This window comes from Phodopus roborovskii, unplaced genomic scaffold (genome assembly GCF_943737965.1).
Source record: "Phodopus roborovskii unplaced genomic scaffold, PHOROB, whole genome shotgun sequence".
NCBI classification, from domain to species: domain Eukaryota; kingdom Metazoa; phylum Chordata; class Mammalia; order Rodentia; family Cricetidae; genus Phodopus; species Phodopus roborovskii.
Genome location: NW_026126585.1, coordinates 17,209,096 through 17,349,797, shown reverse-complemented (window position 1 = coordinate 17,349,797; position 140,702 = coordinate 17,209,096). Strand labels below are relative to the sequence as shown.

The 140,702-nt window shown below is 50.4% G+C and overlaps 4 protein-coding genes across 5 annotated transcripts; 1 reads left to right on the top strand and 3 right to left on the bottom strand.

Moving 5' to 3' along the window:
- The first annotated feature begins 32,509 nt into the window (after positions 1-32,509).
- Adora1 (adenosine A1 receptor) lies at positions 32,510-64,069 on the top strand. Of its 2 annotated transcripts, XM_051203932.1 has the most exons (3): positions 32,510-32,675; positions 33,428-33,885; positions 63,398-64,069. In XM_051203932.1, the coding sequence occupies exons 2-3, from the start codon at positions 33,545-33,547 to the stop codon at positions 64,035-64,037; spliced, it is 981 nt and encodes a 326-aa protein (XP_051059889.1). In that variant the 5' UTR covers positions 32,510-32,675; positions 33,428-33,544; the 3' UTR covers positions 64,038-64,069. The 2 variants fall into 2 exon arrangements, with proteins under 2 accessions (XP_051059889.1, XP_051059888.1); XM_051203931.1 differs by lacking the exon at positions 32,510-32,675 and having other exon boundaries at positions 32,876-33,885.
- A 2,431-nt stretch (positions 64,070-66,500) lies between these two features.
- Mybph (myosin binding protein H) lies at positions 66,501-73,000 on the bottom strand. Its single transcript, XM_051204021.1, has 9 exons — positions 72,740-73,000; positions 72,509-72,643; positions 71,688-71,855; positions 69,364-69,452; positions 68,878-69,073; positions 68,566-68,705; positions 67,969-68,128; positions 66,863-66,999; positions 66,501-66,752 (listed from the first exon to the last, which is right to left on the bottom strand). The coding sequence occupies exons 1-9, from the start codon at positions 72,966-72,968 to the stop codon at positions 66,501-66,503; spliced, it is 1,506 nt and encodes a 501-aa protein (XP_051059978.1). The 5' UTR covers positions 72,969-73,000.
- A 3,141-nt stretch (positions 73,001-76,141) lies between these two features.
- Positions 76,142-83,504, bottom strand: Chi3l1 (chitinase 3 like 1). Its single transcript, XM_051203926.1, has 10 exons — positions 83,435-83,504; positions 83,175-83,204; positions 82,281-82,482; positions 81,791-81,847; positions 80,868-81,018; positions 79,391-79,512; positions 78,156-78,279; positions 77,509-77,691; positions 76,887-77,003; positions 76,142-76,718 (listed from the first exon to the last, which is right to left on the bottom strand). Exons 1-10 carry the CDS (start codon positions 83,481-83,483, stop codon positions 76,578-76,580), a joined length of 1,176 nt encoding a protein of 391 aa, XP_051059883.1. The 5' UTR covers positions 83,484-83,504; the 3' UTR covers positions 76,142-76,577.
- Positions 83,505-108,398: 24,894 nt separating this feature from the next.
- On the bottom strand, positions 108,399-120,523 carry Chit1 (chitinase 1). Its single transcript, XM_051204121.1, has 11 exons — positions 120,301-120,523; positions 119,134-119,163; positions 116,475-116,676; positions 115,911-115,967; positions 114,625-114,790; positions 114,294-114,418; positions 112,959-113,082; positions 111,161-111,346; positions 110,295-110,402; positions 109,343-109,469; positions 108,399-108,874 (listed from the first exon to the last, which is right to left on the bottom strand). Exons 1-11 carry the CDS (start codon positions 120,515-120,517, stop codon positions 108,630-108,632), a joined length of 1,587 nt encoding a protein of 528 aa, XP_051060078.1. The 5' UTR covers positions 120,518-120,523; the 3' UTR covers positions 108,399-108,629.
- Between the last annotated feature and the right edge of the window lie 20,179 nt (positions 120,524-140,702).

Below are 140,702 nucleotides of genomic sequence, written 5' to 3'. Positions count from 1 at the left end.
GAACATTTGGCAGAGATCACAGCAGGGTCATGCCTTGGTATAAAGGGAAGGTTACTCTGTATCTGCCTTCAAAAAGTTTAGAAGCAAGCTTGGGTGTAGCACTGAGATTGAGCACTCACATGCATAAGGCCCTGGGTTTGACACCTAGTACACAGAAGAGTTACAAAATAATTCTCAAGGGCACCAGCTTGACATAACTGCCTGAAAAAATAGTATCCAGTAGGCTTTAAAGGATTACAGTAAGATCTAGCCATCAGGTGTGTAAAGTTCTCAAAGATAGTCATTCTGTCAGCACTAGACAACAGGGGCTGGAGAGATGGCCCCTGACATGAGTACTTCCTGCTCCAGCAGAGGATTTGGGATTGGCTCCTAGCACCCGCCCAGCAGCTTACAACTGTCTGTAACTCAGACTCCGTGTATCCACCACCCTCTTGTGGCTCCTGTGGGTATTGCATGTGTGTGTGTGTGTGTGTGTGTGTGTGTGTGTGTGTGTGTGCTGTGTTGCACATACAGATAAGCCAGTAACACAGAGAGGGGGAGGGAGGGAGAGAGAGAGACCTAGAAAATAAAATAAAATGTAATAGACAACAAGGGAGCAAGGAAAAGTGTGACCCCTAGAAGAAATATCAGTTCATTCAAATAAATCCAGAAATGACAGGGTTGGTAGATTTCAAGCCCCTTAACATAGCTGAGTTTGAAAGCAAGGTGCCAGTATGGTCAAATTCCCCTTGAGGACTTTCTTTTTCTTTATAAAATGACAGTCTCATGCTGCTGTAGTCTGTTCTTGGTGTGTTCTTGAGCTCTCTCTCTCTCTCCTTTTCATTTTCTTCCTTCTCACTATTTCCATGCAGTCCAAGCTGACCTTGAATTCTTGATTCTCTTGCCTCAGGCTCTTCCGTGTGGCGGGATTATATACCTGTTCTACTATACCTGGCTGGTGTCTTTCCTTCTGAGAGTACCGGTCCTCTTAGACCAGGGTTCACCCTCATTGCCCAATTATGTCCCAAAGGCCCCATCTACAAATCCTATCATATTGGGGTTATGGGATCCAACTTGAATTTAGGGGGGCATACAAATCACTCAACCCATAAGTAATACATGATTAGACACTGCAAAAAGTTTTATTGAACAGGACCGCAAAAGCAATGGAGGCTCTATAAAATGAAACAGGAGAAAAAGGGCCAAACTAAAAAAGAACTTGTGTTCTATAGGAAATGCCATACCAAGTAGAGTTACATAGACATAACTGCGTCCCAGAAAGAGGAAGAGAAATATTAGAAGAAAAAAAAAAAAAAAACCCAGGATTTTTCAAAGTTGATTAAAATTACAAATTTATATATCTAAAGCCTTCAATGGACTCCTGAAAGAGTAAGCACAAAGAAAACCACACTGAGGTATATCACAACCAACCTGGTAAAAACCAGTCATCAAGAGAAAAATGTAAACAGTTGGAGAAACAGAAGGGCATTTTTATATGGAGGGACAAACATGCCAATTTCTCACTAACTACTAGTAAGGCCAGAAAGAGTAGAATGTCTTTAAATTCCGAGAAAAAGAAAGTGAGTCAACCAAATTCTATATACAGTGAAAATAGCTTTTGGAGTGATGATGGATGAAGACGTTTCAGCCAAGAGAATTTGGCAGGATTTGACACTAGCAGATCTTTAAGAAATGTTACTGGGAATTTCCTGGGAAGAATAAATTGATAAAAAAAAGAAAGAAAGAAAAGTCGAGACTTAAATGTACCTAAAGGAATCAAAAAACACTCAAAGTGGAAAATATAAGTAAAGAAATATATCAAAGGCTATTATCTTGACTTTAAAATTAATTTAAAATGCAGTTATGTATCTAAAGCAAAATATTAATGATGCATTAAAGGTTTTATAACGCACACATATAGAAATAAATACATAAATGGTAGAACAGCACATAGAAAGGAGGTGGGAGATCGAGGTATACCGTGATTGCATTTCTCCTTTGTACGTGAAGCAGTGACAGGCGAACGTAGGCTGTGACGAGTTAAAGATGCACATTGCTAACACTACAGCAGCTCTGCTCAAAAGTAAAACACAGAGGTATCCAGCTAATGAGCCCATGCTGAAGAAACATGGGGATATTTAAAAATAGCTCACCTAGAAGAATTTAAAAGTTGGTGAGATGGTAGGCTTCAACCTAACCTCATGTGTAAGTACATAGATATGGATAGAGTATGTTGTGAAGAGCAAGCTCCAAGGTTGGGCTGTCCAGAAGAAACTGTGGTAGCTATGTAGCCAGGCTGAGAGTAAACGGATGGGAAACCCTATATGATGCAAACACTTCACAAGAAAGAGCAGTGGTTATATTAGCATCAGATAGAAGGAGCTTTGAGAAGGTTGACTGTGAAATGTCCTCCATGGGCTCCTGCGTTTAAATACTGGTCCCCAGCGGTGATGCCTTCCTTGCTGGGAAGCTGTTTACTGCAGACCACTGGGGGTGGGCCGTGAGAGAATAGCCTTGCTCTGTTTCTGGTTCCCCATCTCTCCTAATCCTTGGTTCCATGCTTTCACCGCACTGTCCCCTCCCCAGTGTGCTGGACTGATGGCTCCTGAAACATGAGCCCAAATGCAGCCCTCCTCCATTAAGTTGCCTCTGTGAGCCGCTCGGCTATAAGGACACTAATACACTATCTCCAATACACTAGAGATAAAGAGGCACATTGCATAAGGATAAAAGGGCCGATTTATCGATTTATCGATAGGATGTGATGTCCTGTCTCCAATATGCCTTCAGTATCTATAACGCACAAACGGAAAGGACAGACAGACAAATACAGGTTCACAGATTTCCGTACTCCTCTTGGTAATTGGTGCAGCGGGTAGCTGAAACAAGGGTGGAAATGGGGCTCCAATAGCTCTGCTGGCTTTATCAATTGATGTTTGTAGGATAGCCCGCCCAACAGTAACAGAACACTCTTCCCCTCCCCCGTCCAGATGCACGGGGGACACTCTTCCGGATCCTGTGCTGGGCAGAAAAATGGGTCCCGGTAAATTTTAAATGTTCGCAGTGCTGAACCCATGTCTGGACCACAATAGGGTGAAATGGGAATTGTGCAAAGCTGCGTCTCATTTGATCCTTCCTCGCAACTCCAGGCAAGCGACTGGTCCACATAGGACCAGACACTCAAATTTGTGTTAAGCCAAAGCCCAGCTTGGGATCACCGCGATTGCGCTGTTAGCCAGCTCTAACTGCGCACCGGACAGGATGCCTGTGGGAGCTGTGAGTTCGGGACCCAAGGAAAGAAAGGCTCTAAGTGGCTGTGGCTCAGGTCCTCCCCACAGTGAGTGCCTGTGCGTGTTCAGTGAGTGCCCTCGTGACATCTTACTGACTCCAGCTCCCTCCCTGTGATCTTGGCCTTCCTCCTCAGGGGGTCTTACTCATTACCTTTGTTCCTGGCTGGCGTTCTTAACTCAGCAGGTTTGTTCTTCCAGACAGGGCCTCCTTGAGCTCAAAGACCAGAAACACCAGGCAGCTCAGGTGTCTTCCCAGCTCAAACTGCCCTGGTAGACTACCAGGAGTCTACCTGCTGGCCAGCACTGTCCAACTTCTCCCTTTGTGTTTATGATACTTGAGAGACTCTTGAGCCAGACTGCTTGAGCTGAATAGGCATGTCTCTCCCATTCCTGGCCGGTTTCCTTCTTAGTGAATCCAAATTATTCTGCCCTGCCCCTCCATCACATGGGGCAGTCTTAAGAGCAGGAGTAGTAGCTCTCCCACCATCCTGGGAACTTTCTGGTAGGAGGGGCTGCATTTCCCCTAAAGGGTGGGTGTTCCTGTTGGCTCCCTATAAGTCTCCTCAACTAGACAGGGCCTGTCTCTCTCACTGGACCCTGAATTGCCTTGCTGAATTGCCCGGCAGGAATCCAGTGGGGATACCATGGGAGGCATTCTGCAGGTTCTGCCTGGGGAGAGGCATCCTGGGATCCTAGACAGGGGTTTCTATCCGGGGCAGTCAAGCAGACTGCCAAGCAGTTCTCGGCACCAGCCACGAAGCAGCTCCAGGGGCCATTTCCCCCAGGAAGGGGTGAGCTGGATGGAGCTCTCTCCCATGACCCTTTTGATCACTCACATCCATCTCTCTCCCTTGCAGAAGACAAGACATGCTGATGGCACAGACACACTAAACCCGGATGCCACAGAGCCTGCTACTTGCTAGCTGAGCGGCCTTCCTATCCAATGTCTTGAAATCTTGTTTCCTCACAGGCCAAAGGCTAACCAGAGAACCTGTTTCCTTGGGGCATCCTGTGCTCTGTGAACGTAGGCTGACTGGAAGAGTCCATATTGGTTTCCTTTCTTTGGGGGAATTTGGGAGCGGTCTGGCCTCTGATAAATCCTACTGTCTGTGGGTGGAACAGGTCATTGACATGACATTTAGTTCATTCCCAGCCTTTAATCCATCCCAGGCACACACTTAAATAAGTTCCCAAAATGGAACCCTTGGTAATGCATTCCTGAGCTCTGGTCATGAGAAAATCCTGCCCAGCGTCACCACCACCCCCATGGTAAGTGGCAGGCGTGTCTTTCCTTTGACTCTTCTGTAGCTGGAATGGGGATGGGGCATAACTCACTGGGTCTAGATTCTAGATCTAGCTCTGCCGTTAACCCCCTACGTGACCTTGGGAATTGGAAGCTAATATTTATCGAGCCTTACTGCTTGCTGGCCACGTTCTTCATATATTACCCCATTCATGCCTCAGTGTATCTGTGGGGCAGATGATAGGCTCCCCCTCTTACAGAGGAGAAGCTTGAGGATCAGAGAGGTTTAGACACTTGCATCAAATCACACAGCTACTAAGGACTTCATGGAGAACTCCCTGACACCACAGCCTCTCTCCACAGTACAGTGGAATTCTCCAGGGCCCAGAAAACTATATTCAGTTCTAGAAGGTTCTTGCACCAGGCTTATGGAAAGACCTAGGGAAATTTCTGCTCAGCTTCTTGGCTCAGCCTCCTTACACCTCCCCAGTCCTCCTTTTTGTCTCTCCTAGGCCCTCTTTGCCACCTTCTCCAGTGAGTTGGTGTGAGAGCAAATGTTTCTCTGGAGTCTGGACAGCCCATCTGCTGCGTTCCCCGCATAGCTGGCTGTGGGAACACCGCGTTCCACCCTCCTGGCCCTGAGGTCTGGAGTGTTTTCCCTCAAGCCTCCTTTCTTGTCTGCATTCTCTTCTTCCTACATGGCTTAGGCCACCGGTGGCAAGGCCTGCTGGCCTCTCTGCCTCTGAAAGCAGATGGCCTCCCGGTATTTGGGGTGGAGTGGGGGTGGTGGTGGCTGTAGTTGCTTCCTAAGCTTGCAGAGGGAGCCCACAGAGCCAGACATTCACCCGTGCCATGTTCCTGTCCTCGCTGCCTCCCCACAGTCCTGGCTTCATGGTCTTGGCCTAGCTTTGGCACCCTTAGCCTTGTGAATTGCCGATCTTCCAACACCAGGTGTCTGGCTTCCCAAGCCCCGTCCGTTTGTCATGCCCCTGCTCGGTAAGCAGGCTGCTGGAAGGAGCTGCTTCCCTCTTGGCAGGGGATGCGCTCACACTTCCCGGTCCAAGGGGGAAGAGCAGTGTTTTCTCTAAGTCTTCAACCCAGAATTAGCTGCATTCTGCGCCTAGTGTCATACGATAGGAGCTGAGTAGTCAGGGAAAGTACCCTGGGCCCAGCGTAGGCTGCATGGGGGTAGGGAACACTGACAATGTGACATCTTCACATGTCATCAGCAACAGCTATGTCATCGTTTAGGGCTTTCCTGTTTACTGGATGCCAGGATAAATACTTTGGGCACATTGGCTAGCTCCCACAGTGAGTCAATGAGTTAGGTTTCATTACCGATTTCAGACTGAGAGTCATGGCTTAGATGTTTGCTAAGGTGCTGATGGGGGGGGCGGAGCCTATGCTTCAGCTAAGTCCGGCTTCCTCTAGGCAATGGCAGCCCTCTTCATTAAAGCATTGTTCTCCAGGCCTTGGGAAAGCTTGGTGACCGGCTCATCTTCGGAGTGTATGTGCAGTACACTCTTCTGCAAGTGCCTGTCATAACTGAGCTTAGGGATGGGTTGATGGTGTCCAAACGAGCCCCTTTCTGTATGTAGAGACGTTTTGGGCCCATTGCATGGCAGTCTCCTGCCCTCCACCTCAGTGGACCTTGGTGGTACTCACCATGTAGGACAATTGAGGATGAGATTCAGAGGGGCACAGCACGATAGACTGAGAGGGCCCGGGACCAGGGCCTTGGTCATTAAAAAGGGGAGATGCCACCTCAAAGGCAGGTGAACCAATCAATACGTTGGGGCTTTCTTCATTCCCAGGCAGATACCCTTCTAGATTAATGCATCTCTGAGCATTCCATCCTCCCATGAGGGAAGGACCCTGGCTCTAGAGCCTGCAACCCCAGGGGTGGGTGTGGGACTGATGAACCCCACCCCGGCCCTGTGCTTTGTCTCAAGCATGGCCTGTAGCAGCTCACACTCCTGCCTTGCCCTCGCTTGGCTTTGTTCTTGCTGGCTGTCTCACCAAGGCTTGGCTCCTGGCCTTGGAGGTTGAGAGCCAACCTCTGGCCTTTGACACCTTGAGGTACCCCCCCCACCCCCGACTTGTTAACCACAGTGAAATGATAGATTCGTGAATCAGCAGAGCTGGAAACATCTTAAACCAAGTGTCTCTTTAACAAGGAGAAACTGAGAACCGGTTAGGGAGTGTCTTGCCTAAGGCGACAGATGGCAGAGCAATGTGAGCCATATTGGACTTCAGCAGTTGGCCTGCCTTGTCCGTAAGAGCCAGGAAACGTCTCATGCTTTCCATGAGTAATTACATTACCCTTACCTGGATGATGATCTCTCTCTCTCTCTCTCTCTCTCTCTCTCTCTCTCTCTCTCCTTTCTATACTTTCCTAAGAGGCAGATATTTGTCTCCACCCCACTACAATTAAAGCTTATCTAATTAAACCCCACAGGATCTTGCCTCTGTTAGGCGGCAAGAGGCAAATGGGACTTGGTGGAGGATGTCTAGACCCTTGGCTGCTTTTCCTTCCTATGCAGAGCCGGCAGAGAGCCTCAGCTTATAGCTGCCAGGCCCTACATTGGTTACTCACTCCCATCAAACCTTAGCTTTTTTTTCTTTTCTTCATTTTGGAATCAAGGATAATAAGGCACTTGGCTTAGTGCCTGGCACACCATTGCTAATAGAATGTTAACCATTATTTATTACTGGTGCAAATGTAATTATCCCTGAAAGTAGTGGGTCCCTGCAGGACTTCCCATCTAGCCTAGAGGGTTGGTCCTGGGCTCCATGGCATTTCCGTGTGGTGTCCACCCCACTCCCCTGCCACCACCCTGGCAATGCATACAAGTAAACTCTTGCACTCAAGGGGTCCTTGTAGAGGTGCCGGCGCGACCCTGGGCCAAACCACTGTTAGCCGAGCCCTACACTTCACGGCTCTCACAAATGACCTCAAGCCTTCTGCCTATGAAACCCCAATCGGCAGACCCAAGCAAAGGATTCCTACATCCCTGCCACCATCCACCCTCGCCACCGTCTGTTTCTGGCAGGGTTTTAATTTTTCTCCGTGGTGAGATGTAAAGCTCTTGCCTCTGCTGCTCTCTGTGCGCAGACGCTTCTTCACGGCAGCCGCGGAGGAAATCTCCTGGGACCACTTCTCCGGGAAGGAAGTGCCCATTTAAAGGAATTGCACAGAAGTGATGTGCTCCCTCCTCAAGCCGAGGCTGGCAGGGTGGCAGCTGCAAGGTCGGTGGGGTGTGCCCAGAAAACGCGAGGCTCTGTGAGGCAAGGGGCACCGGCCGCAAAGGGCTGACTTTCTGCACCGTCCAAGCCGTGCCGCCTCAGCCTTGTTGGGAGAGGACATAAGAGTCCCAGGGCTCTCTCTTCCTCATTCCTTTGCCTGCCAGGCAAGCATATCCTTAATCAGTCCGGTGTACCTTGGGCCCTCTCAGCCTGTCAAAGAGACAGTTAGTTGATGTGAATGGCCGTAGGCTGTGGACGGAATGTGTTATCCCTTCAGATTCCTATGTTGAATCATCACCCAGGTGTGATGGAGGGAAAAGCTTGAGAGGCAATTAGGGTTACATAAGATTATGAGGGTGAGGATTTCATGATGAGATTAGTGCCCTAATAAGTGGAGACACTAGGGAACTTGCTCTCTCTGCAGGTGCAAATGGATGGAAGGCCCTGAGAACAGCAAGCAAGCAGTTTCCAAGCCGGGAAGTGAAACCTTACCATGACCTCAGCATACAGGCACGATGATGTTCAATTCCATTCTATAACACTATGAGAAAATTAATTTCTGTTGCTTAAGCGTCCCAGTCACTGCTATTTTGCTGTGGTAGTCTGAGATGACTAATAACTATAGGTGTCAGATAGGTAGGTCCCTCTGTGTTCTCGCTATGCTGGGAGGGGCTTCCTGTAACCAATGCCAATGACTTCATTAGTGAAGCCTAGGATAGAGGCAACTAGGTTTTTTGCTCCCGTTTGAGCCACACAAACAAAATCACGTGTGCACGAAATTTTTAACTAAAAAAAAAGGATGTTTATAAATCGCAATGCGTGGAATGACAAGTCAATAGTAATCATAGGTTAGCTGAACTTTTTCCTGGTGATTGCCAAATACCTGATGAAACAGCTTTGGGGGGCGCGGCAGAGAGTGATGTGATGTAGCTTCTGATTTCCCTCTATCACAGCAGAGGAGGCGTGGCAGAGGAGAAGCAGCAAAGTCTAGCCCCGAGGGTACATCCCCAGTGATAGACTCCCCCAGAGAGGCCCCACTTTCCAATAGCATAATCCAAGTCTGAGTCCATCAATGACTGAACCACCCTTCACATCAGAGTTTTCGTGATCTAATTATCTGTGGAAATGCCCTCATGGACACAGCCAGAGATCTGTTCTCCTAATGGCTTTAGGCATTTCTCAGTTCTGCGGACGCCCAAGACTTAACTGTCACGCCTCGTATCGCCTACCACTGAGTTTAGGAGGAGACCAGCACCATTGCTTTTGAACGACTCTCTCCCATCCCCTCTGTGGGTGGAGGTGACGCCGTTAATTTTGTGCTTATGATTCTTTTATAAGATTGGCCCATTTTTATCTCCAAATGGCGTATTTTTCAGTTGATGTGTCTTTAAATAATTTATTATGGAATCAAAAGTGTGTTTCTTTTATGACTAGACTCTTTCATCTGTGATGTGTGTTACAATCTTTTTTCTTTTCTTTTCTATGTGTGGTGAGTTCTGTGAAGGCAATGATACCACAGTTTCTGAGTTTTGTAAAATTTTTTTTCCTGTTTTAGAATATTGGACACTATGTTTCAGTGAGTACTGGGTTTCAAGCTGCCTGATTTCCTGTGTGGAAGAGTTATCTAGAATCTATATGTAAAACTGCCAAGGCCCAGGATCCATGTATTCTAAATGTTGCTAGGTTGTGTAGAAATTGTTTCCCAAAGTAATTGTATCAGTTTACATGTTTTTTTTGTGCATGCTTGTGTGCAGTGTATCTGAGAATGTACACACATGTATCAATACCCACACCTGGAAGCTGGAGACAAGGTGTTTTTCTTTACCCCTCTCTGCCTTATTCTGGACTGACAGGGTCTCTTGCTGAACCGGGAGCTCACCATATTTGATGTGGGCTGGTGGCAGGAAGCCTCAGCCTCCCTTTTGTTTCTTACCCTACCAGCTTTGGGGTTATAGGTGTGTGCGGCCATGTCTGGCTTTTTATGGGTGATGGGGATCCAAACTCAAGTCCTTACAGCAAGTGCTGTTACCCGCTGAGCCATCTCCCAGCCCCAATAACTACTGATAGTGATAGTGTCAGAATTAGATTTTGATTTGTCATTGCTTCTTTGAGACAGGGTCTCTCTGTTTGGCCCTGGCTGTCTTGGAACTTGGTATGTAAACCAGGATGGCCTTAGACTCATGGAGCTCCACCTACCTCTGCCTTTAGAATGTGGCATTAAAAGCAGGCACATCATTCCTGGCCTCAGACTTAGATTGTTGCTATCATTATTTACCCAACGGGGATAAGGTAACTTCTAACTTCTTGGTTAATGTCTGAATGTCCTTCTAGCCAAGATTTTGTTTGGATGCTTATTGGTCGCGGAGATTTTTCCGTGAACTTCGTTTTCGTTTATTTTTATTGGGTTTCACTTTCTTTCCATCGCTGTTTGAAATACCTGTGATAACGGAGCTTAGAAGGAAGAGAACTTTATTTTTGGCCCCTGGTCCTAGTTTGCTTTCTGTAGCTGTGATAAAAAACCATGACCAAAGGCAACCCTGGAAGGCAAGGGTTATTGGCTTGAGTGATCCAATTATAGTCCATCATTGAGGGAAGCAGGCCAGGAACAGGGACAGAAAACACCACAGATGAAGGCTGCTTCCTGGCTTTCTCCTCATAGCTTGCTCAGCCGCTTTCTTTCTTTCTTTCTTTCTTTCTTTCTTTCTTTTTTTTTTTTTTTCTGAGACAGGGTTTCTCTGTATTGCTTTGGAGCCTGTCCTGGAACTCGCTGTACAGATCAGGCTGGCCTCGAACTTACAGAGACCTGCATGCCTCTATGCACCACCACCGCCTGGCTCAGCCTGCTTTCTTGTATCAGTCACCTAGGACCACCTGCCCACGGGTGGCCCCACCCATAATAGACTGGGCCCTCCCACATCCATCACACATTGCCTCACACAATGCCCCACAGACTTGCCTCCAGGCAGTCTGATGGAGGCGGTCCTTCAGTTAAGGCTCTTCTGTACAAGGTGACTCATTTGTGTCAGGTTGAGCAAAACAGCTGAACAGCACATGGTGAGGCCCGTGGCTTTTGGCTCCATTGTTTGGGTGCCTGTAGCGAGGCAGCGCATCATAGCAATTTAAGAGGGGGAGGGCTCCTTTGGCCCCCAGTTTGAAGGTGCAGCCTGTCATGGTGTAGGAGGAGGCAGCTGGTCACAGCATCCAGTTACGAAGCAAAGAGAAAGGGGTAAATGCCAACACCCCCAGCCTTTTACCTCGCTTGGGATCCAGGTCCACAGGACAATGCTGCCTGTTTTCACACGCAGAGAGATAAAACGGGTCTTTAATAATAAGTTTGTGTAAGGGCTAAATGAGCCTACAAGTTTAATAGTTCCCGTATAAATTGTTTCAAAACATCATGTTGACGGTCGGTCATGTTATTAGTTAACAAGGTTTTCCTTTTACATGTTTACTCCATTTTTCTTATTTGATTTAGAGAGGCTTTTTCTAATTAACGTGTGTGTGTGTGTGTGTGTGTGTGTGTGTGTGTGTGTGCATGTGTATATGCACACACACTTGGGGGGTAGCTACAGATGCGTGCCTCTGTGTGCTCAGAGAGCTTTAGGTGTCCTCGTCCATCACTCTGCCTGTCTCTTTGAGTCGGGGTTTCTCCCTGAATCTTTTCTACTCCAGGCTGAAGGTCAGCAGGTGCTAGCCAGCCTCCTGTGTCCCTGCCCGCTCGAAGCTGTCCTCAGAGCTGGTGTCTGAACTCTGGTTCTCACGTTTGTATGGCGAGTGTTCTGAACTGCTGAGCTACCTATCTAGCTTCTTCTTTTACCCACCCCCTTGCTCTTGAGATATGGACTCGCTATTGTAGGTCAGGCTGGCCTTGAGCCCCACAAAAATCTACCTGCTTCTGCCCCCAAAGTGCTGGGATTAAAGGCGTACGCCACATTTCATTATACCTTACCCATTTTAATTTCGTATTGCCTTATTGCAGTGTCTCTGACTCTGGTGTAATGTTGAATCCTCAGCAGCAGACATTCTTATTTATACCTGATCTCAGAGGGGAAATCTTTGTATGTTTTATTGCTAAGCAGGATATTTGGTGTTGCTTTTAGAGAGAGACTTTAAAATCAGATTGATGGAATTCATTCCTAGTCCACTTTACAGTGATGTTACTTTATAAATGAGATTTGGGGGAGGAGCGCCAGAGATGCTCGGCAGTGAAGAACACACACAGATCTTACAAAGGCCTAAGTTTGGTTCCCGGCACCCACATCAGATGGCTCACATCCACTGTAGCTCCAGCTCCGCAGGATCCCAGGCCCCTGACCCTCTGGGCACTGCAGTAATGTGCACAAAGGCACACATGTACACATAATTAATAAACTAATAAAATGGCTATTTAAAAAAGAGATTGGGATATTGTCAAATAATGTTTCACATATGTTGAGAATGTGCCCTTTTAAAGTTTTATTCGTTGCTGTGTATTATAACTGCATTGGTTTTAGGTTGAATTCTTTTCATACTTAATATTTACAATTTTTATCTTATATGTCACATGTTTGATCAGTTGATATTATATGTAAGGTTTCAATTATGTGCATGAGAGAGATTGATGTGTGATTTTCCTTTCTTCCAAGGGTTTAGCATGGTGAGTATGCTACTCTCATAACATAAATTAGGAAGTTGAGGGATTTGTTAAGCAGCTTTGTGCCCAGTCCTTCATTAAATATGCAGAAGATTCCACTTAGGAGCCCTTGCAGCGAGTGCTAGAGTTTTGTTGGTGCTGTTTTTATTTTTTGTTTTGTTTTGTTTTGGAAGGAGGATCATGTTCCCCACTGAAGCCCTATATAGGTGAGGGTGGCCTTGAACTCTCAATCCTCCAGCCTAAGGGCTGAGATTAGAACACCACCTACCACAAGTTCTCTTCGTGAGAACTTTTTGCTAATATTTGTTTCTTTTTTAGAAGCAGAACACACAGTCATTTCTATTCCCACTAGCCCATCGTTCAGGGAAGTCAGGGCAGGTAGACAAGGCAGAAACTGGTGCAGAGGTCATGAAGGAAGGCTGCTTAGTGATTTGCTCCCCTGGCATGCTCAGCCTGTTTCTCACACAAGTGAGGACCACCCACGGTGAGCTGAGCCTGCCTGTATCCATCATCCCTCAAGACAAAGTGCCACAGGCTTGCCCACAGGCCAGTCTGGTGGGGGCGTGGTCTCTTGTCCCAAATGGCTCTAGCCTGTGTCATGCTGACGTAAAAATTAGTCAGCAAAGTCACCTACTGATAAGAGCTGTGGCAAAATTTCTATCTACAGTTGTGTGTCTATCTGTTCACGAATGTATTTCAAGGCTGTATTACTGATGGACGGAGTTTAAAAAAAAAATCTCTGTTGAATTTATTCTTTGTTTTGGATTTCTGAGACATGGTTTCTCACTATGAGTCTCTTGTTTTAATTACAGATCACCTCTTTCTTTCTGCTAATGTGTGTTAAGACTTACATTGTCTGGCACTGGTATTGCTACACTAGCTTGCCTTCTAACCTCTTTCTCTTTGACAGGGTCACTGTGTAACCCTGGCAGGCTTAGAACTTACTGTTTTAACCAGCCTGATCTTGAACTCACAGAACTACCTCTGCCTCTAAAGTGCCTGTAAAAGGCATGCGCCACCATGCTTGGCTTCCCAACTTTATTTTGATTTGTGTTTGCGTAGTGTAGTCTTCGTCGTCCTTTTAACTTTCTTTTAACTTACAAAGTGTATCACTTAGCATTAGAAAGTTCATTTTTTTGAGGCATTTGATTCATTAGCATGCAAACAGTTACAGATATGTACCTATCGTGTATGTGTATTCTATTCTCCTGTATGCACAGAAAGTTCTTGTTTCGCTATTGATCAATTTATTCCATTACCCTCTTCTCCACCGTGCATGCAGTGTTGCATTATTTTATTCTCTTAGTTACGGTATGCTCGCATCTTTGGCTTACCTTACCTTCAGTTAGCGTTTGTTTCCATCGCTTTGTTTGCTGTGACAGAATGCCAGGTAGAAACTACATAAAGAAGGAAACGTTTGCTTTGGCTCCTGGCCTTGGAGAGCCAGTCCACCATAGAAAGGAAGGCACACACTGGACATGGCTCATAGCATATGGCATACTTCTACACATCTAGACATACAGGTTAATCACTAGGGCAGGGGCCAGGCCACCGCCTTCACAGGCCTGGCCCTAGAGATGGATTTCCTCCAGCTGTGCCTGCCTCGTAAAGATTCTCTAGCCCCTCTCTACATTGCCGCTTACTAGAAGACAAGCCTGCAGAACATAGACCTCCCTCCCCACCCCAGCCCTGGCCCAGGAGGATGCACATTTCAGATTCAAGCACGGTGGTGTTGGATGCTTTTCAAACAAGGTGATAACGCTCTCTCGCCACCTTAATGTACCCTTCTTATGCCATCATCGTGTGTCTCAAGTCTACACGTACATGAAGCCACACAAGATGTATTTGTTCTCAGATAGACTTTTATTGTAACACTGGGAAATTTTAGCCTGGGGTAGTCATGAACTCAGGATCCCCGGGGAGGACCGTGAGGGGTAACTGGCTCTGGCAAGTGCAGGGGAGAGGAAGGAGGAGGAATCACTGAGGACCAAACCCACAGGCCCCTTGGCCAGGTCACCATGGTAACAGCCTCTAAGACATTACTTTTTCACAGGCACTGTTTGTGAGGGTGAGCTCATATTTTATTCCTCTTGGTCTTGGATGTCTTTGGCTGCTCTGCTAGCTTTTATTCTCAAGTATACTTTAAATGTTGGCCTGCTGGTGATAAACACTAATTACTTTGTTTGGAGACCTTTAGGCCGTATCTTTAAGGGTTATTTTTATTTATTTATTTATTTATTTATTTATTTATTTATTTATGCTGTTTTTTCCCCCCTTATGGTTATTGGTGTCAGCATTTGAAAGATTTTGTTTTGTTTTGTGTGTTTGCCTGCTTAGCTGTATGAGTACCGTGTGCCTCTACATGCATACCCAAGAGGCGGATACCCTGGAGCTGGAGTTACAGACAGTTAGGAGCCTAACCTGGGTCCCCTGTAAGAAAAAGTACTCCTAACTACTGTGACATCCCTCCTGACCTGACTTCTCCAGCCCCGTGTTTGTTCATGTTCAGCACTTTAGAGATGCCGTTTGGTTTCTTGTTTTTCTGTTGGAAAGTCACCTGGCTGTTATGAGCAGTTTCCCACCAGCCTGGTCCCACAGCCATGCCAGCCCCAAATGACACACAGAGACGCTGTGTTAGATATAAAGCTGTTGGCCTATTACTAGCATCTCTTATTGGCTATCTCTGTCTTAAATATTAACCCATTTCTATTCATCTAAGTGTTTCCATGTGGTCTTATCTTACCAGAGAGAGGGTCCTATCCTCTGCTCTCTCAAGTCCCTACATCTTAAATCTCCACTACTACATCTCCCAGAATCCTCCTTGTCTCCTAGTCCCGCCTATCTTGTCTTCCTATTGGCCAACAGTGCTTTATCCATTAACCAATAAGAGAAACATATATACAGAATGGTATCTCCTATCACCTGGCAGTCCTACTCTTTCACAATATCTGACTTCCTGTTCTGAAGAACCCCCCCTCCGTTTGGGTTCTTCCTAGTCTAGCTATGCTGTGCCCTGTATCTAGGTATTTAGGTGGGAGGGGTGGTGTCACAGATATTCTTGAATCTGTGGTTCTATTTTGGAATATCCTTGGTATCTCCAAATCCTGCATGTATTGTATCTTCTCCTTTTGTACTCCAGTTCTCTCTCCCTCTCTCCCTCTCCCTCTCTCTCTCTCTCTGTGTGTGTGTGTGTGTGTGTGTTGGGTTTTTAACCATGTGTCTCACATATTTCTCACTATGTGTTGTATTTATGACTTCGGTGTATGTGATGTGTGCAGCATGAGCATGTATGTGTATGTGCCTGAGAACAATCTTGGGTTTTGTTCCCTGGGACCTTTCTGTCTTGTTTTTGTTTTGCAGACATTGCTTCTCATTGGCCCAGAGTGCGCTGAGACTACAAGCTAGCTAGTTTGTGAACCACAGGAATCCTCTTGCCTCCAACTCTGAAGCACAAGGGTTACCAATGTGAGCCGAGACGCTTGGCTTTTTTTTTTTTTACATGGGTCCCTGGGCCTTGAACTGAAGTTCTCACGTTTGAGCAGCAATCTCTATACTAGCCAAGCTGTCTCCCCCCAGATCTTTCAGTATGGATTTTAATCTGAGTTTTTTCTAGCGATTCAAATTCTAGTTTGCCAATCTTTTCTATCACTGTATTTAATCTGTGACTAAGCACACTCAAGAGACCATGCCATGTGACTGACCTGCATATCTAGTTTGTGTACAAGTGTGCTGTTAAGGTCCCACAATGATGTCATCACCCTAGTGATACAGCCTCTGGAACCATTATCAGGAGACCAGCTGGACTTCAGATATCCAGTTCTAACTCTCCACCCTATTCCCTTGAGAAAAGGTCTCGCTGGACCTGGTCTACGCTGGATATCAGCAAGTCCCCTGAGGTTTGTTTATTTATTTATTGACTATACGCTTGTTATTGTGGTTGTAATGTTAACTATTCCCCAAGAGGCTCATGTACTGAACGTTTGATCCCTGACTGATCATGCTTTGGGGATGATTTTGAACTGTCTACAGCAGGGTTTAACGGAGGGAATTGAGCCATTAGAGTTCTGCGCCTGAAGGGGAGGCCTGAAGGGGAGGTTGGGGCAAGATCCCACCTTCTTTCTTCTTTGCTTCCAGGCTGCCATGTGGTAAACAGCTCCACAGTTCCAAAGTGATCAGGCTGAGCATACATGACCTCAAATCTCTGGAACACGAGCCAAAGTAAACAGCACTGCAGTGGCAGCAGCCAAACAACTCGCCCGATTCTCTGCACTGCATCTGAAGGGTTGTTTTTTTCTGCCCCGAGTGTCTTTTGCTTGATAGTGTCAGACACAGGTTTGGATCATCCGGCACCTACAAGAGTTTAGCAGGCAGTGATTTCTCAACAGAGAGGCTCTTCACCTTCTACTCAAATCTAGGTTCCAGGCCAGTGGAAATGGTGTTGGCTTATTTTGAAACCACTCTTACACTGAATGGTAGCCCCTGGGTTCCAGACTCCACTGGTTTATGCTGAGGGTGGGATCGCCTGACCCCTTGCTGCCCTGAGAGTTATTGAAAATTGAAGGTCATGTTCATGCACAAGGGTGCAACACTTGTCTTTCTGGATGCCTTTCATGTGACCTTAGGATTTGGAGTTTATCTCCAGTCTGTCCTAGTTTATTGATGCATTTAAAAAGAGGTTCCTACTGGGAGGACTAATCAATAAACCACTCTGCTGTCCCTCAGAACTGGCCTCTATAACTTTTAAAAATTAACAGTTACTGTGGAGCTGGTTGAGTAAAGACCTGGGCTGTTACCAGCAGTACAAGAGAGCTGGATTTAGCAGCTGCATACAGACGTGCATGCCTGTAGTTCTGTGGTAGATGGGGAAACCCAGGAGACAGGATCTGGAGATGTCTCAGTAAAGGCTTCAGATGCACTTGTGGTGATGGCTCCGAGGATGGGTCTCACCTGGGAGAGAAATGGGCCCACATACAATGATGTCAGGTTCTGGGACTTCCCCAGCACTCTGGAGACTTGTAGGAAAGCAGGCTCCTCCTCCTTTCTCCATCTTCTTCTCCCATTTCTTCTGTCTCACCCATTTCCCATTATTTTGCTGTTCTGAAACAGTGTCACTACATAGCCCAGGCTGGCCTGGAACTCCTGCCTCTCCTTTTGAGTGCTGGAGTTATAGGCATGCATCACTATACCTGGCCGAACTGTTTTCTGGGAGAGTACAATTTACTTTCATCTTATACAGTCCCCCAAAATAGTCATGTCACGATTCCACCAAGAGAGCCATCCTGAAATTAATCTCTGTTGAGTGTTGTATGAAAGGCACATTTCCTTCCTTCCTTCTATTTTATTTTATTTTATTTAATTTTTTGAGAAAGGGTCTCACTAAGTAGCTGTGGAACTCACAGAGATCTGCCTGCCTCTTCTACTGCCAGAATTAAAGGTGTGCGCCACCACACCTGGCTTGCTTTCTGATTGAATTTGAGGCCGGCTATTCAGAAAGGAATTTACACCTGATAGGAAACACATAGCTAGCATTGGAGAGATGACTCTGTTTAAGAGCATTTGCTGTTCTTGAAGGGGATCAGGTTTTAGTTCCCAGCACTTACATATTGACTCCTAATCATTTGTAAGTCTAGGTCCAGAGGATCCAGTGCCTTCTTCTGGCCTTTGAGAACACTGGGTATGTGTATACCGCACATACATACATCCAAGCAAGCACTCATATATAAAACATCGTTTAAAAAAAAATAAAGAACTAGTCTTGTTAATACATAGCTTTAATCCCAACACTTCAGAAGCAGAGGCAAAATTTCTGTGATTTTGAGGTCAACCTGCTCTATCAGAACATTTCTCAAAAACAAGCAAATAAAGCCTTGCGGTAGCGGCACATGCCTTCAATCCCAGCACTGAGGAGGCGAGGCCAGCAGATCTTTGTGAGTTTGAGGCCAGCCTGATTTACAGAGTGAGTGCCAGGACAGGCTCCAAAGCTACAAAGAGAAACCCTGTCTCGAAAAAACAAACAACAAGCAAATAAACACACAAGGTTAGGAAGTCATAGGCCCTGGGTAGCCGATGGCTGTTGTTTTGTTAAATGGACATGTTATCAAACTGCCTGCGAAAAATGTGTGTTACAGTCACAAATGCGGGCTACCTTCAACCTTCATCAGAGAATCGTCCTCTTGCAGCCAGGTGCAGTTAATGTTGAGACTCACAACCCGTCAGAGGGCTGGACACAATGACTGCCAGGTGTCCCTAAGCCCAGGGAACGTCACAGAACATGATGTGGGTATAATGCAAGAAGCGAGGACCAAGGAGCCAGAGTCTTCTGATACGACATGGCCACCTCTCTCACCGACTCAGCAGGGTTAGCCGCCTGCACAAGACCAAGTCAATCAGCATCCTACATCCCGGTTGTGGATGCTGCAAAGACTCATGAGGCCCAGCTGGCTGAGGAGCTATTCCCAGTTGATGGCTGCCAGGGGATGGAGGGAGAGTTCTTTTCTTTTGGGGATGTGGACACTGTTAGGATGTCCATGCTACGTGCATGCAGGCAGCACTAACTGAATTCAGTAGGTAATTAAAATATAAAAGGAAGAGGGCATGGAGGTGCAGAGCGGAAATATTGGGGAGGACATGGGGGAGTTAGGGCTGGGGGTGTGTATGTTCAAGATACATTTTATACATGTATGTAATGGTCAAAGAGTGTTTAAAAAAAAAAAAAAAGCCCGAGGCAAACTCACACTTGTCAAATCCGAATCCCTTTTCTGTCACATGGCTTTGGGCCCATCAGATAGTGCTTCATTTCTTTACAGCTGGGGATGCTCATGCAGTGAGAAACAAGAACAGTTCCAGGGGTTAGCCATTAGGCCGCACATTCAGCATGGACATCAGCAGTGAGAATGTGTCTAACAGGATTTGAGTGTTTACATGTCTTGAATAACCCTAGACCCTGCAGGCTGCTGAGCTGGGTCCCTGAAAGCCTTTTAATTCCCATGGCCCATCTTCTTTCTGGGCTAGCAGCTCAGTAAATCCTTCTAGTAAGTTTCCATGAGTCCACCACCCAACACCATCAACATAAACAACGCCTCCACCACCCTCAGCCTTCCCCAAGTATGTTAACTCAGAGTCAAAGTACAATGTGTTAGCTACTTTTCTGTTACTGTTGCAAAACAAAATGACCAAGGCAACTTGGGGGAAGGGGCTTGGCTTATTGTTCTAGAGGGTTAGAGTACACAACCGTGGTGACCAACATGGCTGCTGGAGCAGGGAGTGAGACCTCACATCTTCAGACCACAAGCAACCATCAGAGCAAGAGGGAGTACTGGGAATGGGAAACCTTTGAAGCTGGGAAGTAGCTTCCACCCCCAGTAACTTCCTTCCGCAAGGGCCACAGCCCTAACCCTCCCCAAACAGTGCTACTGACTGGGGGCCAAATGTTCAAATACACGACTATACAGGGGGCATTCTCATCCAGGCACTGAACGCAAGAACAAAAACGCTCATAATTTTCGCAATTTCCTCAGTAGCATCCTGCAGGAGTATGATTGACTAGGCGGTGGAAGATGCTCTTCTATTGTCACACAGCACCTTTCCCTGGGGCTGGACCACTGGCACCCCTCTGCTTCTACACATCTACCTCTCCTGTCCACTGCAAGGCTCCACCTTACTGCAGGGACCCAGCTTGTATATATTTATAGCCATACTAGAGGTTGTTTTTATTGTTGTTTTTCAAGACAGTGCTTCTCCGTGTAGCCCTGGCTGGCCTGGATCTCTCTCTGTAGACCAGGCTGGCCTTGAACTCAGAGATCCGCCTGCCTCTACCTCCCGAGTGCTGGGGTTAAAGATGTGTGCTACCATTTCCTGCCCTGCTTGTAGTTTTTAGGTAGACTGTCAGGATAGGAGCTCACACAGGGCAGGAACCTGGAGGCAGGAGCCGATGCAGAGGCCACGGAGGGATGCTGCTTACTGGCTTGCTCCCTCTGGCTTGCTCATCCTGCTTCCTTACAGAAGCTAGGACCACCAGCCCAAGGATGGAAACACCCACAATGGACTGGGCCCTCCCACACTAGTCACTAATTAAGAAAACGCCCCACAGGCTTACCTCTAGCCCAATCTTATGGAGGCATTTTTCTCAATTGAGGCTCCTTTCTCTTATGTCAAATTGACATAAAACTAGCCAGCATCCCCCCCCACACACACACACTCACTTCGCTTCCCTGTCTTCTTTCCATTGCTAGTTCACTTAAACATTAGCCATCTGTTACACAGACAACATTGTAGCACTCAGTGATGCACTCAGGCCTCTGCCCTGGTGTCCAAGCAGGCTGTTTCCATTGGTCTGTATTCCCTCCCATCTGTGTATGCCTACACCCTATTGCATACTTGTAGCCATAACAGAGTTTTAATTTTGTAGTCTGCTTTTAAATTTAATATAGAAGAAGCATTTTCCATGCTCCTACACAGTCTTCACAATTATGACTTTAATGATCTCATAATGTTCCTCTGAGTGGACGCACCAAGTTCCACTTAACTGTTTCCCTTCTGGCTGTGGTCCTGTTGCAGGCAGTTCTGGGATAATGAAGCAAGTTTCCCCTCCTTTTCCTTCTCCCTCCGTTTTACTTCTTCATTCCCACCCCCCTTCTCCTTTTCCAAATCCCATCGTCCCTTTTGTGCAGCAAGAGGAATCACCTTACTAGGCTACAAGATTTTGGAAAAGGGTGACTAAGATTTTATTTTTAAAGTGGGCCAAGGACATTGTGCTTTTGAACCAGTGTAAAGGGTAACCCCCTTTTTTTTTTTTTTCTCAACAAGTAGGAACACAGGGTCAAGGAGGACCAGGTGGGAGAAGGCTCAGACTTGTGACAGGGACATATTGTTTATGAAGAGAGGAAACAGGAGGTGGAGGAAATGTCTGTCAATAGGAGATGCTAACAAAAGGGTGTCTAACGCACGTCCATGCTGGGCACCAAGTGCATTAGAAGGGACCGCAGGGCGGTGTGTGCTGATGTAGATAGCTAGTCATTTAAAATTCTCTTTCTATACTTGTTTGGGGTGTGTGTGTGTGTGTGTGTGTGTGTGTGTGTGTGTGTGTGCGCACACGCTATTGTGGAGGTCAGAGGAGAACTTTCATGAGTCTGTTCTCTTCCCACTGTGTGGGACGTCAGGATTGAACTCAGGCTGTCTGGCTTGGCAGCTGGTACTTTGGTCCACTGAATCTTTATATTGGCCCAGGTAGGGCTTTTTGTAACAAACTCATTTGCCGATTGTCTTTAGGTCACTACTTACATGAGAACAATAAAAACTCAGACCTGCGTAGGAACGTGAAGGCTGTTATATATGTGTATAAATAACATGCGTGCAAGTTATACAGATACACAGTAAACGCTTGGAAATGCCCCAAGGTGGCCATAGTGGTCGCCTCTGCGCAGAAGGATCTGAGGGCATCTAAGCTGAACAGTAGTGGCTTCACCCTTTTATTAAGAAAAGATATTCAGGACAGGTCTGACGGTTCACACCTGTAGACCCAGCGCCGGGGAGTCGGAGGCAAGAGAATTGGGAGTTCAGGGCCAGCCTGGACAAACAACATGAGTTCCTGCCTCAAAAAACCATAAAACAAAGAAAAGTACATTCCCACACCACTTGCAGAACAAAGAATTTATTTTAACATGTTCTTGGCTGGGAGATTCCTCAATCATTATAGTAAGCACGCACGCACACATGCACACACGTGCACACACACGCACACACGCGCACACATGCACGTGCACACACGCACACGCGCACACACACGGGCTCTCGCGCGCACATGCACACACGTACATGCATGCACACACGTGCACACACGCACACATGCGCACACACGCGCTCTCCCACTGTCTTGTTTTACAATGTGCCATTGTACATTGATAAAGGGCCTGGCCATGAGGAAATAAAATTAGAATGTGTTTAAATATGCAAAGGCCCTTCTGGAGAGAGTTGGCTGTTAGCTTTCTTCGGGTGAAAAGATAGGTTGTGGGTTGTTTGGGACAGTGTTGGTGACCTGGAGAAGGAAGAAGATGAAGTCCCCCCTCCCCAGAGGGATCCTGCCTCTCGGCCAGGCCTTCCTACCACTCTAGGCAGGGGAAGCTGGGAGTTTTGGAGCGGAATCTTTGCCCTGAGTCCTAGATGGAGGACGACAGATGGGGCCACACAGCCCTGCTGCCCAGACCGAGGGGAACAGGTGGAGGGCTGAGGGGTCAGAGTGTGAATGCTGGCGATTCATGAGTGTTGCAGGTGGGCGGAGGGCCCAGCACAGGGGCAGTGACAGCTGGGCAGCATGTGGGCCACAGAGGGAACTGGGAGGGGTGGGGGTGGAGGTCCTAGAGAGTAGAGGACAAGGGAGGGAGAGAGGACGGCCCCCTGCCCGCCGCAGCTGTGGCAAGAATGAGGTCAGAGGTCCCAGGCTGCTAGGAAAGGTCTAGGAAGCTGAGGATGAGGGGAGAGGAGAGTAGGAAGGGCGCCCATCATCTACCCCTTCTCCGCCAGCCCCAGCTGTCCTTTGTGAAGCCCTAACCCTGAGGCATTTGGGCGACTGTAGCAGATGTGCCAGGCCTTTGGCTGGGTCAGGGATTGGGCAGCCGAGGGGAAGCAGCTGCCACTCCTCCCCCTGGAGCCTGGGTAGAAGAGCAAGGAGGTGGCTAGGTTGGGGAACTCTCAAACACGTGGCCGGCAGGCCATGCCATACTTCTCCTCTCCGCGGAGAACTGTTTTCGCCTACTGGACTTACCCGGTTTCTCCTGAGTTTAAGTGTTGGGGTAGAAAGGGCCAAAGAATCGCAGATGGCAATACGTACACGAGTCTGTGTCAAATGCTGAAGTGCTCTGAGTCCCGATCCCAACTTCTCCCAGCTGCTCATTCAGATAGTTCTGTAGTTTATACATTACAGACGGGAAAACTGAGGCTTCTGGGTCATATTCTCAGAAGGGACATTTGAGCAAATTTACTAGGCCCTAGAGACCAAGCACACAGCCTTTTAGGAGAATCGGGTGACCGAGGGTTCTGTGCCCAGATGAAGGAAGAAGGTTCCCAGAAGTATTGGAGGTGGAAGGTCAGTACTGAAAACATCCCTGAGGCAGGCTGGCGGGAAGCAGAGGGTGCTGGGAACCCTGTCTTTGGAGATCCTCCCAGGGCAGGGAGGGCCCCCAGCAAGTGGCTTTGGGCACTTTCCGGAGATTTTGCCTGAAAACACGCAGTGGCGGGTGGCAGCAAAGGATTTTGGACTGTGCATCAGGGGACCAGCGTCACCGTCGGTGGGCATGCTTGCTGGGCATTCCTAGGGCTGGTCCCCTGGCCCTTCAGCTGAGTTCCAGCATCTGTGTCCCCTCTAGAAGTTCATCTCAGCCATCACCTGAGGGATCCGCCCTCCGGGCTCAACGCCCCGCCCAGGCCCCAGTCCCTCCAGCAGGGGGACCCAGAGCTCCAGACAAGGGCGCAGAACAGAACTGTGCTCCTCGGCTTCGCTGTGGGAGGGAAGGGAGGGGAATCGCTGTCCTGTCATCCTCAAGAGAGCCCCCAAAGATAACGTGATCACACTGTCCTTCGGCGCCTCGCTCTGGACCGTCGGCCACGTGCTACTGTGCCCCCAGGCACCAGTCCTGTGTGACGAGATCGCGCCCAACTTTGGGGTCGGCGAAATAGCTCAATGGTAGAGGGCTTGCCTAGCACGGGCAATTCCTAGGGTATTGGGGCAGGGGTGGGGGGTGAAGACACCCAGCTATCAAAAGGCCCCTCTGTGTCTCCAGCACGAGCAACCATGCCTAGTGAGTGGCTTTAGGAGCTGGAGTTAATTTCTGATTTCTGTGGGTCCGAAGAGGGGACAGATGTCAGGACCACAGGCCACCTCTCTTCCCCAGTCTTGGGCAAGTGGTCCTGCTCAGGGTGCGAATTCCTTCCGGGTTCAGGGCTGAGGTGACACGGATCTGAAGGGAGTGTCTGTAGAATGGCATTTAGAGATCGGGGAGGGGATGGGGGCCAGGGAGAGACAAGCAGAGGGGATGAGCCTGTGTGACCGGTTCGGAAGGAGTGAACACTCACCGTCCATTGTGTGCACGCCTCCTTCCTTCCATGCCTGCCCGGGAGGGACACAGCCTGTGAAAATGTGTGTGCGGTAGGCTTTCTGACAGGCTCGCTGCCCTGGGGGCCCCAGCTGAGCAAACTGTGCTCCGGCCCAGTTGGCTCTCTGCTTGGCAGGGTGAAAGCTGTTCCGGCTTCAGCGTCAGCCTTCATGCCTCAGACTGGTACACAGGGCACCCGGCTCCAGGGCCATTGTAAGGCCACTGTGCTCATAACACCTGAGCTGCGGGGTGTGTGTGTGTGTGTTCATTCAAACGTTTATACCCGACCTTTTGAAGCAGCATTGTTCACAATAGCCCCAAAGTGAAAGCAACCCACATGTCCTCAACTGAAGACTGGATAATGAAGACACGACTGTCCATGACATGGAATCTAAGAGCTGAGCTAGTGTGATGGCTCAGCGGTAAAAGAGCTTGATGTGCAAGCCTCACAACCTGTGTTAGATCCCTAGAACCCACAAGTGGAAGGAGGCAACAGACTCCCAAGTTATCCCTCTGACCTCCACAGTAAAAGGAGGAGGAGGAAAGAGGAGGAGGTAGTTGTGTATTGATACATGTTACAACTCAGACGAGCCTTGACAACGTTAAGATATTTGAAGGAAAGGACCATTGGTGAGTATCCAGAACAGGCAAATCCACAGAAGGGATACTTTGTTGCTGAACATGGTGTCCTTTAATCCCAGCAATTCATGAAAGCTGAAGCAGGAGGCTAGCCTGGGTTACATAGTGAGGATCTGTCCCAAGGCTTCCCTGCTAGCAAAGAGTCGTGTTGTCTGGGGCTGGGGAGGGAGAGTGGTTGCTAATAATGGGCAAGAGGTTTTCTTGGAGGGAGATGATGGGAGTGGTCTGAAATGAAATGGTGGCGGTTGTTGCACAATTCTGTAAATCTAGTCTCAGAACCACTGCCGGTACACTTTACACGAGTGAACTTTAGGAGACATAAATTATTTCTCAACAAAGCTGGTAATGTTTTTTTTTTTTTTTTTTTTTTTTTTTTTTTAACTGGGTGTCCCGAATGTATTCTGGTAACTCTAACTGGCGAACATTTGGCTTGTTTCTGCTCTTAAGCTATTCCGAGTAACACTGCTGTGAAAACCCATCCTGTCTTCCCCATCCCAGGTCTTGAGAGCTGGTGGGCCATGAGGAAGCACACAGAATCTGCCGTTTGTCTTTATTGAAGGGCAGTAATGGATGGGTGGGAAGGAATAGGGAGGCACAGAGAATTCGGAAATCAGCCCACCTAGCCTCTAACAGACATCGCAGATCTCTCCCTGCCTTGATTTCCCCTTCTGCCCAGTGAATAGTCGCTTTTCCTTGTCTTTTGGGGGTTGGTGTTGACGAGTTCCGGAAGGTGCCACTCAGGGTAAAGTGGAAGGTGGCATGGGTTCTGATGGGTCTGTTAAGTGACAGAGCCAGTTATGTCTTTTGGATGGTGAAGGGTGGCAAGTAGATCATCCAGACGGACCTCTTTTGACTACACATGGGGTCAGGGAAGCCAAGAAATCCATGACTAGTGCCCAGGGTGTGGGTTGGGTTGTGTCCATCAGAAGAGGAGCTGGTGCAGGGCTAGCCAACTTTTTATTGATGTGAAATGGCTATCGGCTGTGCATCACTAGAGATGGGATTCCTGCGAAGGCCTGGGAGCATCCCTGAAACAAGCATCAAAGGACCAGGCTTAGGGGGTGGGGGAAAGCCAGGGGTTTTCAGGTCTCTGTAGAGCACCAGACAGCAGTGGACATCTGCTTCTGCCCCCACAGGCACGCAGACGTGGTGTGGAGAGCCTGGCCTGTGCTGAGCATCGCTGCCTCTGATTCATCTCCTTACTGCCTTCTTCTCTGAAGCTGTGAGCATGCTCAGATCTCCCCGCAGCTAAAACCAACCTCTTTTTGACCTCCTTCTCCTGCAGCTAACCATCCATCTTTTGTTCTTTCCCTGCCAAGCTCCTTCAAAGACTAGTTTGCACCCACGACTTCCACCGCTAACTAACTGCGGCGGCTTTAACCCCTGAGAGGCCCTCATACGCCCACCATTCCCACGAGGATTTCTCCAGGTTTCCATTCCCTTCCTGTGGACTGCTTCCCTCTCGGGCCCCTCCACACCTCTCTTCTCCACTCACCTTCTGGCAGCTTTCCCTGCTGGTCCTGGGAGCCACGGCCTAAGCTTCCTTGTACCTTCCTTTGGGTAATCTTGTCCCTCCCTTAGCCCAAGTGGGAATCTTGTTCCCCAGGGTCTCTATTCTCACCTGGACGGAGATGACTAGATTCCTGTCCCACACTTCTGGTCTTTCCAGAAGCCCACAGAAAGCCTGTAGGTCTACATGTCACTTGGCCCGCCCTCTGTCTGCACTAGCATCAGCATCTCAGCATCAGCACCAGCATCAGCATCAGCACCAGTGTCTCTCCTGGAGCATCTTTACCTTTTCGCTTTTCCCTTGGTCGCTGTGCTTGGCCAGCCACTGTGCCCAGGAGTCCATCCTCCCTGTTCTCACTGCTCCTCGACTCTTCAGCTTCGCAGTCTCTGACCAAGGCTGCTGACACATCTCTACCTCCTTCCTCCAGGCCCCTTGGGATTGTCTTTCTGAGTTAAGTTGTCTTGGGTTAGGCTGAAGTTCAGCCCCACAGTGTTTGCCTAACACGCACAGGCCCTTGGTTCGATCCCCAGAACCGAAAGAAATGACGTGGCAGCTTCCAGATCCTTCAGTCCCCTGTTCAAAAATCCTCCAGAGCTTTCAAATATCAACAAAGTAGGCTATGGTTGATTGTTTTACATCCTGAGATGCACCTTCATAAAACAAGAGGGGGCTGCTATTTCTCCTCCAGGATAAGAGAACTGGACTCAGAACTTGGGCTTGCCCGTGGAAAAGGCGGGGCTGAGACCTCCAGCATGATCGGTGCCCCACTCTGGAGGTTTGGCCACTGTCACTATGCGCCGGGACTCAGGTTGGAGCCTTATCAAGCCCCTCATCTTCCTCAAGGTATAGCAAACACTTTGTACCTTCAGGCTGTTTGTTTTGTCTAACCACAAAGGTCCTTCCCAATGCCACCTGTCTTTCTCCACAAACACAGAGCATCCAGCCCCTCCTCAAGCCCAAGCTCAGCTTGCTTTCTCTGGAAACCTTCCAGCCAGTGCCTGCTCAGGAAGCTCCCTGCCTAGTCTGTGGCACCTGGAACACACAGCCTTGAGCTCTGGCAGACTCTGAGCAGGTGGTCCTACGCACACCGTCTTCCTAAGTGGGCTTCGGGCAGTACAGCCGAGTAAATGAAGGGAAGAGTGGTCTGCTGAGGTTCTCCTTCAGCGAGGTCTCAGCCCTTCCCGAGCGGAGAGCATGGCTCCTCGGAAGCCTTCCCGGTTCTGACTTGTCTGTGATGATGGGGGCGTCAGGTTTGCTGTCTCCCAGGTGTGTAGTGAGTGTTCCAGGGATGCTGTCTGTAGGAAAGTCTCCAAACTGCTATGCATTTGTGCAGAGCCTTCACTGTGCTGTCAGCATGGGTCCCTGGCTCCCACAGGGTGTGTCTGCATCCTGTCCCCTTCGCGGTGAGATGGAGAAGGGAGCTGAGGACTCTCCCAGCCCCCTGTGACTTTGGCAGATAGGGCCCGGAGTTCATCTCACCACCTGGCTCTTTCCCAGGCCTCGGCTGTGCCCTGCGAGGTTTGGGTAAATTTATTCCTCCCTTTCTGGGGTTCACTTCTCTGGTTTGTTCATGGAAGAATTGGGTTAAAGCTCAAACGTTCATTTTTCTTCCCCCCCCCCAACATGGCTAATAATCTATATTTGAACAAAGCTTCACAACAAACAAAAACCAACCAACGAAACAAACAAAAACAGCCCATATGTGAAACATAGAATTCTGCCTACAGCAGAAACAGCTCCCCCAAGACCCTAAGAAACCCTCATCCTGGGGCTCCCCTGGGGCTCCCCTGACAAGTTCTCAGTTGTTCTTGGAATGTCTAGATCCCCACATGAGAGGGCGTGGCCTTCCTTCCTTCTACCCTTGTAGAAGCTCAGCAGCTGAGGTCAGAGATCAGAGGCTTTCCCTCATCCTTCCAGAAAGACCTTTATATGAGGACCATTTGTGCTCATGTCTGTGACAGGGAACTTTGTCTGGAGGTCCTTGCCTTCTTGTCCTGGCCTACCCTCTGATACGCACGAGGGGTTCTTAACTGTCACTGAGTAGAACAAGGTGATTACACGATGACAATGTGGTTGACGAGAAATGGCCTCAGCCCCGTTCTCAGGCAGTTGGAAAGGGGAGAGACGGAGGAAGAGACCTACACTCTGGTCTTCAAAGGCAGAGCAGTGTGGGGCCGGAAGAGGAGGGAGCTTTCAGGAAGTCTTCAGCAGGATGGACAGGACTGCAGTGGGGTGGTACACTGCCCTGCAATCTCTTTGTCCTGACTCCCAGTTCTTATCCAGGTCTCTGTGCATGCAATGCCCAGAATAATACTAAAACCCACAAGAAAGGAACCAGAATAATCTGCCTGCTGGAAGAAAACAGTATATATTTCGTTTTTTCTTTTTGGTTCAAGAAATGGAACAGAGGACTCTCTGCATTCTAAGCCAGCAGCCTACAATCGAACTATGCCCCCAATCTTAGAAGAAGTTGTTGGTTTTTTGAGACAGGGTCTCACTATGTAACCCAGGCTGTCCAGGAACATACTGTCTAGCCCAGGCTAATCTTGAACTCCTGATCCTCCTGCCTAAGCTGTCTTAGAGCTGAGGAAACAGGTGTGTACAGCAGTGCCTAGCCTCAGAGGGGAGTCCCAAGCCCTCTCCCATCCCCTAGGCTCTATCAGGAGTCGACTCAAACCTTGGCACCTACATTTTCTCTCCTTATTGATATTCCCAAGGGTGGGCAGGCTTCTGGGGAGTTTGGGGGCAATGTGGAGGACTCCAGAAAGGAGAAAGTCAGGGCTGCTGAACAGGGTTGTTCCAGGAGCATCTCCACCTCTGTCAGCAGAGAAACCAGGGACAAGAGGCTTTTAGATGAAAAGACAGGACTGAGAGGAGATTGGGTAAAGCCAGGGCCCTGGGACCTTTCCACTTATTGTGACATCATCTTGCCCCAGAGTCACATGCTTAGTAAAAAATTTCACGTGGGCACCTTTAAGGGCACTCAAGCCTGGCACCTGTGGGATTTGGTCCTAATATACCTCCATTATCAGCAAAGGGCAGATTTCAGTATTTTGAACTTTGGACTCTCCTTCCCTCCCCTTCTCCCCATTGGCCTGGCATTATTGCTTCTTTTTTTTTTTTTAAAGATTATATTACATTTTATTTATTTAGTACCTGTGCATGTGTGCGTGTGCTTGTGTGTATATGTGTGTGGGTCTGCCGCAGTGCGTACATGTGGAATTCAGAAGACAACCTTTGGGGGACCGTTCTCCCCTTCCATACTGTGGGTCCTGCAGATTGAACTCGGGTTGTCGGGATTGGTAGCAAGTGCATTCACCCACTGAGCCATCTTGCTGGCCTTCTCTGCTTGCTCCACTCTCCTTAAGCAGGCTTATGCAGTTCTCATGGCCTTCTAGGAGGTGCTGTTCCTGGTCAGCCATCATACAGATAAAGAAATCAGGGCTCCGCTGGAGGCAGGGGAAATCGTGCAGGGTCATGTGGCTGCGGGACCGTGGCCATCTAGCCAGGGATCTGGGGCATGTGTGACAAACAGCATCACATTTTGGCAGTGTCCATTCCAGCCATTTGGCTCCCTCCTCTTCTGCCTCTGTCCTTCCACAGTGTTCTCCTCTCCCTCAAGCCTCTGGCTCCCCCAGGCTCCCCCATATGGCTAACAAGAGGCAGATCAAGATTCTCAAGATAGTGTCACAGACTCAGCTGTAGGACACATGGCTAGATCTCATGAGGTCCTGAGTTCTGTTCCTCAGCTCCAAACAAACAACCCAAACAAGAGAAAACAAAACAAAACCAAGCAAACACATAAATACTCTCCTTGCTCAGCATGGTCCTGGGTTGTATCTATAATTCCAGCATTAGGGGAGAAAAAAAGAGCTAAAATGACTCAATTCAAGGCCAGCCTGGGCTACATAACAAGTCCTTGTCTTAAAAAAATTAAAATTAATTAGGAGAAAGGCTTTGTGTCTTTAAGGCCTTGTGCCAAGAAAGAAAGGGCCAAGAGGCAGAGATGCTTGCCACACAGACCTCAGCCTCTTGTTGGCACGGTGTGGGCAGTGGTAGAATGCCAGCTTGCTCTTAGGTGTGGGGAGGAATGGGAGGGAGGTAGGCGAGGGGGTACCTGACAGCTAGTCTTCACCGAAGGACTGTTCTTCTGTGATCAGATTCAGCTTTCTTTTTCTCTGAGCATGGAAGCAGAAGATGCTGTCTCCCCCATTGGGCTCCCCGCTCTGAACAAAACTGAATGGCTCTCACCCTTCCTCCCAGCTATGCAGGTTCTAGAAACTGTTCCCTGCTGTGATCCCAGCAACAGTGGCTTTCCCTCTTGTAGGCAGAGCCCTTGTCCCCATCCTGAGATCCAGCATGGAAGCAGTAGGGCACTGGGGTCCCCAAGCCTGACTAATCCAGCTACTGTGCAGTGCAGACCCTTCTCCAACACACACGCACGCGTGCACACACACACACAGAGACACACACACGCACATGTGCACACACACAGACATACACACAGACACACACACAGAGACACACACAGAGACACACACGCATGTGTGCACACACACAGACATACACACACTCACACACACTCACACACAGACATACACACAGAGACACACACGCATGTGTGCACACACACAGACATACACACACGCACACACACACACACTCAGACACAGACACACATGCACAGACACACACATAGACACACACGCGCACACTCACACTCAGACACACACAGACATACACACTCACACACACACTCAGACACAGACACACGCACAGGCACACGTGCACACATGCACACTCACACTCAGACACACACACTCAGACACACTCATACACACAGACACGCGCGCACACATGCACACTCACACTCAGACACACACTCAGACACACTCATACACACAGACACGCGTGTGCACACACACACACACACACACACTCAGACACACACACACAGGATTTCTCAGGGTGGGAGCTCTCTCTGTAAGGCCCTGAGAGGGAAGGCTTGGGGCTGGGTATGAGCCTATAGACTGGAAGCCAGAGATGAGGTGAGGGCTAGGGCAGTGTGGGGAGTGTGGGGAGGTCCTGTGCAAGCAGCTCGGTCTTCTGAGGAGTCAGTGCTGCCGTCTTTGGCAAGTTCCTTTCGTTTCCCAGCCTGCTTCTTTTTCTGGAACCCACGGGACTGGGCTAGATACGTGCGGTCTTAGCTGCTGGGGTGAAGGGAAGAGGAGGAAGAGGGAAAAAAGAACAAGCCAGTGTGACACAGACAGAGGTGGTGTTGAGGAGCCTGGTCACTGCTCTGAGCCTCAGGGTCCTCATCTGCGACCTGGCAATTGCTAAGAGCCCGAAAGACGTTCTGAAAGAAGGATGAGAAAGGGATATAATGACTCAGGATGCCGCCTGCAAAGTAGCGAAGGTGCTGGAAGCCTGTGTCTTCCTGACAGTGCAGTGCGATAGGATCAGGACTGGTTTCCTGGAGAGTAGGTTTGGGGATTAGGGGAAGGACCGAGCTGCCAACCGCTGGTGGTTGTGGGAGACCAGAGAGGGACCCTCTGGAGTCCCGCGGGTGGCCAGGACTCGCTGTCACCCACCCTCCTGCCGCATAGAGAAGGGAGGGAGGGAACAGGAGAGGCCGCACCTCTGTGCTGTCCCGAGGCTGGGTTCATACATCACACCATCCGAGAAGCTCACGTTTTTCTCAGCTTTTCTCACACAGAATCACTTCCTTTGTTTAGAGGAGGGGGTGGGGGAGGAGACGGAGGGCGACGAGGGAGGGGCCCGCGGGTGCCGCCGCCGCCGCCGCCCCCGCCCCCTCCCCCTCCCGGTGTGCGGAGCCCGATTGTCACTCAGCTCCCGCTCCGGGGGCGACGAGGGCGCTGGCGCCAGAGTGGAGTCGAGGTTGGCTACCATCCCCCTGGACTTAGCAGGCTAGCCCTGGGTTCGCTTGGCATCTTCTGGGGGAGCAACTGCCCAAGGCTTTGAGATTTGGGGACACTTGGCCGGACAGTTCAGGTGGCCAGGAGCTCTGACAGCTTTGGTGTGACCTTGGGTAAGTCTGTGTTTCAGTTCGTGCACCATGAACGCGCAGGAGCGGTGTGGATGAAATGACTGGAATGCCCCCCCTTGGGGCAGCCGATGGGCAAGGATTCTGAGCTGGAGCGGGACAGAGCTACTGTTAAGAGTCGGGCAGTGCGTCCCGGGTGGGTGGGCACAGGGCAGGCGTGCGCGCACTTGGGGAATAGGAGCCTGTGGACCAGCCAGGTCCTGGGCTTAGTCCCTAAGATTCACGCCTGCCATCCCAGTCCCAGGTACGAAACAGGGTCACTACCTCTTTAAAAGCGTCCGGGGCTGAGCCTCTGCCGCACCATGTGATTGCTTGAAAGGCCGGGCTGGGAGCGCAGCGGCGGGAGCCTGGAGAACGATGAGCCGGTGCGCGGTGCACGGAGCCCAGAGCCCAGCCCTGCCCGGCGTGGCTCCGGAAAGCCGCCCCGGGAACTTAGGGCAACGCCTTTGGGACCCCCTACTGGTTGGCGGGCAGGATGGTGAGCTCCCTGCCTCCGGGTCGGCGGACACCTGTGGGCGCTGCGGATGCGTAGGGGATCGCTGTGGAGTGAGTGCGCTGGGAGCCACCTCACACCTGATACAAAAGCCAGTGGTGGAGTGAGTGTTGCTATTTTAAGTTGCTGAATGGAACCTCTGAGGACAAGGGGAGGGGACAGAGGTTAAGCAGATAGTGAGGCTGAGTGCCTGGCCAGCCTGGGCAGGCACTGCATCTGCTAACTGGGGCACACATCTTCGCAGGGCTGCCTATGTCCCCTCCTTCCCAGGCTGGCATCCCCACCGCAGGCTTCCTGACCACAGGTGCAGGCCTCGTGCCCCAGGGCACCTGCCTGCTGATGTGCCCAGCTCCTGCCCACCATGCCGCCCTACATCTCGGCCTTCCAGGCTGCCTACATTGGCATCGAGGTGCTCATTGCCTTGGTCTCTGTGCCGGGAAACGTGCTGGTGATTTGGGCTGTGAAGGTGAACCAGGCACTTCGCGATGCCACCTTCTATTTCATCGTATCCCTGGCCGTAGCTGATGTGGCCGTTGGCGCCCTGGTCATCCCGCTGGCCATCCTTATCAACATTGGGCCACAGACCTACTTCCACACCTGCCTCATGGTGGCCTGCCCTGTCCTCATCCTCACCCAGAGCTCCATCCTGGCTCTGCTGGCGATTGCTGTGGATCGGTACCTCCGAGTCAAGATCCCTCTCCGGTGAGTTCATAGCAGCCCAAGGTACCCTGTGAAACCCTATGCCGGGTGGCCTGGGGATGAGCTGGAGAAGATAAAAGTGCATCTAAGCCCAGCAGTCAGCCAGGTATTTATCCTCTGGCTGTTGGATCCCAGCCCACACTTTGCCTTCCAGGGCTCTGTGTAGGGATCCTGAGCTGAGCTGCAGTAAGACAAGCGGGAGGGGGCTGGGTGGCCAGAGAATTACCATCCAGACAGTACCAAGACCTCAGTGCTATAGCCTCTGCAGTCAGGAGCCGGAGGCAGCAGGTGGGCCTGGACTAGGACTAGGGCATTCGGAGGAGTCATTAAGACAGGGGACAGTCCGGGTGGGGATGATCTGGATTCGGTAAGCCCTGGGGAGGAGGAGAGCAGAGCTCTAGGGGGAGGTTGGGGACGTGTTAAGGGTGGCACACCAGGGATAACGGCCGCTGCTGCTTTTTGGATCAGAAGAGGCTGGCTTCCGGAAGACTCTATAGCTCACTTGTTCTGTAGCTGCCTCTGTAGTGGCCGGCTCCACCCTCCAAGGTGCCCTGCTGAGCCCAGAGGGCCAGTTGCCTCTGCCCAGCTCCCACTGAGGGGATCTCTTTTGTAGGCAGGGAGAATGCCCAAGTGGCTTCCCTTCCTGTTCCCTTCCTGCAGGAGGTGATATTTCTAGGCAGCTCAGGGTGAGAGTATTAATGGTGGCAGGCCCTTATCATGGGGGGGGGGGGGCAGGGTCCATCTACCTTGAGGCTCCCTGCCCAGGCCTACCAGGCCATAATCTTGGCACCAGGCAGTGCCTGGGTCACCAAGTGCCAGCAAGTGCCTGGGCACAGTGCCAGCAACGGGCTCTGCTGGGACACTCTATTGAGTGTGCTTCTCTCCTGTCACCAGTCTGTTCTCTGATGGCGGGCCTTAGCCATACTCCAGCACCAGCCGTCCTGTGCAGCTTCCTAGCTCCCATATCTGGGACATGGGGGCCTCTGGTCTCACTTGGCAGTTCGCCCGTGCTGGCCTAGGTACCCAGCGTTCTGTCTTTGGTCACATTCATGCACGTTTAACTTTTCCAGTCTGTCACACGTGTCCAGAGAGGGAGGTTGAGCCGGAACTGGAAGAGGGGAAGGCAGGTTCAGAGGATCTCCCCAGCCAGGGGCAGAGAGCTGCATCCAGCCACACCCTCCCTCTGATTCCCCTGCCCAGAATCTCTCGCCGTCCCCCCCCCCCCCGCCTCCCACCTCCCTACCTCAAAGCCACCAAAGTTTCCCAGGAAAGGTGGGGTGCAGGCTGCTGATTCTCAGGGAAGAAGGAAACAGTTCAGAAGCCACACAGGCTCAGCTTCCGAGGGCCTTTCACGCTGCCATTAAACCCGGATTGTTGCTGGCCTGCACCAGTCAAGCTAGTCCATTAAGTGGGCTGGGCCTGGGAGCCCTACCATTACAACAGCAGCGTGGCCGCATTAGGGATGCACAGCGATGGGCAGACAGAGAGAAAGTCTCCCTGCTGAGTGGTGCCAATGCCTTGGCCCTGTCCTCATGCCACAGAGGTCACGGACTTCGGAATGTGGGTAGGCCTGGTGGATGGAGGTGGTCACGCTGCTTGGACTTGCAGCCTCATTCCCCCAGAGGCGGCTGCTGTTGCTTTGAGGCTGGGGTGGTTTGAGAACAGTCTTCTGAGTATTGAGGGTGGGCATGAGTGGAGTGTAATACAGGCCTGGGCCGGGATGCTTTGACAAACGCCTAGCTGTGCCACCTTCGGAGAGCCACCTACTTCCCCTCTTGGAACTTTAATTTCTTCATCTATAAAGGAGAATGGAAATAATAGTATGACGGCCCGGGGTTCCCGGAAAAGTATATAGCAATTAGTATTATGCCTGCCGTATTGTATGCAGGCTGTCAATGAGAAGTTTAGCTTCATTGTTACTATATGGCTTGAACTGAGGCTGGACAGGCAAGCTGTTTCCCCAACCCAAATATGTGTGCTCCGAAATGGACACATGCACAACGCATCCCAAGAAGGTGTCAGAGAACTGTTAAGTTATATCTGTACATGTTTTCCTCCCCCAGTGGGCTGCCAGTGCCTCAAAGGCAATGGCCGGGCAGTGATCACATCTTGTCTGTTTCTGTGAGTTACCTAGAATGTCTAGAGACAACGTGTAGTCCTTGGCACTCTGTAAATGTACACTAAAACGGCCAGATTTCCAGATCACGTGGGTGAGTCTCAAGCAGGCTTTTTAGGAGCCTAGCCTCTACCTTTCTTGGTGGGCTCTGCCCACGGCTGTCCCCACTTGCTCGGACCGTTGCTGGGAGTGCTCTACCCCGTGGGGAAGAACCTTCTCTAAGCTAAGGGCTAGCTTCTAAACAAGGCTCCTGGCCAAGGTGTCGATTCCTCTGGGTCCAGACCTGTCACTGCCCAGGTACCCAGCAGGAGGTACAGATGCCCTGACTCCTTCTGGGCAGCTGGGGTCAATGGGATGCCAGGCTTTTGAACCCACAGGCACCTGGCTCCCTGCCCTGATACGCTAGGCAAAGGTTGATGTGGCCCTGGGCCCTGAGAATGATGTCACTAAGTGTTGGGGAGGTGTGTCTAGATGTCTGGATATAGGAGTCAGTCATGCCTTCATAGAGCAAGGATTGGGTTGGTCCGTAAACCACAGGTTTTTTTTTTCTTTCCACACAGCAGAAAGTTGAGAGAGAAAAAGAGATTCATCTCATCTAATGGGACCCATGTATGTCTTTTGAAGTTGAAATGAGTTAATTGTGGATAATTAGCGGTCTTTTTTACATGCTACCCGCCATCCTCCCATGCTTGTGGTTGAGAAGCCAGTCCCCTTACTCCTAGTTCCCGAGACTCATCGGTTTCACCCGCCCCCCTCCTCACCCAGGGCTGTCCACCCCAGTAAGTTGATGTCTGCTCCGGGTTGCTCCCTGCTTCTGTGAGAAGGCTGTCCTCAGCTAGATGGGTTGCAGTGAAGTGAACAGTGGCAGGCGTTTGGGGGTTAGGCCTGAGTTAGAGCCTTGCCGTACTACCAGATAACTAACTGTGCAGCCTTGGAAGCAAGTCAACCTTCCCAAACTTTTCTCTCCGTCGTAAACATGGCTGCGTCCAAGGTCACTGAGGTTCCCTTTGGCTCTAACTCTCTATGGTTTTTCCTCCTCCTGGCTCCTGCCAATGCTGTCCTGGGATCCTGGGCAGGTTTTGTGTTGGTTTTTTTCCACTCCTAGTGATTGGTCATGTGGTAGTTACGTTTTGTTTTGTGTATATTTTGTCCCACTGACCGGTGCACGGCCTCTCAGTAGTGGAGGCCACTGCCAGCTTCATTCTAGAATTCTTCCGACAAACTGGGGTCAGATGCTTGAAAGGTTCAATAAGTCTCCTAGACAAGCAGCTCACTGGTCAGGAGCGGAACCCAGGCCTACTACCAGACACTTTTAACCTGTAAGCCCAGCACTCATGCATGGACTTAAGGGGTGGCCTTGTAGGATGTACCCTGGTTTCCCCAAAGCTGTCACCAGGTCCCTCCCCCTTACTTTCACCAGTGTTTGTGCACCCTTCCAAGCTCACACGCAACACCTCTCCTCCACACGAGTGCACAGGACAGTTGAGTCCCTTGGATGCCCTCCCTACCTGCTGTCCGTGGCTGGAGGCTAGGTATGCTGGATTGAGCTTGGGGAGGAAGAGAAATCTGCTAGATTAAGACGTGTTTGCATTTGGTCGCTGGCTCGGCAGCCCCTGATCTGCTCAGGGATTTGTTTACGTATTTATTTGACAACTAAAATGGCTCATGCACTACCAATACTCCAGCAGCCATCTGTGACCTCTGCGTCCTGCTACAGCTGCCTCGGGTCTTCATCTGATTCCAGAAGAAGCAGGGTGTCTCCAGATGTGCCGTCTAGGGCATTAGTCATAGACTAGACATTGACTAGAGTGCAGGAGAGGCCAAGAAGCGGCCCGAGGAAGCCGTGGAGAGGAAACCCAGGGCCAGGGGAGTGGGCCTGTTCATGGTCACTGGGCTGGGGACTCAGTGCTCTTCCCAAACCAGACTCTTCTCAGCCTGGTAAAGAAAAATGCAGCCTCAGTGGATGGGTGAGCCCTAAGCTGCGGGGTGTGATGGAGGCAGCTCTGTGTTTGTGTGGGGCAGTCTGCACGGGCTCATGCTAGATGTAGCCGAACCAAGACACATGGCTTTCCTTGCAGAGGTGTTGGGGTGTCTTTCACCCCAATGTGTGTGTGTGTATGTGTGAACTTGTTCAGGTGTCAGCTTCCATGAAGCAGGGGATGGCCAAGATGGTTTTTAGAGAAGCCCTTCCACCCCGGGGGCCCTGAGTGGGGACTTAGGGACTGTGAGGATCGTAGAGAAGAATAAAGACGCCGAATCCAGCAGTCCTTTCTCCACCTACAGAGAACGACTGTTAACATTTGGTGTTCCAGAAAATTCTCCACACACATGCATATATATTTAGCTACATTATTTTTGCATATGGCAAGTATCTATCTATATATGGTTTTAAATCCTATTTTCTCACTTAACATTACATTGCAAACATTTCCACATGTCAACTAAAATTATTTTGTGAGGGCTTTTATGACAGTATAAGGTTGTATTATTATTCATCTTTTAGGTTTCGGCTAAAACAGCCTAAGCTCAGGGAATCCACCTCCGGCTCCTCCTGCTCCTGCCATCCAGACTCGTGTTGTCTGTTAGGTTCTCAGCCTGGATGTGTGCCTCGATCTATATTACTTCAGACTCAGGTAGTCTTCTATTTAAAACTTCTCTCTGGGGTCTGGGTATGCCCCAGAGTTCCCCCACACTCTGTTTACATACTAGGGATCTTCCATGTCTGGCATGGAGTAGGTATGCTGTAACTTTAAATTAACATTTGGGTAGCACATTTTATTTATCTATTTTTTAGTAGGTGGTTACTTAGAGTACTACATTATTATTATTATTATTATTTAAGGAAAAAAACCACTTCAGGGGCTGGGGAGATGATTCAGCTGGTAAGGGCCCTTCCTACCAAGCTTGCTGCCCTAAATTAAACCCCTGCCTCTGAGATGTGCATAGCGGAAGGAAAGAATGAACTCCTGAAAGTTGGTTTGTTCTCTGACATCCACACAGGTACCCTGAGTACTGCAAAATACATAACACACACACACACACACACACACACACACACACACACACACACAGATCCTTGGGCTGGGGATCGCTCCTTAACTTGAGCCTCTTCCCTACAGCCCGGAAAAGGTTACTGGTTGTTAGAGAGCAAAGGCGGTGAGAACCGGGGAGGATGAGGTAGCAGGGGTGTGGGCCTTGTCATCCATCACTCCTTGCACACACTGGTTTGCAGGTGGGCAAGGAGATGAAGCACTGGAGAGGAACACCCTTGACACGGAAGACTAGACTGTATAACTTCTCTTGCGTGGCAGTCTTTACTGAGGACGGCATCAGGGGGACTGATGTGAGGTTGGGGGACGGTGCGCGGCACTTCGTTGTGCTGCAGATACGGAGAGATGTGAAACCTGGGAACTCTCAGCCTCCATCGCTTTCCACGGACCACGCTGGCCGTGGAGAGATTCCTGACCTCCTCTGTTGGCAGTCGGGGTGGCAGGTGACTGCCGCCCAACAAGAGGCTTCATCCCAGGTCACACGGGAAGTCACCCTTTGGGACTTCTTCCTGCCACTTGCCCTCAGAACTTGTCTGACGTTTGAGAAAGAAGGGACTTTCTCATTTGTACTCATCTAGGGCCCTAATGTAGACAGATCTAGTCCAGTCATCCTCAACGCTCCTAACGCTGCGGCCTTTAATACAGTCCCTCATGTTGTGTTGACCCCAACCCTAACATTACTTTTGTTTATAACTGTGATTTTGCTACTGTTATGAATCATAATGTAAATATCTGTGTTTTTCTGATGGTCTTAGGTGACCCCAGTGAAAGGGTCATTCTACCTCCCCAAAGGGGTTGCGGCCCTCGGGTTGAGAATCACTGATCTAGGGACTCGTCATTCATGCAACAGATGCTCATCCAGTGCTGCCTGTGTACCAGGTGATGCTACGGAGACTTGGGATACAGGTCTTTGCAGAGCCTGCTTACTTATGGACCGTAGGACAGAGGTCAAATCACAGACAGAAGGCTTAGATTATGTGCTGTAGAAACAAGCCAGGATGAGTGATCTTTGAGCAAAGCTCTGATGAGGGGACATGCCACACAGATATGCGGAAGACACACCATGCAAGGAAAACAGCTGGAACAAAGGCCCTGGGCTAGGAATGTGCTAGAATCAGTGTAGGCCTGTGCACTGGGGTGTGGTGATAAAGGGGACAGAGGGGAAGATAAGAGTACAGTTGATACTTGGCTAGCACGGCTCTGGAAGACTTTTGTTCTGAAGGTGATTTTGTGACTCTGAGCAGAGACAGGACCTCATCTGGTCCCCAAGGCTCTCCCTCTTGCTGAACATGTGCTTTAGGGCCAAGGGTGCAAACTAGAGACTGGTCAGGAGCTGGCATGTTGGCTCACGTGTGAGAGACAGAGGAGGCTGGCTTCTGAACAGCGGCAGAGGGATGACAAGTGGCTGGTTCTGCATGTGCGCTCTGAGAGCTATTGAAGGAGGAACGTAGCCCAGTAAGGGCAAGGATAAAGCACACTTAAGTTTTGTTATCTGAATTTTCTTAAATAGTCACCGTTCAGATCAAGATTTAGAATGTTCTCGGCTCCGTAGAAGGTTCCCTGTGCCTCTCCCAGTCAGTACCCTCCCCAAAATAACCACCCTGGATTTTTGCCCTAAGGGGCACCTGTTTTGCTTGCCCTTGAGCCTCTGTGAACAGAAGCAAACAGTACACATCTTTTCATGTCTGGCTTCTGAAGCCCAGAATGATGGCTGGGCATCACATTTGCTTCTGGGTGAACTCATAGATTCACCCCCTCTCCCTGCTTGCTCCTGTTAGAACTCCACTTTATCAACATACTATGATCTGTAGAGTTTCTGCTTAGGGTAAGAAAAAGCCAACGGATTTGCACATGGATTTGATAACTGAGCCAGTGGATTTGCATATGGATTTGATAACTCCTCACTCCCACTCCGCCCACTTTCCCTTTATTACCACATCTCTATACACAGGCCTCCCTGTGGTGTCTCAAATTCCTCAAGCACATTCCTACCCCAGGGCCTTAGTTCCAGCTGTTTTCCTTGCATGGTGCGTCTTCCTGATGTCTATGTAGTATGTCTGGAGCTTTGCTCAAAGATGCCTTCTCAAGGAAGCCACCTCAGTCTACCTTGTAACCCTTTCTCCCAGCGCCAGCCTAGCCACCCCAACCTTGCTCATCCTGGCTGGCTTCTACAGCACATTTTACCTTTAACGCTCAGAATCAGCCTCCTGTTTGTGATTTTAGTTATAGAGTTAATGTGAGGGCCAGTCAAAACAGTACCCTAAGCCTAAGCCACTGGGAGTACGGAGTTGGCATCATCCAGGATGGACCAAGCCTCAAATGAGTCCGGTTTTAGAGGCAACGGGAATTCAGTGTTAAGCACATCAGATGTCTGGGCACTGAGGAGTTGGGGGAGACCAAAGAAGAGGCTAAAGGAAGAAGAAAATCAGAACCAAAAGTGGTGGGTCCTGGAAGCCAGGCGTAGGAAGTGTGTAAGAGAAGCAGATCAGCCCTTGGGAACCCTGCTGAGAAGAGGCACCGCCACTGGACATGGCTGGCTCAGCATGGGTGACTGGGACAAGGGCGATGCCAGCGCAGGGGGTGGATCCACAGTCTGATTGCAGAAGGCTCCACAGAGAAAAGGGGTGGAGCTGACGGCTGCTGCTGGTACAGATTACTATCCGAGGGACTGTTGCAAAGAAAGCGAAGTCATGGGGGGCAGCAACAGCCAGAAGTGGGGACAGGGTACTTTGCTTTGTCATTTCTGGGGAAGGGGGGAGGTCAGCATGTCTGGCTAAAATGGCCCAGTGGTGAGTGATCTGCTAAGGGTGCAGCCATGTCTTTGTGTAGTAGGAAAGGTAGGAGCTAGGGCAGTATTGAAGAGACCAGCTGTGGGCCCACGGGTGGCTCGCACAGCCCAGGTACAGATGTTGGCAGCTTCCTGCTGCCCTTTTCTCGTCAAGTGGGAAGCAGGAAATCAGTCGAGAGTGGAGATGCGGGAGGAGGTGTTGGAGTCTGTAGCAAATGTGAAACAATTCTCTAGGAAATGGGCGATGACGAGAATCCAGAAGTCTATCCTCTGGGGGCGGCGTGAAGGGCTGCCTGAAGCTCATGGGGATGAGTTTGAAGCTTCTCCAGCTTCGGTTATGAGTGTAATGCCAGGCATGTTCATCCACACAGGTACAGGCAAGAAGGAGGCAGAAACTCCATCCTTCAGTGGCTCATCAGTACCAGATTCGTGATAAGATGGGGCTCTATCTCATCATGGCCAGGGGGTGGTTCGTGGTCAAGAGCTTGGATTTTATTCTAAGTGTCTTATGAAGCATCTGAGTGATTTAAGCAGGGAATGGCATAATTCGAATTACATTTTTAAAGGGCAAGAAGTCCTTAACGGAACATTAGCAAATCCAATCTAATGATAAGAGAAGAGTCATATATCACCAGTGAAAAAAATTTTTTGTATGTATTCAAATAGTTCAGCATGTGAAAAAAAAAAAAAAAAAAAACCTCCATCTGGGTCATTATGCATTCACATAAGCTCAGTCCACCTGGGGTGTGTGGAGAGGACTGAGCAGGGGAGGCTGATTACCACAGGGCTCAGGTAGAGTAAGGGAGGCCATGAAGTTGGACAGAACTGGAAGGCTACGGGCATGGAAGGGTTAAATCATCTGGAAGACATTCAAAGGGGTCAATGCCACCTTTTCATTTGTGGCCACTGGTGTCATGCTCTGGAGTGTGGTAGGGCTGTTGCTAGGGATGAGGAGAAAAGTGAGGGGCGGGGTTGATTCTCGATTGTTCTTCCCATTTGCTTCCCCTCTCTTGCCTTAGGGGAAGGGTCCTTCGACCCCCAGCTAGCTTCCTGGGCATCTCCAGCTGCTACATCTGCCCTTGTCCCACCTCATTTCCCAGGAGGCCATTGCTTCCTCAGGCTGAGACCGGAAGAACAGTAAAGACACATGCCTTTGGCCGTCCCAAAGTCTCCAGATGATTGCAGAGTAGAGGGTTCTGCCCTTTGACAGGCTCCTCTCAGAATGGGCATAGTGACTTCTGGGGTATTACTTCCTGCCCCAAATGCATCCCCCTCCTGAGGATACTGTCTTGGACAATGAATGTATCTCCAGAGATTTATTTCTTGCCTGTGTTGCTGGACATACCCTGTGTTTAGGGGTTGTGTTCACCACTGCGTAATGGTTGTCCCCCAACAACCACAGTCCTCTCACAGCTGCTGTGGGGCACTGAGTGGCCAAGTGGCAGCTAATGCAGCAGAAGATGGCCAGTTAGTAAAACAGGAAGCCCTTCCCTGGTGGCAGAGAAGGTGGAATGATAGAGTCCCGGTACTGGCATAGTGGCTCACTGTGTCCCAGCCACTGTGGTCCGCTGTAGCGGCCCTTCCACACAGAGAAACTCTCTTTTGCCTCTTGGAGCTGAGTGGGTTTTGCAGAGAGGCTGGCAGGATTGGTGTGGGTACTGTCTGCTCCCAAAGACATCTGGTTTCTCATACCCAGCTTTCCGCGCTCCGGGAGCAGGGCAGGGACTATGGCAGGGTGAGAACTGCTTCCCAGGCCCTGTCTATCCCCGTGGAACCAAGGGCTTTGATGCAACCCCTTCCCTAGGCAGGCAGGAGCCACGGATCACCAACCATTCCCCTGGGACCCCGGGTATAGGAGAAGGAAAGTCCCAGACAGCTCTCAGCCCCCTCCTTCCTTTCCAACCCCCCCCCCCAACACGCACACACTGTGCCTTCTTTCAGAGTCTGGGTCTCACATATCCTGGGCTGATCTGAAACTCACTATGTAACCGAGGATGACCTTGAAGGTCTCCACTTCCTGACAGTTGCGGATTACAGGCGTGTTTTCAATGACTCTTTCAGAGACATCTTCCTCCCCTGCTTTGCAGAGATGCATTAGTGTCACGAAGGGTAGAGGGCAGTCTCTGTGGGCAGACAGACCTGTGCGAGAAGCCAGCTTCAGGCACTCGGAGATGGCTTGGGTGGTTGATGTTTCTGCCTTCTGTTTCCTCTTCTGTATGACAGGCCCACCGAGGGTTCTAGGGCTGTGAGGTGTAGGGATGCTGCCTGTGAAGGGGCTCGTGCATAGTAGGCGCTCTGCAACGTGCAACGTAGTAGGCGTTCTGCAATGGGGTCTGCTACTCTTGTCAATATTCCAGAGTTTATTTTTCTTTCTTTCCTTCCCCTTTTTTCTTCTTCTTCTTCAGTATTTTGAGACAGGGCCTCATATAGTTTCATTGAAGGTTTCATTAACTCAATCCTCCTGCCTCAGCCTCCCATGTGTTGGAACTCTATGTGCATGCCACCAAGCCAGGCTAGAGTCACTTTCCATTGAACACTCAATGTCACCACTGTGACACACTGGGCTCAGGTGACATCAGGGCTGCCTGTGCTAGAGGGCGGGGTGCGGGTCATCCTACTTTCTTGTTCGTGATGGCTGGCACCTGGGGCATATCTGGCTGCTGCGTCGGAGGTGATTTAATTCTTGTCTGTAGAGGTGGGAATAAAAGAAGGCTCATCGGCCGGAGACCAGGAAGGAACGTTTACTGCGGAGTGGGCAGCCAGGGCAGGAGGGAACTGGACAGACAGACAGACAGTCTGCGTTCACCTGCACAGTACTGAAGTTGCGTAAGGAAAATGCTCCTAAGAGTGCAGAGTCAGTCAGGGTGCAGAGAAGTGGGGGGTCCCCGGGCTTACCCTGCAAATGAGAGGCTGAGAGCCTGCCCCCCCCCCCCCCGGGCTCTCTGCTCATCCCCACCTGTGTATGAAGCCAAGCGTGGGGACATCTTCTGCTTCTGGAATGTAAACAAGTCCTTCCTGCACACCCTCCCCAGGGCTGGCCTCCCGTGGGGAGCTGGCCTCTGGGGAGCTGAAGCAAGGGTTCCCCTGGGTGTTGGCAGCTCTGTGAATTGTGTCTGGGCCAGGAACCATTCACTGTGTTTGGGGACTCACTGTGTTCAGCAGACACCTGCCAGCAGCGCTCTGTCCTCAGTTAGAGGACACACAAACAGCCGCCCCCACATGATGGGCTGCGATCGAGAGCTCCCCGGTGACATCATGCCGATGTCTTACAGAGCAGCCGTGTGGGCCCCAAGGACTGATGGTGTGAAGGCATGAAACCCCTCCATTACCTCTCCGGCTTGCACGTCAGACAATGATATTCTAAGCGTCCGGACCGTTGCTCACGTCTGGGCCCACGGTCACTTCAGTTCCTTATTCTCCAGGGTCCAGCCAGACTCCCGGTCTAGAGGCTTCTCCCTGTTGTGGGGACATCATTTACTTATCAAGTCATCAAGTGTTTTCTGATATGATTAGTCCTCAAGGGCACAGACCAGTAGTCTAATGAGGGTACTAACAAGTGCCAGCTGGCACCCTGCCAGGAGGCCTGAGTAGCCTGGACCACACCTACACAGGCCAGGCCACTCCCAGGCGGTCTTACCTGGGCCCTGGCTGACTGTCCTTGTTCCTCAGCCAGTCATTTTTTAATTTTACTTGTAAGGATTTGTTTTATTTTTATTGCACACACACACACACGTGTTTGCCACATGTATGTATGTGTATCATGTGTGCCTGGTGTCCATCGAGGCCAGAAGAGGCATTGGATCCCCTGGATCTAGACTTACAGAAGGCTATGAGCTACCACGTGGATGCGGAGACGAAACTGGGTCCTCTTCAAGAGGACCTGAGCTGCCGAACCCTCTCTCCATCCCCACATCTTGTATTGTTCACTATTCTTACGTTGATATAACTTGTGAGAGATTGTTTATTAAACTGAGTTAAATAAGGCCATTTTCATGCGCGTGTATGATATACTTTGGCCATCCCCCTCCATTCCCCTCTACCATCCCTCCCCTTTCTCCTCTTTCTGATTTCTTCCCCTTATTCTCCTACACATTTTGTTGCTATTTTCATGTCATCTGTACATACATGATTTTATGCCTATAAAAATCTAAGAACCACTAATGAGAGAAAACACGTGGTTTGTTTTTCTAGACTGACCTAATTCACTTAACATGATTATTTACAGTTGTGCCCATTTTCCTGAGAATGGCGTAACTTTATTCTTCTTTATGGCTGAAAAAAAAATTCACATGCGCCACATCGTCTTTCTCTCTCCTTCTGTTAACCCCGCATTGGTCCCGTGACTTAGCAATTGGGAACAGTAGGAAAGAAACTGCTGGAAATCACGGCCACCAACGAAATGCACGTTAGAACTACGTTGAGAGCCTATCCCTTCTCAGTCTGCTTGACATTGATTAGAAGAAAACAAATCGCAACAAACAGGAACCCTTCTACCCTGTTTCTGGGAATATAAACTAGTCCAGCCACCATGGAAATCAGTATGGCGGTTCCTTTAAAAACTAAAAATAAAACTACAATGCAACCCAGATATACCACTCCTGGGTCATTTACCCCCAAAGCCTCCAGTCAAGAGTCACAGAGATATTTGCATATCCATGTTTATTGCAGAACAGAACAATCCACAGCAGCCAATCACTTCTTATCTAGACTGTGGAGTTGAGGGATTAAAGGGAGGGGGTTAGACCTCAACATCACCTAACTTATGCATATGCGTGTTTGAACTTCTCACACCTACCCTTTTTTTTTTTTTTTTTTCCATTTTTTGGGGTAAAGTGGGTCATGCCATGGCATGCCTGTGGAAGTCAGAGGAGAATTTGTGGGGTTTGCTTCTTTCTCTTTCCACTATTCGGGTTGCAGGATTGAACGCAGGTCACCAGGCTTGGTAGCAAGCATCCATACCCACTCCGTTCTCTGTCCGGTTCCTTCCTTCCCATACTGGCACTCTGGGCATTGCTCTGACAGCACCTCTCCATGAAGCTCCCTTTCTTCCGTCTCTGTGTTCCCAAGCTCCCCATGCTCCCCCTTCACACCGCCCCTGAGATGCACTGGCCTGAGAGCCAATGGTGGTGTGCCAGGGCGTGGCAAGTCCATTCATCTATAAGCACAGCACACAGCTTAGTGCCTGCCCCCCTTTGTGTGTGCATGTATGTGTGTGGCTTGTGTGTGTGTGTTGTGTGTGTGCATGTATGTGTGTGGCTTGTGTGTGTGTTGTGTATGTGTTGTGTGTGCATGTATGTGTGTGGCTTGTGTGTGTGTGTTGTGTGTGTGCATGTATGTGTGTGGCTTGTGTGTGTGTTGTGTGTGTGCATGTATGTGTGTGGCTTGTGTGTGTTGTGTGTGTACATGTATGTGTGTGGCTTGTGTGTGTGTTGTGTGTGTTGTGTATGTGTTGTGTGTGTGTTTTGTGTGTGTGTGTGTATGTGTATGTGTGTGTGTGTGTGTGTATTTAGTGACTCACTGAATGCATGGCACCAGGGTAATTCTTGAGACCTAGGATTGCCAGGTCTTGTGTTAAATACCTTACACAATTGCCTTGTTTAAGAACTTGTGTAGAGAGTATTTTATCCAGATAGTGTAATGTATCCCCGTTTTCCCACATGGAAGCTGAGGCCCCTCAGTTCAACAAAACTTAGATCCATCACTAAGATGAATGACCGCCTGGACACGTGAAAAGCCTTGAACTGAGCCCTGACTTCAACACTTACTCGTGGGTGATCTTGGGTAGATCACCCCTTCTTTGGGAGTCAGTGCCCACGTTAACAGAACGGACATCATTCCCACCCCTATTCCCACGCCCAGGACTGGAAGGAAGAATGACTTCATTGTTTAGTGGTGATTTGGCTTTGGTGTGTATGTGTGTGTGGGGGTTTCCATTCCCCTGGCTCAGCTCTGGCTGATTCCTGGCCTGCGCGGCTTGATGGTCTGGTAGTGAGGGAGCAGATGAAGCAGACACCTAGCTGGGGACATGTGAACCCAGCAGAGAAGCTGCAAGACAGAAGAAGCTGAACTCCTGGGGAGGGGTGGCCGGAAGTGTTTGGCAGACAGCTGCTGCTGGGATCACTTCCCTTGAGGGTGTTGTGTCCTGCTGTCTGTCTGTCCTGCTGTTGCTACCTGCTGCAGTTGTGGACAGCTCCAGACTCTTGGCTCTGTCTCAACCAGCAGGTAGGCTGGACGCTCCTGCCAAGTCCACTGACTAAGACCAAACTGCAGGAGATAGAGGGTCACTTGGGAGGAAGGGCCCACCGAGGTTGCATGAGCAAGCTGGCACTGAGTCTTAACCCCTGGAGGACCTCACAGCTCCAGGCCTCTATACAGGGTCTGAGCGTGACTCCACACACACAGGGGGCAGACTCTGATACAGTGTGACCCCAATCCACAGTTGTGATGCGAAGAAAAGAATGTTCAAGGGGAACATCAGTTAGCTGGGGAGCTGGTTTCTCCCAATATGCCTGGCGTAGAGGGAGCTGAGGGTCTGGATACCAGGAGGCATGAACTCTGGACCTAGGCTGCCATTAGCCCACATGGACCTCACTGGGTTGGACTCACATCCTTTGCAGCAAACAGGACTAACTGGGCCTGAATCCTGCCTGACTTCTCCAGGGCTGCTGCTTCAAGGACCAGTGCCTGAGGGTGCAGGGTCTGATAGAGGGAGCAGTCTATTACAGTGCAGGCTTTGGACCAGCTGGCTAAGCTGGTCTCCTGGTCTGCCACTATGACCATTTCTAATAGCCTCAGTATCCGTAACTATCAACTGGAGATTATATATACTTTATGGGACTGTGGGGAGGAAGGGTAAACAGCTGTGTGATCCGACACCATCCCATTTCCTGTTTGGTGTTTGGTGGCAGAGAGGAGGCTGGGTGGATGGGGAATGTGAGAGAGACAGTGTGTGTGTGTGTGTGTGTGTGTGTGTGTGTGTGTGTGTGTGTGTGTGTTGTGGTTAGAGTGGACAGTGTGGTTGGAGGAGTTCTTTCCCAAGTATGCCAACACCTCAAATTGACAAGCTGGTCTTGGGGAAGTGGCTGTGACAGGGCCAGGAGGCACAGCCAGCCCTGTGCACAGATGAGGATGTGTCTGTCACTGTCCCGAGGGCAGAGCCAGGGGCACTTGCCCCTGAAACTTCAGCAGCCACCTACCTCCCTTAAGCAGTGTTTCGAGCCACTTAGGAGCCCCAGGTCTGTCTGGCACAGGAAGGAAGGCTTAGAGTCTAGTGGAGAGAGGCACCTATGTGTTGCTATCTCCTTAATGTCAGGCCCAGCCCCATGATTTGTTTGCTAGCATGTTTGATCCACTCAGTCCTTCAAAGCCAATGTTGTCATTCCTTTACAAAGAGAGCCGTCAAGAACCGGGGCATAGGCAATTAGAAAACTGTTGCCTGTCTTGCAAGTAGCAAAGCTGGGATTTGGTCATATTTACGATAGGCCACTCTCCTCAGGGGTTCGCAGGCTCTGGAGAACCATAGCCCCATCCTGGAGGGCTTTCAGGCTGAGAAGACGATAGAATACAGGATTTGGCAGATAGCAAGAGAAATCAGCCCCGCCGGAAGGGCTGAAGTTTCTGAGACCGAGACTGTTGATGGGCATGGGTGTGCATGGCCAGGGTCTGCCCAGTTGCCTGGTTTCCTTTAAGCCAGCAGATTTCAACCTGTGGGCCATGACCCCTTTGGGGCTGAATGACCTTCTCACAGGGGTCAACTAAGCCAATCTGAAAACACAGATATTTACGTTAAGATTCACAGCAATATGAAGTAGCGACGGAAATAAATTTGTGGTTGGGGGGGGGGGCGGTCCACCACATCATGAGGAACTGTATTAAAGGGTCTCAACATGGGGAAGGTTGAGAATGGCTGCTCAGACCCTGGGTGCTTTCTCTCCTGCCCCAGAGCCTGAATGGACTGACTCATTTGCTTGTCTCCTTCAGTCACAAGTCCTGGGATGCTAAGTCAGGAGGTGTTGCTAGCACTGCTCAGCAGAAGCAATCCCACATGGCCCCTGGGGGCAGAGCAGGGTGAAAGTGAGCCGAAGGCCAGCAGAATGGGGTCCGGCTTGGTCCGGCATCAGGCCTGGATGCGGTGAGGGCCCATCTTTCCATCAGTCCCTGGGGCAAAGCAGGGCTCAGTCTCAGCCCAGGCAAGAAGCAGCTAAGTTCTCCTAGCCTTGGGCCATTCACATCCTTTTGAGCCTCAGTTATCCGCCTGCAAGATGGGAACACTCCAGTAACCCTAGAGATGAGTTGGGTTTAAAGCCAGCTTGGGCAACTTAGTGAGATTCTGCCCCCTCCCCAAAACATTGAGTGTATAACTTAGTGAGAATGTGCAGCCCCAAATTTAGTCTCTAGTGAAGGGGGGGGGCAAAAAAAAAAAAAAAAAGAACTCTTCAGCAGGTCTCGCAAACTGACCCCTCTCTTCGGTTGCCCTGGTCCCGGTCCTTTCTTCCTTGGGTGCAGCCATGTTTTTCCATCGAGAGAAACAGCCCCCACAGGCTGGCCTCAATCAATGTTGTGTCGCAGAGATTGACCTTGAACTCCCCCTGATCCTTCCCAGCTCTGGGAGTGTAGGTGTGTACCATGCCTGGCTCCCCACATCCTGCTGGCCTTTGCTGGGTCCCTACTTCCTGCACGATCCAAAAGAGTACCTTTCTTTCCCTGAGCTTCCGTCCTCACCTCCTGTCCAGACCAGGGTGGGGAGAGCAACTTTTGCGTCAGACATTGGGCCGAGTGCCATTGGATCTTGCTAAGCCAAGCCAGGTCAGGGACCAGCGGTCTTGGCATTTCCTGGGAGCTTGTTGGAAATGCAGGACCCAGCCGCACCCCAGGCTTGCTGAATCATAATCTGATTTAAAAGGGCCCCAGGTGATTCATATCCACCCTCCCTCCAGCTGGGAGAGCTCAGACAATCTGGATACTGGGGAATGTAAAAGCGCGGTCCTACCTTCATAGCCCTCACAGCCTCTGGAGCATGCCAGCATGTGAAGCACAAATGGGAAAATTTGAAAGCAGGGACTTGCTGGCCACAGAAGGAGCTTATACACTGAAGCATTTCTGCATACCCCCATAAACATACACAATTATTTCTTGTTGGTAAAAAATAAATAGAATTTAGAACCATCCCGAAACAAAGCCAAAACAGAATAAACAAACAAAAATCATATTTGGACCTCAGAGGTGCCTGACTTGAGCTGCAGGTTCCAGGTCCAGCCAGTAGTCACATGACCTTGGGTAGGACATCTGGGCTCTTCTACAGACATGGGTCCCTACCTCCTGGTGCAGCTTGGGAAAGAACAGAGAGGCTGTTGTGTGCTGCGGTGACGATGGCAGCTGCAGCCACTGGGAGGCAGGAGACCAAGGTTCTAAGAGGTGATGTCACCCACTGAGAGGCTGACTTAGCAGGTGTGACTGCACCCCAGGCCCTCTGTCCCTGTTAAAAGGCCATGGCAGAGTCCTGTTGCCTTGGCCTGTTAGAGACAGTGAGTTCCAGCTGCAGATGTCTGGCGGGTGAGGCTGGGAGCCTATGGGGAAGACCTACAGTCTTCCGTGGGACTTGGGAGCTGGGGGCTTTTGAATGGACACTGGCTGGGAAGGGGATCCCCAACTCTACCCCAGCCTGCTGCCGCTGCTCTAATACCACCCGGTCTGCCTGTCCAGAGGCTGGAGCGCTGTCCTGCCAGACTCTTGCCTGGTGAGTTCCCCAAGGCCTCTTACTGCTGGTCCTCGGCATTTTTTTTTTTTTTTTTTTTTCCAGCTCTGAGCAAGGCACTTCGAAATTTTCATGAATGGTGGGTGGAAAATGACAGGCTTTGATCTAATAAGCCCCTCCCCCCACACCATGCCCAAGATCCCCTCACCCCGGGTCATGCAGACTCCTGTGATTCGTGAGGCTGAGCACAAGTGGAAGGAAATACTGAAAGTGGAGTTATTGATCAACCTCTCCCCCCTCCCCCCACAGAGAAGCCGCCTGGCCGGGCTCTCATGCTGGTTCCCAGCCAGCAGCTACAACAGCCGCTCTAGCCCCTGGATGCAAATGATAGGGCACCCTGATGGGCGGGCCATTTCCACAGGGTCTGGTCTTGCAGAAGGAGGACTTGTGCTTAGTCTCTTCTGGGGACCAGCTGACTTAGTGGAGTGGGTGAGGTAGGGCCTCCAAATGGAAACCTGGGGAAAGCTAAAGAGGGACCCGTGTATGGGAGCCAGGCACAGGGCTCCTCTGCATACCAAGAAGGAAGCTGATCTTGAGAAAGGAGGAGTCTCAGGCTGGCTTCTTCTTACTTACAGCCTCCTCTACTTCAGTCACATTTAAAGTGATCGTTGATTTTGTTGGCTTAATAGACGCCATATTTGTAGCTGTTTTTGAAGTCATTGTATACGTCTCCTTTTCTCCCCTTCTCGTTTTTAAGAACACCTTTTATTTATTTTTTTGACAATTTTACACATGTATAAAAAGTATCTTGATCATACCCCCCCACACACACACACACCTCAGCTTCCCCTTCCCTCGAACACGTTCCAACACATGCCCAGCACACAGCCTCTCTCTCACCTTCATGTCTTGTGCTTTTGACTTTGGAACCCGCTGAGTCCAGCCGGCGCTGCCTGCTGGGATGCTGGCCGACCTCGATGGCTGGCTGGACCTCGTGCAGGCAGCCACAGCTGCCATGAAGAACTTCACGAGTGCGGCAGCCGTGTCGTGCCCGAACTCGGCAGTTTACAGGGCCCCCACCCCCAGCTCCACAGTGATTCCTAGCCTTGGGGTTTTCCATGCCCCGTTTAGGACCAAGCATCCAATACTTAGATGCTTATCCTCAGCACTTCAGCCATTTATGAGTCTGCATTAATGGCTGCCGGCTGCAGAGCGCAGCTTCTGCGGTCAAGTTACGCGAACCTGGGGGTGCAGATTCAAACATCTAGAAGGTAGTTTGACAACACATCCGCTTAACAAAACGGCGATAGTAGGGTCCTCCCGAGGGCCCGTGGACCTCCTGTGCCATGGGCTCTTCACCAGGTTAACAATAATATCACCTCTTTTGTTTTAATTGAGCATTTAAAAAGCCATTCCATTTCCTTCTCTGGGTGTTACTGGGCGCCTTCTGTGTGCGGCTCCATGGTCTAGGGAGGGGACACTAAACTGGCTTCGTCTTTGTCCTTGGGCACTTGGTATTTCTGATTGTTGGAATCGTCAGCTTCTGCCAGACCCAAGGGGCTGTTGGTCCATTTCCTTCCGCGTGCTGCAGGGGAAGGAAGCCTTTGCCTGGGTGTGGAGCCTGTGTGCCTGGACCTCCCTTTGCCTGAAGCACACAGGTAGGGAGCAGAACTCAGGGCAGCAGCTCAGCTCTTACTGGTGATTACTGGCTAGGAAAGGCTGGTTTCGGAAAGTCTGGCCAACGTGGCAGTGTGCTACAAAGATGGCTTCTGGGAAACACATTGTAACGGTAGAGGGGAAGGTCTAGGCGCTGGGGTTCCTAAGGCTTGCATTCTGGGCTCTAACCTGTAGGTAAGGGTGCAAGGTAGGGGAAATCCAGAAGCCACGCCTTCTGCTACAGCCGGAGGGGCTGAGTTTAATGCTGCAGATTGAGAGCGCGTGTGCATTCTTTCCTGGGATGTTTTCCAGGGTGGAGAGATTGCCCCGTCCCCACTCCCACAGCCCCATATGTCAGATCTTTTCTAGAACACAGAGCTAGATTCTGGGAGCTTTGGGGAGTAGCTGCTCCCTCAGAGCAGAGTGTCCTTAACTCCCTGGCTGTGGAAGGAAGGTCTGTGAAGGCCTCAACTCCCGTGATCATTGGTGTTGCCTCCCTGGTCTTACTTAACCTTGACCTTTGGGATGATGTAGAGTCTTCAAGGTTATCTCCAGCAGGGGCAGTTGCAGCCCTGTGGTGGAAACAGGCGGCGGGTGCAGGCAGGCCAAATGTTACTCTGATGGGAGTTGGGAAACGGGTATTGCCTAAGAACTTTCCAGGGGTCACAGCTCCAGGACCATGGGGTGGTAGTGGGGTGTCTCATGCTTGGTTAAGCCAACTTCCAAGGCCCCTCCCACTCTCATGGCTACTCAGATAGAGCAGGAACGCACCCATTCCCCAGCACTGGGAGAGCTGAAACTGAAGCCCCGCCATGCTCGCCCTTCCAAAGCCAAACAGTGTGTCTTTGTTCGTCTGTGTCCCTGTGCCCTGTTTTGTATCTCTGAAGGAGCTGACTGTGTTTCCCACAGATTCAGGGGGAGCTTCTTCAACATGCCGGGCACACACACACACACACACACAGTCAGTCAGAGCCTCTGCCTGATCAACTCACCAGGCCTCATTGTTTCTTCTCAAGGCCACAAGCTGCTGGGGGGTGGTGGTGGTAGACACACAGCTTGGACTTGGATTTCATACATTCATTCATTTCTTCCCGTAGCGGACATCCACTCTCTTTCCTTTCCATCTTGTCCTCCATCTGTGGGACAGACAGTCTGAAGCGAGGACAGCCTCTGGGGAGCAATCAGAAGTATCTCAGAGTGCCTTGGCCCTTCTGCTAGAGCTTGTTTGGCCCTCTTGGAGAGGCTGACACATTCATGGTCAGGGAACCACGATCTACCGGAACTTTTAGCACATCTCATCCAGTCCTTGTGCCCCAGATGAGTGAGTACACAGGTGTCTCAGATGGGAAGATTTCACCCAAGCCCCACTCACTCATGACAGAGCCCGGACGGCCGCTGGGGTCTCGGGACCTTGCCACAGTTAGCTCCTCCAAGGAGGATAGCCTGCCTTTGAGGTTCCTAACATTGGCAATGTGTGCATATCTATTTACTAGTCTGAGAAGCCTGCACCCCGCGGGCCCCATCAGGTCCCACCCGTCTTGTGCACTAGCCGGGTTGGAGAGCCCCTGCTGCCCTTTTAAGTGGCTAGTCTACAGAGCTAGAGAGACCTGTGAGAAGTTGAACTACCCCAGACAACCCCCCCCCCAAAAAAAAAATCCTGACTACAGAACTCTCCATAGTGTTGGAAAAGTAATTGTGTGTCTCTTACCAGCTCCGTCCTGTCAGCAAGGACAGCCCTGCCAGGAAGCTGCACACAGGCCATCCCACTAGAGGAGTCAGTCACCCGCGCAGCTGAGGCCATTGTCCTCCATCTTCTCTTCAGCCTAGCTTTACCGGAGGGCTGAAGTGTCCAACCCGAGATCAGCACCCAGCTCCCTGAGGGCACCTCCTGTTCAAGGAAGACAGCTTGCTCGGATGTGGGCACTGGGGTCTCCTTCAGGGAGGTGACAGCATCTCATGGTCACCCAGGCAGGTCTAGGAACCATCAGCTGGGCCTCCTATTTCCAAGGAAACACCCCGTTACACCTCAGACCGGAGAGAAAGGGGAAGGGTACCATGGGCAACTGTACTTTGCAGTTCTACCTTCCCCAAATTTGAGGCCCACCCTCCACACCTCATTCCTGCATCCTCCTGTGGGTCAGAGCCACTGGGCACACCCAAGCCCCTTGGTAGGGATGACAAACACACCCAGAGAGATGCTCACTTCATCTCAAAGTGTGTGGGCCAGTGGCAGACAGGGGAGGCGGGCATCTGTGTGGCCCAGGAATCGGGGACCCACTGCACAGGGTCTTCTCCCTTGAGCGTTACAGCATCCCTCATCAGACCCAGAATTCCTTGTGCACCTTCATCCTCAGCACCCAGAGAGGGGCTCTGGCTCTGAAGGAGGAAAAGGAACAGAATAGAAGCTGTTTCTGAACCACACATGGGGACTTAATTGCACCCCCCCCCAAGCTGTGGAGTTGTTTGTCCTCAGCAAGTGACCAGGAGCGATTTGCAAGGTCCATTACACTAATGACCTAATCAGTTTATCCGGCTCGTTCCTTTCAGGAAGTTTAGAGATCCCCCCCCCCTCCCGCCTCTGAGCTGCCCTTTGACTGGCCCTGGGTTCTATCTTGCCTCTTTTGGGGGTCAGTTGATACTGATATCTGGGTGGTGGCTGATGTCACAGGGATCAAGAAAGCAGGATTCTTAAGTCCCCAACCTCTGGCCTTCTCCCTGGGCCCCTGAGCCAGACTCCTCTGGGAACTGTTACTATTAAATATTTGGCCCCCAGAGTGTGCCGTGTGCCTTTGATTGTATCTGGTTTCCTGTTCTCCTTGGGGAGGAAGAATTTCTCTGCAGGAAATAGTATAATATGTCTGAAAGCCTTACTTCCCTAGTCTTGAAATCCAAGTTTCCAGTTACAAGTGGCTGCAATTTTCCTTAAGAAAGGAGGCAGGCAGGAAGGGACCAGAGCTGCGGAAAAATGGCTCCATCTCCACCAAGGCTATGGAAGGGAAGATGGAGGGTGCTCCGTGGATAACATCCCTGAGGGTGAGAACTGCATCAATGCAGAAAGGCCACCAAACCCTCCTTTCCCTGTCCCAGTGCCTAGGGCTGCCTGGCTGGAGAGCTGGAGAACAGAAATAGGTGTCCAGGCCCGAGGATACTGCCTGGCTCTCAACAGCTGATGGGCACTCTAACAAACCACGCTCAACCTTTTCCAGCCCCAGTGTGCAGCTAGCTGTCCCTGTCTTCTGAGTCACTGCCTATCTGAGAGTCAGGCCAGCTCACTCACAGCCAGCACCCACCTCTTGTGGCTCATTCTTTGAGATGACAACTCAGTTCTTCCTGAGCTCCTGGGGTCGAACCAGACATCACTGCAGGTGTTCCCAGTGCCAGGGATTGCTTTCAAGGTAACACAGCAGCCGAGACACCAACCAGATGGGTTGACAACAACAGGAAGAGACCCCTAGGCTGAAGGGATGCTGGGCTGGGCTGGCCCTGTTTGGGAGTGGGAGGAGGTAGAGACGGGTAAACCATAGCCTGAGGTGCACCAGTTAGGATGAATGAACAGCCTGCCCCCTGCTCCCTCCGGGGCTCTCTAGGATGTCAGGAGTTCTGAGACCCAGCTTGTCCAGGACCAGGGGTCAGCAGCTTTGTACCATAGAGCAGAGCAAAGCCAGGAAGGAAAGCCCAGGTCAGCTTAAGGACCAGTGGGGGCTCCTCCACCTTCCTGCCTGGCCATTCTCAGCCATTCAAAGAGAATTCTTTACTGCCCTGGGCTCTGTCCTGTCCCCGCTACGGCTCTCTCCGTCACCGACTTTGCCTGCCTAGGTGTCATGCTGGGTTCTTCATCTGATGCCATCATGAGCTCTTCTTGTCCAGGGGACACTTACTGTTCGTGTTCTCAGAATCAGCCTAAAATGTATTCCTAAAGGCGTCCAGACAGAATCGTCTGATGCTGTGGCTGGGAGAGGCCACCTGCTGCTCAGACAGCCTCCAAAGGGAAGTGACCTCATCCATGAAAGAGAACATTCATGAGGCAAAGGACCCATGAGGAGCTAGCTGGCCACTGTAGGACTCCCCCTGGGTCTTAGCAGCCATTGCTACCCTGGACCCAAGCTGTCTGGATGTGTTGGTAACTGACGGGTAGCACTTGCTTGCCCCTCTTCCCAGAGGCCCTGGTAATTATAGCCTGAGGTCACAGTACCCAAGTAGGAGGTCACTGATTGTCTGATTGGGCCCCAGATCCCTGGGATTTCAGTCCAGTAGGGTCCAGACCAGGGCATGTTACTCCACAGTCGTGCTCCGGTTGGCCTTTCCAGTTGACTTTCTTACTTTCCATTCATTTGCTTGTTTGTTTCTAGAAAGGGTCTCACCATGTGTCCCTGGCTACTCTGGAACTCCCTAGGTAAGCCGGGCTGGCCTCAAACTCACAGAAGCTGCCTCTTTCTCCCAAGAGTTCTGGGGTTAAAGGTGTGTGCTTCCCATTGATTTTCTAGCCGAGCACCTGACATTGTGTCCTCATTTCTGGCTCCCGAGGATGGGTCACATGGCGGCTTCTCGGTCAGTCATTCTGGATTAAATGATGCATGGATTCACTGATCCGTTTTCCCATGTACTTATTTGTTCATTCAATGCATGGTTACTGAGCGCTGTTCTAGGTGCTGGGCGTGCAGTGTGAGTGGGCTAGTGAAGGCTCCATCGTAAAGGACCGTTTGCATAGTACTAGGGAGAAACACATGTGGTTGGTACGGATGCCGACGTACAGCAAAAAGCGTCGTCTCCGTCTGGAAAGTTAATTGTGGCAAGAGCCTCCAGGGTGGTGGGGAGTAGTCCTCCCTCCAGGATGAGTCTGGAATATTATCTGGGGAGGAGACATCTGAACTGAGATGTAAGTAGGGGAGAGAACCTCCCAGACCTCCCAGATGAGCAGGGAATGCAAAGGCCCTGAAGTGATGGGTATCCCAGATATGCAGAAGTGATTGTTCCCTATGGTGGGTTCAGTTCTGACATGAGCAGTGTGAGGTCCAGCAAGGTAAGAGGTCAGGGGCGCGTGAGGGATGGGGGCCCTGTTGCTCACTTTGCTCAGGATAAAGTTCAGAGTCAACTTGACTCTTTTCCACCCAGACTTTTACACTTAGCAGTAGGTCTTGTTTGCCCTGTTGCTAAGCCATACCCTTTGCCCCAGCTCCACTGTGCATACAGAAGCGTCCAGACTCGCCGTTTGCCTGTGTGGCTCAGCTGGCTGGGTTCATTCCCTTGCCTTTTTTTTTTTTTTTTTTTTTTTTTTTTTTTTTGGTGCCCAGCACTGCATATTTTCACTCAGCGCTGTGCATTATCTCTTCAAAGTGGAAATGGGTTATGCCACCCTTTGCCGAAAACAACTTCCCTGCACTTAGAATAAACCTAAGGACCTTTTCTATGGGCGTGGTCAGATCTCTGCTTGTCTAGCCAGCGACTCCTCGCCCGCAGCTCATCCACACAGTGCTCTGACTGTTCCTTAGGTTACCTTGGCCCTGTGCTCACAGTGCCAGCCCAGATCTCTGCCTGGCTAACTTGCTGCTGGTCAGGAGCTTTAGGCTCTGGTCTCTGTCAGGGGCTCTGCCTGCCCAGCTCCGGCTCCCAGGGCTCCTGGGCTTCCAGGCTATTATTTAGCCTCTGTCTCCCAGTGTGGCCCAGTTGATGTAGACCCATCTCACACTTAGACATTCCATCTCTGTGTCTCCCAGGCTGAGAGGTCTTGGACGTGTGTCCCGGTCTGGGTGAGTCTCAGTGACGACAATCATCGAATGGGGAATAATGGTAACAATAGTGCTTGGGGTCCTGCACAGTGCTTGGGACTCTGTCAGCAAAGCCAGTGACCAGCACTTAGAAGACAGCAGCGGATGCCAGCTCTCAGCAGCAATGGAACTATCGTTATCCACCGGCTACCTGTATTTTTGGGCATCCCTCCCTTAGCTTCCTCTCAAGTGGCAGCCGTGGTGAATGTTCCTCTGCCCTCTCTACCTCACGCTGAGAGGTCAACAGCATCCTCCCACTTCTCTCCTGAGTCCTTCCTCTCTGTCTCAGAGTCGCTACCACCCCATACTCCAGATACCCAGTATCTTCCTGTTACTGCCATTGATTGACAAGGAAATGCCCACTAACACATGCTATGGTGTTAGTAATGGCTTGGCGTTTAACGATACCGAGCTGAGTACCGTGGGATGGTTCAGAGAGTAAAAATGGCTCTTGCTGCCAAACCCAAGGGTCAGATGTACAGTTGTGAGTTACCATGCCAAGCTCAAAACCTTCTGTTAAATTTTTTTTTTTTTTTGAGACAGGATCTCGTGTAGCCCAGGCTTGCCCTCACTTATCGCATAGCTGAGAGTGACCTTAACTTCCTGATCTTTCTGCTTCTACTTCTTCTCTCAAGTGCTGGGATCGCAGGCAGTGCGGCCCATGCCTGTCACCTCCGGCAAATCGTCAAGGGGCTGTGGCCCTGCTGCTTTTACATTGTGTCTGACACCACACCGGGCGCTCCCCATCACGGCCCCTTCACGGGCGGTGAGGGCTTAGGTCTGGACTTAAGAATGGGAGACATTCTCCATGTTTCCACCCATACTGCAGCTCCCCATTCCCAGGCGCAGGACGGGATGAGGGTCTCCCCTGGCCCCAGAGAGCCTGCCTCACCTCAGCCAAGGTCCTGGGTCTAGTTTTTCCCACCGAGCAGAAAATAGCAAGAAAAACAGATGAGAACTGATACCCTGTCCTGCAGGGTCGGCTGGGACCTGGTGCTGGAGGAGCCCCAGGAAAGCTTTACCCTCCCCCCGGGGCCTTCAGGAAGGGTAAGGGGGAGGGGTAGAGGCCCCTTTCCAGGCACCCCTCTCTTCCATCTGGGACAGTGTCCATCTCCCCTGTCATCCTGTCCACATGTGGGTCTTGGGGTAGGTTACCTGGTTCACCCTCCATCTTCGGGTGGTGCCCTTCTTGAACAGGCCCACGCTGAAGCAAAGGGTATTTGGGACCAGCCACCATCTGCATCTAAACGACCCAGTGACATCGAATCCATATTGCCGTGCCAGCTGAACGCCCACACAGTGGCGTTCCCCTGAGACCTGGCTGTGAAATGGCTTTACAAACTATAAAAAAAAAGATACAAAGGAAAGATTTGATGCACGGAGCCAACCCTTGACCCCACCCTTCCTGCAACCCCCCTGGTCTAACCACCTCCCACTAGACAGAGGTCAAGGCGGTAGGTGCCCCGTGAGGAGATCTGTCTTTCGGTGTTCTTTCCCTATAAAATTCTTGCCAGAACTCGCTTCCCGATGTCTGGAAGGCCGTGACAGGGAGTCTGGAGGTCCCCATGAGCCAGACCTGGGTAAGCTGTCTGAGCAGCGCCCGGGCTTAGTTTGCTGAGCTGCTGAAGATACTGGGATGTTGCAGGCGTGTGTTTGTCTAGGGGGTGAGAGCTCAGGCTACCCAGGGCATTTGCAGAGTATTTGAACATATATCACCTCACTCATATATCAATCATCCTTACCCTCTGAGGCAGCAAGGAGGAATTGAGTTAGCAAGCTGCAGACTCAGTGCCCACATCCGGGCCTTCTGAGTACAAAAAAAGTATGCGGCAGCCTGGCTCTTCTGCTGCAGAAATAAGGGAGGAGAATGGTTTCCCGCTGCGGTGGCAGAGCGAGACAGCATTAAGGCTTCTTGATGGCTTGGGAACACAAGAATCCTGCCATCACAGAGTCGGGGGGGGGGGGCAGCCAGGGTTTTGGAGGTGTTAGAGTTGGCTGGGGTCCTCACGATTTTGAATAAAGGGACTAGATATGAGGTTCCAAAGCCCCCTCTAGTGTTGGCCTTTCAGAGGGACCATCTGCTTTCTCTGTTATCCCTCATCGCCATAGCCTGCAGAATCAGGCTGGTGTCATCCGATCCTTCTGGGTCCAGAAGAACCGTGCCTAAGAAAGAGAAAGCTCCGGACTCTTCTGGCACAGGACAGAAGAAAGCAGCTGGAGCCCTTCCTTCACAGCCCAGTGCTCAGGAGGCCACCCTGGCCCTCTCAGGAGCTGCATCGGAAAATAACAGCTGGGCAAGCTGCAGCCACCCTTCCAGCTCCTTGGCACAGGGCTGGGCAGGCCCCAGCCTTTGGCCACTCTCTTCAATGCTAGAGTGCAGGCAGAGGGCGCTATGGCTGGCTTCTGGGTAGCGTGGTTTCAAGGGAAGTGGGAAGCCACTTCCACCCTCCATCCTCAGTGGCAAGGCAGGCTGTCACCTCTGTGTGTGTCTCCTGTGTCTGCAGATCTGGAAAAGGTTGCAAACTACAGCTTGGCATCTCTTTATCGTGATGTGGCGCCCTCATTTCCTAGATTTTGTGCTATCTTCGCTTGATCCAAAATATGAGCTACACAGGGCCGGCGAGGTGGTTCAGTAGGTAAAGAAAGGCACGTGCTGTCATGCCTGACAGTGATTCCCAAGACCCACACAGTGCAAGGAGACAGCTGGTTTCCCTAAGATGTTCTCTGACCTGCACAGGAGCATTGTGGTATAGACACATACACACAGACACAGACACACACACGCACACACACTATATACATATACATACACATATACATATACATATATATGTATGTAATTTAAAATATTTGAGCAGGGGCTAGAGAGGTAGATCAGCTGATAAGAGCACTGGTTTTTCTTGCAGAGGATCTAGGTTCAATTCCCAGCACCTACATTTTGGCTCACAACCATCTGTAACTCTCTTTCCAGGGGTTCAGATGACCTTTTGCTCACCCCCTTGGTAACCAGGTACATACACACAGTGCACATTACATGCAGACAAAACATTACAACATATAAAACCAAGTAAATACATCTTTAAAAATAAAAAATGATAAACAGGTTCTGTTGAGGTGGCTCAGCAGTTAAGAGCACTGGCTGCTCTTGCAGAGAATCCTGGATCAATTCCCAGCACCCACATGGCAGCTCACAACTGTCTGTAACCCCAATTCCAGGAAATCCAACACCCTCACACAGACATACATGTGGGCAAAACACCAATATACATAAAAATAAAAATAAATAAATATGGTTTTTAAAGGATAAACAAATTGAGCTATGTAGAGGCAGAGACTTACCGTGTTCCCGGCACAGAATAGCCCCAAGCAGAAAGCCTCTGACCAATGCCCGCTGAGAACTGCATCCACTCGAGTGTGCCAGTGAGTGAGTGAGAGAGGGTGTGAAGTGATAGCAGATGCTCAGCAAACACCCGGGTTCTTCCCTCAGAACCAGTTCCAATTAGTTGAGCCTTGCCGAGCTTGTCCTTGAGACCGACCTGCGAAATGACTACAAGGGGAATGGGAAGCCAAGGAGGCAGGAGGTGCTGAATGGAACAGAACCAGCGTGGAAAGGACTCCTGGGGTCCTTTTGGTGTGTCTGTCCTCTGGCTGTCTGGGGGAGTGGAGACATGTTAGGAAGCTGTTAGCTTCTGTGTGGCTTTGGGAACCATTTTCAGCCTCAGTCCTGTGGGCTGCCCTTAGACTACCACCCTTAGGGCCGTTACAATCCAACAGTGAGGAACCAGTAAGGTCAAGGCCCACACGTGAGTTGTACTTAGGACATTTGCTGGAAACTCTTAAAAGAGGTCCTTTGTGATTTCCTTCCTTCCTTCCTTCCTTCCTTCCTTCCTTCCTGCCTGCCTGCCTGCCTCCCTCCCTCCTTTCCTTTTTTCCTTTCTTCCTTCCTTCCTTTCTTTCTTTCTTTCTTTCTTTCTTTCTTTCTTTCTTTCTTTCTGAGATAGGGCTTCCCTGTTTATCTCTGGCTGTCCTGGACCAGGTTGTCTTCAAACTCAGAGATTTGCCTTCCTCTTCTTCCTGAGTGCTGGAATTAAAGATTTACACTGGCACAGCCCGGCTTCTGTAATTATTATTATTATTATTTTTAATCACTACTCAGAATTTCCTCTGTGTTGGAGAAATGAGGCTATAGGTTACCAACTGTGGGCGAGTCTTAGAATCTAAAGATTAGGCCCCTGAGCTAGTCTCTCTCTCTCTCTCTGACATGTGCACATATGCACACATACACACATACTCTCTCTTTCTGACATGTGCATGTACACACACACACACACACACACACACACACACACCCTAGGCTATGGAGAAGCCTCCTCTCAGAGGCCTCAAGGGTGGGGCCCACATATCGTCCTGGGGCCACTTCTCACACCCTGTCCATCTTTCCTCCAGGTACAAGACAGTGGTGACTCAGCGGCGGGCGGCAGTGGCCATAGCCGGCTGCTGGATTCTCTCCCTTGTTGTGGGCCTGACACCCATGTTCGGCTGGAACAACCTGAGTGTGGTAGAGCAAACCTGGGAACTTAACGGTAGCGTGGGGGAGCCGGTGATCAAGTGTGAGTTTGAGAAGGTCATCAGCATGGAGTACATGGTCTACTTCAACTTCTTCGTGTGGGTGCTGCCCCCTCTGCTCCTGATGGTCCTCATCTACCTGGAGGTCTTCTACCTGATCCGCAAGCAGCTCAACAGAAAGGTGTCCGCCTCCTCTGGCGACCCACAGAAGTACTACGGGAAGGAGCTGAAGATCGCCAAGTCGCTGGCTCTTATCCTCTTCCTCTTTGCCCTCAGCTGGCTGCCACTGCACATCCTGAACTGTATCACCCTCTTCTGCCCCACCTGCCAGAAGCCCAGCATCCTCATCTACATCGCCATCTTCCTCACCCACGGCAACTCCGCCATGAACCCCATTGTCTATGCCTTCCGCATCCACAAGTTTCGGGTCACCTTTCTGAAGATTTGGAACGACCATTTCCGATGCCAGCCCAAGCCTCCCATTGACGACGACCTCCCAGAGGAGAAAGCCGATGACTAGGCTCTGCCCTGCCGCCTCCAGCCCACATCCCGTGGCTCTCTGTTCAGCCCTCACATCCCAACGGCTCCTCCTCAGCTCCCCCCCAGCTGGGATGTGGGCACCAGGGAGGCTCCAAGAGATGCCACAGAGCAGGGCCCCTTTTACTAGGAGCTAGCTGCCCTGTACCTTGGGGAGCTGGAGGAGGCCCGGGGGTGGGTCAGGCTGTGGCAGGGAACGGGGTGCCCTGAGGTGAAGGAGTGTCTTGTGTGGCCAATACCTGGCTGTTCTACCAGCAGCTCAGAGATCCAGGGCTGGAGTACTCTGTCTCCTACAGACAAATAGGGGAGCCTGCAGTTAGGTGTTGGTGGCCCAAGGAACCAACTTCAAGGAGATGGACAGGGAAACGGGAATGCCCTTCCTTTGCTTTCTCTCCTGTTCTGGAGGAAAGGATAGCAAAGTTCACCTCCGAGTATGCTGTGTTTCTAGCCATACAGGCACTTTGATGCTTGTGGTCTGTACCCCGACAAGCCTGGGGTTATACTTGGGAGAGGCAAAAAGAGGCGAGGAGGGATCGTCTCACATTTTCTTTATTCACAGCCCTGGACTGCCACTGGGTCTTTGAGCGCTGGGAGAATTAGCTTGGTCTAGTAGGTGCTGGCCTCAAATAGCCAGCAGGGGGCAGCACTGAGTCCTTTTGCCCTGATCTCCCTGGGAGTCCCCAATGTAACTAACTTTCTGTCTTCTGGGCCATGGAGTGTCACCAACCCTCAGAGACAGGCCTGGACTCTCCTAGATGACACTATCTCTGCTTCTGGGCCCCAGGAGAAGAGAGCCTAGGAAGGACTGCCTTTGGGAGCCTTCTGCCTGGGTAGGGAGGGAGCTGAGGAATGCATCCAAGAGGGTCCCAGGTGGAGCATGGCAGGCCAGGCCAGGCCAGAGGAGACTACTCTCTCCAGAGTATGAGGGAAAACCTAGATGGTGTTTAAATATCCAAAATTGCTCCTGGGGCGGGGGGAAAACTAAGCTCAGTTTTTAGGGGCTTCAAAAGCTGTGTTACAAATAGAGTATAGATCTCAGTTAGGACCAATCCATACCCTGCTGAACCTGGATCCCTTCCTTGTGTGGAGAGCGACAGGTTCTGAGTGTGAATATTGACTCTGAGTCTTGATTCCCTCAGTTGGAGATAAGGCATCCCTGGCTCTCGAGGAGGTCCCCGCGTCTAATAAAAGACTGTGAACCCTTGCGGAGAGTTCCATGCTGGCACTACCCCAGCACTGTCAAAGGGCAACTAGGCCATCTCAGAAGAGAAGATGTAACGGTGGGGGATGGTGGTGAGGAAAGCTGGGAGAGGGGCGTGGACGCAGATGGAACAAGGAAGGTTCCGGAGATGGTGTATCTGTTGCTATAGTTACACATTTAGGGTAGCACGGTGTGAATCAGAAAGTGAGATCCAGAACATTCACACGTCTAAAAAAAAAAATGTCCCGAGCTGTCGTGAGACCCATCCTGGTGGTGGGAGTGTCTTCTCCCCTGCACCATAGCACAGACACCCATTCACAGAAGCCCTGTGTTATAATGCCACACACATTTATTTGACTGCTTCTCGCCAGTGTACAACTCTGCAGGGGGGGCAGCCTTCCTACCTTTGGGGCACTCTTGTACCCAGGAGGCCTGCCCTGAGCCTCGCCAAGCCCATTCTTGGGTCTGGACTCCAGCCTCTGGTGGAGCCAGGCCTGCAGGTACCAGAGGCCTACGGTCTTGGGTATCCATGGAGAGATGTTTGGGGCCTGAGGGCCTGATCCTCAGGCCTGGAGGACCTGGCAGAGAATGTCCCTCTGAGCCCCGGAATGCGACCAGGCTGCCAGAAGAGATGTTGAGGAGTCCACCCTTCTGTGTCTTTCCTCAGCCGCAGTTCTCACTGCTGTGCGCTGCCTAGTGTATCTCTAGAGACGCCATAGTTCATCCAAAGCCCCAGAGCCTCCAAAGGAAGAAGGCAGGGCAAGGGCTGGCTCCCTACAAAGACAAGGATGCAAAGAGAAACTATGTTTACAGTCACTCAAAGCCGAGACTAGACCCTGTCCTGTGACACCCGCTTCCCTTCCCTCCTGGCCCTCACCAGCCCCGCCCAGCCCTACCCTGACCTCACCAAACTGAACATGCATGCGATCTGTGTGCTGTCTTCCTGCCTCCCCAGCCCCTCTCCAGTAGATTTTCCCTCCCCACTCCCCTCTTCGGCCATGCTGTCGCTGGAAGGAGTGGCCTCTCACCTGTGTCCTTTGCAGTGTCTGCCCAAATTGCTCCTCAGTGTGTGGCAGAGGCTGAAAGAGACCCTACAGCTTAGAGCCTGAGAGGCTCGAGGTCAGTGATCCCCAGTGCCCCGGTCCCCAACTAGAGAGAGCATCTTCCCACCTGGAAAGTCACCCAGACTCTCCTTGACCCCTCCTGCTCCTTGTCTCCTGCTCCAGTTATCACTCTAAGCTGTGTCTAGTCCAGCTCCAAAGAGGGACTCTGTCTGTCCCTGGGAACTAAGGGAGCCTTCAGACTCTCACCTTTGACCTCCAACCGGCAATCCACAGAGGCCTCTCCTAGCACGTTGATGGCCTTGCAAGTGTAGACCCCAGAATCAAAGGGGCTGGGCTTCCGGATTTCCAGGGTGCAGACCCCTTGTTCAGAAACTGCCCGATACTTGGGGTCACCCTGGATGTCCATCTTGTTTTTCATCCAGACGATCTTGGGCTGCGGGCACACGGTGAGATGAAGCAAAGCGACAGCATGGTTGGAACCAGCTCTCAACAGAGAGTTCCAACCCCACTGTCCTTGCCCACCCCACGCCCAGGGCCCCTCACCTTAGGCGATGCTCGCACACTGCAGAATAGTTGTGTGTTGTAGCCAGGAGTGGAGGTGTGGTCAGCCAGGGGCTGGGTGAACGACGGGGCTTCTGAGAAGTCTCGCTCAATAAACCCCTTAGGTTTGGCAGTGATGTCTGGGTTCAGGGGAGAATTTGAGGTTATAGGAGTGGAGGGGGCTTCAGAAAACCGGCCTCAACCCCCCAGGCTTTGGGAAGCTCGGCGTGGTCAACATGTGGAAACTGTCAGGCACGAGAGAAAGCCTAGCTGAGGAGGGCGGAGGCCGGTCAGGAGGAGAACGGGGGGGGGGGGGGGCAGGGAAAACCAGAGCCGCAGGAGCAGGACAGAGTGGCAGAAACTGAACATCACATTCCATCTCCGTCTGTCTTTGGGACCTGAGTGGCTCTCCTTCATGTTAAACACGCAACCCTTATGGCCATGCTGTTCCGGTTGATGTTCCAGGGTGAGTGAGATGCTCAGGGGGTAAGGGTGCTTGCCACCAAGCTCGACACCCTGGGACCCGGAAGGTCGAAGAGGGGAACTGACAAGTTGTCCTTAGAGTCCACATGCGTGTGTGCATGTGAACACACACACACTCACACACAAATAAATGTAATTAAAACGAACAATAATTAAGAGTGTGTACGTTGTGGGGAGGAGCTGTAAATACCGTAGTCAGTTTTTGTGGGAGGAGGTGCCAGACTTTACAGGTTGCCAGTCATGGACACGTTGCCCTTCAGCGTGTGCGCCTGGGAACACTGTGCAGGAGACCCAGCGACTTCTGGGATGATAGACGCCTCAGTCTTAGAATAAGCACACAGCCTCCTGAGGGGCACTGCTCATTTGCACGGCTTTGCTGTGGTGTTTGCTAGAGTCTGTCAGTCACTCCCTGTCAGTGTGTGGACACATTTGTGCGTACGCGCCTGCAGAATTCTGATGGGGGGAGGGAGGCGAGGGAGGGGCGGGCAACAAACATTCCAGGGAGGGCAGTGACTGAGGGGAAGCCTAGAGGGATGTGGGCACGCGGAGGAGGAAGAAGTCGTTGCAGATGTTGGTATACTGGCGGCGCTGATTTTGGATTCCTGGCCAGGTTCAAACCCACTTACCTGCCTTCTGGATGTGAGCCAGCTCCTTGGTGGTGGTGGCTAGATCACTGAGGCCACACAGGTTTTCTGAGAAGACCCGGAAGGAGTAGGAGTTGCCAACGATGAGGTCTGAGATGGTGCAGGTAGTAGGATGGTAACGCTCCAACACGGTGAACCATTGCTACGGGGACCATGGCTGGGTTATGCTCAGCCCTTTCCCAGCCCTCGTCTTCCCTGCTCACGCTAATCCCGCTCAGAGGGGCTCATGCCATGCCCCAGCTTTGGGAGGCTGAAGCCTTCAACCCTGGGCCTGAGGGACTTGGAAGTAGGAGAGGGACTTCCTGGGCCACTCATGAGTCTCACTACCCAGCCCCCAGCCCCCAGCCCCAACCACCTGCATCAGAGTCTCCATTTAGCAGTTTCCCAGGTGATTTGTATGCGTGGTAAGATAGACCCATTGCAGCCCAGGGCGGTGCACCCCGAAGACTGAGGTGTAGAGAGGGCAAAGCTTGCCAGGACCATACAAGGAGTCGGCAGTAGCGGCTCTAGTCTTAGTGGGATGGACCTTTGTGTCCCGGACCCCTTCTTTCGCACCCGTTACACCCCAGCCAGCCTCACCCCTGTCTTTTTGTCTGCCTTCTGCACCGTGTAGCCCAGGAGCTCTGTGTTGCCTGTGTCCTGGGGTGGAGTCCACTCGAGGGCAGCGTTGCAACCCCAGACATCCAGCAGCCTGATGCTGCTCGGGGGCCCGGGCTTCTCTGCGGGTCCAGATTATGAAGGGAAGTGAGGAGGAGCAGGGCTGCGACACACCCAAGGTTTGGCGCATGCACTTGCCATGATACCCTAGCCTTCCCTCGCCCACCACCAGGTCTGGGAGGGGAGGTGGGGGACGAGGGGCTTGAGGCAGCCCTTTCTCCTCTGTCCGTGTACCAATCACGAGGATGTCAATGTTGGCCTTGGCTTCCAAGCCTTCCAGATGCACAGTGAGCTCGTAGCGGCCCGAGTCTGAGCGCTGAGCTGAGCGGATAAAGAGGATGGAGTCCTGGTCTCCGCTGCGCACATTTACCCTCTGGCTGTCCAGGGCATGGCCATTGTGGGTCCAAGAGGCCTGCGGCTTGGGCTTCCCCTGACGAAGATGGGGTAAGTGTAGATTGGTACAGGTACCCCACTCTCGCCCTGGAAACCTGTCCCGCTGATCGCACAGTTGCTGCCCAGAGCCATGTCTTCTAGTGTGTGACCCGCCCTGGCGCCGGCCTATCTGTCCACTCACAACTGAATGATATGCAAAACTGGGAAGGCAGCCATCTCACGGGACCCTCACGGGCAGACTCCAGTGAGAGTCCTGACATCCCCAGGTGTCTCCTGGCACACAGGCCCCTCCTGACACACAGGCCCTTACCGGCGAGGCATGCTTACCTGGAAGGGGATTTGCAGGTTGACAGATTCTCCCACCTGTCGGATGTAGGTCTGCCGAAGGTGTCGGGGAACACGGATCTTGGGGGGTTCTACATGAAAAGAAGCGTCCGGGCTTAGCCCAGTCAAGTGAGGACTTCTGAGGCAGAAGGGGAAAGCAAGTGTAGGTCCCTGCATAGACACGCCAGCTCCTATTTAGTGCGTTCCCGAGGGTTTGGGCTGCTGCTTTGCTGGGAGGACAAAGCCTTCAACACTGAGATTTGAGGGACCCAAATCCCTTAAGGCCTTCGGGTTGCTGAGAACTGAGACACTCCAGAGAGGTCAGGGACTCTACAGTGTGAACCGGTTGGTATCTCCGGCACGCCCTTGGCGCCTCAACCTTGCCAGGCTGGGATTTACCCTGAGGCCCAGGCATTCTCAAGCTCCAGATGGGCCTGGATGGCTCTCTGTCACCCCCTGGAGGGAGGCAGGTTCTGCACCTGTTGACCATGTGCCCAGGGAAGGGATGAGTGTGCCTGAGACTTCTGCTGATTCTGGCAAGCAACCCAGGGACCCAGGACCTCACTGCTCAAGCCTCTGCCTCCAGGCCTGCTGGCAGGCTTGGGCTCTTTGTAGAGAAGCTAAGGCAGGTACCCAAGCTTCTTCCCCTGCCAGGCCTCTCGGTCTCCCAGAATTATGGTGGTAAGTCCTTCCTGAAGCCTCTGGGCATTCCAAGAGAAACTGGCATCGGCTGCCATTCTGGTCTCCGGGGAACGGTGTGGGGACTGAGCCTGAGCCTCCTAAGCAGGACAGGTGGCAGCAGTTGGTCCGAGGCATGCAGGAGGACAGGAGAAGAAGGAACACTGTGTCTCCGTGGATAAGCTGAGCAGGCAGTTGGCTTGGGAGCGCCTTGGTCTGGAATGCCCCAGGGACCTCTCCAGGAGGTCAGGCATGCTTGGCAGCTCCAGGTGGCAGAGCAGAGAGGGGGCAGCTGAGCAGCTGAGGATCCCTGCCCTGCCCACGAGAGGTCCGGCTTGTTTTATAGCCCCTTCCTCTCTCTCCAGGAATCCCCTTCTCTCCTGCCAGAGGAATTTTAATGGGGAGGTGGGTGCTGAGTCTGGTTTGCCCCTTCAACACCAGGTCTCAGAGTCTGAGCTTCTTGGCCCCCCCCATCCCCCGGGCAGGCCTGGGACTCTGCCAACCAGAAGGACATCCTAGCACCTCCAGGCTAGAGTTAGTACAGGCATCCTGCTGCTTACGTGGTGGTGGGAAGTGTGGTGTCTCACCCAGATAATGTCCTGGCCTTTGAAAAAAAACCACCAGAGCAGATGTTGAACAGCTAGCTTGGTGGCTGTGAACAGTCCTGTGTGGGTGTCAGAACCTGAGACCTTAGGTCACTCTGCGAAGGGCTCTGGGCCCTTTGGGAATCTGCCTGGTTTAAATCAGCTATGACAATCTGGGTTCTGGCCTTCCATAATGGCAGACCCTAAAGCTGTGGTTTTGTCCTTGAATCCAAATTTGAGCCCTCCTATGGCTGTGTTGCCCCTCTTCCCAGATGCCTGGTCTGGAAATTCAGGCTCTATCTCCAGCCTCCGTCCATCCCTCAAGGAGCAAGAAGGAAGATGGAGAGGGTCTTAGACCACCTGCTTGCCCACGTCTCTCTTCACCCTCGGGCCCTGCACTGTCCCCAGAGACCTGAGGTCAGACCAAATGACTCACTGTCATTAACAGTCTGAAACTTGAGCAGCTTTGGGAGAGGAGTCAGGGAACTAAGGCTAACGCACCCTGCAAATAGAAATGTTAGCAACAGGGACAGCAGCTGGCCTCCAGGTCCTCACGGAGGCACAAAGGCCTCCATGGGCTCTTTTCACACTTTTCCCAGCTGCCTCTTCCCTCTAGGACCAGAGTACATCGGGGTGCATGGGGGGCTTCCCTGTATTTCAGAGCCTCTGGGGAGTCTGGAACCCAGGTTTGAGGAAATAGAAACTCAACTCCATGGCTTCAGGGATTAAGATCAGGAAAAAGTAAGAGTGTGTGGATTCTAGGGCTGGGAGCCTGAGCTTCATCTCTGGGCAGCAAGGAGCTGCTCCTTGATGGTGGTGGTGGTGGAGGCGGGGGGGGGGGGGGGGGGGGGGCTGGACCACTCAGGGAAGTGGCTTCTTAGACCTCCTTCTTGCTTCTGAAGAACCTGAGCCTTTCACAAGGCAAGGCACGTTAGCATGTGGCTTGTGCATGTGAGTGTGGGATGGGGGAAATGGCTGCCTGCGTCCCATTGGCCATGGCCTCAGTTTCCCCGTTACATCCAGCCCGTGAACGAGAGGCGATGGGGGGGAGGGGAGGGATGTTACCAACGATCTCTTGGATGTGGACAGGATGGTCCAGGACAGCTGCGGGACCAGCGCCTGCGGAGCTTACTGCAGTCACACGCAGGAAGAACTTGTCCCCCAGGGCCAGGTTTCGAACGGTCTGCTGGGTCACCATCACAGGCCGGGGATTCACAGGCACCCACTCTGAGGCTGAGGCAGAGGGGAATGTCTGGGTCTTAGTAACATGGCAGGGGCTACCCTCTCACGTTCTTTCTTTCTCAAGTGTGGTGGACAGAGGCTGACCTCGCTCTTGGGCCATAGTCTCCCTTGCCCCCTCCCCCGAATTTGTAGCATGAAGTAACCTCAAAGATAGCTGGTGTTAGAGCTCTGCGACAGTGGCCAGAGAAGGTTGGACACATTCACCAAGTCACACAGCAGGCAGGGGCAGAGACAGAAGCCAGGCTGAACGTGGCTGTCAGGGACTACCTTAACTAGCTTTCCTCACCATTTTACTGTCCCTCCTCTGTATCTCCTGCCCCCTTCTTTCTCCTGCATTAACTCCCCCCTGAGAATGGTCCTCGAGATTTAGTACCTCCTTCCCTTCTCATTATACCAGTGCCCCCCACCCATTACTCGGAGGCTCCCTGGAGCTGGAGGACGGGAGGTCTCCTGAAGTCATTGCACCTCTTTTCCTGCAGAGGTCCCCACGGAGCCATGGGTGGAAACCAGGCAGTTAAGACCACTGCTTACACCTTCTCAGACCATTATATCCCCTTGGACTGACCCATTGCAGGGACTGGGCTCGTCCCTGCTGTCCTAGCCCGCCTCAGCTGGCTGGAAGCAGGACTCAGCCTGATACTCACCTCCCTCTCTACAGAGCTCCAATACATAGCCTTGAAGCCCCAGCTTCCCCAGCTTCTCGGGGGGCTCCCAGCTCACAGTCAAGGAGCTGTGGCTCACATCCTCCAAGGTCAGCTGCAATGGGGCACTGGGGACATCTGGGGGGGAGGGACAGAGTAGATGAAGAGTCTGCCCCCCCTCCCCCGGCCCCGATTACCTGCCTCCCTTCTCCACCTGCCCACATCTCCAGGAACCTTCACTAGGAGGTTCAGACTTAGTGGTTGCTGGCTTGGCAGAGGCTTCAGGGGCCGCAGGGTCCAGTGCCTGAGACTCAGGCTTCTGTGGCTCTGGTGCCTGCTCTTGACCCGTGGACTCTGGTGCTGCTGCCTGTCCAGAAGGCTCTATGGTGGGCACCTTGGCAGGCTCAGGCGCTGTCTCCCCCAGACTGGAGACAGGAGCCTCAGAGGTGGCTTTCCCTGTCATTTCTGAGCTGGTTGGGGCAGAGGGAGACAAGCTGGAGTACTTAAGGGTCAGCAGCTGGTCTGGACCTCCAGTGTGCCTGAGAAACCCAGGTCCAAACTTATATAGGCAGGGGCTGCCCCGCCCCCTGGCTCACCATTCCCAGCTGTGGGGTCAGGTCAGGCAGGGGGACAGGGGGGCAGGGATCACCCAGGCCAGGAATAGCTCTGGGGGAGGAACTGCAAGGGCCCCTTGAGGAGCATACTACCTCGCCATCACCCCAGCTAGACCTCACAGCCAAGGTGCCAGTCCAGTGCCCAGATCGGGGAGGGCATAGACAGGTGAACGGGGACATCGCTCGGCTTCGGTAATGAGACTGGCCATCTGGGAAAGGAGACCAAGCCAGTTCCGTGAGTCTGTTTTCCTCTGGGCCCCCTTGGGCCCGAGTATCCATGGAGTGGAGCCTGGAATCAAGGACACTGGAACCAGCCTTGCTTGTGAGAACCCTTGCTTCTACCTATTCTGTCTACCCTGGTCCCCCAGTCTCTGGGGACTCTGTGAAGCTTAGGCCCCCTCAGAGGCGAGAACTGAGATGCCCAAGGTGAGGCTGGCCAGAGGCAGGTGCTCTAGTGTGAATCCCAGGAAAGGGGACTGACTGTCTTGGTTAGTGTTCAGCTACCCAGTTCCCACTCTGGAGATAACTAACCCACTCCTTAATAATGGCATTAACTAACTCACGAGGGAAGCGTCCCATGGCCTAACCACTCCTTTAAAGGCTTCACATCTTAATGCTGTTAGTGGCAATTAGAGGAGTTTTAGAGGAAGCATTCAAACCATAGCAAGTAAGCCTGTTCTTGTTTCTGTGACGAGGCGGAGGAAGCCTCTGTTTTCAGTAATCCCCAGGCCTACTGAGAACCCCACCCTAGAGGATAAAACAAGCAGACTTGAGTTTCTTAGCCTCTTCAAAGGGGGCATTGACACAGACCTTCCCAGTGTGGAAAGCAGAGCTGGTTCAGCCAAATTTCTAGCCACTGATTCATTTATTCAAGATGTTAAGATTGGTAATAATTTGAAATCCAGAAAAATACCATGTGCCAGGAAGGAGGAGGAGCAGTCAAGATCTTCACTGTGGGCGGGAGAGTAGAGCAGAGCAGTGGTTGAAAAAGTGAGACAGGGAATTGGTGTCCGTACCAATGTGCCTGGCTGGTGGCTCTGGGCATCCACTCTGGACTCCCGGATGAGGCTGTTTGGGGTGGTATCACTTGTAACAGCGCAAGGCTCGGGGAAATGGCTGTCTTTGATCACGGGGTGGATAAGCAGCTAGAGAGCAGAAGCCAGAGGGCAACGAGATGCCCCAGCTGATCTCACAGACCAAAGGACGAGTCACAGAAGCAGGAGGATCATTTTGTCCTTGAAATCCAAACCCAGAGCCACAGGGAGCTCGATCTTCAAAGTGCATCCATAGGTGGTAGCCAAATAAAAAGGAAGGCTCTGCCAAGGTTAGCCTAAAGTGACAGCCTCTGGGTGAGGGGACAAGGACGCACGTGACTAGAGGCTTCAGAGTGTCAAAGAGGTTTATTTCCCCTTTGATACACAGAACCTCTTTGAATTAGATGAATTAGATTTCACACACTGGTAAGCAGGCATGGTGTATCCCACAATTTAGGAATAAATGGACTCATAATTTATTTAGGGCTGCCAACAGCATTCTGGCTCTTTCTCTTTGTGAGGACAGTGGCACAGCAGTATGGCTGCCTCTCTAGCCCAACTGTTCCCCTATGGAATGTCAGCAGAGAGCCTATGAGCCTGTGGGTCCAATTCTGCCTGGCTGTCCATGTCCTCTGAGAGGTGACTCAGTGTTGTGCTGGGTAGGGAGACCCGATCTCCACCCTGGCTTCTGACTCTGCAGCTATAAGTGAATGTGACTAACTGGGCAGGACCCTGAGTCAGCCCTGAGAACCTATCCCGTACTGGGAGAAGGAGGAGGGACGCACTCAGGGGACAGGGAGCTTCCTAAGGGAGCTCACAGTTCTGAGGTCTCAAAGACCTTGTTTGGTAGCGTGGACAGTGGGCAGGAGTTAGGGACCGCTTGGTCCACTAGCCAGCAAGATGTGCCAGGCATCCTCTGCCCCTAAGACCCTGGGCAGGCACCTTGCCTTTCACAGAGTGGCAACCTTGGAAACAGCTGCGTGTGCCCAGCTCCAGCTGGTTCAGATTTCAGGGCAACAGATTGGTACTGGCTTCTTTATGTCCCAATGTGGAGTCACCGACATCAAGCCATCTAACGATAAATCGTATAATCCAAACATCAAATCCCAGTCGGTTTAGAATACATCCCATCCAGGCTCCCTGAATAAAGTCATGCCCGGGCTCTGGAAGTCCCCAAGCCCCTGGTGAGAGTGTCCCCTCCTCACAAAGGCTGAGAAACTGGCTTGTCTTCTGAGCCAATACTATTCAATCTTTCTCACCCCCTGTCTCAGGCCAGCTGGGGCAAGGAAGCTTTGATCTCTTCATGAGCTGGGGGAATAGTGTGGGGCAGGAGTAAGTACAAGACAGAGCTGGGGACAAGGAAAGCACCTAACTGTTGACAGCTTTCAGTCAGCAGCTGGGTGGACTGCCTTTCAGATAATGAACCTTGGGACACTTAAGAGTATAAGGCTAGAAGGCCAGCTCTCAAGGGTCCAGAGAGACCCCCCAGCACGAAGGGTACGTGAAAGACACCGCCTTCCATTCTGGCCTGTGGTCATCTCTCTCCACCTTTAGAGGATCAGAAGAAATGCGCAAGGTTAAACATTCAGTCTCCTTCCATAAGGGACTTAGTTTGGAAGTCTGCCGGACGATGGCTTTAGTAGCTGGGTTGCTGTCAGCCACACTTAGGTAAAGCCTAAGTTTCCACCTCCCATTGAGACCCCCTTGGGGAGTTGGCTCAGAGGTTAAGAGCACTGGCTGCTCTCCCAGAGGTCCTGAGTTCAATTCCTGGCAACCACATGATGGCTGACTCCCATCTATAGTGGGATCTGATGCCTCTTCTGGCAGGCATACATAAAGACAGAACAACCATATGCATAAAATAAATAAATAATAACAAAAAGACCTCACTTCTGTCAGCTCTGATTCCCAAGTCTTGGAGAGAGAGGAATCCAGAAAAGATAGGGAGGCGAGCACCATGTCCCATGCACATAGAGACGACACATTGCTAAGCTCTTGTACTTTATTGAGGCGCTGGGGAATTAGGAAATGAAGTGGGATGGAGATACGATCATGTTCCTAAGTGAAGGCTTCAAGCCGGGCTTTGCAGAGGGTATAATTAGTATGGGCACTGCATCTTGTAAGATGTTTGCCTAGTTGATGGTATAACTTGCCAAACTGGCGTCCTTTGGTCAGGAGAGCTGAAGGGACAGGGGTTGTGCCGGCCTTGGAGTCTGAGAATTTCCCTTGCTCAGCAGAGGTGTACTGAACCTCATCTCACACCGTGACTCTCAGGACCCCATGGTCCTACCCTGCTTCTCTGGTCACCAGGGCTGAGCCGTGGCCCCTACAGGGGAGGGCAGCTGAGGCCCAGCTGGGGGATTTAGCAGTACAAGTGGCCAGAGCCCTGGCTAGAGGTATGGGTTACCAGGTGGGAAAGAAAAGCTAAGCCGTAGCAAGGGCCTCCTTGATGGCGCTGGTGAGTGGGAAGCGTAGGTTCTGCCCACAGAAGGAACCCCGGAAGTCATCCAAATCCAACGCCCACACCATGGCTCCTGCCAGCTGCTTGCTTTTCAGATACTGCACCTGGCGGAGGAGGTCAGGAGCAGGCAGGGTTGGTTGTCTAGGTGAGGTGTGGGGGAACTGTGCTCTGGGGCCTTCCCCAAAAGACCCCCACACCCAAGCTCCTCCCTGGCGCAGGAGAGCAAATCTAGCTGCTTCTTTGTTCTGGGGTGTGGCTTCCGGGACACCTACCTTGTTTTTGACACTCTCCTGGTCGTCATACCCCACCCACTGGTTGCCCTTGGTAGCGTAGGGAACCTGCTGGCCAAGGAGTCTATGCACCTGGGCTCCTTTGAGGAAATCGCAGATCTGAGGAGAGCGGGTGGGCGGGGTGAAGCTTGTCAGGTCTCCAGCAGTCACCCTGCAGTCCTGTAGCCTCCCTCTCCTGAGGCTACAGGCTGCAGGCTTCATGCAAATTTATGAAAAACAGATGCAAATGTCCCAGAGTTCAGCTGCTGTTGTCTGAAGCTGCTTGCCTCCTCCATCTTTAACTGGGATGTGAGGAATGTGAGCTGATACCCAGGGCTGGCCCCAGACCACTTGGGGCATCAGAGGCCTACACCCACAGAGACTCTTGGCCATTGCTTTTCCTGGAATGGAATGAAGACCCCAGGTCTGAGGCCAGAGGGATATTTCAGGAGCTTGGGACCTGCTGGAGGCTTTCCGCGATAAGAGGGTTAAGCTCCCCTTTGGTGTTCCTAGAGAATGCTAGGGCCAACAAGCATTTTTATTCCCAAAGGAGAAACTGTGTGTGGTTAGGGAGGCAAGGCCCCTCTTCCCTGGGGCAGCCTGTGAAAGCAACATCGTTACTTACCTCATAGTAGGCGAGGATCCCTTCCTCCTTGGTGAACCGGCCTGGTAATCCTGGCCCTGAGATTGGAGCTCCCACCCTAGTCTCAGAGGATGCCAGAGTGAAGCTCTTCCCAAAGGTGGGGATTCCCATCACTAGCTTGCTGGCCGGGGCTCCCTGCCTCAGCATGTACCCCACGGCGTAGTCCTGGGGTAAGACAGAGACAGCAGGAAGGGTTAGCAGGGCAGCGTGGTGCGCAGCCAGGGCTGCCTGACAGGTGCAGTGGCGATATAGGGCACAATCGGGAATCCCCGTCCCTCTGGGAACTGATAATGCCAGTTAAAAGAATGACTTTAAAGGTTGTTCTTGAAAAGCTCCTTGTAGGCACAAGAAGGGATCATTAATGTGCGACAGACAGAAATCGGCTGGCTGGCTGGCTCGGTTGCACAGTGAATAAATAAATGACAGGCTGGAACCTCTAAGGCTCCCACCTCTCTTCCTTCTGTCCCCTCTTGCTTTCACTGGGTCCCCAGCGAGACTTTCCTCAGTTTCCTGATCTGTGCAATGGCTTCTGTAACCTACCTGATAAGGAATGTACTGGAAGAGAGGAGGGTGCACTGGCAGGGGGCAGTGCTTTGTGTCTCCCTCCCATCTTCCTTCCAGGAACCTACCACGTTGCTGAATCTGTCAGAACTAGTGTCCTTTAGGCCTCGATACAGGGGGCTGTGATGTCCTGTGGTTTGGCGCCAGGCTCCGTGGAAATCATAGGTCATGAGACTAATAAAATCCAGGTGTCTGAGAAAAAGGAGTTGGAGGTGAGGGGGGAAGTTAGAAATGTCCTTGATTTCACAGCCTAGACCCAGCAGGATATGGGAAGCAGGCATCTGAGAAATCGGACATTGACCCAAAGCTCCAGAGACTGCTGTTCTGACCGCTTCTCCAGAGCCACTCCGAGGTGTGGGCTCTGGGTCCTGGTGGTCCCAAGGGTGAGAATGGGCTAATCCGTGAGGCTCCTAGTCCACACACACACACACACACACACACACGCACGCGCACACACACACACACACACACACACACGCACGCACACACACATGCGCACATGCACACTCACGCACGCGCACGCACACACAGGGGCTATTCTCTGCCTCACATCAGCCCCCATCCCTGACACACTTGTCTTGGCAAAAGCCTGTTAAACATGCCACGGACAGCCTAGTATGGAACAAGAACCATCAAAAGCTGGCTCAACCTACATTCATTCAAGGACGGGAGTGCTCCACAGCCCTATGGAGAAGGGGCTGGAGGCAGAGCGTGAGCTTCGGAGACTCAGAACAAATGGGTTCGCATCTTTCCCGTGGGACGTTTAAAACACCAGACTAACTACACCCCTAAGGTCCTAAGGGGGACTGAAGTCCTTGAGCCTTACTCCTGAGTTTCCCATGACTTGACTGTGCCCTAGGAAGAGATCCTGCATGGCTGTTGGCAGCTCAAACTCATGTGTAAGGAGAAAGGGCTGGAGGATAGGAAAGGGAACGGCCTCCCCCTGCAGTCTGACAGTTTTCTAGCCTCTCCCCACTCCAGCACTCCACTGGGCTTAGCATGGAGACAGCGTCCTGAAATGTCTGGTACACTGTACAATTCCTTCTACTGCCTCTTTAAAAATTCATTCACAGCCACGCTCTCAGTTGGCCAACAACATTCCAAGTGAAAAAGGAAAGTATACGGGCTCATTGAGGCCCCTTTAACAATTGGGAAACTGAGTCACGGAGAGCGGAGAGACTTGTGAACGTTTATATGTCAACATTTGGGAATTCCTGAGTCTTCATGGGATGCTAGGGCCAGGTGGGGGAAAAGAATGCTGCCTGCAGTGGCTTCTGGGGTGCTGCCAGGGCAGGGGACTCACTGGGATATCCGGGCGATGTCGTAGCCACTGTCAAGGGCCACCTTCCCTGCCGACACAGCTGCGCTGAGCAGGAGTTTCTCTGTCCCTGGTTGGACTTCTTTTGTGAATTCGGCCTTTAGTTCCTGAGTGGAGGCAAGCAGGGAAGGGGGAGGGGCCAGGTGCATGAGAGGGAGAGGCAGATGTGAGGACATCAAGGTCCTGGGGTGTCTGTCTTGCTGACCTCCTCACCCGCTGTGGTCATTGATGGGCCTGGCGGTCAGGCAGACTGAGTGGTCTGTCCCAGCCCTATCCTCAGGATTTGAGAGCTGGGGGGGGATAGCCACCTGAGTTTGGTCCCCCCCCCCAGAACATACATGAGAAAGAATAGAAAGCTAGGTAGAGTGGCGAGTGCTTGTAACCCCAGCACTCTGAGAAGCGGAGGCTGGCACAGCTTCAGGGTTCGATGCCCAGCCAGCCTACTATACTTGGTAAATTCCAGGCCAATGAGAACCCTTAACCCAAAGGAACAGAACAAGGCAGATACAGTGCTTGGGGACACCTGAGTTTGGCTCCCACACATATTTTGCACATATGAGCATTATAGCCCTGCACTCACACATTCATCTGTCGGGAAATTTAAGTCCTTGCCCCTCACAGCTCTCCCTGCCCACCCAGCTGTAGAACTCCCGCGCTCTCAAGGTTGATCAGACAAGGTTGTTCTCATAACTTTCCGGTGTGCAGGGCCCGTGCCTTGACCCCAGGTGTGGGCGGTGCATGATTCCTCCTATGCTTAGCCCATCCCCTGGCTTGGGTAGATAAGCCCATCACTCTCTGTAATAAAGGGAGCAGCTTCCTCTTCAGTTCTCGTGGTGGTCTGTTAAGTGTTTCAATCCCGACACCCTCAGCCAGCTCGGTACTCTGGCTGCACAGGCCTCCCTACACACACACACACACACACACACACACACACACACACACACACACTCAAACTTGCATATATACATATGCATATATACACATTTTTTTTAATGGTTTGGACCAATATCACCCTCATAACCTATGTTCACCCAACAGTACTTAATGATTCCCTGTCTTGGAGAGGCCACCACGTGGTGGGTGAGTACATGTGTCTGCATTTTGCTTTACATGAAATTACAAGGTCAAAGAGATTCTCCATGGTACTGCTGATAATTTGTTTACACTATCTCTCTGCCCAGCCCTCAGATTGAGCTGTGTACACAGTGCGTGTTGGGTAGCTGGTGGCATCAGTTTGGGACTGGACATTAGACAATAGACACCTCACTAAGTGGGCAATAGGTAATGTAGAGTGGGCACCCTGCTGAGCTACGGGCTTTGGCCTCTTAGGACTCTGCCCCCACCTCCCGCAGAGGCTCTGGCGGCTTCCTTACTGAAGCCCTTCTGCTCATCCCTGGGAGGTTCCTGGGTGAAGAGAGCTCCGTGCTATGCCCTCCCCACACCTCTGCCCTATGCCGAGCACCTTGACCAGGGCGGTGAGATGCTGCTTGTCTCTTGGGCCAGGGTAGAGCCAGGCAAGATCCAGCCCATCAAAGCCATGGGCCCGCAGAAATGGGGCAACCGACTTTACGAAAGTCCTGCGTCTCTGAGGGTTGGAAGCAATCCTGGAAAATCTAGAACAAAACCACCACAGAATGAGCGTGACGCTCATATGCCAAGGACCCTGCCCCTGCAATGGGGTTGCCAGGGCTTGGGAGCAGGGGGCCTGAACTGCTAGACCCAGGAGAGCCTTCTGGGAACAGCATCTGGTCTGGGAACTTGGAAAGGTTTGTATTTAGGGGCTGACGTTCCTCGTATCCCAGACTGGCCTGCCATTTTGAGCAGGTTGCAACCCGAGTCAGCACTTGCCTGTCTGTAAAATGGGGTAACTGCAACATCTATGCTGTGATGGACGTAGCAGGAGAGAAGGTTCCTGGTGGTCTCCCAGCCCTCTCCCAGCCCTGGCTCTGCTCTCACGGCTCCAAGGCGCCTGTAATGGTCTCAGCCCTCTCCATCCCCATAGCTTCCTCTCAGCCTTCATGGTAGCAACTTGGAAGGTGTTTTCATGCCTGAGATGTACTTTGAAGAGCTTTGCAAGAGCTAGGCTCACTGGCATGTGCCCACAACCCCAGCACTTGGGGACTGAGGCAGGAGAATTGTCCAAGGTTTGAGGATAGCCTAGCCTGGCAACTTATCAAAAAAATAAATAAAATAAAAAGGCAAAACCATTGCAGAAAGCATTCATTTTTTTTTTTTTTTCTAAATCCCTTTCCGTCTTTGGCCCAGGTTTTTCAAATACATATAAGACAGCCACAGCGGAGGCCTGCGTGTGCCCACTAGTCTAGAATAACTATAACCCTCAACAAGTCTTGCCTAACTCCACCCTGCCCCGGCAACAAGTCCTACCTTTGTGAGCCGAAGTTCCATCCTCCAACAGACAGGAGGGTCTTCAGGTTGGGGTTTCTGTGGGGCAGGAGAGTGGGGGGAAGAGGGGTGGAGTGAGCTGCCATCGACACCTCCAACCCCGTATCTGCAGCCCTAGAAGAGTTCTTGCTTGCAGCCAGGCAGGATTAGGTACCTGCTGCCAACACTGGTGTTGTAGGTGGACACGGGCTCCCTGGTGGTGACTCAGAGGTTCCCACAGTGGGCAACGAGAGACAAAGGGGCTCACAAGTGGCACCATGCTCCACAGATGAGGCTGTGGAGACAGGACTGAGCCTCGGAGATGCTTCCTGTCAACTTACCACCATGTCAGCGTCACCCACCCAGGTTGCCCTCCCGCCGGAACCAAGGGTCCCTGGCAGCCCACCCTCAGGGGGGTTCTTGGGTCGCTGCTGCCCCGGACCAGCCCAGCTACGTATCCTCCTCCCCCTCCCTGGCCAGCTTGTGGCCCTACCTGGTTTTAAGTGCATTCAACGTGCCGTAGAGTGTCACATCATTCCACTCCCATGTGTCAATCTCATTGTCGCTGATGTTGGCAAAGCTGTAGATGATGTGGGTGCACAGGAAGTGGTTGATGGCATCTGGGAAGCAGCTTCCATCGCCTTCCCGGTACTGGGACCAGTTGGTGTAGTAGCAGACCAGCTTGTATGCAGAGCCTGAGGGAGAAACCTGGGTTGGGACTGAGCGCCAAGGTGGTGTGGAGGTGTGGGCCTGAGGGTAGGGACACAGTGAGCGAAATGAAAAAGTCTTAAAGGAGAGGAACTGGTCCAGCCTCCCCTCCCTGATGCAAGCTGGTAAGAGAATGGCTAAGGACTGAGAACTTCCTGAAGGCAGTGGCTTCCGAAAATGACAGAGGCCTGGCTGCGCCATCCAGCGGCAAGAGATGCCCTGCCAGCAGGCTCACTCTACAGTGGGGTCTTTGATTAAAGGGGGGCTTTGTGGGACTCTCCTCTGTCTCAGGGCGGGGCTGACCCTACCTGGTAACCTGTCCAGAAAGGCAGTCCATAAGCTGGGGCTCACCGTCACAGGGTCCAGGGGTTCCTTCCTTTGTTCTAACTCTAATTCGGCTTACACTTGGCCAAGGGAGCAAACAGTGAGCCTCGCTCACCCCTGTGGCTCCTGATGGCTGTCCCCCAGGGCAGTTTGTAGCGGTCTTCCCTGAATCTGAGCCTTTTAAAGTCTGTCATTTTGAAAAAGTTCAAATAAATGGGAGAGTGGAGACTAAAACATAGATCATATACCCATCACCTTGGCTTAACAAGCATTCCCAAGCCCCGTGAGCTGCAGAAGAGACTGGAAGAGTATTCTTTTGTGCTAGGACCTCCTCCAGGAGGGGGTGGGTACTCACAGCACTGGAGTAGCATCAGGGCTACAACACCTGTGAGGAAATCAGCGTCAGACTTGGTGGCAGGGAGGGGCAGCTGCTCTTCCTCCTGCCCCCTCCCCAGGCCAGGGGAGGCCCTGCCACCAGCTGCCCTCCTCCTTCCCTTCCTCCCTCTGCCCCCCACCCGCCTCCCCTTCCTGCAGGCCCACTGTGCAGTAGCTCTTTGAACAGCTGGGTCCCTTTAGCCTGAAAATCTGCAGTCCCGCCTGACCCAGCCCAGAGACCTGTCAGAGCCACCCTCACATCCATCCTGCCAACAGCAGCGCTGGGCATGGTGGCCTCTCCCGCTACCCAGCTTCCTAGATGGGGTGTCTTCCCCGGTCCTTCTTATACCCACCCCACTCTACTCCCCACACCCCCAAACAGCCCTCCTTACGGGAACTGAGGCGGAGAGCCCGTGCAGGAGATTGGGAAACCCTAGAGTTTTGAAAGCCTTGGGCCAGGTCTTGCAGGACCTGCCAGCTGAAGGGCCATGGGGCGATGATGGAGGGCCTCCCTGGGCGTGACGGTCACATCTCAAAAACCTTCCTGCCATGCCTCCTCGCCCTACCGCTGGCTTCTTGCCAGTGCTCTCCCAGCTTCCCTGGCACTTCCTGTCTGTGGCTCCAGGCCCTCGGCCAGGCTGAAGCAGGCACGACTGTGTTATGTAAGCCATGGCACCCAAACAAGGCCACCATTATATTGCCTAATTTTCCCTCTGGTTTTCTGTTTCCTGGCTGTTTGCACACTTGGCCGGAGTCTAGGTAAGGACCGGAGAGCGCTTGGGGGCCTGGGGAGGGGTCCCAAATCACCCCCATTTTAGCAGTTGCTGATTATTGAATCTGGAGAATTGGGACAGGGGAGAGAAATTCCCGAGAAGGCTCTGAGCCCTAGGGCTGCCTCCTCCTCTGTTGAATGCCAGTGCAGAAGACTGGGAAAAGCTCTGTTGTGAGCCCAAGACTGCGGTGAAATGACGCAGGGTAAAGGTGGGGGCCTCCTGGGAGCAGCGGCGGCCGCAGGCTCTCAGATCGATACTGCCTCTCCTCTCAGTGATGCTTTTGGAACCTAAGGCAATGAGGCAGCCCACTCTAAAGCCCACAGCGGCTTCCAGGGGCTCCTAGTGAAGGAAGCAGTTCAGACGAAGCCAGCGCTCTCCTGTGGCCCTGGCTTCCGCCCTCTGGGCTAACCGAAGGCATTCTGTTTCACGCTGTTGTTTTTCCAGGCTGGCCTCAAGCTCACAGCCTCCTGCCTGGCCTCCTGAGTGCTGGGATCGCTCGTGTACCCTGCTGGGATGGCTGGAGTACACTGCCATGCTCACCTAAACAACAGCAGCAACAACAAACAAAGGAAAAACCCTCCCCAAACCCAGAATACCTAATGGCTGCCACAACAAAAAACCCCACCAGAGCGAAACAAACAAATACACTTCTCAGGGAAGCTCTGTGAGCTCTGACCCCCGTTTATGGACACTTTTGTTTTGTTTTTTTTTTGAGGTGGGAACAAAGGTCCAGGATAATTCCATCCTTTATAGACCCTACATAGTAGACAGTGAGTGAAAAGCTCAGACCCCGGAGGCCGGAATGGATTAGAGGGAGGGGGCTTCCCAGTCAAGTCAGCTCATTTTTATAGCTCACAAGGTGGAGAAGATCGCCTGGCTCTGTCTGAATAGAAACACTGTTCAGTTTTTCCAGCCCAGGCCTTTAGCCACCTTGGGGGTTTCCTCAGCACTGGTCAACAGAGGAGCAATGGCGGGGGTGGGGGGGGGTGGGGTGGGGTGGGGTGGCGGCAGTCAGGAAAAGCATCAGGTGGGACTCCTAGACTACAGCTGCAGGACAGCGGCTCTCTACAGCCTTTGTGCCCACCCTGAAGTGTGGGTTCCTCAGCCTTTGACAGCGGAAGCCAGCATCACCCCTTTCCTTCCCGCAGGTCTGGGCAGTGAGTTTCGCTTCCTGGTCTTGGTGTCTGAGACCCTCGACTCTGCAGGCTTGGCAAGTCTTTGGAACTCTTGTGGTGACTGGGACTTGCCATGACTTCAGCCTTGGACTCTCCGGCCCCCCTGTTTCCCACCTCCCTTTGCTGCACTGGCCACTGCAGCCTAGCCCCAGGTCTTCCCTTACGCAGGTGGCCCTCTGACCTGCCTGCTGCCGCTGCGCCTCGCCTGCCCCATCTCTGCAGCCCTTGCTTGCTGTCTTTGCTGCTGTTTGTTGTACCACCAGCTCGGCCCAGGCTACAAAGAGTAGATTTAAAAAAGAACACTCGAGAGAAGCCTTTATTGGGCCTAAAGTTGCAGCAATGAGACAGCATGTCAGGATGTCTCCCAGCCAACTCCTGAACAGCCACATAGAGGCAGAGACAACTACGTTGGGACCGATCATAGTACAGCTCACAGGCAATGGCAATTTGAGGGTTCGCTAAAAACATTAAGCTGTTAGCTAGGCCAGGTGGTGATGGGTCATCTAGAGTTTACCACTCTGGGTCCCCTGGAGTCAACTGTGATCGTTCTGCCCTTCTATCAAGGCTCCTGTGAAGGATCCAGAATGGCGGATGCCAGCATAAGGGTGGCCCAGCTTTCTTATTTGTTTGTGTAGGATTTCACTGTGTAGCTCTGGCTGTCCTGGAACTTACTATGTAGACCAGGCTGGCCTTGAACTGACAGAGACCCTCCTGCGTTTGCCTCAGGAGAGGTGCGTGCTACCACACCCTTCCTGGCTGGCTGGCTTTTAGACTGACAGTATTTTTTCTCAAGGCAGCAGGACCGGCCAGGGGAAACCTAACAGCTGCTAATTAGGGAGTGGTAATGCCAGGCCCCCTAAAATCTTTGCCAATTTGCAGGAGCATTAGGAGAGAACTTACAATAAGGGATCAATCGCTAACAGGAAAAGTCGTTTTAAGATTACTAAAGCTGCTTAACATTTGCCCAGCACCCCAGGGAGAGGTAGGCCCCCATCTGTCTTAGATGTTATCCAGGATAGATTCTCAGCCTTCCCTTAAGGACCCTGTTAATGCTCCCATCCCCCACCCCAAACCTTCTAGCCCTATGCTATATAACCACACAAGAAGGCGGGTTCCTGAATTAAACTCTGGGTAGCACAGGTGTCTTAAGGACACTGGCTTCTTTTGAACCGAAGACAATTGACAGCAGTGGCAGCCACTGAGATGTGTCCCATGTTTGTTTGAGGCACTGTGTGGAAGACTTCCTTCCACTTCTGATGAAGACAGTGCAGAGTGGCCCAACAGGCCACGGGTATGAAGAAAATGCTGGCTGTTTTCATCTTTTCCTTTGTGGGTTTGGATTGCCCTTAAGCTCATTAATTCCGCATATTCTATGTGAAGGTAACATTGTCACAGTCTTCCCCTGGAGAGGGGGGCTACCTCAAGTCACTTATTTACTAAGGACCCCAGGGCTGGCCACCTCCTATTATTGCATGTCACACCATGTTCCAGGCAGTAAACTGCTTCTAGCATCTTCTTTCAGAGCTTTGTGCTTATCCTGTCTCCCGCCACAGGGCCTTGGCACATGCCACGTAGAATAACCATGAAAGGCTGGAGATTTTATCACATGCTCAGCAGCCACAGTCTTATGGACTCTATGTCAGCGATGGGTCTAGTGTCTGTCATCTTTACTGCTATGACAGACGCCGTGACTAAAGTAGTTTAGAGGAGGGGTTTGTTTCAGCGTCCATCATTGACGGAAGTCAGGACAGGAATTCCAGCAGGAACCTGAAGCAAAGTGTAATGATGGAGGAATGTGTGTTGGCTCACTGGCCTCTGCTTCCTGGCTGCTTTACTATAGACCAGACCATCTTCCCAGAACTGGTGCTGCCCAATGAGGGCCAGCCTGCCTGTATCAATCCCCACAGCCACACCCGAAGGCCACTCTGATCTGGGAAATCCCTCGATGAGACGCTCTTCTCAGGTAGGCTTTGTCAAGTTGGCCTTTACAACTAATTAGGACAAACACAAAGTGCTTTTTGTCACCCAGGGACAGCAAGCAGCATAAACGTCGCTGGACCCCAAGCCCGATGCGGTAGCAGCCTGGGGGATGCTGTGTAGACCGTGGGTTGTATCACAACAGAAGAAACTCTCATTTAAGGAATTGAGATCTTTTAGAAAGGGCTGTAAGCACTTGACCCTGGAGGGAGCCATTTTCCTTTTGAGATGCACGGCGAACAGGCCTCGCGCTATAGCAGCATCAATGAAAGGGTGACCGTTCACCACGCCTCTGCCGAGGACATGTGCACAGGGCAAAGGGCACCAGAGATGCTGTGCAGTACTGCCTGCTTGTGGCCAGTCTATCCTCCTCATCCTTCTCATTTCTGCAGGAGGGTGGAGCTCACTGGGCCTGACTGAGTACCGTGACACTGTCCCCAGTTCCTGATCTGTTCATAACTGCAGTATGTGCTTGGGAGACGGTCCCGAGCTAGACCGTGAAGTCAGTAAGCACAAGAGCATGGCCGCCCATCGTCCTGTTTGCCCACCTGAGTGCCGGTGCCCAGGGGCTGCCTAGAGAAGCTTGTGTGGAATGGCCCAGAGAACCAAAGTGTGGTCTGGAAAGGACACACCACTCCCAACTCTATTTTCAGTTTGGATCTAGTGTTCTCAGATTTTCATGCTGCTCGCCTGGACACCTGTGAATGGCTGACTCAGGACGTACCACAAAACCACAAAGCCAGTGTCCTGACATCTGTCCTGGATCAGGTCCTCCTAGGCTCCCATGCTCCAGCGGCCAATCCTTGCTCATCCAATCAATGCTCTCTCAGGACATGCTGGATAGCTGGCGTTGTGGTTGGTGGCAGAGACAGGGTGTTCCTGGTAAGTTCAGGGTCTAGCAAAGTGACAGATGTCAAAGGAAGAAAACAAACTGCTTGCATCACAGTTGGGACAAGTTGGATGAGACAATCCTCGCCATGGGTGGGAGACTTTTTAAAGGGGGAAACAGCGAGCAGGGTTCCTGAGTAAATGGGATGTACCCTGAAGAAGGAAGGGACCAGGAAAGAGGAAAAAAACCTACGGCCAAGTCTAGCGGTGTAGCCTGTGATCACAACTTCTCACGAGCTCAAGGCTAGCCTGGGCTACACAAGTTCAAGCCCAGCCTGAATAGCTAACTAAGAGAAACCCTGTCTCAAAATAAACAGTTAAAAGGAAAGTAGGGAAGTAGCTTAGAAGTAGTCATTCATCCAGGCCACATGAGGAGGAGGAAGAGGCGATAGGTAGTAGGAGAAACGGCAAAGACCCAGGCAGGAGCAAGCTGTCAGGAAAGATTAAGACATGGAGAATACAGGAAGTAGGCATGGGATAAAGCCAGTGGGTGGATATGGCCACCCCTCAACGGACAAGTTCCTGGAAACCCTGGGTGACTGCTCAGGCATAATTGCTTGGATCCTTCCTGCCTGGGCGGTCATGGCAATGACCCAGGAGGGAGAGCCTTTCCTCCCAGGTGGGCCTTGTCCTCTAGGCAAGCCTCTGCTAATAGGAGCTGATTCCTGGCTGGGAGCTGTACACGCAGGTGTGTATGGTCAAAGCCCCCGGCAGAAACACTGCGCCAAGTAAACGATCACTTCTGAAAATAAAAACCGAATCAGACTCCAGAAAGAATGAGTGTTAACTGCAAAGCCAGGCCAAGGAAAGGAAGGATGCCCCCCTCCATCCCATGCTGGGCTGGAGTGTTCGCAATATCTCTGCACAGTGAACTGGGTCCTCACTTGGAAGCCTAGAGAAAATGGGGTAAAGTTGGCTTGGCCAAAGCGGCACACTTACAGGGAATAGTGAAAGCTTAATATTTTGGGGTCTGAATGCGTCAGCTAGTGGGGATACTAGGGGAGAATCTTCAGCTGAGATTCTCTCCAACCCCCCCCCCCCACACACACACAGTGGGTTTTTGTTTCATTACTGGATGAAACAAAGTTCAGCGTTTTCCTTCTTGGCCCTGAGGTACGAACTGGGTTCTATTCTACACTTTTCAGTTTTTCTGATTCAAAACCATTAAGGTAATATTGTTTCCTGGGCTATGATGTACCTCCATTGGCATAGGGCACCCCCATACTGAAGCTTTTCAGTGAGCTTTTGCCTAAGGCTCTACAGGGCTCTGGAGCCTGGAATTGCTCTTGTGGGCAAAGTAATTATGAGGCATCTTTATCGGCACAATTTTCTCTAAGATCCCCATATTTGTTAATATTCTTAGCCTGCCGGGAAATGAAATTATTTATAACCTGTAAAGCTGGGAATTTCTAAGTCATAAAGCCAAAGGAGCGTTTTCTAGAAAACCTCATGGGCATCATTTCCACAGGCAGGTGTGGCTCCTCCCTCTCCCTCCCTCCTCTCCCCTCCCCTGTTCCTCTTCCTCTGCAGTGCTGGGGTTGACCCTGGCAAGTGTCTGGCTTCTTACTGAACTACCCACTAATCCCACACCAGCCTTTGTTTCTTAGCGTGAGCTTATTCTGTGTCTTTGTTGCCCAAACGTTAGCCACATTTCTGAACCTTTTCTGAGATGTCAGTGCAGAATGTAGTTGTGGTGAAGTAAAGAGCTGTGTGGTTAGAGAGATCTCCGCCCTCCACATCTGATCCCTCTCGATAGCTGATTTCTTCCCTGACCCTCCAGCATCACCCAGGTGGAGTCTTGCCACCCTGTTGGTTTAGAGCCCATCCCCCATCTTTGCTATTACTTCTGGTAATTTCCATCCACTGACCCTGCCGCATCCTCTGCTACGGTACTGTTCGTCTTCATTGTCAATTTGACTGACTCTGGACTCACCTGGGAGACACAACTCTGGGCATGTCCGTGATGCTGTTTCCCCAAGACCTTAACTAAAGAGACAAGACTCGCTCTGAACATTGGTAGCACCGTGGTGTAGACTGGGGCCCCAAACTTTATATATATAAAAAAAGGAGGGATAAGAGTCTATAGTTGGCCAGGCATTGGTGGCGCACACCTTTAATCTCAGCACTCGGGAGGCAGAGGCAGGCAGATCTCTGAGTTCAAAGCCAGTCTGGTCTACAGAACGAGTTCCAGGACAGGCTCTAAAACTACACAGAGAAACTCTGTCTCGTAAAAACCAAAAAAAAAGTCTCTAGTCAATGTACCCTAACCCTTAAGGTCATTCATTCTCAGAAGCAAAGCTGGACTAGGCCTGGGTATACTGGGTACTACAGACTGTTTGTTTGTTTTGTTTTATAACATTTTAGAAATTAATTTAATTTTGACATTCCAATCCCAGTTCCTCCTCTGTTCCTGCTCCCCTCACTTCTTCCCCCACCTCCCTTCTGCTCCTTAGAGAAGGTAAGGCCTCCCCTAGGAAGTCTACCAAGTCTGTCCCATCATCTCCATGAGGCAGGACCAAGCCATCTCCCCACCCCCACACCCCTGTGTCTGGGCTGGGCAAGGTATCTCCATAGAGAGTGGGCTCCACTAAGTCAGTCTGTCATTAGTGTTAGGTCTGGACCCACTGCCAGTGACCAGCCACACCATTGTCTCCTATATTAAGGGAGTCTAGTTCAGTCTTATGCAGATTCCCATCTGTCAGACCTGAGTCAGCGATCTCTCACTAGCTCCGGTCAGCTGATTCTGTGGGTTTCCCCATCACGGTCATGACTCCTCTGTCCATATTATCGCTCCCCCCTAACTTCCATTGTACTCCAGGAGCTTGGCCCATTGGTGAGCTGTGGATTTCTGCATCTGCTTACAGAGCGAGCGTTTTTAGAAGTCCTTTTAAAAGCGTGCGCGTGTCCAGTTGAGTACCAGCAATCCCTGTTCTCTGCTTCTTGGTCAGCCAAGACGGGGAGTCCCAACTGCATGCTCCCGCCCATCAGCAGCTCTGCAATGTCTCCCCCACCGTGATGGACAGCACCCTCCTAAACTGCACCAAACTAAAGCCCTTCTCCCCTTAGCTGCTTTCTGCCAGGTATTTAGCCACAACAACCTGCGGAGCTGTCAGTCTCCACTTACCCATCTGATAGGGCAGCGAGCCCAAGCCTCTCTCTGACCACAAGATCCTGTTGTCCCGTACCTATAGCAGTGGTCCCTGACAAAGCCTGCTTTGCTATACTTCAACAAATGCCGTCAGATTTTTTTCTTTAAAACATATTTAATTAAATGGAAATTTTGGCATAGTCGATATCCAATTACATTCAGTAAAAAATAATGACAGTGTCTTATTGAGCCTATATAAATAACCTCGTAACCGTAAGCATCAATTCCACTTAGACATCCATACTGATTAATTTGGCTATATTTTCCCCCTTGGGTTTATAAGAACATTTGACCATAAAAAGTCAGCGAGTTTCCAAAGGCCCTGCTTTTTGGCCTTTGTTATTGTTTCGCAGACAGAGCCAATCAGTTTAATTTACAGGACTGTTCTTTTTCAATTGTCCTGACGACATACATCTTAGACTCTGTATTAACAACGCTTCAAGAGCAGAGGCAGCAGCATCTTGAGTACAGGGAAGTCTGAGGTTCATGGGGAGTTCAAGGCCCATGTGGCAACAACCAATGTATATTCAGATCTTTCCTGAAATTATTGTTTCCTTTTGAAAATTTAAAGTTCACTTGGGACGAAATGCAAAGATTGTTTCAATATGATGCAAGTGTAGAAAAATAAATACTGTTTTGAAGACAGAACAAAAAAGGTAAAATAATTTTTAGATTAAAATGTCAGCCTTGTGAATATATTGATTGCATTAAGTAAAATGTATTATTTTAAAAATGCCTCATCTCAGTTTGTGTGGGCATAACCTGGTAAAGGAAGGGGAGAATGGATTAAACAGGAAGGGATCCACTGTGTCATCTAAAATAGAATGTTAAGATGGGCATGCTGGCACACACTTTTTATCCCAGCACTTGGGAGGCAGAGCGGGCAGAGCTCTGTGAGTTTCAGGACAGCCTGGTGATGAGGATAATGCTCTTACACACCGTAAAGATTTGTCACTCGTATTGATTTAATAAAATGCTAATTGGTGAGTAGACAGGCAGGAAATACAGGCAGGGCTACCAGACTAAGAGAATTGTTGGGGGGGGGGCAGAGAGTGAGACACTATGTAGCTACCAAGGAAGCAAGAGACCTGGGCATCACCGGTAAGCCAAGACCACGGATTAATAATTAAGAGAGAGCTAGCCACTAAGAAGCCTGAGCCATCGGTCAAACAAGCTATAATTAATACAAGTGTGTATATTTGATACTAAATGGCTGAAGGACTGGGAGGGAGGTCTACAAAGTGAAATCCTACCTCAGACAGATAGACACTAATCATAATAAAGTCAGGTCATTCATTCAGTTAGTCCTGGGCAGTTCCTTTCTTCTCTGACTTTGGGCAAGATGTCCAGTTCCTACAACACTGGGTGCTTTGTAATCTGTTTTCTGCTCAATTCTATCCTTGTAGCAGGAAAGTGGCTGTAGATAATAGCAACCCTAGAAACATGGATGTGTTCTGGTAAACTTGTTGATAGCTGCCCAGGGTTGCCCTGAGAACCAGGGCCTGCTGACCTCTGTTTGGGAATCTAGGCCAACATGACCCTGGAGGTTCTGGTAGGTTACTTGGTTCAGCCTGGCAGGTCCAATGCCAGAGTTTCGAAGAAGGTTGTCTTCATGGGCACACGAGGGATCCTGCAGGGTCAACAGTGGAGGCTCTAGGTTTGACTAGGTTTTAGCTCTTTTGTTTGGTTGACAAAGAGTTTCATTGCGCAGCTTGGCTCCAACTCAAACTCACCATTCTCCTGCCTCATTACAGTGCCCAGCCAAGGTAGGTTCTCGCTGATGCTCTTCTGTTATTCCTTCCTGACCTTAGTTTGTGTCTGGGTCCTTTATAGATGTAATGAAAAAGGAGCTAGTGTCCTTCTATGGCAGGCTTACACCGCTCTGCTTTAGTAACACGAGCGAAGAGAGAGTCTCAGAATTACTGTGCAGCCTGTTCACGTCAGAGTGACAACAGCCACAGCCATCTGGCCAGAACGTCGGAACTGGCTGTCAGTGTTTCTTAAACCTCAAAACAGGTTCTTTAAAATAACAGTTAAAAATGATTTATTTAGTGAGTGGAGGCATGAGGACAACTTGCAGAAGTTAGTTCTCACTTCCTTTCACATAGGCTCTGGGGATCAAACCCAGGTGAGAGCAAGCTTTACCCCCTGAGCAACCTCTCCGGGCCCCAGATTGTAAAGTAAGTGAATGATTTTGTGTGTGTGTGTGTGTGTGTGTGTGTGTGTGTGTATCAGTCTTTATTTCTGAATGTCAGAATGCTTCATTTCAAAGAAAAATGTATGGCTATTTACAGTAGAATCGTTGAATTATTTAAATTAGTATGCTTTTATTTATAGAAACTCAATAAAACAGATGTTTCTTCTTGACAAGAATGAATAACTAAGATTGATCTCATAATTATGTTGCTGTAACCAATCATTTGACAAATATCAAGCATAACTACTTTTAAAGATCTTATTGATCTCTTTATGTATATGCCTTTCCTTTGCATATATTAAATGTCGTATGTGCATGCCTGGTGCCCACTGAGGCCAGATGAGGTCACTGGATTCCCTACAACTAATGGTGAATCATTGCATGGGTACTAGTAACAGACTTGGGTCCTCTGCAAGAGCATTAAATGCTCATAACCTCTGAGCCACCTCTCCAGGCCCAGAATAATTGTTTTTAATATTTCCTCTTTTGTAAGGTAAAAGATAATACCTTTATGCTACCCATGGTGATCTAAGAAACCTATAGAGGCTTGGAGTACAGGATCATCAGTAGAGAGTTTCCCAAGCCTGGTGGGGCTTCCATTCCCTGCACTCCAAAATAAAATGATCTTAAAAATATCTATATGTGGTTTTTTTTTTTTTTTTTATTGTTCTGGATAAGGAGAATGAATAAGGGCATGGTAAGAAAAACCTGAGCTGTCAGAAGATAGAAACAAGACATGAACCTATAAGTGTTTAAAGACCCTAAACAGCTATAAACAAAATATTCATCGGGGCTGAGGTGATGGCTCAGTCGCTAAAGGGCTTGCTGTGCAAACATGAGAGCCTGAGTTTAGTGCCTAGAACCCACTGAAGATAGCTGGATGCAGTGTCCTGGCTTGTAACCCAGCAGTGGGCTTGGTGGAGACAGGACGACCCCTAGGGTGCAGCCTTAGCAGGGCGGATGGGAATGAGGCCAGTTGGAGACTGTGTCTAAAAAATAAGGGTGAACTGGCAAGAAAGCCCAGCCAGGAGAGAAATGGCGGCCAAACATAGTTGGAGCTTTAGTGGGGGAAGCCCTACAGACGCATTCAGCTCTGCCGTTTGATGAGCATCCCTCAGCCTCTTTCAGTCTTGTTTGCTCCAGGATGAATGCAGCAAGAGCTACCACCAGAAAGAGTCCACACACACACACACACACACACACACACACACACACACAGCAGATGCCTCCTGTAGTCCCCTCCTTCCTCCGCCGCCTTAACCCCTGCGCTTCCATGTGTTCTCACTGTCAGCTGTTCAAAAGGTTGCGTGGCTTCTTTACCAAGAACTGCATTGGAGGTTCACACAGAGTTCTTTCTGTCTAATCAGGCATCAGCGAGAACTCCCTTCACGTACCTTCAACACAAAACCGGGCACAAATGACATCTGTGGACCCTCTATCCTTGGGATCTTTAGGACCAGGCCTTTTGACCTAAGAGAGATACGAGGATGCCCTCCAGAGCTTGTGGAGTGCATGGGGTTTGGGGGAGGAGCTTTATATACAAAGATTTTGGTAGAGAGATTGATGGCAGCCCCCAAGAAGCTTGCATCCTGACTCCTAAGGTCTGTGACTATTATCTTTCCTAGAAGAGGACTTTGGAAAAGTTGAGCGTCTAAGTTGGTGTGGGGGTTTGAGTGATAATGGCCCCCATAGGCTCATAGATTTGGATAGTTGGACCCCAGTTGGTAGAACTCTTTGGGAAGGATTAGGAGGCGTGTCACTCAGAGCAGGCTTTGAGGTTTCAAAAGCCCATGGCTTTCCCAGTTACCTCTCTCTCTCTCTCTCTCTCTCTCTCTCTCTCTCTCTCTCTCTCTCTCTCTCTCTCTCTGCCTCCTACTTGCAGATAAGGGTGTAGGTTCTCAGCCTCTACTCCAAGGCCATGCCAGCTTCCCAGTCTGCCATGCTCTCCACCATGATGGTCATGGACTCGCCCCCTGAAACAGTAACCCCCCCAATGGACTCTCTCTTCTATAAGTTATCTTGGCCTTGGTGCTGTAGAAAGGTAACTAACACAGGCGGGGTGATGGTTTTAGATGGGTTAACAATGGGAATTATGGGGGGCAGACACAGAAAAGAGAAAGTGACGGGAACAGATTGGAAGGAATAATTTTGGAGAGGGAGGAAAGGGCCACCAGCCAAGGACGCAGCAACTCCTCGAAGGGGGACAGGCACGAAAATTGCTTCGGCTCCGAAGCTTCCAGGGAGAATGCAGTCCTGCTGATACCTTGGTGTGACCTTATAAGACCTAATTTGGGCTGACGATCCCCAGAGCTTGGGATATTATTTGTGTTGTTTTAAACCTTTAAAGTTGGTGACAATTTGCTACAGCAGTCAGAAGAAACTAATAAAGATTGCTTTCAACATTGGCAGAGAACAGGTGACTTTCTTCCATGTCCCTTGGCTGCTGATGGCCTTTGAGCCATTTGGTGAGTGGCTTGAAGATGCTGATGGAGATGACGGAGATGGAGACGTACAGGGAATGAGGACAAGACTTACAGTGGCTCATCCCGAGGCACGCCTCTTCCTTGAGGTCTGGGGAAAGGGCTGGCTCCTTTTATGAATGTACTTGGCAAGACTGACTGCCCAGGTTGTTGGTGGACTACGGATTCCCACGAAGGTAGGCGGGCTGCGTGACTCTGCTGTCTCTTAAGAGGTAGTTACTAAGGGGGTCTTGCAGCGAGCTGGGGGTCCTTCGGCCTTCAGTGATGACCCTGGGCCAGGGCATCCTGGAGTCGTGAGGGGAGTGGATTAGCGTGATGGTGAGAAGGGCATGTGGTCAGTGCCAGATGACCAGTCCGTGCTCCGAGCTGTGTTTTCACACCAAGAGGCATCTTTCCAGGGACTCCTTGAGAGGAGACACACCCTGATCCTGAGTTGGAGCTGGAGATAAGGACCACTCTTCCATTTGCCCAACACCAGTCTCCAGAGCCTTGGTACCTCCGCATGTAGCTGGAGTGTCTTACATACACATGACCTGCCTCTCCTCCCAGGCCACAGGGTAAGGCAGGCAATAGAGCAATCAGATGACATTCACATCAACTGAACGCTTGTTTGAGCGTTACCTCACTGCAGCCCAGGAGGGTGTGAGTGGTGTGTGTGTATGCGCGCGTCCTCAGAAGTGTCATTTTATGGGTACCAGGACATTATTCCTGATGTGCCCCCATCAAATCCTGTTGCAATTGTCCCTCTCCTATGGATAAGCAAACTGAAGCCTGGAAAAGTCAAGTCATTTCCCCAAATTCATGCTGCTTTTACCATGGAAGAATAAGGCTAAGCCAGATCCGGCTCTTTCCACGCGGACCTCACGCCCTGCAGTGCTTCCTGGAAGGGGAAGCGGTGAGCAGGAGAATAAAGACGGAAGCCCAGGAGACACCTCAGACGATGGGATGGAAGAGTGGAGACTGGGCCTGCCCTAGATAACCGGTGCAGCTCTTGCCAAGAAAGGAAGTCAGAGACTAACAATAGACTGCGCATGTGGCCGGGGGAGCCCATCAGCCCCAGGGCTCTGCCGCTTCTCCCTTCGGTTATTTTCCATTCTCCCTGTTCTCTTCCGCTGCAGTGCCCTGCATTTAAATCTACAAACTGAGAGGGTCAGCTAGGAAGTGGGTGAGCAGCGTGTCCGCTGCGGAATTAGTCGAGGAAGAGAGAGGAACACAGGGTCAGCCAGAAAACCCACACATAAGGGAGGAGGTGGACACATCCCCGCTGGCTCAGGAGGAGGGGGGGGGCTCCCAGGAGTCCCCTGGGACCAGGGGCTGGGCAATTCATTCTTTCAGGGTAGAGCCCCTAAGTGCTCTGCTAAGCTGGGTCAAGGGATGCCTGGTGGAGGATTTGTGTGGTTAGGAAGGATTCTCCCAGAAGGCAGCTTAAGGTGGAATCTGAGGGATTTAGGGGTTGATGCGGAAGGGAGAAAGCGGTCCTGGTAGAGAACACCTAGGTCCTAGAAGGATAAGGACACACAAGCAAAGCTCTCACTGTGGCCAGAGTGGATGGAGCCCAGACACGCAAGGGGCAGGGTGGGGAAAAGCAGGGTCTTGGTCATGGTGGCCTCATTCCCGGGAGGGTCTGGCCCTCCTGTAGTTGTTTAAGTGGGGGTTCAGGGTAGGATCCACTCCTGCTGCCCGGGGAAGACAGACAGAGTGACACACGTGGGAAAGGCTAAGAGTATGAAGTCCCAATTTGAAGTTTTTGAGCCGGGTTCTTGCTACACTGCCTAGGCTGGCCTTGAACTCTTAGGTCAAGTGATCCTCCCACTTAGCCTCTCTAACAAATGGGACTGCAGGCATGTGTTACTACACTGGGCTACAAATAGCAATTAACAAGGCCCAGGCAAGAGACATGGTAGCCTGCCGCTGTGAAGAGACACATGGCCAAGGCAACTCTTATGAAAGAAAGCGTTTAACTGGGGCTTGCTTACAGTTTCAGAGGCTTAGCCCGTTATCATCATGGCAGCATGCAGGCAGGTGCTAGGGCAGTAGTTGAGAGCTACCTCCTGATCCACAGGCAGAGACAGAGAGACAGAAACAGAGAGAGAGAGAGAGAGAGAGAGAGAGAGAGAGAGAGAGAGAGAGAGAGAGAGAATGCACCTGGTGTGGGCCTTTGAAACCTCAAAGCTCACCTTCAGTCACATACTTCCTCCAGCAAGGCCACTCCTACACCAACAAGGCCACTCCTACTAATCCTTTTAATCCTTTCAAACAGTTCCTCTTCTTGGAGATCAGGCATTAAAATGAATGAGCCATGGAGGGCTGTTCTCACTCAGACCACCACACCTATTCTGTGCAGAAAAGGCAGAGGCAGAAAGAACCTCACAGACCCCAGACATTTCCTAAAGGGAAAGCCAACACATTTAGCAGCGAGTTAAGTTAGTCCATCTCAGACACACCAAGGGTGAGTCCTTATGCCGCTTCCTCAACCCAGGCCAGAATAACTGCACATCTGAGTTTAGGAGGGAGGCTCGAGTTAGAGATAGGCACGCACGGGGTGGTTATCGTAAATATGCTTTTTAAAGCCATCCAAGGGACAGTAGCTCTGAAGGAGAGGACAACGCCCTGACCTGAGGCTCAGGAATGCATTCGGAGACCAGGCGGAGGTGGTGGGAACCTTCATTCAACTCCAGATGCCCAAGGTGTTGGGAGTGAGGGAGGGTGGGCCAGAGCAGGTAATATTGAGGGAGGAGGACCCTCTAGCGCCTTGCAGTGTGCACAGGCAAGAGTTGCGTGAGTTCACACTTACGACGTGAGTTCAGGAAAAGGAACTAGCTGAAATGGCTGTGGTCCCTGGCTCTCCAAGCTGGGCGGTTGGCCTGATTGATGTGTGGCAGGGATCACGGGCCTGAGGAAGATGGAAATCATGGATGCAGAGGCTGGAGATCCCCCAGAGTCCCCTGGGACTCCCATGATGCTCCTCCCTGCAAGTGGCCCAGCCCCCAGCGCTCCCAAGAACCCCAGTACTTCACTGCAACCCTTCACCACCCCTGCCGCCACCCCCCACCCCCAGCAACCCATCACCATCCTGAGATCCTTGTCCCCACCCCTTCCCGGACAAGCTAGCCTCCTTAGCAGAACTGTTTTCTAAAAGCAGGATTACTGTGCCAGGCACACGGACACAGCTTGGAGGAGCCTTGCCCTCCATCAAGGCGAGATGTCCTCTCAAAAGCAGTTGCTTCATTTCCTGGTGTTGAGAAATCATGTTTGTTGACCCTCTTATATCTCGCACTACGTGGAGAAAAAGGAGGAATCCGCCCGCGCTGAGTGGTTTCCGAAGAGAAGCAGTTTAACTCCTCTGTGCTTGCCGCCCTCCCCTCTGAGCTGCTCTAACCCACTGTGAGCAGCTCAGGTCCCCGGCTGGCTCTGCCCGGCTCAGCGCAGCCCTCCGGGTCTGTATTTCCGCCTCTCCTAGCCCTCCAATTTGAACACACCCTAGGGGGGCCCTGACTCAGCTAGGAGGTCACGGTTTTTGCCTGAAGCTACCGCGAGCCTAACCTCATTTATGACCCTAGTGCAACACTGATAGCCTATCTGAAAACCCATCTGACCATCCAGACCGCCTCCCTCCTTTGAATATATTTGGTTTGTTCCCTTCTCATTGTTTACGGCTCATTTCACCAGGAACTACAATCCTTTGTGGGCCTGTGTTGTATAAACAGCAGGAGATGAAGCCTTGAGCCCCGGGCCACGTCTCATTTACCTCTTAGAGCCTCAGCCAAGGTCTTTTCTGTGCAAGGGAAGAGTTCCGACTAGAACTTCTGTGGGAAATGCAGCTACAGCGTGATTATTGCTTTTTGTGAAAATGCCCTGTTGACAGCTAAGAGCGGGGGTCCACAGCAGTCTGCAGATAAGTCCATTCAGCAAGTACTTTGTTTTATTTTATGTGTATTTTGCCTGCATGCATATATTTTTGCACTGCGTGCATTTGGTGCCACGGATCCCCTGGAACTGGAGTTATAGACAGTTTGAACTGCATGTGGGTGCTGGGGACTGAGCCCGGTCCTCTAGAGGAGCGCCCTCTTAACCCCTGAGCCAGCTGAAGTACTTTTTCTTTTTCTTTTTTCTTTCTTTCTTTTTTTTTTTTTTTTCCAGACAGGGTCTCACTATGACTGTTACACAGGCTGGCCTGGAACTTGTGGTCTGCCAGCCCCCGCCTACCAAGCAAGTGCTTCGACCCCAGCCTTCAGCAAACACTTTAAGCATCTATCATGTGTGAGGAGTGCGGTGAGTTATTAGCGAGGCTCATGAAGTTCTGCTTACGCGGAAACTTTCGCCAGGCGAAGCAAAAAGGTCACCCACAACACAAGAGGGAAATCTCTGCAGAGCAGAGAGTCCCAGGCTGGAAATACACCCAGCACTGTCACCTGCCTCCTTAATACGTGGCCCACGGGATGAACTGCTGGGCCAAAGAAGGTCTATGAAGGGATAGTCCAGAGGGAGGGACAGATCAGATAAACCTTTGAGGTAGGGGAAGGTGCGGGGAGACGCGGAGCCAACAGGAAGTGGTTCTGAGACTAACAGAAGCTCTGCCTTAAAGAGGACTTGTCTTTTGTTTTTGTTCTTGTGTGTTTATGCACATGAGTTCAGGTCCCGGAAGAGGCCAGAAGAGGGCATCAGAGCCTCTGAGGCTGGAGTTGTAGACAGCCGTTAAGCCACCTGATGTGAGTGAGCACAGGGAATCGAACTCCGACCCTCTGGAAGAGCACTGAGTGCTTTGTGTCTGAGTCATCTTTCCAGCAGCCACCCCACCGTTGACTGGGTGCGAACCTGAGCACATTTCCTGGGTCTTAATTTACACCCTGTATGTATACTTAGTCTTGGCGGTGGTGGCCCAGGCCCAGTGTCCCATACATGAATCAGCCGGCACGGCTACCTTGTCTCAAAAAACCTAAAACCCTAGACCAAATCAAAAGCAAACAAAAAACAGCAAAACCCCTTAATCTCTAGAGTTCTCGTGAGGATTAAGGGCTATAAGCACTAACACTTCATCACGCTGGCTTTCTATTGGTTTCAGGTGACAGTCAGAAAGCCAGACCCTGGGGGAGGCTGGGGCGAGAGGCTCTTGCAGAGCTAGTGTTTCTCAGTCTTCCTAATGCTGAGGCCCCGTACCACAGTTCCTCGTGCTGTGGTGACTCCCAACCCTAAGTTTGTTTTCATTGCTACTTCATAACTGTAATTTTGCTACTGTTATGAATTGTGATGTGGTTATCTGTGTTTTCTGATGCCCTTAGGTGACCCCTGTGAAAGGGCAGTCCAACCCCCCAAAGGGGTCACGACCCACAAGTTGAGAACCACTGCTGGAGGGTGTGGAGTCCTGAGCAGCCAGCCGGTCCTTCCTCCAGCTCAGTGGCCTCTTGTAGCCCCTGCCCTGACTAAGCCCTCACCCTCCTCCTCTGGGCGGGTCTCTTTCTCTGCCATTTCACACTTTCGCCCTTCACAGTCTTTCAAGCCACATCATCTCAACTGCCCCAAATCTGAAAGATGTTTTAGACACAGCATCACTCATGTTTACTTTGTACTTTCTTTCCTTTGCCTTGCTTTAAAAAAAAAAAAAAAAAATCAAATGTCTTCATGTTTTACACGTCCCTCTTAATTAAAAGAGCGACATCTACATCAAACGTAAGTGATTTTATGCAAAGGTACGGCCTGGGATGATTATATTTTTCCACTGAAGTCACAGTGCCTTAATAGAAAATGGCTCCCACTCCTGGATTAAAGGATTAGAAAGATTTTGTCTCCAGGCATCTGGGGCCTGCTGTGTTGGAGACATCTCTTTCTCAGCAGGCTGAGGAGGGACACTCAGGATGCTCTCCAAAGGCCAGTAACTTCTGAGTCACCCCAGAGATGCTCTGGATACAGCCTGGATGTCATGTCCCTCTGCTGGCTACCTCTGCAGGTGTGACACAGTGTGGACAGACCAGACAGTACAGCTGAGATCACTGGTCGGAACAGAGGCCCTGAGTAATCGGTAAAGCAGGCCCGAGGCAAAGGACAGCATTGGACACCTGTCCTCACATTGTTGTGGCCCCTACGCTTGCCCAAGAAAGGACAACATTCCTCTGTGTGTTCCAATGTGTCAGACGCTGCTGCCAGGGTGTGGGCATGCTGTGGACCCCGCCTCCTACATCTTGCTCAGCTCTCATTTAAAGGGGCCTTCTGTTTGGGAAAGCAGGGTGCCTCAAGTGGAGGATGGGCCTTTCCCCTTTTCGTTCTTCTTTCTTGAGGATGGACATCCGGTGATGGTGGCGGCTGGCTGTGGTAACCACCGCACTTGACTCCAGTGAGGGGAGACTTCATCCACAAAATCTATTGCCAGTGTGAGGGTCTCGATTGAACACCACCTCAGATTGTGAGGGTTAAGTGCTAAGATAATGAATGATGAGCAGGGTCACTGACTGCGGAGTCTGGACTCCTTAGGTCGGCGAGCCCCTCCCCGCCCTTGGCCCCAGATGCTCTGACTCTGGAGAAAGTGAAGGCCAAGGTCTCTAGATGCCTCTCCTTCCCCGGAAGTCCCCTCAGTGACCCACCATGGAGTTTGGTTGCCAAGAAATGGAGGCCAGGATGGGTGTGAGGACCGGCAGGGTGCCTTTGGTTAAGCCTGGGCTTTGGTTGCCTGGTCTCCTCGGGTTATTATTGGTCTGGGTGACAGCTGGGAATGGCAGGAGCATGCAGAAGGAGGGAGTGGAGTGGATTTGGGGCCATTCTAAGCTCCCAAGATCTTCCAGGCCATCTGGTGGGGCCAAGGAGGATGATCATGCCAGGAATGTCTGTCTGCTGCCCCCCCCCACACCCTGAGCAACATGGGAGCAGCTCAAAAGATATGTGATGGCGTCCTTGGAGTAGAGTTTCTCTCCTTCCGGTATGTCTGGAAAATATGTGGACGAATTAAGAGAGTCTATCTTCTGTCTGAGCCAGGCTCAGGAGTTGAAGGAGCTGGAAGAGCGCCTCTTAGTGGTAAACGCACCCTGCACCACATGGGGAAATACTCAGGAAAGGCACAGGGATCCGGGAGCCTTCAGACCCCTCCCACACCTGAGGCGCTGAGCTCCAGGAGCCTTTTAGAGACTCTGATGTCTAAAACACACTGTCACCGTCCCTATGCCACACCTCTGCAGGCTGTTGGTGCAGCCCTTTCCCCAGAGTCCTTTCGGGGTCCCCAAACTCAATGACAACAAGTCATAGGGTCAAAGGACATACATACCGGCCTATCCCCCAGCAGAGCATTATGGTACAGGAAAACTGAGTCTGTGACCTCGTGGGGAGGGGTTGGGGGGTGTCTAAGCAAGGGAGGAGGGAGGAAAGCAGACATTGTTTACTGAGTTGGGGCCCTCAGGAGATCCTTGGAAAACAATGCGTCCCTCTAGTTTAGGAGTGAGGACCGTGTGCCAGATGAGGAAGGTGGGCTCTCAGCAGGCTGTGGGCCCTTGAGCAGTCTGGGCCCTCTCCAGTGACCTCTGGAAAAACTCCTGGGAGACTCTTAGGAGGGACACATGCCCTAAGGCAGGAAGGTTATGAGTTCTAAGTCAGCTTGGTCTATAAAGTGAGGAGAGACGGGTAGGGATGGAGGGAAGGAGAGACAAAGCAAACCATAAGTATAAAATAATTTAAGTTCGGAACATGTAAAGAGCTCTTTGCTTCGATAGATGTGACAGACCACCCAACAGAAAGTTGGCAGGAGACGCTGGACAAGAGGACAAACGCATACAGCTTGTAGGCCCAGGAGATACACCGGAGCTGACCAGAAACCAGGAGGTGTAGGTTTAAGGCGTAATGAGACACAGCTGATGCTGTGTGCTTACCTGGGTAGTGGCTTCATGACAGTTTATGCACACGCATGTTTTGAACACTCTTATGTATGTGTGAAATAGTTTATAACTGAAGCAAAGAAAATAAAAACAGCGGGGAGGTAGGTTTCAGCTCTGGGTGGGTTATGACCCATTTGAAAATGGGGAGGGCATGGGTTACCCCTTTACCTGGACTTCTGTTGGGTGGTGTCAGATGTGACACACATAATCAGAGAAGGCTGCAAGGACTTTTTTAGGACACCAGAGGGACAGGACCATTAGAGAAAGTGCTAGATGCTCACTGGGTAAGCTACCAAGCTGAAAATAACTTCACATTCTTTTCTTTAAAAAAAAAAAAAAAAAAAAAAAAAAAAAAGTCAGGTAGTGTCCCAGCACTCTGGAGGCAGAGGCAAAGGCAGGTGGATGACTGTGAGTTCTATAGGGCGAGTTCCAGGACAGTCAAGGTTACATAGAGAAATCCTCTCTTGGGGGAAAAAATAGATTATTTGCTTTTCTTTTATGTGTGTGTGTATTTCACCTTGCATGTTTGCCTGTGTACTACTTGTGTGCCTGGTGCCCATGGAGACCAGAAGAGGGTGTCAGACCCTCCTGAACTGGAGTTACAGACCACAGCCGCCCGCACCAGCCCCAAACAACACACAGAGACGCTGTATTAGATTTAAAGCTGTTGGCCTGTTACTAGTGTTTCTTATTGGCTAGCTCTGTCTTAAACATTAACCCGTTTCTATTCATCTAAGTGTTTTCACGTGGTCTTATCTTACCGGAGAGAGGGTCTGGACTTCTCTCTCAGTCCTACATGTTGAATCTCCTCCTCTATTTCCCCGAAACCTCCTTGTCTCCTAGTCCTGCCTATCTTGCTTTCCTATTGGCCAACAGTGCTTTATTCATTAACCAATAAGAGAAACATATTTATAGAAAGACATCTCCCATCAGAACCCAGGTCCTATCTTCTGGTAGGGCAGCCAGCACTTTAACCACTGAGGCATCTTCAAACTCTATATGTCCAGCACTAACAATTCAAGTCTGGGTACAGAGGCTGCATATAATAAAATGGTTGTGGCGGTAGCGGGCAGTCTGGTGGGTACAGAGAACAAGGCTGGCTTAAGAGTGATGCTAAACTTCAGAAAGAGAGGAGGGATGCCTCTCTCAGGCTGTGGGAGCAGGAAGTCACGTTGTATGTAGAGAACTAAATAATTTCAAGTAAGGCCAGACTTGACTTGCCCTTATTATGCCCACGAGCCGGCAGCTCCACACAGTGTCAGAGATGATATCTTCCCCCTCCATCTGGGACTGGCCGGCTGTTGGAGCTAACAGCCTTGGAGCTTGCTGGTCCTCCTACCAACTGCAAATGCTGTTAGGTAGGACTCACTCCTGCAAAACTCCATCCCCAGGCCCAGACTGCTGCTGGTACCTGACAAACGCTCAAGAAATACTTATAGTTTTCAGCTGTATTAATTTTATTTGCCCAGGCCAACTGTATAATCAGATGTTATAGAGGAAAGAGCTGTGGCTTAAAGACAGGAGAGAGACAGTGGACTATGGGTACACTCCCTCGTTGTCTTGACTTGGACACGGCCCTGGAACTTGTGCCTGCACGTGAGGTCCTGTAGGAATGACGTGAGAAATTAAGGCACACAGTAACATGTCATAGCCCAGCATAGACGCATGGGTAGACATCCAGCACACATAGCGTGGTATCATCACACAGGGTAAAAGAGACTTCCATTCAGGAAGGAGATGTCCATGGTGGTTTGAGAATAAACCTAGGCTGTGGGTCTCATCTAGACCAGCATCTAAAACCCAGCTCTGCTGCACACTGGCCTTGTGACCAGAGGATGAGATGATACTTTATAGGGGAACACATGAGTACTAAAGGAATCAGGTTCACCCCATAAATATTTACCAGGTGACTCATCCTTGTATGGTCCCCAGGAATGAACAAGAAACGCTCATTCCTAGCAACTGGATGCTAACAGCTAAAGGACAAATGATGCTTAGTAGATAAGCCTGGAGGGCAGTGCCCTATCGTGAGAGTGTTGGTCTAGCAGGCACAAGGCATGCTCAGTCTCTGGCAATACATTAATTGGGGGTGGCAGCTCACGCCTTCAATCCCAGCACTTGGGAGGTAGAGATGGGGATCGGGGATTCAAGGTTATCTTTCACTACCAAGGCCAGCCTGGAATATATGGAAATTAAATAATATTTAAATTCATGTAATCAAATAATAAAATATTTAAAAATTGAAAAGAAATTATCTTTTTTTTTTTTTTTTTTTTTTTTTTTTGCTGAGCCTCAAACATATAGCTAGCAACGGAAGAAGAGAACAGTGTCCATGCTCTCAGGAGCTTGAGGTCTGGGGGACGGAGTTCACTGCCCACTGAGAACCACCGCAGCTGCAGGCGTGAACCAGGCAGCCCATGCTGCAGGGTGGCAGGCGTGAACGAGGAAGTCCGTCCTGCAGGGTGGCGGATGTTGAGTGGAGTCGCTCGCCCATGCGCTAAGGTCCATGGGAAGGTCCCATAGGAGACAACCTAAGGCTGACTCTGTGTGGGCGACTAGGCTATCAGGGAAAACACAGGACCGAGGGCGCCAGGTCAGAGCCCCACCTGCCTGGACACTGACTGAGCATGCCTGGACTGAGGCAGGGACACAAAGCAGTGGCCCAGGAGCCCTGACCACTACTGTTATTTCCCACGAGGTCACCTATAAGGTGAGAATTGAGATGATAATTGGCCTAAGATTTGGAGAAACAGGCATTGTTCCGGGAGACTTGTTCCGGCACCAGGTCATGGTCACAGCTGGTGAGGAAGGACCGGGGCCAGGGCTTGGTGAATGAGCAGCGTTTAGAATAAAGAAACAGGGCAGGGGCTCTGGCCTAAGAACTGAGCCAGCAAAGCAGCCAGGGAAGAGGGGGCCACCACAATGACCCAACCTCTGAGGATAAGATGGGCAGGTCTTTGGCGATTTTATAGGAAGCTCCGACGTGACCTCGGCAGAGGGGCCCTTCCAACCACACTTCGCAGCAGCCCCACCCACCCCCACCCCCAGTCTCCAGCCACGCAGGCTATCCTTTGTAGCACTCAGCATCACCTGAAAGGGTCCCGTTTGTTCACTGTCTGCTGAATATTGATTTTGGCTCTGGAAAGCCCAGCCGTCGCACTATCCCCCCTCCCCCATCCTCCACCCTGCACTGCACCCTGCCCGCTCCCCCAACCCCGCCGTGTCCACCCAGCTCCACGACTGAGATGTTACAGATGCTTGGTCTGTGCCCAGAGAGCCAGCTGTAGCGCAAGGGCATAGCCACCGGCCCAGAGCCCACAGTAGAGGTGGAGCAGCAGCATGAACCCACATGGCTTTAAGTACGCCGAGGGCTCCAGCCTCAGAAAGATCCACTCAGAAAAGGGGGGTGCGTGCACCTGGGTAGGCCAGGGGAGGGGGCCACCTGGAGGCACCACACTGGGATCTGGGTGCCTGAGGTGAACACTGGCAAGTGGGTAGGAGCGGGTCAGAACCCATGTGGTGATGGGAGGTCAGGCTGGGAAAAGAGGCCGGGGTCTGCAAGGGGTCTCAACGCTGCCACTGCTGATAACGGACTTTATGCCTGGGCTGGGGAAGCTGTCGTTTCTAAGCAAGTGAAGTGATTGGCTTAGATCCCTGATTTATAGGGATCTAATTTATGTATTTTATGCAAGGTCAAACTGGTTGGGTGTGGAGGATGGACTAGAGAAGGAAAGTCGGGAAGCAGAGAGACTGGGGGAAAGCCATGTCTGAGTGACAGGTGACCTGGCCTGGGCTGAGGCAGGGGCGTGGGTCTTGGGAGGAACAGGGGCATGAAGACCGCAGAGAGGCCATGGGTCATACTTCCCTGTGGATAAAACTAGCACAGAGCAAAGGTGGTGTCTGTGAGGACGCCGTGTGAGCACTCAGAACATGTTACACTGACATGAGAGTGTGTTGGCTTCTTGTCTTAGCCGGAAGATGGAAGGCAAGGAAACAGTGAAGGATGCTGACTATCATGCGGGCACCAGGTACCCCACCCCGGTCACCCAGATAGCAGGAGTGCCCCCCCCCCCCCGTCTGACAGAAGGCTGCCCTGGCCGGGTGAATGCTGAGATTGTAGGCATGTGACACTCCACCCGGCTAGATCACGCTTGTGCTGACCCTTGTTCTGGACTCAGAACTGGCGAGAATTAGTCTTCAGCTGAAATGCTTGTCAAATGCAGATAACGGTCATTGTGTCATTTGCCTACAGGAAGCGGTGGTTGAGATGAGGTATGTGAAAAGCCCCAGGAAGCCTCCTTTCCAAGTGAAAGCTTAGTACCAAGACAGTCCTTATGATAAGGAGGAGTGAGTACTTGAGCCCAGACAGGTGCCTGGGTGACTCAGCCCACCAAAGACTGGTGTCCTCACTAGTATGGAGAGAGATAAATTGGGAAAACTCTGCTGCCATCACGTGTCCATTGGGGAGATAACTGTCTAGCAGAGGTTAAGCATCATTCCCTAAAGGCGGCTGAACCAATGGCCAGTGGATGTACAGAGCCTGCCTGCAGGTGCCCTGTGTGCAGCCACCTGTGTGCGGCGGCCACCTGTGTGCTGGCAGATGCGCTCAGTGAGGTGAGACTTTCATGGGCCCTGATGCACCATAAATGTACCCTCTGGCTCTGACCTTTGCCTGCTGCTTGCCACCCTCTCCTCTTAACCCCCTAGGGAAGAAGTTTCTGAGTCAACAGCATGCTTTAGCAAACTCTTTGAGTTACTCCATCAGGAGCGAAAACTAAAAATGTATTTTGCAGGTAAAGGGGTAAGCCCCGGAGTGCCAACGGAAGCCAAGGAGCTGAGCCATTGAAAGAACAGAGAAGCCTGCAGCCCCCAGGGAACACAGAGGCAGGCTGTTGGGGGATCCCAGGCATGGCCTCGGGCTGGGATGAACGGGGCCCCGGGGGCTCAGCTCCAGGTACAGCACTTGCAAGAGTCACTAAACACCAAGTTTGGGGGACAGCTCTGCTGGAACAGCCGCCCCCCTGCACAGCCGAGGAAACTGAATTTGTCTCTAGGGTTGGGGTAGAGCCCATCAGCTTTGCCCTGGCAGAAGGTGCCTAGCCCTGGGCTGGGTCCCTGCTCTGGCTCAGGAGGCTGGTGCGGCCCAGGTACTTCCTCTTCTGGGCTTCCTGAAGGCAGGGACGGAAGACCTAGAAAGGCAAACAATATTGGCCCAACAGATTCCAAACCACAGGCCAACACACAGCAGCGGGCCCAGGGGGCAGGAGCCCAGCTCTCCACACACCACATCCAGACCTCAGCCACAATTACAGCGGCAGTGCCTGACCTATGCAGGAGTAGGCAGCTGGTGACTATAGACCAGCTGTGACACCTAGCCGTATCCCGGTGAGGGACATTTAGGGGGATCCGCACAACAGGGTGGCACAACAGGGTGAGGGCTGGCTTTCTTCTTGATGGGGGCAAATAGCTGTCCCCAGGCCGAGACCTTTGGAGGGAAATCCTGTTGCCATACCCCAGGTATTGCCAACGAGAAACAGGAAAGGGGCCCGTAAGTGCATAGTTTCCACAGTGTCCACAATTGTTTCCTCAGAGGGACTTGTGGGAGGGGAGGGTGTGCACGCCACTCTCCGAGTTCAGCCTCTGTGCCCCGTACTCACTCAGCTCCTGCTGAAGTGTCCGGATGAGAGGGTACTGGCTCTGGTTACAGAAGGAGCCCGTGAAGTCATCCAAGTCCAGGGCCCAGACCATGGCCCCTCCCAGACCCTTCTGCTTCAGATAGTTGACCTGGGGTGGGGTGTGAGAACAGACGTGGTATTGAAGTATCCCCTGCTGGTTGTTACAGGCGGCTCAGTTACCAGAGGAAATCAGGTCTCCCTGTCCTGAAAGTTCTGAAGCAAGCTTCTTTTTTTTTTTTTGGTCACCCTCAAGATTCCCTGTGGCTGTGTGTTCCCTCAGAGATATTCAGGGCACCATGATGTTTGTCTGTGGAGTGTGTCTGGGAGCTGGCAGGTATGGTGGTCTGGACCTCTTACAGGCCTTACTCTCCTTCATGGGCCCTGCCCTGTTCTGAGCGTCCATCTCTTCCTTCTCCCTGTCTGCCTACGGTTTCCTCCCTGTGTGACTACGTCCTAGGCTTTAGGACTTGCCTCAAGCACACTTCCTCCACACAGCTTCCTCCTGTCTCCTTGAACTGCATCTACTCTTTCTAGATTCCCACAGGCATCCCTGAAAGCCCCTGCCACCATCTGCCCCACGAGGCCTGCTCATAAACAGATGCTGTCTCTTCAGGGTCTGAGGGCCTCTTCTGGGAAGAGGGGCCAGGAAACACATGAAGGAGCCCGTACTGGACAGGATGAGTGTGCCCCAGGTCTGACCAACAGACTGGGTAACGTCCCACCATACCACACGTATTTCTCCTTTCCACGGTGCCTATAGAATTGGTATTTGGGTAAAACACAAATCTTGTGGAGAGGACTACTCATGTAGAGAAACCTCTCTCTCTCTCTGTCTCTCTGTCTGTCTGTCTGTCTGTCTGTCTGTCTGTCTGTCTCTCTCTCTCTCTCTCTGTGTGTGTGTGTGTGTGTAGACTTCCCGTAGGGCCAGCCTCACCTTAGCCCTGAAGCTTTCCGTGTCATCAAACCCCACCCATTGGTTGTCCTGGAAGGCGTAGGGCACCTTCTGGTCCTTGATTCTGTGCTCTCCCTTCCAGGAGCAGACCTGCAGGGACAGAGCTGTGTTAGGGAGGAGGAGGACACTGGTAGGCACAGAGAAGCAGTCCTGCCTGGGCCTTAGGCTTAAAAGCCAAACTAGGCTCATTCTTGTTTATGATTACATCTGTTTCTTAAGGCTTGGGCTATGTCCCATCTGAAACCAGAACATAAAAGGCTCTGCACTGCCTGTTCCTAGAAACAGCAACCATGTCTTTGTTTCAGAATGGTTGCAAGCAGGTCTGTGTTTCAGGGGGTCAGTATGACTAATTTGTTACGCTTAAGTTCTGCTCCTGTAACCCCACCCATTTGGAAACCTCCCTACCCCTGAGCTATAAAAACCTCACCTTCCCCAGGCCTAATGTTGACCTCTTGAACCCTGCTTTGGGGGGGGGTGCAGCTTGTGTACACAAATTAAAGAACCCTGCTTTAATTAATTTGGCCATGATTATTTGGGTCAGTGGTCTTTTTCCTGGCATCTTCGGGATTAACCATACCCGTCCCCCATGCCGAGAGGAGACCAGAGGCTGAAACACTCCCATCTGAGGAAGCCTAGAGAACACAATAGGTTCTGTGGAGTATCCCAGAACTGTGGATTTAGACTTCAGTTATCTGAGCTTCAGGATATTCACAAGGTGGCCAGGATAGGATGGAGTTCTGGCCAGAATTCTCCATGCTTACCACCTTTACTCAGCACCTGCAGAAGTCAGCACCCTCCAGGAGCCCCTGGCCCTCCACCATACTCAGGATAGCTGAAGGCCTTCTTACCTCGAAGTAAGCCAGTATCCCTCCTTCCCTAGTATAGGGGCCTGGAGCACCAGGTCCCGTGGCCGGGGCCCCAACTGTGTGGTCTGATGAGGAGGCCAAGGTGAAGGAGCGCCCATAGGTGGGCATGCCAAGGATCAGTTTGCTGGCAGGCATCCCCTTCTGCAGCCAGAGCCGCACAGCAGCATCCTGGTGGAGAAGGCGGGCCTGGTTAATCTGTCTTTACCTTAGTTCTGGTTGCCTGAGAATGGGACTCTAGAGAGAGCAAAGGGGCAGGGGGGGGGTCTCCTCTGCTGGACCCAAGGCTCTTCATGAGCAACCCATTTATGCCCACCCTCTTTCAATCCCACCTTAGCCCCCTAAACCCTATGAGGGAAGCCCCAAGGTCCAATAGTCATTGGGGGGGGGGTCGGGTTTGGAGCCAGGTAACCATCTGTCAGACAAACAGTCACCAACCAACAGTCCATTGTGTGCCCAGCTCTGTCCTAGAGGCTTGGAATACATCACTGAAGGATGTAGACAGAAATCCCTGCCTCGCTCAGCAAAGTGTTTAGAATAAAACTAATACAAATAGCCTTGTGAATTCAAGGGCTTAATGTGTCTGTGAGCCTAGCAGAGGTGACATGGGAAGCTGTGAGCATTTTCTCTGTCAGCTATTATGGTCGTAAGAGTCCCCTGAGAACAAGATCGGGAACTTGGATCTGTAGGTCCAGGCTCTAACCACCCACCTTTCCACAGTTGTATGGTACTTGGGGGGAGGGGGTAATCCTAGGCCTATGGCTGGGAGAGACATTTGATCTCATTATACTGAGTAAGTACTGAAAGATGAAGATTGGTCCTTCAGGCCTAGACCATGGCTCATTTCCCTCAAGGTGAGTCTAAGCCTCGTAGGTAAAGGGCCATTTTCATTGCACTGATTCCTTTTGGTTGGTCTTGAAGGATTTACCCGTGATTGAATCCCAGTTTTCTGAGAGAAAAACTCAGGTCGCCCTGAGTTTGTTTGGACAGGAGACTACTCTGATTGGAAGGAAGCAACCCGCAGACACACAGTGCCCCAAGGAGTCCCGTGGTCAAAGGGAAAGACCTTCTTCTCCAGGCCAGAGGATACCAAGCCGTGGGGCTTCAGCCCCTTGTGCCAGTCGGTTTCCTGTCTCCCGCTTGGCTGAGCTACTTAGTGTCCTTCCAGATGAGGCGAGCCGTGGGGTGTGATGTGACCTCAGCCCACAGTATGGACTTTGTGAATGAGTCAGGGAGATAAGGGCGTCCCAGTCCAGCCAACACAGAGGTACAGGACGCCAAAAGCATTCTAATTTAGGGCGCATTAAGAAAGAGAAATGGCCTGGCTGCTCTTGACTCGTAGGTGTAGACTGGGTTTATGGCAAGTGTCCAGACTTCTCAGGAGAAGGAGCTGGGCAGGACAATACAACCGCAGTCTAAGACCAGCCTGCTGCTCTCTGAGGCTGGGGAGTTCCTCCCTTAGTGATGCTCTCGTTGGTGTTATCAACCTTGGGCAAGGGATGAGGATGTGAAAGGCGTGAGAGCCCTGTTGGCGGGAAAGTCAAGTTCCTAGGAGGCTTCCCCAATCCCCTGTGACTTGCTCTGTTATCTAAGATGCTGCAGAGAAGTGAGGCTGGACCCCCAGGAGATCAGGACAGGAGAGTGACAAGCGAAGGCAACGGTGAAATTCTGGTCTCTTACTGTCTCACTTGGTTTTCTTTTCCACTAGGGGCTTGGGGCTCAAGTGAGGCCCCTGAGCAGGCCCCGCTGGACAGAGGGCCTGTCCAGCGCACTGACCCCTTACCACACTGAGCCTTGAGGCTGCCTCACTCTCTTCTTGCCTCTTGTAGAGGGGGCTGTTGTGTCCTGTGGTCTTTTCCCAGGAGCCGTGGAAGTCATAGGCCATAAGGTTGATGAAATCCAAGCTCCTGCAGGAGGGCGTAGGAGGTGGGAATGTGGGTGGGAGATGAGGACGGGGCCTCCCCCCCTCCCCCCCCCCCCGCTTCCCTTAGTGTGTGGATGGGGAGGCAGTGTAGCCGCTTCCCTTAGTGTGTGGATGGGGAGGCAGTGTAGCCGCTTCCCTTAGTGTGTGGATGGGGAGGCAGTGCAGGGACGAGAGGCTCACTTCTGGCTCTGTTTATGACATTCTGCATCCCGTACTCTTAGCCGGTGGGGTTGGCCATTGTCTTTGGTGCCCCCCCCCCCCACTTACTGTCCCTTCATCACCCTCAGGTGCTTCCTGTTCTGTGCAAGAAAGCTGGTTTGATTTTGCCATTCTGGAAGCAATCTAGCTCAGTGCATCCTGAGCTTTGTATTACGCAAGTCCCCGGAGAAGCTCACTAAAATGTAGGTTCTTACTCAGCAGGCTACATTTCTAACAGATTTTCAAATGTTCCCCCCATACACACACACACACACACACACACACACACACACACACAGAGAGAGAGAGAGAGAGAGAGAGAGAGAGAGAGAGAGAGACACATAGACACACACACACACACACACCTATGTAGCTGGCCTGGAACTCATTGTGTAGCGCACAATGGTTTCAAACTCATGGGGACCCATCAGCCTTCACCTCCTGAGTGCTGGGAATAAAGGCGCTCACCACCACACCAGCTCTCAAGGGTCATAGGGGCTGCAGCTGTGCATACCACACAATGGAGCTAACATGTGACCTCCCATAGTCTTGGAGATGCTTCCAGACTTTGCTCTCCCTCCCTGCCCCAAAGGTATTTCCTTAACAGTGAGTTCCCAAGGAAGAAAAGAAAAAACACCCCCACACCACACACACACACACACACACACACAAAGAAGATCTGTAATAATGGAGTAGCAGATACAGAAAATGGACTTCCCAGACACCCATTAGCCATGTCTTTTTGTGGTTGTTATTGTTTGTTTGTTTTTTCAAGACAGGTTTTCTCTGTGTAGCCCTGGCTGTCCCGGAACTCACTCTGTAGACCAGGCTGGCCTTGAACTCCCATGTGCTGGGATTAAAGGCATGCACTACTACCTCCTGGCTGAAAGCCACGTCTTTGAGACAAAGATCTGCTCCATTTCCGGGAAGCTCAACCACCCTGAGCATTCCCGGCCTTGGAGGGCATGGGGTCTAAGTAGACCACCTGATACTCACAGAGCAATCTTGTCCACCTCATAGCCAGCATCCACGTGGTCTTGCCCAGCTGGGACAGCTGCGGTCAGAAGAAGTTGTTCCTTCCCTGAGCTCTGGGCTTCCTTCTGGAAGGCTGTGGCCAAGTCCTGTGGATGAATGCAGAATGGTGGCTAGGGCAGAAGCTAGCAGGACCCTCCACCTTATCACCCCTCCCCACCCCCACACACCCATAGGAGTTCATACTCTGGAGTCTGAAGCTGCTGCTCCTGGGGGCCCAGCAGCTCTCAAACACTGGGGCCACCACCCTGAGTCACTTGGCAGACTGGGTGACTCTAGTCCCGCCTAGCCATACTTGCAGCAAGGCTGTGAATCTCTCTTTGTCTACTGCTGGGCTCCCGCGGCTCCCTGGGTACTCCCAGTCAAGGTCAAGGCCATCGAAATCATGAGTACGCAGGAACGTGATGGCTGAGTTGGCAAAGGTCTGCCTGTTGCTGGCTGTGGCCACCATATCTGTGAACCTGCAAAATGATGGGAGGGTTGTGGCCTGCCGTCTTGCCCTGGGGCAAGTAGGAAAGTACTCAAGATCCCAATCTGTGTTTACACCAGGAAGGGCTCTAAGATGGCTGCCCAGGTTAGGGGCCTGCTTAAGGAAAGGAACAATAAACGTGTTTTCTAACCCCTGAAGTCAATGTCATCAGAGCTGCTCCAATCCCTTGCAGCCCCCTGAGCTGTCTCACTGTCAATCAGAGCTACCCCACCCCCTACTCTCCAGACTCCTTTGGAACAGTTAGGGGACAAGCAGTGACAGCAACCAGGAGCTGGGACCCTGGGAACCTTCTGGGTGAGTTCCCTGGCAGGTTAGGTGGAGGGAGGGCTGTGTGCTGGGACTAACCTTTGGACCTTTCCGAGATCCTCCAATTCCACATTGGCCCGGGGACACCTTTCCCCCATCATCCCTCTTGGTTCTATTTTTATTAACTTTTAACTTTTAAATTAATGGTGTTAATTCTTAGGTCTGTGTCTCTGGGAATACCAAGCTAAAAACCGTAACAATGTTAATTTTTTAAAAAAAGTGTTATTTTGGGAAGTTGAGTCATAACATTTATTAGATTCTCAAAAAGTCTCTTTGTCCAAAAAAAAAAATAAATTTTTTTTTTAACTATATAAAGCTTTGGGAACTATATCGTCTAGATTTTTAAGGAGATTTCTAGCTTCATTATTTTCATAAATAAAAAATATCACAGATGTGGACAATACTTTGGCAGCCAAGCTCAGCGTCACTGACGTGATAGCCCATTCAGCACTCGGAAGGCACTGTGTACTGTCTGAGATCCCTGGTCCCCTCTACCCCCACTTCAAGGAGGAGGAGACAGAGGCTGGAGTGGTCAGAGCGCTCAGCTGTTTTAAATTCTGGCCTTCTGATAAGACTGGGTCTATGGCAACCTGAAGCCAAGCCTGAGCCACTGCCATCCTATCCTGATGAGGGCCTAGAACCATTTAGAAAAGGCTCCCTGGTCCAGGACCCTGCCCCTTGCCATGCTTTGGCCTGGCCTACTTTCCCTGAGGAGGGCTCTGCCTGCCAGCGCAACACACTCCCATCCACAGGCTTCTGCCAGCCGCTTGTCCATGTCCACTCACTTCTGGGTACCAAAGTTCCAGCCCCCGATGGACAGCAAAGTCTTCAGCTTGGGATTCCTGAGAAGACAAGAGATGTGCAAGGCTGTGTCTCACCAGCTCCTGGACTGGCAAGACCGTGGGTGGAAGGGACAGCAGGAACAGGCCTGAGCATGCATCGAGCCCTGTGCACACAGCCCGTGCTGAGTGCCTCGAGAGGTGGAGATTGGGAGAGGGAAGACATGTGTGTGACACTGAGGGCCCTGCGTGTAGCTGGAGCAGCACCACACAGGGGCACGTGCGCAAAGAACTAGGAGATAAGTAACCAGGGTCCTCAGAGGGGCTTCGTAAAGTAGCTCAAGACAGATGCATTCTAGGGCATGCCCAAGAGGAAGAAAATTCCCGAGGAAGAACCAGTTATGCAATGATCTTCATTAGATTGAAGGACCCTTCACAATTCTCTCATCTACCCCATCTCTTCTATACAAGCACAGGTAAGCAGGGCGCGGGGGCGGGCCAGAATGCAGGTCGGTTGAGGGGAGGGCAATCTGTCCATCCATCACCCCACCCGCCCACCCTTTGGCTCACATCTTCTTCAGGCCGTTCAGCTCCTGGTAGAAGAGTTTGTCATTCCACTCTATAGATCTGAGCTGGTGATTGTCCATCCCAGCAAAGGCATAGACGAGATGAGTACACAGGTTGGGGTCTACATCCTTGGGTAAGAATCGAGCTGACCCCGGTCGGTACTGGGCCCAGTTGGTGAAGTAGCAGACCAGTTTTGTAGCAGAGCCTGACCAGTAAGGGGGGTGGAGAGAATGTCGGTCAGAAGAGCCCCCGGGAACTGGTGGTCCCTGCTGCAGGTAGACAAGGCCCACGGGTGTCTTATGTACCTAGGCTGAGGGCTGACTGCAGAAAGCAATGTGACTCGCTTTTGTTTGGGCAAGCATCTCACAGTTAGGACAGCATTCACATAGGTTGGTCATGGGGGCCACGGGCCACCTGTCATCGGCAGAACCCTCATTACAAGCTCCTTTCACCATGAGCAAACCAAGGTTCATGAGCAAGGAGACTTCTGTCTGCATGGCCCCTGGGAGGACAGAACAGGGGGCTTGGATGCTGGTCTCCTGACCCTGTGATAACCAGGTCCCTCGGGTCAGGGCCCACTCGAAGGCTTCCTTATCTTCTCCAGGCCCTGGAACCCCAGGCAGCCCTAGGCGGCCCCATCACAAGGCCCAAGGGGAGTTAACGTGACATGTTCTTTTGCCAAAGGAAGAGAGGTGGAACCTTCCAAACACAGCTGGGAATACTTCACAATGCCAATTAAAATGCAAATGTGTGAAATAGCAGGGCGGGGCCGTTCCAGTTACAGGCCTTGGTTCATGTTTCTTTAATCTTCCATTAAAGCAGTTTGCATTTATTTGTTTCTCCTTGTAGAGAGACAGCCTACATTTATCAATGTCATGGCTAAGGTTCTCTTAAAAAGCCTGTATCATGCAGGAAAGTTGAGAGGTAGCTTGTGTCTGGTGTCCTTATAACGTGTGAACAGCTGCAGGGGGGGGGGGCTCTGTGCCCAGTGGGCTAATGCTGATGGTCCCTTGGAGGGCAGCCTGGAGCCAGGACCAGGGCATCAGGGAACAAGAATTTCTGTCTCCATCCCTGCAACAGACAAACTCTGGGTCCATCTCCATTGGTCCTAGAGCGTCTGGGTTCTCTGGGGCCTCTTGCTATGCAGTCTGGAATGCAGTATCTGATGCCAGAGACCTGTGGAGTGGTGAGCTTGGTGTCTACGCCCTAGAACTTGCTTTTGTCTCAACAGGATCTCTTTACAACCTCCCAACTGTCTCTCTGTGTGCATCCAGTGTCAGCGAGAAGGCGGGGGAGGGGACATGGGTGCAAAGTGGGAGTTCTGTTCATAAAGATCCCCACCCTGAGCACGTGGTCAACTCTGAAAGAGAACCTTTGGGTCGTCAGGCAATGGCTCCCTCAGAAATAACCCAGGAATGGAGCTTGTTGGAAGGACTGTGTGTACAAGGATTGTGGAATTCTTCGTAGCAAAGGAAAGAAAGAGGAGATCAAGCTAGAAAAGACACCCCCAGGACCACACAGGAAGGAATCAGGAGGCTGGTGTGGAGACGCATCTCACAACTGTACATCAAGTGCTACAAGTACCTTTTTAGACAACAGAGGCAGTATGGTGGTTAGGAGAAAGCAGACCTCCCGGTACGCCAGCCTGCTGCTCATATAACCCAGCTTCCTCCTCTTGGAGTGGGGACATCTGCCCACACAGTGTGTCCCACAGTGCTGACCCAGGGCGAACTCTGCTCAGGCTGCTTACAGACGTTAGTTCCTAGACCACACAGCCTTCTTACTGTGCTATGCTGATGTAGCCTGGAAGCAGCTGGGGCTTCGTTTGGCTTTTGGAGCAATCACTACCTTTCATGGGCGCCTGCCTGACCCCTCGTGTGAGACCAAGAGGGGAGATGAGCACCCAGTTATAAGCCTACTGTGCCTGGCATCTTCAGAACAAGAGCCTGAGAGGCCAGCATCCCTGGACCACTGGTGCTCAGCAAGTAGGTGGGGTGGAAAGGGACCTGGGAGTCTGAGTTGCTGAAATGCCTGGGAGATCTCTTAGATCTTTTTGTTTGACGTGAGAATCCCTTCTGACTCTCTTCAGCTCCACACCCATCAGCAAATGCAAGCACAAATGTCCTCGCTGAGCTCCAGGGCTGGGACCACAGGGCTGGACTTGGCTTCCCTTACCTCTGGCTTCAGAGTCTGTGGGATAAAAAGCTTAAGGCAAGAACTATAGAAATGTGATGCATACTAGAAAGTGTACAATGCCATGAGAACAGATATAGGAGCGAGGAATCTCGTGGGGACTCGAGAGAGGAGGACACACCTGGTCCTATGGCCCGGAAGCAATCAGCTAATGGTGAGGATGTAAAAATCTCCTTAGAAGAAAGAATGGTGGGACTTTTAGGGAAACAAAGGCAATTGCAGGGACCTGAGCTTTGAAAGTTACTTCTTCTGGTCTGGCAAGAGCCCATGTGTGTGTGGGTGTGTGTAATGGCTGGAATGGAGGAGTATAACAGAAACTGGGTGTTTGTGTGTATGTGCATGTATGTGTGCGTGTGTGTGCATGTGTGTGTATGTGAATGTGCATGTAGTGGCTAGAATGGGGGAATATAGCAGAAATAGGGATGGGCTGAAGGATGGAGTACTGGCATTAAAACAAGGTGTCACTTACCACAGGGGACCATCAACAGAGTCATCACACCTGATAATCCAAGAAAAGAAACAGAGGTCAGGATGCCGTTGTCATGGCCACAGGCCCAGGCCTCACGCACTGGCTGAGGCAGAGTGGGTGTAGGTGTCCAAGTAAAGCTGGTTTCATACGAATGGAACTTTCTCCTTCCAGAGAAGACTCAGGAGGAAACTGATCATCTCTCTACCTACACTGAACAGCCAGGGGCCTGTTTCCACCCAGACTTCATCCCAGAAGCTGATGCAAGTTTCCATGGCTATCAGGACGCTCTACGGTCTCAGCGGAGACTGCTGTGGATTTAGGAGGATTACGGGAAAACAGCAGACAAGTGAGGTGTGCAGAGAAAAAGCACCTCTGTGAAATGAGAGGAAAACCCATCCCAGAGCTAGGAAGAGCCTGCCTGGAAGGGCTGGGCAAGAGACCCCATCTTCTGATGGGTTTGGTACCCAGTCCCTCTGGTCCTGAAGAGACTGAGATTCAATAGCAGCCTAGGGCTGGCAGAAGCCCTCAAAGAATTTGTTTCCATCTTTCTGGTAACCTTCAATTTTATTTTTAATCTAAAAAAAAATCTGCATGAAATTTGCAGGAAGAGGCTGGTGGTAAGATCACTTACTCCTCTTGCAGAGGACCTGAGTTCAACTCCCAGCACCCACGTCAGATGGCTCACAACTGCCTATGATCCGCTTCGAGGGATCTGATGTCCTCTTCTGGCCACTGTGGGTACCTGGGTACCCACACATACACAAATAAAATAAATTATAAATATATGATATACATAAGTAAACTAATATTCTATTTTGTAAGAACACCTAGTGTTCTTGGCCCCAGGCTACCTTCTCGGAGGACAAGCCATAGGGAAGGTGACCTTTGGGTGCTGCTTCTTGGACCTAAGTACTCAGGAGGGGAAGGACACCCAGTACCAGGGCTCACCCACTGCATTTCTGGGAAAGGGCCTATGGAAGGACTCTCCCCTTGCAATACAAACACTCTTGGACTAAAAGCATAGTTAAGCTAGGAGGCAGGGACAGATGGAACGAACCAAGGATCTTCCCAGCCCTTTCCTTCCTTGCACAGTATGAGGAAGCCACAGGCCATGCACACCCGTGGTTCTTGGGGCCCAACCCTCTCTTCCTGTCCAAGACCACGCACCTGCCCAGGCCATGAGCTGCACCATGATGCTGGCTCTGGAAGATGTCAGCTCCATGCACACCAACTCCACGGATCGCGCTCTGCTCTTATCTGACTGGCCAGCTGTTGCACAGTCAGGAGTGTTGAAATGGGTGCCTGAGGGAGGATAGAAATGGCTGTGGGTGGTAGATGGAGACCTAGGATGCCCAGTGGCCTGGGTTGAGAAAATATGACACATTGATCTTTTGCAGTTCTTGCTTTTCTGGATGGAGGGGTGAAAAGTGGACAGATGTTTGCTATTGCCAAATCAGGAGGCACCGAGAAGAAATGGGAAGGGTACACAGGCTTCCTGTTGGCCAAGAATGACTCTGCTTTGTGTGGGTTGGCCTCATGCCATCCAGGAGAAGACAAGGGACTCACAGGCCGAGGCAGCTGTGGGCTAGAGTATGTCTCCTGGTCTTCCCCAGCCTTCTCTTGAGCTTAAGTTCCTCCATCTGTAAGAAGTCATTTCACAGTGGGTTATTGTTATTGTTTTTTTTTTTAACTCTCTGCATGATACTAATTTGTTTTACCCATGATTGAGGGAATATCCACAATGATAAATAGCAGTTAAAGATTCATCAGTAGTCAAGACCTGTACTGTGCTAACTCCTGCAGCTTCCGCAACGAACTGGCACTCTTAAAACAGCAGGGAGGTTCTTCTCTCCTGGCTCTGGAGAGAGCAGCAGAATGGCTGTGTGGTGGGGCTGTGATGTCTCAGGGGACTCTGGAGGACTTTCATCTTCCAGCTCTGGTGACTTGGATTATCCCTTGGTCTGTGGCAGCACATCCCTGCCCTGCCTGCCTCCGTAACTCGTGGCCTTTCTCTGCATCCTGGTGTGTCTAAGGACACTGATCCAGTGTCCCCCAACTCGGATTCCTTTCCTTCTTTGCCTCACAAAGACTTTTACTGCAAGCCAGGTCACAGCCTGGGGTTCTGGGTTCTGGTAGGGGTATATTTTTATTATTATTGTTTTTATTAAATATCTGCTTCAGCAGTTTCATACATGTATGCTGGTTACTCTTATTCCTCTCTCTCTCATCTATTGTATTAGTTCTTTGAGAATTTCACACATTGTATTTTGATTATACTTACCTCTCCCAACTCATCTCACGTCCGCCTCTGATCTAATAATTTTGTGTCTCCTCTTTCTATTTCTCCTCTTTTCTATCAAGTCTGCCCGTATACTCTTAGATGTGTGACCTTCTCCTATGACTTGGGCCACCTACAAGGGGCCACACCTTTAAAGAAACTGTCTCTCCCTGCAGTTACTAATTGCCCATAGCTCCTCCCCTAGGGGTGGTCTTTGTGCCCACCTCCTCTCTCTGAGCCTTTGGAAAAGCGAGTGTGATATCGCTATCCCATCGACAGTAACCTACTCTCTGCATCTTGCCAGTCACGGGCATCTGTGTTAGTCATCAACTACTGAAGGAAGAAACTTCTCTCAAGAGGGCTGAGAGGAGCAAAAATCTATGGGTATGATTATAAGTTGGTTTAGTACTGTCTTAGTTTGGGTTTTCGTTGCTGCGAAGAGACACTATGACCACAGCAACTCATAACGATAACATTTCCTTGAGGTGGCTCACCTACAGTTTTGGCGGTTCAGTTCATGGGGAGCATGGCAGCGTGCATGCAGATGTGGTGTTGAAAGTCCTACATCTTGCAGGCAACAGGAAGTAGACTGAGACACTGGGCGATAGCCTAAGCATAGGAAACCTTAAAGCCTGCCCACACAGTGGCATACTTCTTCAACATGGCCATACCTGCCCCCCGAAAAGCCACACCTCCAAATGGGGGCCAGTTACATTCAAACCACCAAAAGGACTATGTCCATTTAGTAGAAAAATAGAAGGTTCTCCTCTGGGACTTCTGACCTGTCTAGCCACGGGTTCTTGGCACCAACAACTTGTGAAACAGGTTTAAATCCAGGTTAGTTATTCCAATGCTATGCTTCTTTTGACCGAGTAGGCATGTCTTTCCAGGCCAGTAGTTATTGTAGGCCTGAGTTACAGTGGGATGTGACTGATAATTATTTTTCCTCTCTAGCAGCCTACCTAGCCCCTTGCAACACTGTGAGAGCCCTCCAGTAGGGATGGGCCTCTGGATGAGTGTGATAGCAGCTTGATTTGCATATGTCCCATGACTCAGGTGTGTGGTGTCTTCAGCAACACGGCCTTCCTTGCCATCAAGTTCTAGAGGGTAACCAAGAGCATCTGGCAGCTGCCTGGAATGGTTGGAGGTCTATGGGACATCACTACCCAACATCTCTAAAAGAGGTTATCCATTCCTGGGACTGGGATTTTTGTTTTATTTGCCTGTGGAGTCTAGTCTGGGCTTTGCCACTCTGTGTTTCCATTTAAATTTCATATGGCAGCTTCTACGGTAACAATGACAGTACTTCTGTAGGAATAAAGTGGTTTCCAAATGACTTTGTCAAAAGGTCTTTAGTGTCAGTTTTCCTTCCCTGCATTCCCTCCTCCACTCTCCTCTCCCATCTCCTCCCCCAATTTAACCCTTTCCTTCCTACTATCCCCCTTTAATGCTCTCCTTCCTTGAAACTCCGCCTCCACCTTAGCCTTTTACTGATTTCCTGGCCTCTATGGGTACTCCAAATGAAACCCATATATGTGAAGATGTTTTCATAAACTAGAGAAAATATACCGTTTGTCTTTCTGGGTTTGGGTTACCTCATTCAGAATGACTGTTTTTTTAACTACACCCATTTAACTGATAATTTTATAATTTCATTTCTCTCTCTCTCTCTCTTCCTCTCTCTCTCTCTCTCTGTCTCTCTTGTGGTTTTTCAAGACAGGGCTTTTCTGTAGCTTTGGAACCTGTCCTGGAATTAGCTCTGTAGACCAGGCTGGCCCTGAACTCACTGAGATCCACCTGCCTCTGCCTCCCGAGTGCTGGGATTAAAGGCGTGCGCCACCGACGCCCGGCCATTTTATTTATTTATTTTTTAACATCTGCGTAATATTGCATTGTATAAATGTACCACAATTTATCAGTGATGGGCATCTAAGTTGTTTCTGATTCTTGGCTACTGTGAGTATAGCTGCAGGGAACATGGATGGGCAGGTATGTTTGTAACAGGATATAGAGTCCTTCATGTATGTGTCCAACAGTGATATAGCTGGATCATGTGGTAAATCTATTTCTAGATTTTTGAGGAAACTCTGGACTGTTTTCCATAGTAATTGCACCAGTCTGTACTCCCACCAGCAATGAATAAGTGTTCCCCTTTCCCCATTCACGCCAGAGTTTGTCACTGATTTTTGTTTTTTCCTTATAATCTTAGCCATTTTGCCTGGAGTAAGAAGAAATCTCAAAGTCGTTTTAATTTGTATATCCCTGATGGCAAAAGAATGTTGAGAATTAAAAAAAAAAAATATTTGTGAGCCATTTGTATTTCAGCTTCTGAGAACTTTCTATTTTTTTAAATTTTTTTTTCAAGACAGGGTTTCTCTGTGTAGCCCTGGCTGTCCTGGAACTCATTATGTAGACCAGGCTGGCTTCAAACTTACAAAGATCTTCTTACCTCTGTCTCCCAAATGCTGGGATTAAAGGCATGCACCATCTTAAAATGGGTTGTTTACCTGATGCTTAGTTTTTTTTTACTTCTTTGTATAGTCTAGATACGAACCCTTGGATGTATAACTGGTAAAGTGTTTTGTTTTGTTTGTTTTTTTTTTTTAACATTTTGTAGGCTATACCTCTTCTCTCAAATGCTGGTGTCCTTTGCTGTACAAAAGGCTTTTATTTTCTGAGATCCCATTTATTAATTGTTGGCCATAATGCCTACACTACCAGGATCCTGTTCAAAAGCCCTTTCCTGTGCCAGTGAGTTGATGAGCAGCAAAAAAAAAAAAAAAAAAGATAGATTCTGTTTTCTAATCCGACCTGTTAGTGTCTTTGTGTAGAGGAATTGAGGTCATTGTTGAAAGATGTGCATGAACTCCTACAGGGTTGCTGCTTTTGTGTTTTCTCAGATCTCTTGATCTGAAGAGAACTATAAACACACTCAAGAGGTCACAGGGAACAATAAACAAGGCAGAGATACCTAGATTCCCCATCCGTCTTCCAGCCTGGCATCCTCCGCTCCCTACAAGTCCCTCTCCCTCATTCATGTCTCTCTGTCTTGTTTTATGACACACTTGTTTAATGAGGGCCACTGGAGCCTGATAGGCTCACCTGTAAACCTATAGCTGAAGACCATGAATGATTGCTCTCTGAAACAATTACCTAAATTTGTTTCAGTATAATAAAAACTCGTCAGTCAGAAATTGAGATAAAGGCCTGATAAGTCCAAGGTTGACCCACCAGCCTGGGAAGTCCCCCAGAAATCCTTTCTCCTTCCTCTCTTCCTGTCCTCTCTAGGAGACTTCTAGGAACTCTAAGGCACACAGTGTTCTGCCTGTACACCAGGAGAGGGCACTAGATCTCATTTGCAGATGGTTGTGAGCCACCATGTGGGTGCTGGGAGCTGAACTCAGGACCTCTGGAAGAACAGCCAGTGTTCTTAACCTCTGAGCCATCTCTCCAGCCCCCGTCCTTTAATTTAAGGTGGCTTTATTGGCGCAACAGCTCTTCCCTGAGAATCCACCAGTAGCCAATAATTCAGCAGGCTTGTAAGCCCCTCCCTTTCCTGTTAGATGACAAGCTCAGTTTTGTGCAGGCCTAGTGAAGGCAACTGCAGCTGCTGTTGCAGATACCATGGTGCCCTGGCCAGAAGACAGCGTTCCATAGCCTTGTCCCTGCCCCAACCCCTGACACAGCTATTCAGGGGACTATAAAGCTGTGTGTGCGCGCGTGTGTGTGTGTGTGTGTGCACGTGCCCGTGTGTGTGTGAGGCACGGCTCTAACGAAGTGATGGCCAGACCTGACTCTAACAGACATCAGGGAGTAACAACAGGTCCCTGATGGAGGCTGAGAGCAGGAGGCAGGCCCACAGCAGGTAAATCTGTGGAGCATAGTTCCCAGGGATAAACCAGAATACCACTCAAGTAAAAGGGTCTCAGTCCCCAATCCAGGTCACCTTCTGTAGAAGAGCGATCTTTGGCCCCTCTGACGCGCTCTTCACAGCTCCAGCTCCCAAGCCTTTGTTTCCCTGTTCTTTCCTAGGAACTCCCTCTTAGCCCTTGCATCTCACAGAGAACACTGTGCCTCACACAACCTTCCCCAACTTCTACTTAACAGCAACATTAAAGAAAGCGCTAGTGTTTAGACAGGCAGAGCGGTGTGTGTGTGTGTGTGTGTGTGTGTGTGTGTGTGTGTGTGTGTGTCCCGGTGGATTCTCCAAGAAATTACTTTGGGGCTTTAAACCCTCTGGGTCCCTCTTTCCTCTCCCAGGAGCTCCTCCCCAAACAAATGCAAACACATCTAGTGTCTTCAAGACCAGTCCCCAGTCCCTGCAGAAGAGCAGCTCCCTTCCTGGTTAGCAACCATCTAGCTGGCAGAGCTGGTTAGTCGCAGCTTCCTCTCGCTGTTTCCTCCCCTGTAAAGGCAGTCTGTCTTTTTGGCTGTGCTTTAGACCAATGGACCAGGTGTGAAAGGGCTTTGCGCTTGGCCAGGACCCAGGCAGGTCTCTTTGAGATGCAGCATCTGTGGTGTCTGATGTCACGCTATCCCCCTCTGCTGCCGCCCACCTCCTTCTTTCTCCACTGCAGCTTCTCATCTCTATAGTTGGGTTGGCCACACCCAGGGCGGGGCTCGTCCTTCTACTCTGTGTGCAGTCCTCAGGGGTCAGCCAGCGGTGAGCTCTCAATGGATGTGCCTCGAGTTTCTCTTCCACCCTGCATTTCCTCCCCACAGTAGTAAAAAGCCTCAGCAAACACCCAGCCGCTAGTCCCCTACCAACGCCCTTTCCTCCACCCTCGGTGGCCCCATCTCTCTTCCCTCCGGTCCATCTGCCCGATCTCCACACTGGCGTCAGCGGGCGCCCGGCACACCAACAGAACCCTTAGCTACTTCTTTTCTGCCCTCTGAGCAGCCGGGCTGTTCTTGGAGAAACTTGGACCACACCCTGCCTGGTTTAACTGCTTGCCTAGACCCCTCGGTGGTCTCCCGTGGGACTTGGAAGACCTCATCTCTGGAAAGCTCCAACTATGCTCTTCAAGGAGGCCTTCACATCTGCCTCTGCCACTGCCATCTTCATACAGTTCTCCCTATTCGGGCTTTCCTTGGCCATTCATTCATTCATTCATTCATTCATTCACTGTTTCCTACCACCAGAATGTAAGTGTTCTCTTATTTACTCAACCTCTAGTGCCTACAGTACTTCTCAATGGGTGTGTAATTCATGTTTGTTGAATGAGTGAACGGATGTGGTCCACTGTGATAGAAGGTGTGTTTGAACCCTGCCCCCAGCTTCCAGCACAGAACTTATCCTTTGACATGGCCAAAGAGACACAGTCTGCGATACAGTTTTGTTTCTGATATTTGGTCTTCGTCCTTGATTTCCGATACAGAGTTCCTCACCACTGGGGATTTCTGGGTGACAGGGACATTGCTTGCTTTAATGAACATTCCTTAGTAGACCCTTGTGCCAGTATTGATCACCAGAAAAAAAAAACCAATCATAACTGGAAGCCTGCAATGTTCAAGTTCGTGCTTCATTTCTGCACAGGAAATTCTAACTTCCATTAAGAAGATGCAATGAGGGATGGCAAGATGGCTCAGCCGGTAAGGGGCTTGCCTCCAAGCCTGATAACCAACCGGAGCTTGATCTCTGAAACTCACAGAGTGGAAGGAAAGACAGCTGAAATCCTCCAAGTTGTCCTCAGACCTCCACATGAACACTGTGGCAAGCATGCCCTCGCTGCAAGTGTAATAAATAAATAAGCAAAAATGATGCCTCGGTATGTTGTTATGGGGGAAAAGCTGCCCCCAGTGGGCATACAGATTGAACAGGTCTCCTCTACCTCCCCGTGAGTTCCTGAGGTACATAATGCCGTATAAATCTACCAGGACAGAACAAATACAGGATGTGGCAGAAATGCATGAGGGATCTCGGTGAGTGTTTGGAGGATGGAAGTGGAATGATCGGGTAGGTGTGGCTTAGCAGGGTGTGGCTTACAGATGGATGGAAGCAGAATGATCAGGGGGTGTGGCTTAGCAGTTGGACAGAAGTGGAATGATCAGGGGGTGTGGCTTATCAGATCTAAAAGGGCCCAATCCTCAGGTTACAAGGAGAGGTCACAGGCAGCAGGGACACTAATATCAAAGCACCTGGAAAGTACCCGAGTCAGCAGAGCTTTGAAGTGGGCTAAAGGGAACGTGAATGAGCTGTCTGGAGATCTCTACCCACTTCAAGAACAGATGCCAAAGACTTGAGAGCTCCTGGGCTATCGCAAGGCGGAGGGCTGAAGGGTCCTGTGACAGAAGCTGAGCCAAAGGCGGAGTCAGGGGACAAAGAAACTAATGGGACATCTGCACCCCAGCCCGTATGCGCAGACCCAATACCCTTCTACCATTGTGCCCACCGACACCCAGGGGGAGGTTTGAAAACACTCATTTTAGCCCGAGTCACCAAAACTGCAGGTTACTGAAATTCAAATGACATTTGTGAGAATAGCCCTTTCCTGCCACCCCAGTGGGGGACCTGATTTCCAGACTCCGATGGCTTTGGTTGCCTATGGGAGAGAAGCCAGAGCACCAGATGTGTGAGCAAGAATCTCCAGAGAGAGAATAAACATACAGGAAGAAACAACTTGGAGAAACCAGAGTGACAACTGTGCTTCTGACTTTTTGATCCCAAACAGTTGTGCTCTACTCTGGGGGTTAGCAGTGTCCCTGCAAACATCAGTAAAATGGTGGCAAAGAGGCAAGAAGGAAAACTCAGTTCAGCTGGACTTAGACAGGCTGGACCAAGCTTCCACAGTCTGATGTTGGTGGTTTAGTGTAAGCGTATTTAAACACAGTACAATTTGGGAGAAGTTTCCTGGCGTAATACAATCCCCTGAACACAAGGAGGCATAATTGCATCAAAACTCAACTCAAAGTACATGTCATTTCTTCCAAGAAGATGGATTCTAGAGATAGGCTACTAGCTTAAGGGGCTAGGGAAAGATCTGGCATGGCCTCGATCATACAGATAGCATAGTTTCTGTTCTGCCCGTTCCCAAATAATCACACAGAGGCTTATATTAATTATAAACTGGCTGATGGCTCAGGCTTCTTATTGGCTAGCTCTCTCTTGATGATTAACTCATTTCTACTAATCTATGTATGTCCATGTAGTCTTGGCTTACTGGTGATGCCCGAATCTCTTGCTTCCTCGGCAGCTACATGGTGTCTCCCTGACTCTGCCTACTACTTCTCTCTATCCTTGTTTGGATTTTAGCTAAATCCTGCCTGCCTATTGGCTGAAACAACTTTATTCATCAATCAATAATGGAAACATATGTTTACAGCACACAGAAGGACATCCCCCATCAGCATAGAGGTCATTTGGGTTATTAGCCTAATATTCCTGTCTTCCCTGGTGATCTGTGTGCACAGGGACCTTTGTGCTCCCAACATTTTTCACTAACAACAAGCATATGCTGCTTCGTTTTTTAAAATTACTTTATACTCTCAGACATGATGCTATAGACCCTTAATCCCAGCCTCCTGCGCTTGGAAGGCAGGAGCAGCCAAGGCTACATAGTAAGACCCTGTCTCAAAACAAAACAAAACAAAACAAAATACCGAATCCCAGAATACCTTTATTCTAACCAGTTGGCATAAAATTTGAGCCAAGCAAGATAAGCAAAATTTAGAAATCTGCTATACAACTTTGTAATTATAGTTAGCTATTATGTATTATACGTATACCATGAAGTCAATCTCATATTGAGTATTCTTATTGCAAAAAATAAAAACGATACTGTGCCCAGTTGTCAAACACCTTCTCAGTAAGACTGCAGCAGCTGAGTGAGCATGGCCCCTGTAGGCTCGCATGTTTGAATAACTGATCCCCGGTTGGTGGTACTCTCTGCCTCCTGCTTGCTGTTTGAGACGTGAGTTCTTAGCTGTCCCTGCCACCATATCTTTGTTCCGCCATTATGGACTCTAATCCCAGGAATGATAAGCCCTACTAAGTGTTTTCTTTTATAAGTTTGGTCATGGTGTTTTATTATAGCAATGAAAGTAACTAATCGAGTTTGATACCAGAAAGTGGAGTATTTCTGTGACGGACCCAACCATGTGTAGTGAGATAGTCCTTCTTTGTCACTGACCACGCCCATTGGGGGGTGGAGCCATGGGCGGAGTGATCTGTGGAAGGAGGTCCGAGGGGAGCCAGGAGGGAGCCAGGAAAGGCTCTCTTTCTGGCGTGACTCGGACAGGAGAGGATCGGGTTGAATTTCCTGGTGTTCATCTGTCTAGGTTGTAAGTTATTTCTCCCTGAATAAACATCTATTCGGCCTATTTGTTTATCCTGATCCTTATTTAACCGCGATAACCATGCATTTTTTTGTTTGTTTGTTTGTTTTGAGGAATGTGGAAGACTTTAGGCTAAAAAGAAGTAGTTGAATGTCATAAGCATAATTTCCATCCTAGTAGGAGCTTGGAAGATAGCAGTACTGAGCGCAGTGTGGACTGCGGGCCCAGTTCAAGAGGTTTCGTGGGGGACAATATTAGCAACTGGGCTAGAGAATGCTTTTGTGATAGTTTGGTCAAGCGTGTGGCTATCTGCTGCCCTTGCCCCAAGCATTTCCCTGAGGCTAATTTAAAGGTAGTGAGCTGGGAAGAGAGGGTTACACTAAGAAAAGCCCTCGCCGAGCATCTTTCCTTCGGGTTCCTCAAGTTCCTCCCAGGAGTGGCTCAAGGGTTCTTACTTTTGTACCTGCCACCCACATCCTGTCTTCTGACTCACTAAGTACCCAGAGAGCAGCATGGGATGTCCCGCCACAGGCTCTGACCTGGGCTCCACCGGGCCCCCGGCAGCCTCCTTAGGGCTCTTACTTCTAATGCCAGGTATTGGAGTTTTCATTTAAAAAAGTTCATACTGCCAAACGTTTGTCTGCTTGATTCACCTCTTAAAGAAAAATACCTCATTTATTTACTAATTTGTCTGCAGTTTTTAATTTAGTTTTACGGATTTTTTTTTTTTTTTTTTTTTTTTTTTTTTTTTTTGAGACGTAGGTCTGGCTGGTCTGGAACTTGTTTGTGGTAATCCTCTTACATTTGCTGGGATCACAGGTGTGAGCTACCATGCCTGGCTCTATTCTGCAGTTTTTAATACTTTAATGGGAGAGTGACAAACGGCTGGAGGTTGAGTGTAGACTACCTTGACAATTTAAAATTCTGGGGGCGGACGGTTTCTTTTGTACGATTTACCTCAGAAATCCCAACAGCTCTCACACTAAAAGGTGGAAAAAGGGTTCATTCCACTATCTGCTGTCTGTGGGAGTGGAGATGGGTGGGGACCGGTGGGGGAGAGGGAGAGGGGTAGAGGGAAGAGAGGGAGGGGAGGCGGTAATTGTAAAATCTGTGGAGAGCCCCTTCAGTACAAAAGTGTGTCCTTCGAGGGACATTCTTTACAAGAGCCTTATCTTGTCTGGGGAAGCACTGACCGACCCCGCCTTCCCGTCTCATGAAAGAAGACACCAAAACTAAGAAATTCTTTGGTTGGTCATAGTTCAGAGACTCGGAGCCATGAAAAACGGAGGTCTCAACAAATGGCCCTCCCGTGGAACAGTGAGTCCTGAGGGAGAGAGCTGTAAGAATTAAGCCTTATTTAAGGAGTCCATGCCAGGTGAGGTTGCTTGGTGCCTGTAATCCCAGCACAGGGGAGGATGGGCAGGACAATCAGGAGACCGGCTTGTCTCAAAACAAAAGCCGAAACAAAACTTGAGAAGGAATCGTAAGGAAACTCAAAGACAGTTATGGATACAGCAAATATTAAAAGATGCCCAGATCCTTGTCAAGTTAATATAAAATCTCACAGTAAAATGTTTTCAGGATTTTGTTTTGTTCTTTTAATTTGAAAACAGGATGTCAACAATGAATTACAAGGCATACTAGAGGACATCAAAACACAGTCATGGGTTTTAGGCTAGAGGATTTATTCTGTCAAAATTATTTGAGGTTATAATGTTAATAGTACAACTAATTGGTGCGTGTATATTATTCCCACTAAATCCTAGGTGATGCTTTAACTTCACTTAGCCCTCCAAACCTATGCATTTAATTTTCTCTACATTTTATATCTTAGAATGTAGCACCCGCACTATAATCTCTTCCACTAATTGGGTGAGATTTAAAAAAAAAAAAAAAAAGACAAGACAGTGGGTCGTTCGTGCAGCTGGAATACTGAATGCCAAATGCCGCTTATGGAGGGGATGGAGCGGGCTCATACACTGACTCCCAGCACAGCGGAAAACAATCAAGGGTCAAGCGTGCAGTTCTTGGGCTCAGTTCCTCCCCAGCAGATGTGTGTTAGCAAATCAAGAAGAGAATCAAGAACTACTCTGGGGCAAGATGTTCCAGCCAGCAGCTCCAGGCTTGCTCAGGGTGCCTCGGGGATCCAGGCAGGACCCTACGTTAAAATGCCTTTTGTTACATCTATGCAATATTAATTTAGATTTTTAAATGTTTTATTTTATTATTTTTATGTATATAAGTGCTTTGCCTGAATTATGTATGTGTATCACTTGTGTGAGGTGCCCTCAGAGGCCAAAGGAGAGCAAGGGATCCTCTGGGACTGGAGTCACCATGTGGCTGCTGGAACTTGAACCCAGGTCCTCTGGGAGAGCAGCCAGTGCTCTTAACTGCTGATACATCTCTCCAGCCTCTGGAGATTTTTATTGCTTTAAAATCTTTATCTCTAGCTTTCCATCTAGGACTATTTTCCTTCAGTCTGGAGAATATCTGCTAATACTTTCTTTAGTATAAGTAGTCTGGGAAAACAGTTTCATCTTCTCTTCATATGAAAATGTTCTACTTCACGTTCTTCTTAAAGCGCGTCTCTGCTGAGAATTACTTTCTCTTGGAACACTAATTACATCATCTCACTGCGCTGGTGGCTGTGTTCCTGTCAAGGCGTTGACTGTCAGCCTATATCTTGTTCCTTTTAATAATTTCAAGACTTTATATTTCTTTGCATCTATTTTACTCTGCTATATATATTTGTTTCATTGCTGAGAGCTGAGCCCAGAGCCTCACACCTGCTGGGCAAGTCCTGTCACTGAGCTACCCCCATCTTTCAATCACTTTTAGAGACTTCTTGTTCGTCCTTCGCTCACACATCCTTTTTTGAGACAGTGCCTTACTGTGTATCCCATGATGAATTGAACTCATGGCTCGGCCTCCAAGTACTACGAGCCCCCACACCTAGCTATTCAGACATTGAGTCTCTCCCTCCCTGTCTCTGACTTTGGTCTAATTAACTATGCTGAAACGGCTTCACTTCTCACTGCTGCCATTGGGCTTCTTGTACCCATTTATTCTTTCCCATTGTTCCCCCCTGTGCTTCATTCTGAGCATTTTTTCCCTTTCCTGAACTGTCTTCCAGTTGACTCTTTCTTCAGCTTCACCTGATCTGCTAAATTCTTTTAAGTTCTTACACTCACTTCCTTTTCCCTTTTTCCGTTTCACGTTTGGATCTTTTTCAAGTCGGCTTTGTTTTCTTGCAGACTTTCTAGTCTCTGGAAAAATTCTCTACCTGTGTTCTGTTTTTGCGAATATAGGGAGTACAGAAAAGTACAGTAATTTCAAAGACCAGGTTTCTGTCACCGCAGTGTTTGAGTCTGTGGCTACTTTTGTCATTCCTACTGGTTGACAGACATTCCTGTTCCTTTATTTCCTCATATCTCCAGGCTCAACTTTGTATCTGTATGTATCATCTTTCCTTTGCACATAGTAAAATGTAGCCACCACTTCCCCTGCAGTCCTGGGAATAGAACCCAGAGCCTTGTGCGTGTTAGGCAAGCATTCTGCAATTAGGTCATACTCCAGCCCTTAATGTGTTCATTTGTTTGTTTGTTTGTTATTGTTGTTTTCTTGAGACAGGGTCTCATTGTGCAGTTATGGCTGTCCTGAAAATTACAATGTAGACCAGGCTGGCCTGGAACTTACAGACATCCACCTGCCTCTGCCTCTGCCTCACAAGCTCTGGGATTAAAGGCATACACCTGGCTTTACTGTGTTCCTCTCAAGTATATGATTAAATGAATTTTTAATAAATGTGTGCTCTGAGATAGCCCGCATTACTAACAAATAATAGAATTTCTCCCTTTTTATTTTAAAATATTTGTTTATGTTTGTGTGTTTGTACACATGTACATGAAGTGGTCACGGAGGCCAGGAGAGTACATCAGATCCTTTAGAGCTGGAGTTACAGGCATTTGCAGCAGCCCGGTGTGGATGCTGGGAACTGAACCCATGTCTTCTGTAAGAGCAGGACATGTTTCTAACTTCTGGGCCATTTTTCCAGCTCCTGGAAAAAATGTATTATCCCATCGTTCTGTCTTATACTCGTCCTTCTCAGTTAATCTATAATCTCAGTCCCCGGATCACTGATTCTATTTTCTCTGTATGACTGTTCTGTCTGCTTGAAGACAGAATTTTTTTTTTTTTTTGGAACCATTAAATATGTGTCATCTGTGTCTGCCTCTTCCATCAGCTCCAAGCTTTTGCGACTCATCTCCTCTGCTGTGTGCTTCAGCGGCTTGTTTCTTTTAATTACAATAAGAATTTAGTCGTATGAATACTTCAGCTTGTTTCTCCTCTTTCCTGTTGTGGGCCTGGGTTATTTTCTGCTGTTTGACTGCTATGAATTAAGTTTCTATGACTATCCCTGGATGTGTTTCCTCAAAGACATGTTTATCTTCTTTGAAGAAGTAGACAAGTGTGAAATGAGAGCCAGTGGTTAGTGGTGGCAAGTTAGTTTATTTTAAAATCGACTTTCTAAAGTAATTTTCTACACTTGTTCACACACTGGCTGCCAATGTGTGAGGTTTTAGTGGTGGCCATCAGAGCCTCGGCAAGCCGTTGACTCATGGGTATGTGAGCTGTAGTGAGATGTGGCTGTGAGTTTTAATTCATTTGCTGACAAATGGTGTTGAGGATTTTTATATGGGTCTAGTATCTACTTGCAACATGAATAATAAAAACCCAGAGATTGGTATTGGGATTCAAGCTTCAAACTGAAGAGCAGAAAAGCAAAGCAGCCAAGCCAGTGGATCTTACCTCTCCCTCAGGCTGAGAGGGCTGTCCTGTCCTCAGCGTGGCTGGGGAATACATCTCTAAGACTGATTTTGCTTCTTCCTTTTATACCTCTCAAATCCTGGGATTAAAAGTGTGTGCCACCACTGCCTGGCTCTGTGGCTTGTAGCTAGCTTTGCTTTCTGTACCCTCAGTCAAGCTTTAATAAATCATAAAAAATACATCACCACATCTACTCATCTGCCTTCACCTGTGAGGTGTCTACTCAAGTCTGATTTCAACATTTTTACTGATTTGTCCTCTTATATTGCTGAGTTGTGAGAGTTTTATGAAATTTTGTGTGTGTGTGTGATCTAGATAGAAGTTCACTTCCTTCCTGATATATGTACTGTGAATGTTCTTTAGTAGTCTGTGGATTTGCCAGTTGGTTTTCTTTTTATTATTGAGCTAAAGGAATAATACTATCTGGGTCTAGGGAGGCAGCTCAGTGATTAAGACCACTGGCTGCTCTTCCAGGGGCCCGAGTGTGATTTAATTGCAGCCTCTGAGGACCCGAAGGCCTTTTCTGAAATCCTTGGGCACCAGGAGGTTAAATGGTGCACAGATACATGCAAGTAAAACACCCAAACACATTAAATAAAATAAATAAATCTTAAAAAGAAATAACAAGATTTCCTTCTTTAACGTTTCAAGTGTGCAGTTTCTTTCATGCCCTTAAGATATTCATATTGGAGTGGAATGGGGCTCTGGAACTTTTTCAAATATATAAACTTTATCCCCCACTTCCTGTTTCTTTTGGTTTGAAACGAGTTTTGCTTTACTCCGGCTTGGTCTTGGAGCTCACCATGCAGTCTATTTATCCAGGAACTCATGACAATCCTCCTGCCTCAATCTCCTGGATACTGGGATTACAGCTGGGTGCCACTACGGCCAGCTGTCTTCTTTATGGAGACAGAGCTGTACAGGACGTGGTGTGACAATTTTATACATCCATACAATGCTTAATGATCAAGTTGAGGTGACAGACACTTCCATCTCATCTATGCGCTATGAACTATGGCCTTCAATTTGTTTTGATGTTTACCATAGATTGCCAACATACAGTTGCTTATTGTGCCACAGAGAACCAAGACTTATTCTCTGAAAATGTCTTGATGTCCCTTAACTTCTCTTTATTCCCAGTGTCCCCATTCCTAGTCTCTGGTGACCATTTTTATTTTATATTGAACATTTTGTGTTTAGAATAGTACATGTTTATTGTGTGTGTTTGTGTACACACAATTATGCACACAGAGGCATATATGTATATGTGTGCACCTCTGTGTGGAGAGCAGAGGTTGACATCAAGTCTCTCTCTCTCTTTCTCCCTCTCCCCCTGAAGCTCACCAACTGGTTAGTATGGCTGGCCAGCAAGCCAAGGTTCTCCTGCCTTTGTCCCCACAGCACTGAGGTTTGAGATTCACATTGTTGTGCCTGGGATTTGAACTTGGGTTCTCATGCTTGTGCAGAAGGCACTCTGTCAACTGAGCCATCTTCCCAGCCGCCCCTTACATCTTTCTATGAAATTAACTTTTTGTCCCTACAGGCAAATAAGAACGACACCATTTCCTGAGCTTGGGTTCTACATGAAGAGCAGAGAGCAAGCTAAGCCCAGCACTCATGTCTCTGATTCCTGACTGTGGACATGTGACTTGCAATGGACCGTCCCCTGGAACTGTGAGCCAAAATAAACCTTTCTCCCTTAAGCTGCTTTCTTCCGGGTGTTTTAACCAGGCAGCTAAAACAATACTCAACATTGTTGGAATCTACAGTGTTTGTGAGCCTGGCTGACTTAATGGTGTCCTCCAGCCTCCTGCTATAACTTGTGACAAGATTTCTTTCCTCTTCGAGGACCATAACACTCTGTTCCATATAGATGTCGTATTTCCTTTATCTGTTCAGTTGTTGCTTCCCAGTCTTGGCTACTGTGAAGGTGATGCAATGCGGTGAACTGGACATCATTGTTTGACATCTGCCTGCAGCCCTATGTGCTGTCACCAGAAGTGTGACTGGTGGATCGTATGGTAATCTTCTTGAGAAAGCTGTGTCTTTTGCGTTTTATCTCCCTATAAACACTGCATAAGGGTTTCAACTTTTCCATGTCCTAACTATTTTATGCTCTTTTAAAAGTCATTTTTGAGACCTTCCTTAGGACAGCATGAATTATTTCCTGCTGTTTTAACAGTGGCTTCCCTGAGGACCCCTGTGAGATGGCGTTACATAGTGGCTTTGCCTTGGGTTTCTCTGCTCATCAGTGATGCTGAGCATCTTTTCCTCCTCCAGAAACATCCACTCAGATGACACTTTGTGGGGGGGGGCAGGAGGGCAGGTAAATAGACTCAAAATTTCCATTAGTGACCACTTCACTTCAGCAACCACAGCTATTAACAAAAAGACATAACCTAGCAAGCCCCCACAAAGGAAAGCCTGCACTCTGTTGGTGCAAATGTAAACTGTAGCTGCAATTATGGATAGGATAAAAGCCCCCTAAAATGAAAACAGTTGTCACATGATCCAAGCGAGGCCCAAACTTAGAAAGGAATCTACTTCCATGCTTAGGGCAGCTCCGCTCACAGAGGTCAACCACAACCCGGCTTTGTAGCAGACAATGACCCTGGGGTTGTAACCTTCCTGTCTCCCACATTTTGCTGTTAAAGCTGTATCCGCCACTTCCAGCTTTCCTTTGCCCATTTTTTTTTTTTTTTTTTGAGAGAGAGAGGAAAGGGTTTATTTCATCATATTCTTTACTGTCCATCATCAAAGGAAGCCAGGGCAGGAACTCAAGCCAAGAACTGAAACAGGCCACGGAGGAGTGCCGCTTATTGTCTGTCTTCCTCTGGCTTGCTCAGCTGCCTTTCCTGTATAACTCAGAGCTATCTGCCCAGAGCGGGCACCACCCACAGTGGAGCTGGACTCCCTCACATCAATTAGCGATTAAGAAAATGTCCCACAGACATGCTCACAATCCATCTAGGTTCCTTCTTCTAATGTGTGTCTCAGTGACAACTGACACCAACCGTGTGTGTGTGTGTGTGTGTGTGTGTGTGTGTGTGTGTGTGTGTGCGCGCGCACATTTGTGTTTCTATGCATCCTTTTGATAACCCCACATCGGTCTCTGCAGGTCAGAGACATTTTTGTTTTATGGCTCTCTCAGATACAGTAATTAGAACTTAAAATGTAACTTTGGTGCTCACGCAACCCCCCCCCCTTCACCTTAGGTTGTATCCTGAGTCAGATATTTGATTCTGTGATGGGTACCTGTTATAGGGGGGAATCTCATAAACATCAGCTTAATGTTACCCAGACAGGAATTATCATTTATTTAAAGGAATAATGCAAGAGCCAACAGAAATTAGCAGAAGCAAGAGGGCCAAAGGCCCTGTGATGACTGACATTAGAGTTACTATCTAAAAGGAACCTGGACATGAGAATGGGGGCCAGTTATTTACGGAATCTCAGGTCCTGTTTTCTGTAATGATTTTTTTCTCAAGGACAAATAGAATATTTCTAATGATTCCTGAGTGGTTTATATAGATACAATATTTTCTCTTAAAGCTATATAATAACCTTTATGTTTTACGTAGAGCAGGTTGAATGCCCTATCATTACTACAGAACCATTTGAAGTAATGAATCCTCCTGTGGGTAGATCTGGGTCTATTTAGTTTTAACAGGTACCTTTTGGATATAGCAATGGGCACAGCACGTAGCTGTTTTGTCCCCTATGCTGGGGAGTTCCTTTTGATCTAATATCACAGACTGTTGGGGGACAAAGCATAACACAATGTACCCTGTTCCATGACCACTTCCTGCTGAAACTAGGGTGTTGATGTCAGGGCCCAGGAAAGCTGCAATGCCAGTCAAAGTCGAGGAGGAAATTCAGGCAGTCGGGGATTCATCAGAAGCACCTGGTTCACTGACCCAGCTGAAAATACAGGGTGCATCCACATTGGTTGAACTGGTCCGCATCAACTTGCAGCAAGTCTGGGGCTCACAGTGATTTGGAGCAGCTGATGCTATCTTCAATTCTTAGTGAGCTGAGTTATAAATGAAAGCTAAATTTCATATTCTGCCTCTATTTATATAATTTTATTTTCCCGTTAATATGATGACTTGCTCCACTCAACCCAGCTACCAAGTGTTGAGATTTCTCAAACGTTTTGTGGGGGTGTACCTCTCTGGGCTTGGGCATTTAATCTAATTGAGAATGTCAGCAGGTTTCTGCTTAGGAATGACGCGGCTCACTCCCGGCTGTAGTAAAATGGTGCTTGAGCGCCACCTAGTGTTCACACCTGGTGATCCGCACAGCCCCGTTGGATAAACCCGATTTCCCAGCAGTCGGGTGTGGATGGGACTGAAGGGGAGTCTTCCAGCAGCCCTCCTCTGTGTCAGGATGCTGGCCATTTGTTCTCTTTTCCCTGGGCCTGGAGGAAGTGGGAGTTTGAAGTTTCCTCCCCCGGCTCTCTGCTGAGTGCGATTCGAGCGGGGAGAGCTACAGATTTCTACCCGATTTCAGTACGGCTCACTTCACAGTGACTAGGGGCCACAAAAAGCTCTTAACTGGTTTCTAGATTTTTCTAGGGCCGGTTGGTCTGTGAATTATTAAATTTATACTTCCCTCCATAAGGGGCGAGGAGGGGGGAGATCCAGGGATTTCCCCTCTACCATTCTGTTGACGCTGTGTTCCTTAGGTGGGGTTTCTTATGAGTGGCATCAGTGAAGGAATACTTGGTTTTGATAAACGTTTGATGGGAGGGCCTTTCAAAAAATTCCACTAGTCGATTAAAGATAAAATAGAAGAGGAGGAGGATCTCCCATGGTTCCTGTGGTGTGTGAAGGGGAAAGGCCCCCAAAGGCTCACATATTTGGAGGCCAGTTGGTGGACCCGTTTGGGAAGGACCGGGAGGTGTGCCACAGGGGAGCCGTTCCCGGTGTGGCCCTCACTGCCTGGAGCTGCTTATGTCTCAATGTGCAAGCACATGGTTTCCATGCCCGCCTGGCTGCTGGCATGCTCCCCGCCATGATGGTCATGGGGTCCAACCCTCAGAAGTGGTAAGCCCCCAAAAACTCTCCCTTGGCCCCCATGTCTTTTCACGGTGATAGAACAGCGACTAAGACAGTTTGTGTCCTCTGCCCTGTCCAGGAGAACATTATTCGTGTGAGTGTGGATTTGTTAGGACTCTATAATTATCCATTTCCCAGGCCTCCCTCCGAGGCCACACGCTTGGAGGCCTCGTCTCACTAAGCTGCCCAGGCAGGCCTTGAATTAGACCCTCCTTCCTCAGCTCCCCAGTGGCTGGGTCACAGGCTCACACCACCAGGCTTGGCCATGCGTTGTCTTTACAGGGACACCTGAGATGAGGTAGAAGTCTTCCGATACTGATCTTTTATTTTCAGAAGGTATTTGTGGCTCTTCTAATCCCCTTTACTTTCCGTAAGGAGCTTTGACTGGGTGCTGTGATCTGCTAAGATTGTAATTGGCATTGCAGTCAGATGTCCACGGCATTGAGGGGAAGCCGGTGGATTGAGTCCTCTGATCAGCATATTTGCCATAGAACCCCCGTCTCAGAAATCCTTTAAACAACAGGTTCTAATTTCTCAGTGTGAAGAGGTCCCACACATTCTGTTTGTTCACCGCTGTGTCATGATTTTTGTTGTAAGTGACAGACATTAAGGACTCATTTTCTAATGCTCCTGTCACATGAAGATAGTGACGGCTTGGGTGGGGAGGGCCAGTATGGTACAAGGCCCAGGTTCAGAACTCAGAATCGCAAGACATGGAGAAATGGGTAAAATAAAGTGCCGCCATTTCTACATCCTGCTCTTGCATCTGGAGACCTTTTAAAACCCACTTATTAATTAAAGTAGTTCTTCTGGAAGGCCCTAGTATTTTCTACAAATACAATCATGACATTTATTTCTCAATCTATCTTACTTTGATCTCTTACTTCCTATTATATTGACTACAAATTGCATTCGATACTGAATGACAGCCATGGTGATCATCCTTGCCCTCTCCCCGTGGGGGGTGTGTGCGTGCACGTGTGTGTGCGTGCACGTGTGTGTGAGTGCACGTGTGTGTATCTATATGTATCTCTGTGTGTAATAACTGTGTGTGTATGTGTGTGTGTCTGTGTCTGTGTATCTGTGTGTGTGTCTGTGTTTCTATATGCCCATATATGTGTGTTTACATG

What these genes read in the sequence shown, in the direction of transcription:
- Mybph (XM_051204021.1), bottom strand. Translation starts at nt 72,968, where the DNA reads ATGACAGGGAAAGCCACCTCTGAGGCTCCTGTCTCCAGTCTGGGGGAG. An exon ending in CATTGACATCCTCGTGATTG is followed by an intron (nt 68,706 to 68,877) that starts GTACACGGACAG and finishes CTGGACCCGCAG; the next exon opens with AGAAGCCCGGGCCCCCGAGC. An exon ending in AGGCAGACAAAAAGACAGGG is followed by an intron (nt 68,129 to 68,565) that starts GTGAGGCTGGCT and finishes TGGTCCCCGTAG; the next exon opens with CAATGGTTCACCGTGTTGGA.
- Adora1 (XM_051203932.1), top strand. Translation starts at nt 33,545, where the DNA reads ATGCCGCCCTACATCTCGGCCTTCCAGGCTGCCTACATTGGCATCGAG. An exon ending in CGAGTCAAGATCCCTCTCCG is followed by an intron (nt 33,886 to 63,397) that starts GTGAGTTCATAG and finishes TCTTTCCTCCAG; the next exon opens with GTACAAGACAGTGGTGACTC.
- Chi3l1 (XM_051203926.1), bottom strand. Translation starts at nt 83,483, where the DNA reads ATGCCCAGCGCTGCTGTTGGCAGGATGGATGTGAGGGTGGCTCTGACA. An exon ending in TGGAACTTCGGCTCACAAAG is followed by an intron (nt 81,019 to 81,790) that starts GTAGGACTTGTT and finishes GTTTTGTTCTAG; the next exon opens with ATTTTCCAGGATTGCTTCCA. An exon ending in CTGACAGATTCAGCAACGTG is followed by an intron (nt 77,692 to 78,155) that starts GTAGGTTCCTGG and finishes GTCTTACCCCAG; the next exon opens with GACTACGCCGTGGGGTACAT.
- Chit1 (XM_051204121.1), bottom strand. Translation starts at nt 120,517, where the DNA reads ATGTGTCATATTTTCTCAACCCAGGCCACTGGGCATCCTAGGTCTCCA. An exon ending in TCTGTTGATGGTCCCCTGTG is followed by an intron (nt 116,677 to 119,133) that starts GTAAGTGACACC and finishes CTTACTGGTCAG; the next exon opens with GCTCTGCTACAAAACTGGTC. An exon ending in CGGAAAGCTTCAGGGCTAAG is followed by an intron (nt 109,470 to 110,294) that starts GTGAGGCTGGCC and finishes ACCCCACCCCAG; the next exon opens with GTCAACTATCTGAAGCAGAA.